The sequence below is a fragment of the Antechinus flavipes genome, chromosome 3 (genome assembly GCF_016432865.1).
Source record: "Antechinus flavipes isolate AdamAnt ecotype Samford, QLD, Australia chromosome 3, AdamAnt_v2, whole genome shotgun sequence".
Lineage (NCBI taxonomy): Eukaryota > Metazoa > Chordata > Mammalia > Dasyuromorphia > Dasyuridae > Antechinus > Antechinus flavipes.
This window is the reverse complement of record NC_067400.1, coordinates 339,889,917-340,014,817: the sequence shown is the minus strand read 5'-3', so window position 1 is coordinate 340,014,817 and position 124,901 is coordinate 339,889,917. Positions and strand designations below refer to the sequence as shown.

Below are 124,901 nucleotides of genomic sequence, written 5' to 3'. Positions count from 1 at the left end.
AGGCGCTTAATCAATTATTCCTTGTTAATTGACTACCCTCAACCACAGTTAGTCGATTATCCTCATTGGTGGCCTGGGGACCAAAAAGTTTGGCTTAGACACTTTTTCATACCTTAATATACATTTTAGACATGGAAATTGAGGGAACGATCATCATTTAAGAAATGGCTGAACAAGTTAAAGTATAAGAACGTGATGGAATATTCTAGGAAAAATAAAAGAAGTAGTTTCAGAAGATAGCCCTTGCTTTCAAAGAACTAAATCTAGCGGGGGGAGGGGGGAGAAAAGGGAAAGGAAGAGACAACATACCAAATAAAAGAATTAAAAAAACCTCAATATCTGCAAAACTTACACAGAGATATATAAAATAAATTGGAGATCAACAGAGGGAGGGCACAAACATTAGAAAGGATTGGAAAAGGGTTTTATAGAAGGTAGGATAGTTGTTCATCCTTCCTTCTGGAAGATAATTACATCAGGAGGGTGATATTTTGATTCAAAAGTGATTTAGATTTAAGTGACCCGGAGTTATATAAATTCATCAGTCTCATTCTCTTTAGTCATCAATCCAGTGGTAACACAAAAGTCAAAATGACTGGGTCAGCAATGGTCCACCACCAGGTATTTAAGACCTGAAGGAAGCTTGGGAGGGTAAGAGGTAGGGAAAAGGAGTGAATTCTAGGCATGAGGAATCAGATGCTGAAAATGCACAGAAATAGAACTGGTGTGAAAGGAACAGCTGAGAAGTCAGTGCCACTGAACCATAATGTCTGAAGGTGAAAGAAGACTGGAAAAATAGGAAGGGGTCAAGTTAATGAAGGGCGAATTTAGGGTACCGTGAATACAAAGGCAAAGGGGCATTCTTTACTCTCAAGAATGTCACAGTTTAATAGGAAAGACAATATGCAAATGGTGTACAAATAAGACACTTCAAAGATAAATTGAAGATAGACTCAGAGAAAAGAAATTAAAATTGAGAACTGAAAAAGTTTCCTACAGAAGGTTTTACTTCAGTTGATGCTTGAAAGAAGGCAGGAGATCCAGGAGGAAGAGGTAAGGAAGAAAAGAGTTTCATGTATAGAGGAAATCCAGTGATCACACACAAAATTGAGAAATTGGCTGTTGTGTTCAAGAAACAGAAAGGAAGCCAGTGTCACTGGGACATATAGAGGACATAATTTCAAGCATTACTGCATTCCTTATTCCATCTGTTTGATTGTTTTTTGACGTTACTGCATTTCTAATTTTGAAAAACTGATAAAGGAAGAATATAGGCTCAGATAAGCTGCAGAGTAGGCCAGAACAGAAAGTATACCTGTTAAATAGAATGCTAGGCTTATAGAAGTCCAGGAATTTGGGAAGTCTGGGTTTGAAATAATTTTGGGCTTAGTTTTGAGAAGAATAGGAATGGGCATTCCAGAAACTGGAGTAAAAGTAGAGAGTAAATTGGCAGCATTAATTTACTGCAGAAGTTCTTAACTTGGAGATCAGAGAGAATTTGGGAAAGGAAGCCATGATCTTGAATGGGAAAAAGTTACTGCATTTTCACTATAATCGATTTCCTTTGTAGTCCTATTAATTCTGTTTTATACATTTAAAAATACTGAGTAAGGCCGTACCAGATTGACACAGGACTCCCTCATCCAAAAAAGGTAAAGAATTCCAGGGGCTCTAGTGGAAAGAAAATTCAGTGATGAGAGAATATAGGATTTGAATTTCTATTACTTATAATCTGGGGCAAGTTACTTGACATTCTTATTTGGACTACATGACCTCCAAGGTGTTTTTCAGTTCTATGATACTCTGATTTTCAAAAGGCATCCAGGAAGATTTAAGGAGAAGAAAACAGATTACTGAATTGACAGATGCAACAATAATTTAGGCTTACAAAACACTATTTCTTCCAAATTTACATTCATTCATTCAATTTAGCACACATAAAGATTATAATTTGTTCTCTCTAGGCAATTTCAATACAGGATGGAAGTTATGAAATTCTCATAAATATTACTTGTGACTGTTTAAATGCCTTTTTTATACTTTGATATGCAATTCCAGTCATTCAGCAAGTATTTATCAAATGCTTGCTATAGGCCTGACACTGTACTAACTTCTGATGCTTCAAAAACCTGATATGTTCCCTTCTATTTTAGTATTTTCCCTGTTGATACAACTTCAATAATATATGCCTGTCATCCCACAACTCCAAAATTGATTATTGCTAATTTTTGTCGTTTTGCTGTGTCCAAGTTGGAACCTTGGAACCCTTTTGCTTAGTATTTCTCTTGACTAATGATTTGAACCAATCTTTCAAATTGTTTATTTAAAATTTTTGAAGGATTATGGGAAATTAAGGCACAAAGGAGCCCAGATCCCTCCTACAAACATCTCAGTGGAGCTTAGAAACTCACCAATCTAAAAACGAAGTAAGAATCATCTATAGACTCGTCCATCCAGCTGAGATCAACAAGAGCCTCCCTGAATCCTGAAGAGACTTAGGATAAATCTGAGTGCATGAAATTTTTTTTAATTTAATTTTATTTAATAATAACTTTATATTGACAGAATCCATGCCAGGGAAATTTTTTACAACATTATCTCTTGCACTCGCTTTTGTTTCGATTTTTCCCCTCCCTCCCTCCACCCCCTCCCCTAGATGGCAAGCAGTCCTATATGTTAGATATGTTGCAGTATATCCTAGATACAATATATGTTTGCAGAACTGAACAGTTCTCTTGTTGCACAGGAAGAATTTGATTCAGAAGGTAAAAATAACTCGGGAAGAAAATAAAAAATGCAAATAGTTCATATTCATTTCCCAGTGTTCTTTCTTTGGGTGTAGCTGCTTCTGTCCATCATTTATCCATTGAAACTCAGTTAGGTCTCTTTGTCAAAGAAATCTACTTCCATCAGAATACATCCTCATACAATATCGTTGTCGAAGTGTATAATGATCTCCTGGTTCTGCTCATTTCACTTAGCATCAGTTCATGTAAGTCTCGCCAGTCCTCTCTGTATTCATCCTGCTGGTCATTCCTTACAGAACAATAATATTCCATAACATTCATATACCACAATTTACCCAGCCATTCTCCAATTGATGGGCATCCATTCATTTTCCAGTTTCTAGCCACTACAAATAGGGCTGCCACAAACATTTTGGCACATACAGGTCCCTTTCCCTTCTTTATTATCTCTTTGGGGTATAAGCCCAGTAGTAGCACTGCTGGATCAAAGGGTATGCACATTTTGATAACTTTTTGGGCATAATTCCAGATTGCTCTCCAGAATGGTTGGATTCGTTCACAACTCCACCAACAATGTATCAATGTCCCAGTTTTCCCGCATCCCCTTCAACATTCATCATTATTTTTTCCTGTCATCTTAGTCAATCTGACAGGTGTGTAGTGGTATCTTAGAGTTTTCTCAATTTGCATTTCTCTGATTTGGACCATAGTGATTTGGAACACTCTTTCATATGAGTGGTAATAGTGTCAATTTCATCATCTGAAAATTGTCTGTTCATATCCTTTGACCATTTATCAATTGGAGAATGGCTTGATTTCTTATAAATTAGGGTCAGTTCTCTATATATTTTGGAAATGAGGCCTTTATCAGAACCTTTCACTGTAAAGATGTTTTCCCAGTTTGTTGCTTCCTTTCTAATCTTGTTTGCATTAGTTCTGTTTGTACAAAGGCTTTTTAATTTGATATAATCAAAATTTTCTATTTTGTGATCAGTAATGGTCTCTAGTTCATCTTTGGTCACAAATTTCTTTCTCCTCCACAAGTCTGAGAGATAAACTATCCTATGTTCTTCTAATTTATTTATAATCTCGTTCTTTATGCCTAGGTCATGGACCCATTTTGATCTTATCTTGGTATATGGTGTTAAGTGTGGGTCCTTGCCTAATTTCTGCCATACTAATTTCCAGTTATCCCAGCTGTTTTTATCAAATAATGAATTCTTATCCCAAAAGTTAGGATCTTTGGGTTTGTCAAACACTAGATTGCTATAGTTGACTATTCTGTCTTGTGAACCTAATCTTTTCCACTGATCAACTAATCTATTTCTTAGCCAATACCAAATGGTTTTGGTGACTGCTGCTTTATAATATAATTTTAGATCAGGTACAGCTAGACCACCTTCATTTGATTTTTTTTTCATTAATTCCCTTGAGATTCTCGACTTTTTATTGTTCCATATGAATTTTGTTGTTATTTTTTCTAGATCATTAAAATATTTTCTTGGAAGTCTGATTGGTATAGCACTAAATAAATAGATTAGTTTAGGGAGTATTGTCATCTTTATTATATTCACTCGGCCTATCCAAGAGCACTTAATATTTTTCCAATTATTTAAGTCTGACTTTATTTGTGTGGAAACTTTTTTGTAATTTTGCTCATATAATTCCTGACTTTCCTTTGGTAGGTAGATTCCCAAATATTTTATGCTGTCAACAGTTATTTTGAATGGAATTTCTCTTTGTATCTCTTGCTCTTGGATTTTGTTGGTGGTGTATAAAAATGCTGAGGATTTATGGGGATTTATTTTGTAGCCAGCTACTTTGCTAAAATTATGAATTATTTCTAATAGCTTTTTAGTAGAATCTCTGGGGTTCTCTAGGTATACCATCATATCATCTGCAAAGAGTGATAGTTTGGTTTCCTCATTGCCTACTCTAATTCCTTTAATCTCTTTCTCAATTCTTATTGCAGAGGCTAGTGTTTCTAATACAATATTGAATAATAATGGTGATAGTGGGCAACCTTGCTTCACTCCAGATCTTACTGGGAAAGGTTCCAGTTTTTCCCCATTGCATATGATGCTTACTGAAGGTTTTAAATATATGCTCCTGACTATTTTAAGGAAAAGTCCTTTTATTCCTATACTCTCAAGTGTTTTTATTAGGAATGGATGTTGGATTTTATCAAATGCTTTTTCTGCATCTATTGAGATGATCATATGGTTTTTGTTTGTTTGGTTATTGATATAGTCAATTATGCTAATAGTTTTCCTAATATTGAACCAGCCCTGCATTCCTGGTATAAATCCTACTTGATCATAGTGTATTATCCTGGGGATGATTTTCTTTAATCTTTTTGCTAATATCTTATTTAAGATTTTAGCATCAATATTCATTAGGGAGATTGGTCTATAATTTTCTTTCTCTGTTTTCAGCCTACCTGGTTTAGTTATCAGTACCATGTCTGTGTCATAAAAGGAGTTTGGTAGGACTCCTTCAATCCCTATTTTTTCAAATAGTTTATTTAGCATTGGGGTTGATTGATCTTTAAATGTTTGATAGAATTCACATGTAAATCCATCTGGTCCTGGGGATTTTTTCTTAGGGAGTTGATTGATAGTTTGTTCTATTTCTTTTTCTAAGATGGGAGTGTTTAGGATATTTACTTCTTCCTCTGTTAGTTTAGGCAAGCTATATTTTTGGAGGTATTCTTCTATTTCATTTAAGTTGTCGAATTTATTGGCATAAAGTTGGGCAAAGTAACTCCTAATTATTGCTCTAATTTCCTCTTCGTTAGTGGTGAGTTCTCTCTTTTCATTTTTAAGACTAACAATTTGATTTTCCTCTTTCCTTTTTTTAATCAGATTTACTAAGAGTTTGTCTATTTTGTTGGTTTTTTCATAGGACCAACTCTTAGTTTTATTAATTAATTCAATAGTTTTTTTACTTTCAATTTTATTGATCTCTCCTTTTATTTTTAGAATTTCAAGTTTAGTGTTTGACTGGGGGTTTTTAATTTGTTCCTTTTCTAGCATTTTTAGTTGCAAGCCCAATTCATTGACCTTCTCTTTCTCTATTTTATACAAATAGGCCTCTAGAGATATGAGATTTCCCCTTATTACTGCTTTGGCTGCACCCCATACATTTTGGTATGATGTCTCATTATTATCATTTTCTTGGGTGAAGTTATTAATTATGTCTATAATTTGATGTTTCACCCAATCATTCTTTAGTATGAGATTATTTAGTTTCCAATTATTTTTTGGTCTACTTTCCCCTGGTTTTTTGTTGAATGTAATTTTCATTGCATCGTGGTCTGAAAAGGATGCATTTACTATTTCTGCCTTACTGCATTTGAGTTTGAGGTTTTTATGTCCTAATATATGGTCAATTTTTGTATAAGTTCCATGAACTGCTGAAAAGAAGGTGTACTCCTTTCTGTCCCCATTATATTTTCTCCAGAGATCTATCATATCTAATTTTTCTAGTATTCTATTTATCTCTTTGACTTCTTATTTATTTTGTGGTTTGATTTATCTAATTCTGAGAGTGCAAGGTTGAGATCTCCCACTATTATAGTTTTGCTGTCTATTTCTTCTTGCAGCTCTCTTAATTTCTCTTTTAAGAATTTAGATGCTACACCACTTGGTGCATCTATGTTTAATATAGATACTGCTTCATTATCCATGCTACCCTTTAGCAAGATATAGTGCCCTTCCTTATCTCTTTTAATTAGATCAATTTTTGCTTTAGCTTGATCTGAGATCAGGATGGCTACCCCTGCTTTTTTGACTTCACCTGAAGCATAGTAGATTTTGCTCCAACCTTTTACCTTTACTCTGCATGTATCTCCCCGCTTCAGGTGTGTTTCCTGTAAACAACATATTATAGGATTCTGGCTTTTAATCCATTCTGCTAACCGCTTCCTCTTTATGGAGGAGTTTACCCCATTCACATTTATGGTTAAAATGACCAATTCTGTATTACTTGCCATCTTGTTAACCCCGGTTTATGCTTTTCTCCCTACTTTCCCCCTTCCCCCCCTTCCCAGTATTAAGCTTGTGAGCACCACTTGCTTCTCACAGCCCTCCTTTTTTAGTATCCCTCCCCCCGCCTTAGAGTTCCTCCCCCTATCTTACCCCTTTCCCTCCCCGTTTCCGTATTCTCTTCCGCTTAGCTTATTTCTTCCCTTTTCACTTTTCCCTTTTCACTTTTCAATGAGGTGGGAGAAGTTTCACCATAGATTGAATATGTCTAAATTTCTTCTCTTAAAGCCAATTCTGAAGGCAGTAAGGTACCCACTATATTCATCCCCCTCCATTCTTTCTCTCAGATATAATAGGTTTCCTTTGCCTCTTCATGAGATGTAGTACCCCCACTTTACCCTTTTTCCTGGTACAATGTCCTTTCCACATCTAGTTTCTAGAACAAGGTATACATGTATTCTTTATACATCTTTATAGCCGAAATATAGTTCCCAAGATTAATCTTTACCTTTTTAGATTTCTCTTGAGTTCTGTATTTGTAGATCAAACTTTTTGTTAAGTTCTGGCTTTTTCATCAAAAATAGGTGAAATTCGCTTACTTCATTGAATGTCCATCTTCTTCCCTGGAAAAAGATGCTCATTCTCGCTGGGTAAGTTATTTTTGGTTGCATACCAAGTTCCTTAGCCTTTTGGGATATCATAGTCCAGGCCCTTCGATCCTTTAATGTGGATGCTGCCAGATCCTGGGTGATCCTTATTGTGGCTCCTTGATACTTGAATTGGGTTTTTCTAGCCGCTTGCAATATTTTTTCCTTCGTCTGAGGGTTCTGGCATTTGGCCACTATATTCCTTGGTGTTTTGATTTTAGGATTCCTTTCAGTGGGTGATTGATGAATCCTTTCAATGTTTATTTTTTCCTCTGTTGCTATGACTTCTGGGCAGTTCTCTTTGATAATTTTCTGGAAAATAGTGTCCAGGCTCTTTTTTTTCATCATGCTTTTCTGGGAGTCCAATGATTCTCAGATTGTCTCTCCTGGATCTGTTTTCCAGGTCTGTTGTCTTCCCCAGAAGGTATTTCGCATTCTTTTCCATTGTTTGATTTTTTTGGATTTGCTTGATTGATTCTTCTTGTCTCCTCGAGTCATTCAATTCCAATTGTTCGATTCTGATTTTTAATGAAGTGTTTTCTTCACTCACTCTTTTAAAATCTTTTTTTTCTAATTGTCCCATTGAGTTCTTTTGGTCTATGGAATTTTTTTTCCATTTCGCCAGTTTTGTTTTTTAGAGAGCTGTTTTCTGTTTCCAGTTCACTAATCCTTTTTTTTCAAGGATTTTATTTCTTTATCCACTCTCTCTTTAAATGAGTGGGATGACTTCTCCAGGCTCTTTTGCCAAGCCCCCCTCTCCTTTTCCCATTTTTCTTCTAGCTCCCTTGTGAGAGCCCTTTTTAATTTCCTCCATGAGATTCATCTGTGCTGAGGAACAGATGATCTTCCCCTTTGGGGATTCACCTGGAAACTGTCTGTTTTTAGTCTCCTCAGGATTTAGAGTCTGCTCTCTATCTGATTAGAAGCTGTCAAGGGTTAAAGTCTTCTTCAATTTTTTGCTCATTCTGTCTAATAATCAAAGACAAACTATCAAAGAAACAGAAGAAAAAAAACCCTTGAATGGAGGCTGCTTTCTTTGGGAGGGGGGAGGGGCTGGGTGGTGTTACCAAGCTTCCTCTACAGACTGCGGGGGGCAGTAGTGAGGCCCTAACAGGACAGTGATGGCTGTGCTGCGCCTGCGCTCTGAGACTCTTGAGAGCGTGCTGAGACACTGTGGGGGAGAGGTGGCCAGGTCCCGAGAGACTCCAGCTGTTTGGGGTTGTATTCTTTGCCCAGGTGTTTTTAGATTCTCTGCTGGGCTGCTGACTTGCTGCCAGGGCGAAAGTATCCAGTCCTGTAGCGAAGCTCTCCCCGCAGAGACGGCTGCGATCACGCCTCACCCCCTCTCCAGTCTGCTCGACTGTGAGCTGCCTTCCGTGCTCTAGCTGCCACTGCCTGTCTGCCCGCAGCCTGAGTCAGATCTAAAACTGTCCCCACCCTCGCGCAAAAACAGACCTTTCCTGGCGAGTCTCAAGGATGGCTTCTCTTGGTAACTATTTGTGGGGGTTTTTTTTCAGTCAAGCATTAATTCAGATGTTTATAATGAAATGGATAGTGAGAGAAAAACGCAGAGCTTACACAGTTGTGTGCCTCCTCTCCGCCATCTTGGCGGGAAATTGAGTGCATGAAATTACCAGAGATCAAAGAAAACTCAAGACATGATGAATAAATATAAAGAACACAGTGAAGCATGGGAAGACACATGAACTGATGCTAAGTGAGCAAAACAAGAAAATAATATCCATGATTACAATGTAAATAAAAATAAGAACAATAAAAGCTGAATACCATATGATTTTATTGACCATGTTTGGACCCAAAGAATCTCTGCTTTATTTGCAAAAATAGGTGCATATGGATGTGAAAGAGTGGCTATAGAGTCTTATAGTATTGAACATGATTGATGTATTGATTTCCCTAAACTTTTTTTGTCCACCTTTATTTTTTATTCTTTTATTCTTTGCTTATGATTCTCTAACGATATTGGGAAATGGTGATGGAAAACCAAAAAAAAATCTTTAAAAAATTAAAAAGTACCTTTTAACTTGAAGGGACATATTAAATTTGTTAATTCTTTAAAAAATACTGGCATGCAACTTGGAGGGCACAAAAAAGTATTATGGAGGTTCTTGGTAGCACCTGCTAAATTTTATGGTTAAAATTTTTGCATTTTTCCAATACTTTAATCTCATTAAAGTAAACATAAATGAACATAGGGAGGAGAGTTCAGGACAGAATATGGAGGAGATCTAACAGAATTGTGTCATAAAAATAGAGAGAAGATGGCGAAGAGGACACACGCTTCTTTCTGAGCTCTCCTGCTACTCTCACACTACTTATGAAATTTAGCCTCTAAATTAGACTGGCAAAACCCACGAATATTGGGAGTATAGCAAATTACCAACAGAAGATTGTAATATCCGGACTAGCTCTCTGGAGGACCTCAGGATCAGCCCGATCCTTGGTCTTAGTGGAGGAGTGAAGGAGAAAGGAGAGCTACCACAAAGCTAGTCAAAGATGGAGTCCCAAGTCTTCTCTGTGTCTGTGGAGGAGCTGTGGCTGAGAGAGAGTCTTCTGTGTCTGAGACTCCCTTAAATACCTCAGTACAATTACATCACAACACACTGAGCATGGGCAACCATTACACCATTGTACTAAGTACTAAGTATACGTTTTAACTGTAAGTATCTTGCTGACCTAGATTCAAGTATACCTTTTCAGAGTTCCGGCCCTCTACAGAAGATAATTTCGAAGATCACCAGAAAAGGTCTGTTTTGATCACAAGGGTAAAGGAGGAGGTGGCCAGGCACAAGCACACAGGCAGAGCACAGAGGCTTTTGCATGCTGAGCAGGCTGGGGTTGGGGGGCAGTCTCCCCGGGGAGGGGAATCTACGTGGAGGACTCTGCCACAGTATTGGCTACTCTGCCCTGGTTGCAAGCCAGTAGATCACCAGGGAAGTTATCAAACAACATATACACAAAAGGTAAAGCGTGTATCCCAAAGCCCAGGAGTCTCACAGGATCTGGCCACACCCACCCAGCACCGGGTGACTCAGCACGATTCCAGCACAGCCACTGCCACTTCGGGGTGCCTGTCAAGGAACCTTGGAAAGCCTTCATTGCCCTAAAAGCAGACCCCAACATTTTTTAAAAAAAATAAAAAGGCAAAGCAGGTTATAAGGCAAGTTTCTATAGTGAAAGAGAACAGATTTCAAACGCTGAGCAGATTGTCTCCAGATGAAGCCCCAAAAGGGTATATGATCTGGTCCCTACCACACAAGGCTCTCTTAGAAGAAATTAAAAAGGATCTAAAAAGAAATCTAGAAGAATGGGAAAGGAAAACTCTGCAAGAGTTTAGAAAAGGAATATAACCCATTAAATAAAAGATTTGATAAAGTGGAAAAAGAAAACAACTCCTTGAAATGTGAAATGGAAAAGGTTAAAAAAAAAAGTATCTGGGGAGGACAGTCACCTGTTTTAGATACTGTAGAGAGGTCAAGAGGTATAAGGACTGAGAAAAAGCCAATATATTTGGCCACTAAACAATCACTGATAATTTTGGAGAAAAGTTGCAATTGAGTGATGAAATCAGAAACCAGACTTCATATGATTGAAATGTGAGAAAAGAGAGGTGGTAGAAGTAGTGCTAGAAATTTGGCTGAGAAAAGGAGATGTTAAATATAAGGAAAGAGATCTGTAGATAAAGGAGAAGTGAAATGAGATTGAGGCAGAGATGGAGGGGGGAAGAGGAAAGACCAGAAACAAAGGCAGAAAGGAAGCCATGTTTGAGGGCATATATAGTTTGCAGAAGATGGTAAAAGACGGTATTAAAAGGATATTTAAGAGGATTGGCTTTGGCTAAAAAAAAAAAAGGCTATCTCTTTAAAAAATAGGAATAGCAGATAAAATGGAAAATATGGTTTTAAAATTTTATTTTTGCATTGCCTACATTTCTCCTGCATACCCCAATTTCCCTCCTCCAAGAAACATCCCTTATGTCAAAGATTTTATTTTAAAAAAGGGAAAATTCTGCAAAATCAACATGATACTTTGATAACATTACTTTGATAAACATTATATGCAGTTTTATGTGGATCCCCCCACTTGCTTCTGCACCATACCCTGTCCCCATCCCCAAAGTCAAATGGTTTTGAGACGAAAAAGGGGGGAAGAGGAAGCCCATGGTAAATGGCAAGTATTTTCCAAGTATGATGTAAGATATTTAGATGAGAAGAGTAGTGTGGGATGTGATAGGCTGTGTGATAAAAAATAAATTAGGAAGGATCAAAAGCATTGCCTTACTATACAAGGAGTCTAGTTATTAGATAATGTAATTTTCTGTGGGACCCAGTTGGCTCAATTGTGCAACTTTCTCTCATTGCTTTCTGCAGCGGTTAAAATAATAGAAGTACTCTGGGGTTAGGGTTTGGCTACGCATGAAAAAGGGGGCAAAAGATTCAAGGACAAAATAATTGAACTGGTTAACTAGAAAGTTGAGATTTGAAAGGAAGAAAAGCCAAGTCAGAGCAAGAGTAATAATCAACTCAGAGAATATTGAGGATAAAAAGGTTAGAGCTCAATGAAGAAAGTAAGAAGGGCAAGATAAAGATGAAATGATAGGTCAAATGATAGTTTCACAGTTCTTGATTATGTGTTATGGGCCAGAACTTTGAAACAGAGGATTCTTACAAGGTAGTAACTAAGTAGAATTGGTGAGACAATGGTTATGTAGTATGGTTCAGTATGATTGATTTAATCTTACAACAAATAATGGTTTCCTAGAGATAATAATGATTGGTTCATACTGCAGCATATAAGCAGGGACTGAGAGCCAGAGAAGAGAAGCTCTCAGAGGCAGAGAAGACAAAAGACTGGAGGCAGGAGTTTAAGCTCTCAGAACCAAGGGGAGAAATTCAGTTCCATTTTCAATCTTCCTGGTGGCTGGTCAGGCCTCCTGCACTTCCCCCACTAGGACCAAGGCCAGACTGAAAAGCTCTCCAGAAAGCTGCCCAGCATCAGGCAAAGAGATAATAAAGGATTTGGACTTTAACCCCTCGCTCCCTTCTGGTGATTACTGAACTGAAATGAAATGAAGGCTGCTTCCAGAGACCCCAAGAAAACTGAAACAAAAAACATTACAATCATGGAAGTGAAATACTTGTAAATGACTGATAGAGATCAAGGATGTATCCATCCCCTCTGTGGCTGAGATGGAGTAAAATGGAAACTTGAGAAGGAAAGAACTCAAGAAGACTGAAGAAGTGACATTAAGATGGGTGAATGAACATCAAAATGTGTGTGGAAGTCCCCCTGTCATGTGTTATAGACCTGAATTGTGTCTGAGTATGTATCATAAAATACTCTAAAAGATTAATCAAATCAAACACAAATTGGAAATAAATATTTGTTTTTATTAAACACTCAAAGTGCCATTTATATTCATTCCATAGTCCAGAAGGTTACTTTTAGTAAGCCTTTGTACCATAACCTTTCAAGAAATGAATTACCTTGGAAGAAAAAGCAATTTTCATTGTGCTAATTCTTTCAGGTCCTCATGCATGATAAACCTAAACAAAGATGTGTACCATCAATATACAAATTTTCATATAAACAAAGTCATTGGTCACTAACAAAATAAACATGGTTTCTTTTACAATAGATACAAAAAATAAAAAATAATAAAAGCCATTTACCAGCAAGAAAATAAAAACAAATACATAGAAATTAAAAATCAAAAGTATTTTTATACATTTTTACAAGCACCATTTTGAATGTGTTAAAATCAAAATGTGCATGAAATGTGGAAAAAAACCACACTGTACCAGACCTTTGGTAGGTACTTCACCTAATAAGAGTATACCGGCTCCTTTTAAAACTACAGATTTAGTGACATTCAACAGTGCACTTTATACCTAGGCATGAGAAATTTTACTTGGTACCGTATATTAAAAACATACAGATTTTCTTTAATCACATAAATGTTATCAGATTGGAAATTCAATTTCCAATTCTTATTCTGCTAGTTTCTTAAAACACACAGTACAGAATAAAGCCACGTCAAAGCATGATAGGACATTTCTAAACCAATTTGTAGTAATTCAAATACAAAGGACCACGATATAGCAATATATCACTTCAAAGACCCATTCTGACCTTGTCCAATGTGAAGAATAACTTGAAATGGGGATGTCCATTTTTGTAGGAAAAAAAGAGGAAACATTCAAAAACAACAATGGACAGGCTAGCAGATACAAACATCTAAACATCTTTTCAAGATGGATTTCATTTTCTAAATTTTTCATAGCTCTGAGACTTCAAAGGCTGCTTTTAGTTTTTAATGGAGACAGTGTATTTTCTTTATTGAAGCATTTTGCTAATTTAAACATCACAAAATCTTTAGAAGAGAATTCACTGTTTTTCCTTGCAAGAGTGTTTTAACATAGTTCTAAGTACAATTTGTGACCAATTTTGGAAATACAAATACATTTTGAATGATTAAAAACAAAATTAAAAAAATATTTTCTGAACATCAGCCAGCTGAAAATATATTTATCTAGTAAATTATCTCTCAGAAAGCTTTTATATATTTATTCTAACTAAACATAGTACCCTTAAAAAACAATTTCATAAAAATGTATAAATGAAACTGAAATAAGAAATACTGGGATATATATATATATATATGTACACACATATTCATACACACATATACACACATCTCTGATGCAAACAATTACACATATGCTCTAGGAAATGACTTTTAGAATATATAATGGAATTAGAAAGTAATGTTGAACTCCTGAGTTCTTCAACCAAGATAGGACCATACACAAATTATACTTTTTTTAAAAGCAAGAAATCCCACTGAAATCAGCAAGAGTAGTACAGTTACTGATAACTACACTTCAAAAGAATTTTAAACATACAGACAGTAGTACAATGCACTCATACATGATTCTCATACACTCTTATACAATTATTGGTCAGAGTAGTAAATCAGTGTACAAATTAAACATCTCCAAAATGTGCAAAAAAGTCAACATTGATAGAAAAAAAACATCTTTGTACATACATTACAAACTGTGCCCAGCATTCAACTGAGATTAGAAACATTTACAGAGAGAAACACAGATTAGATACCTAGAAGATAATGATTACATTTAAAAATGTACATTAGATCAAAGGGTAAATTTACAAGCGTATTCATATTTTTGTGACAATTATGTCTACTTTAAAACTTATGTGAGTTTACTTTTATTTACAATATCTAAACAAGAATCATGTGAAAAATAATAGATGTCAGCCATTAGACATTTTTTTTGGTATTAACTGTTTTATATATAATAATACAGGACATAAAATTTAAAAACCAAGGTGAATGGAAATGTAAACCTCTCATATACTTTTAAAACATTTTATTAAAAATAACTATGAGAATGAACAATTCCTATCTTTTTAGCTGCTGTACTTGTATTTGAACAAGATATTGCAAGGCTTTGGACCACTCTGTCTTACCCTAATATCTCTCCCCTTAAATGTTGATTTTTTTTCCTTCTGCTTTCTTTTTCAGGCAGGGGGAGGGATAGGAATCTTTGGAAAAATGAGAACATACCAAGAACTAGTCAAAAATCATCTTTTGAAGCCTAATTTTCTAAGAGAGCTCAATATATAATTTTGTTAACATTTTCCTCCTACCCTCATATTGTGACTGGAAGTACCATCAATTGGTGTTTACATTAAAAAAAAGTTTTTATAAATAAAAGTGCTTTTTGCTACATTTGTTAACGGTAGTTGTCTCTCTAGAATTCTTGTATGGGGATTCTATATCAATTCTGCATATCAATTCAGATGCAGAATCATTTTTTAAGTTACATAAAAAGGGATTTTAAGAAATTCTGAAATATATTTATTTATGGCACAAGATCAGTCCATAAACCTTTTTTCCTCACAGTTTGCCTGAAATGCCCCTCAAATGAAACACAAATTCACAAATTTTAAGACACTAGTGAGCACTCCATGAAATTGAGGCATATTTTAATCAAGTCAATGCAATTTTACTTAAGGTAAGCTAATGTTGATCCAAATATGTGAAGTTCCTTAAATGCTGGAGAAAATCTGCACATCCAAAGTGCAAAGACTAAACATAAAACATTATCCTCTAAAAGGATGGACTAAGAGAAGTTTCACTAATACCTACCTGTTTTGTCTCACATACAAAAACTTATTGGTTGGCCTTACAGGTGTGCTAATCATTTATGAAACAACTTGTATGGCTCTGTCTACAGAGGTTATAAAAGCTTTGGTTTAAAGTGATTTTGACAATGCATATCATGAATATAAACCAAGTTACTAGCCATCAGGGACATTACTGGTTTTAATACCTTTGTTTTTACTAACAAAAATACTATGTGGATTTAAATTTAAATGTGCAAATATGGAAAATGTGAACAAAAATGTAAGATTTTTAAAAGAAGGTTAACAAATGAGATAAATAAAAATAAAATAAATTCTTGAACTCTATTGCAGATAAAACAGTTCATTTAAATTTACCATGACAATTCAGCTAGCTGGGAACAAGATTTCATTGTGTCATTTTCCCTAATCTGCTGAAAACATACGGAAATTTCCTTATATGAACTACTATGAATAAGTTAGTAAATTTGTTTTGGATGTTTTATTCCAGAGAGTTCACTGACAATGTATAACTTAATCTAATGAAAAGCAAAAACTATTAAAGCTACAGAGGAGCTTATCAATCATCTGGTCCAATTTCATCATTCTTACAGATGAGAAAACTGGAGTCCAGAGTGATAAACTGACTTGCAAAAGAAATAGTGAATTAATGTGAAAGTTACAACAAGAACATACGTCTTTTAATTTTCTACTTGGTGCCTACATGAAGTCTTACAGTTTTTCTATCAAATGTGATTTCACTGGTGGAAAGTACTCCCAGTAAAGATATTCCCTCTACCAATGCTGATCAGCACCTGTTCAGTGTCTTAATCAAGAGTCAAGTCTTAGCCTTGGATACTGAAGTTTAGTGACTTACATAGGGTTACACAACAGTATGTGTCCAAGTAGCTCTGGCTAAAAATCATCCATTTTTAGGAATCCAGAATTTGGCAGTTTTCAATACCTCTTTGTATTTTTTTAGACTAGTGCTTTTACAATTATTTGTAGAAATAAGTTGACTTTCCTACATGAAGATAATTTTACTCATATACCATTACTATAATATATTCTTTTATGAAATTTTTCTAATAGTTAGAATGGGGGGTACTAAATAATTCAATCTAAAATGCATTATCTTGGAGCCAAACATTTAGATCTCTATGCTGTAATCCCAATTTCCTCTGCTTTATAGACATGTAAGCTACCCAATTAATGGCACATGCACAATTTTCAAAGAATAAGGAATATAAACTTAAGGGTAGGAAATTTTTCATTCTTTGTACTTCTCTTTCTGACACCTAGTACATTAGGTGCCTGACACATAATAGATGCTTAATAAATACCTGGTAAGTGAATGATAGTGATCTACTCTGTTCAGTTTGTAACCCTCTTCTTAATTCTCTAAGTGATACTGTTTAAAACATTAACAGTACTTTACTTCTTAGGTAAAAGTATTAACTTTAGCCCAGCCATGGAAATAAACAGTGACCCATGATCTATTTAAGACTAGAAAAGTTCAAACATAATTGAAAAGTAATATTCCTGAAACCATTTCTTTTTAAATTTCTTATTTCTTGATTTTTCTGGTATGTTTTTCTAAGTATACTGAGAAATGCTGGTTGTATATGTTACAAAAATTAGTGTTCCCTACTTAGCAATATAGTAAAAAGAGAGGATATAGAGATATGGGAAGGGAAGCATTAGGGAACATGGGCAAAAACCAATTTGTATTTTTGTGGCCAAATAAACTGTGGCTCTATAATTCTGGAAAACTATGAGCATGTCTGATTTGTGATTTGAATGGTCATTGACATAAAAGAAAATGAGAACTAAGTTTTTAATTCCTTCCAAATATTTCAGATTTTAAAACATTAGATGAAATAAGCTTTCAAAAAAGAAAAACTAACCAATCTTATTTTTTCAAAAATAAATTATTTTAAATTATTATATGTATTTAAGCTTGGGCTGCATGAACAGTTGCCTGTCAAGTATATCATAAAAGAGTCTTCTATTCAACAAATATATATTGTACCTATTAGGTGGTAGGTGATGAGGGGGAATACACAGATCAGAAAGATATGGTCCTTGCCCTAATGGAACTTATATTATAAAAAAATAAATTTGGACTGGTATGATCTGATTGAACTCTGGAATTCTATCACTCTAATTCTTGACACAAATAATCTCAGTTTCTAGCAATTGTATCCAGATTAATTTTTAAGTTTAGAAAATTGCCCACAATTTAAAATGTGTTTTTTGGGGGGAGAACCAAGACTATCAATATAAATAAAAACCATAACACAGATTAATTCCATGTATTTAAAAAGAAATGGCTGAAAGAATAAAATTGATCCTTCCACATAAAATTAGACAATTAAATATCCTTAATGACAACCACTTTAATTGGAGCAATAATCTCCAAGATCAAAATGAAATCAATGCCTTCTGGTAGAACTCTAGGCAACAATTTCTACCATTCTAATATTTCATTGCCTAATGAATCCTGATTTTGCCCACCTATAATTATGATTTGGCTATTTTATATGCATTGGCATTTATTATAGAAATTTTTTCTAACCCTATAACTATGATCCTATGAAAAACATTTGAACACATCAGCATGAATCAATGTGTGAGAACTACAAACTTTAACAAATTAACCAAAACCATGTGGCACAGTAGATAAAGAGTACCAGGCCTGAAGTCAGGAAGACTCATCTTCCTGAGTTCAAATCTGATCTCAGACACTTACTAGTTGTATGACTCTGGATAAGTCGTTTAACCCTGTTTGCCTAAGTTTCCTCATCTATCAAATGAGCTGGAAAAGGAAATGGCAAACACTTCACTATCTTTGCCAAAAACAAAAAACAAAAAACAAAAAAAACCAAATGGGTCACCAAGGGTTAGACATGACTGAAAAATAATTCAACTAACCAAGACTGTAGGTAGGTAAGACATATTGTGTGAGATTTTAAGGATCTTTTCAAAGTATTGAGAGAGGACCTAGCTATACTGTTTAGATTAAAAGAAAATTCCACTGACTACTTGAAAATTTGATAATAGAGAGCCGTACAGAAAAAAAATGAAACAGTAATCTTCCCTTATATAGGATTTGTCATGAAGATGAGAGTATTTCACTTGCCCAACTCAGTTTATTATGAAATATCTGTTTTTATTGTTTTCTAATTCTCCATTTGTATTAGCATTTTATAACTGAAGTTATAAATGAAAAGGTTCTAAAAAATGCCTTATGTAGTAGTCTCTGTTTAAAATAAAAATTCAATAATTGAAAGCTTTACTGAAATTCTGAGAGGTCATACTGAAAATGAGACCTAAATATGCTGCCTTTTAAATGTTAAAGATATCTGGGTATATTTAATAGTAACTAATATAGCTCATACAATTTTTTCTTATTTTGTGACATTCTTACTCAGGACATTATACCTGCAGCACAGGAGTCCTAAATTTAGTTCAGGGCAAAGTTATAACATCAATATTCTCACAGCCTAATTTTATTTATATTGTATGTGTGTGTGCATACACATGCCTACACACACATACACACACACATACACACAAACATATATGTGATATAAATAGGAAGAGCTAGATATCCTGGAAAGCATATGAAAGACTGCAAGTGAACCTTCTCCAGCACCAAACATATCTGCCATTGCCAAGACAGAATGCATTTTTTAAAGGCACAAAAGCAGCAGTCCAAGTAATTTTTGTTTTCCAGCTGCAGCAAAGAAACATTATAGTATAGAAAAGAGTTGTGCATTTAAAAATAGGATAAAATCAGAGACTAATTTCTGAAAAAAATCCAACCTTCAGAGAGTGCAATTTAATTTGCCGCCCCACATCATAATCTTAACAGGAAGAAACAACATTAGATTTTGCAGCGCTGTAGTTACACCTGATATAGGCTCTTCCTTTCAAATTCTTTTTTTGGTTCTCTCTCTCTCTCTCTCTTTTAATTTTCCAGCTACCACTGGGTATTTTTTTTTTTTTTAAACCAATGGCTCCACATTTGCTTATTTTCAGCTTGGTTTTTGGTACCTTCAGACCTATTTAAAATCAATAAATTCAGATACATGTTTTATAGGATACCTATGTAAACTATGTATATTTTTAAAACAATCTTTACATAAAGCATATTCCCTTCCCTCCCCCACCTATATCCAGCTCTTAATAAAAAAAATTACTATTATTATTATTTTTTTTGCTTATAAAGCAAAGGTCCTCTGCAGCAGTAGAAAAGAAGGGCTTCTCCCCAACCCCACCCCCCAACTAGATGCTTAATTTTTTAGTTTTTAGCCCAGGACAAGGAGACAAGAGAACACATAGAATACCATAAGGTTTTTTTGTTGTTACTGTCACACAGTCTCCCAGGATTTCTATTTAAAAGCCATCTGTCCCATACTTCGCACTGCTGGTTACCCTGACAGACCAAAAATGAAACAAAGGGAAATCACAATAAAAGGAGACAAAAGAAAAGTTCACTGGTCCATGTTATGATAGTGCTTAAGTGGAAGAGATTGAACTTCTCATCAAAGATAGATAGATTATAATAGATCCACACACTTGGGGTTTATGTTTCTGGCACATACTGAACTAAGCCAGCACATTCTACTTCCTTTTTCCTCTTCTCCCCAATTTATGAATTCTCAGAATAATCATCAACATTGTCTGCATATTTTGCATTTTCTTTAGCTTCTGCTAACTACTTCTGCTGATTTTCTTAACAAAAAAAGGAGTTTTGGCAATTTACCTTTTTTTTTTTTCCTGAGAACATCAACTGCAAATAATCCTGCTCAGTAAGCTATATGGGAGTCTTGCATTCATTGTACCCACATGTATTAAACTGGTTTCAGAAAAAAATTTTTTTTCTAAGAATCCTTAAAAAAATACCTCATTAGCAGAAATAATACAACTACTTACATGCGTCCCATGTGAATAATCAAATTCAAAAACCTTGAGGTAGGGAGTATTTTTTTCCTTCCCATACATAAGAAAGATGAGTAGCCAAGTTACTGAAATCTTCCTTATTTTTCATTTTACCATGGGGCCTAAAAAAAAAAGTTCACATTCCATTTCTTGTTCTCAGAGAGAAAGTCACATCTTCCATCACTACAAAGGTGTGGAATTTCTTGGTCCTTCATGATAAATGGAAAACATTACATTTTATTTTCTTCACATCTGAGGTTGGAAGATAGAATACAAGTTTCGATCAATTCTATTTTACTTTTGTCACTGAATGATTAGTGATTCTGATGCAATGTGCAGCTGGAAAAAAAAGGATTTCTATTTTTCTGGGACATTTTATCCCTTGTTCTAAAATAGTGATAAATGCTATAGACAATCCTTGTGCTGAATTTATGGATGTTTCTTGAATTTCAGATATTATCTTTTTTGCAGCCAATCTTTTTCAATTGTTGTTTTTAGGTTCACAATTATATACCCCTTGAGATTATATGCTTTTTTCTTCCCCAAATAGCTAATTGCTCTTTACATGCCACGAAGGCATGATTTTCATTTTCTGCTAAAACAATACCTTTCAAAGCATGGGTTCTCCTAGGCTAGAAGGTATTTACAAAGAAATGGGAGCTATAGAAAGGAAGAATGTATACATGTTTTTGATTGTATTTAGTTCCCCTCTATTTTCAATTAGTTGGGCATCTCTTCCCCCTCAAAGTACAACAGAAAATACTGAACAGTTTTTTCCTTTTACTATTACTGTTGATATTCATTGTATGTCTCCTACAATTTGATCTATTCACATCATTTAAGAAAAACTTTTTTCTCTTACATTTTGCTTTGAACAGAATTTCTTGCTGACTTTCCATATATGTTTAAAAATATAGTAGTGAGTTCATTTTTCACTAGAAGGCTTTTTCCCTTAAGCTTGTTTCTCCAGAAAGATGGATCTATTATAGTGGATTTACCTATAATTCTGGCTCTCTAGCAGTTAAATATGATAGTAAACACATCTCTTAGAAATTTATATTTTACTTCAAGATGTGGTCTTTTCAGCAAAAGTAGAGGCAGACAGAAGCTAAGACATAGTGAGGCATACACACTCATGATGAAGTCTATATGATTTAAGTCTATCAATAATCTAATCTATTCTGAGGTCCAACCCCAGGCGTGCGGATCTATTTTAACTACTATCACTAAATAATGGAAATAAGAAGTAATTTTATTTATCATTTTTCATCTCCCTTCACTAAAAATGTGTCAGGAATATGAAAAAAGGCTATCTAATCCTTAAGAATTTTACAGTCTCTTTTTGTTGCTTTTTTTTTTTTTTAAATAATGATGAATATGTACTAAAGTGCTTTATCTCTGAGAATCACATCAGTACATTATTAAAAAAAAAAACTTTCAAGTCCTGATATGGGAGTTTTCAAATATAAAAAAATGTGAGATTATTTTTAGACAAGTTAATTAAACCAAGAATCAAGAGGAATATTTTCCCTCTTTTTTCTTTCCTCTTTTTTCTTTCTCTCTCTTTATAAAAAGAAAAAAGTGCAGTCAGAGAGACGGTAGAAGCAGTAGATCTGAGCTAGGTAGAGGCACTGACTAGCACTGAGTGCTAGTGGTAATGCGCAAACATGTGCCTTAAGAGTTCATCAGCTGATGGTCTCAATTTGGCCTCTACAAAAATCCGCTTGAGGAAATCTCGGCTATGGTCTGAAGCATGAGGTGGCAGCTTTGGATTGGTTGGCTGAGTAGCAATTTTAAATATGGCAGCCATTGCTTCAAACTCAGCCCAAGGTGGTTTCTCAGTTAGCATTTCTACCACAGTACAGCCCACACTCCTAAAAAAAGAGGAAAAATTGATTATTTAGACAGAGTGCATAGCCTGAAAGAACTACAACATATTTAAAGTTAAAAACAACAATAAGCCTATATGTTAAAACCAACTATAACTTGATTTGTATTTAGAATATTTTCTCTAAAACACATAGGAAATATACATGGGTATTAAAATGTGCCTTTAAATAATGATTAATTATACCACTTGACTTAAATGTTATTTATATTTAGTTCAGTTAATATATATTGAAAACTCACTGTACTAGGTGCTAAGAAAGTTATGAAGCTAAATAAGATATGATCTCTTCTTTTAAGGAGTTTATAGATACCTATGTAAATTGGTATAATAAAAGTGTATGAATGTGCATAAAAGATACAAAGTGCTGTAAGAAGAAAGGAACACCTTTGATTTGGCAAAGGGAGGATCTGAGAAAGCTTCATGGAAGAGTTAAGATGTGAACAAGAGATGATTTCAGCTGGAGAAAATTATATTTTCATTTAGAACTCTTATTTTTTAAATAACAGACCAAGCTAATCTGCATTAACTATTTTCTATCTAATTGTAAGTGATCCCTTAAAGACTAAATCTAATGGACTTCTCTCTATTTTTCTCCTGTCAATCATTCTTTTTCTCCTTGATATTCTACTTCTCGCTAGCATTTTGTGACTCCTAATTCTGCTCCCACTTATTTCATCTCATCTTCTTTCTCTTTTGCTGGATCTTCATCTAAGCCATGCCCACAAACCATGGGGGTCTTTCCAAGTTCTATCCTAGACTCTCTTCCCTCTGTATTACTGCATTTGGTGCTTTCATCAGTTACCATCTCTATGCAATTGATTCTCAAATCTACATGTCCAGCTCCAATCTCTCTCCTATTCTCCACTTTCATATTTTTTTTTAGACATCTTAAACTGGATGTCTCATATAGACATCAAATTCAACATGTTCAAAAGTGAACTTAGTAGTCCTTTTTTCCCTTGCCCTCTTTTTAACTTCCTTCTTACTGTTTAGATACTATGATCCTTTTAATTACCCATGTTCATAATCTAAGTGTTATACTCAACTTAGCTCTGCCCTTCCAATTAGTGGTTAAGTTCTGTTGTTTCTATCTTAACAATATCCCTTGTATATGCCTTCTTCTTTACTCTGTCACCAATACCATCCCAATGTAGACTCTCATCATTTCATGCCTGAACTACTGAAATAGTCTTATGCTTATGACTGCCCTCAAGTCTCTCCTCACTCCAGACTATTTTCACTCAGCTGTCAAAATGATTTTCCTAAAACACAGGCCTGACCATATCTCACCCCCATTCCCAATTCAATAAACTCCAGTGACTCCCTATTATCTTCAGGATCAAATATAAAATTTTCTATAAGGCTTTCAAAAACCTCTAAAAAGGGGGTCTTTCCTATCTTTTCAGTTTTATACCTAATTTCCCATTAGATATTCTTAGTGACATTGGCCTTGTTGTTCCTCAAATAAGAAGCTTCATCTACCAACTCTGAGTATTTTGATGGCTATCTTCCACATCAGGTATGCTCTCCTTGCTCATCTCTGCCTCAAAGTTTCTCGGATTTCCTTCACATCTCAGCAGAAAGGTACATTCTACAAGAAGCCTCTTTAATTTTAATGACTCCCCCCAACAGTATACCCAATTTATCATATCTCTATATATATCTTGTTTGAACCATAATTATCTGTCTCTCCCATTAGATTGTAAGCTTGAGAGTTCAGCCTAACAAAATACTCCTCTGACTCTAAACCCTTTAGAAAACAAATGTCTACTATAATCCTTTCTAGATACAAATTAGATGAAGATAATTTTATGTTGTATCATAGCACTTAATATTGGTCATGGAATTTGTTAGCAGAAAAAAGGGAAAGATTCCTTAAAAGCTAAGCTTCAGGGAAACTAGTCTACTTCTTAGAATGATTGGTATGATGTAATCCTCATGTCTTGTCATTTAATGTTTCCCTATAATGCCACTATATTCTCTAGTACACCCCACCAGGAGTTCTCCATGCGGTCAGTACCAGCCACTTAGCTTGGCCTTCTTTTCTCCATCTCAAATGCGAGAATTTAACCACATGGCCTCTCAGGCCCCTTCTAGCTCTAGATCTCTGATTTTATGATCAAAAATGGGAGGACAATTAGAAATGGAGTTTTAAGAAATTTAGAAGTGTTAGAAATGCCACACTCACTTAAGTCAATAAATAATTCCTACCACTCAAAGTGTGAAGCATTTGGCCACAGCTAATGAGGAAATTTTTGTGTGATTGTGCATATTTATTACAGGGGTTTGCTTTTCTTGTTTTCTTTCTTCTATAAGAACAGGAGACATAGAAGGGGGAGAAAATAAATGCTTAATTGAAAAAAAAATTAGTTAAAAATAAAGCCATTTCTACCAGACAGCTAATTTTCTTTAATAGCATAAACATAGGTTAATTTTTCAATGTCAAGGATAGTTCTTATACACAAATGGTAGGCAAGAGATTTTTTCAAGTATGGTCAAATTAGTCACTTTTCTCCCTTTATCTTCTAAGAATCTTATAACAAAATACTTAAATACCTCCATAATATGTGAAAATAGGGAAACATGGAGGGAAAAATTATGCATGAGTAGATTCATCATATTTCTAAAGCAAAAACCTTCAATCTTTTAATACATTTTTTTGGACATAGAATTATTTGGCAGAGGTAGAATTAAAAAGCAAATATTTCTAGAAGTTACAGTATCTAAGAATATCCTATTTTGGGGGAAGGAGGGAGGTAATTAGGATTAAACGACTTGTTTAGGGTCACACAACATCTAAGGTTCGATTTGAATTCAGATCCTCCTAACTCTAAAGCCAGTGTTCTATTCACTGTACCACCTAGCCATCCCAGGACAAAAGAATTTAAACTGAGTTTTACTAACTTTGTTTTGTTGGTAGACAGATGGAAAAAGAAGTAACAACTCATTAAAATCTAGCTTATAAAAAAACCTACCAAATATCTGCTTTTCGGCCATAACCTTCCCCACTGATAACTTCAGGACTCATCCAGTATGGCGTGCCTGTGACAGACTTCATTCCTGTACCAGACAGACAGATTGTCTGAAGTCGTTTACTGGCACCAAAATCCCCTAGTTTCACATTTCCTGCTGAATCTCGAAGAATATTTGCTCCTGTAAAATAAAAAAACAAATCATTTCAACTTATTATTTTTTATAGGCAGGCTTCTAGTAAACTTACAAGGAACAGTATCAATGAGTCATTTTATTTTCTGAAATTTTATTGTTGTATCTTATTTTTTCCACTTTAATCATTTCCCCTTAATTTACAGACTCCTTGTTTGCTGTTATCTATTTCTATTTCTTATTTTCTTATAATGACTCTCAACTTCTACAATACTATTTAACCAAAGCTAACTGATAAAGAAAACTGCATCTTTTAGAATATACCTAATTCCACACTGGTGGTATTTCCTTTTCTTTAGAAAGGAAGAAGCTGTATTTCCTTATTTTTCTGCTGCTGCTGATGTGTTATTGAGATCAGGTCTCTCTGTCTTGCCCAGGAGACTAGTGCACTACTGATGGATATGATCCACTATTGGTCAATATGGGAGCTTTGCTCTGCTCTGTATTTGACATAGGCTAGTATGTCCCTCTCCTTATGAAGCTTGGTTGTCCCTGACTCCTGGTGGCTCATCAGCACAATTCATCTTCCCTCTTGAACAGAAACAGAAATTATCCACCTGCTCTGATAAACTTAGCCCACTGAATAAGGTATTGCAGTATGTGTAATGAAAATAAAACCTGGCCTAAGTCTGTTCACTATAATACATTAAGTTACAATACAAATTCAAGTGTTTTTTAGTGTTACTGTTTATTTTATTATTGTCTTTACAAGTCCTTTTAATGGGATAAAGTCATATTTTAATTCTCTTGTTTAAAAAAAAAATCCACCAACAAATTCCTAGAATCATAAGGATATTCATACTACAAAAGTTGATCTAATCTTAGAGATCATCTAATCCAATGAATTGATTATACAAATTAGACCAAAGTAAAGTATACCTGAGATCATATAAATTAGTAAGAGTAGTTAGCATTCTTTTTGCAAGAAGCAGCAGCTTAATTTTCGTAGGGATTCTGCTCTTGATCACTGCCTTTTAAATTGATCTCAGATTCCCCATAGCTTAATAAACTGACTAGTTTTACAATAAAATTTGTTTTCTAGCATGCATGTACTCTGCTGTCAGGAAGATTAGTTTTCCAAGGTAGCAGGTCAATATATGTAGAGGGGTAAGATGAGAAAAAGAGAAATAACAAATTCTACATTATTGAATTGGCATAACCACTATCTGATAGGAAGGGCAAGAAGACTTTTGAAATCATAATCTGAAATCTCTTCCCATATCATAGAAATTCAGGTTGTGATCCTAATATTTTACAACACAATAGAATAAAACACAAAATAAACTACATTTTATGAATGAAGGAAGTGAATTTTAGTGAAGTGGTTACTTGCCCATGGTCACACATTTGATTTGAACTTAGAGGGCAGCTAGGTGGCACAGTGGATAGAGCATCAGCCCTGAAGTCAGGAGAACCAGAGTTAAAAATCTGACCTCAGACACTTAATGCTTCCTAGCTATGTGATCCCGGGCAAGTCACTTAACCCCAATTGCCTCAGCAAAAACAAACAAATAAATAAATAAAAAAGAAGGCTGCCCCAAGAGTTACCTATTCTAATGAAAGCACAGGTTCAGAGTAAAAAACAAACTCCTCCAAAAGAAAAATCAAGAGACTACACAAGAAAGTTCGAGGGTTCCCAGAACCAAGTAAACCTTAAAACTATGTAAATGTTAGCTACAACGAACAAATATGATGAACTGAGACACTTAACATTTTGCCACCCTATCCATCCATCCCTCTAATCTTGTCCACTTCTTTTTACAAAACCTCTTTTTACATTAGGCAGACTGAGTTTATTGGAATTTGTTCACATTATTTTCAATCCTTCAAGGGTTTTGTTCCCTTAACTTAATTCTACTCAAAGCCCACTTCAAGTTCTATAATCCTCCCTCTTCTAGGAGACCAATGTTCATTGAACAGCTTAACTTACCCTATTCTTTCTTTCTTTAACTCCAATAGCAATTACTGTCTGTGTCACTTTTTTGTCCTTTAGCCTAAACTGCCTTGTATTATTATTTATCTTTTGATGTATGTCTATGTCCCAGCTTCCAAATCAGAATCAGTAAGCTCCTCAAGAGCAGGGAAAATATGATACCTCTCTACATTTCCAATGCTTAGCATAGTTCACCCTGTACATAATGAGTGCTTTATGAATTTTTTTTTAATTAAAGATGATGCTACATAGTTCCAAGTGTGAGATAAATTTAGAAGTAATATCTTTGCATTTTACCCACACGTTGGAGATATAAGCTCAAAGAAAAATAAGAAGCTTAAAAAAAATAGTTTAGAAATGTGTCTAAAAACTGATTTTTTTTTTTAGGGGCTTACCATTTTAGATGACTTCTGAGATAAAAACAAAAATTGGTTGCTTATGTTTACTAAAAATGCTCTAATCCCAAGGTGAAAAATACGGGTCACAAACTAACAGAGGGAGAGGGGGATGGCTATGGAGTGAAGAAAGGATCACATGTGAAAAATGTCGTATAGGTAGAAATAAATGTCAATTGACCAAAGGTAACAAGAAAGTTGCATTTGCCCTGGACAAAAATAGTTAAGTTCAGAAAGGGGTGAGTTTGGGAGAAGATAATGAAGAGTTTTGCATAAAATAACAATTATTTCTAACTTCTATGACATTTTTCATATAATTATTTCTAACTCTACAACATTTTTCATATGTGTCCCCCTTTTTCCACTCATATACTTAACTCCACAGATTAGGAACCCATCATCTCCCCCTTCAACTATTCTAATAGTTCTAACTGGTCTCTTTATTTCAAGTTTCTTTCCACTCCATCTTTCATTCAGTGATCAAATGATTTTTAAAGTGACTATGTTCCATTGCCTACTTAATCAAGCATTTCCAGCACTTCACAAGCTGTCCCTTTTCTATCTTTGATAGGAATATATACATATTACATATTATTTATCTTCATGAAGTTTAAGGTTAAGGAACACTTTGGCCACATCAAAACCTTCTATTCCTTGATCTCTCTGTTTTCTCTTAGTTTACTCCTGTACTGGCCATTGTCGTCCCTTGATTTTCCTGTCTCCCTACCCACCCACTTTTTTTTTTTTTTTTAAATATTACTGAGCTGCCAAACCTTACCTGTAAGATCACTCTTACCAACTGCTCCCTTTGCTCTGATGGACTACAGGATATTTCCCATACCAAATGAGTTCACTACAAATTTATGCTACATTACCTCAACTATGCTCTCATTGCTGTTACTCAGTCCTTTTATACTTCTCTATCTCACTTACCACCATAACTCTTCCAAATCTCTTCATTCCTCCATAAACTTTGCCACAGGTCCCTTTTCTACTTTCTCTTCACTCAAAACTTTGCCTCATATTTTGCTGAAAAAATTAAGGTCAACTCACTCAGAGCTCCCTCTTTTCCTTATCTCATGCCACTTGGATGACTTTTGCCACAATTTCCTTCTTTGCCCTATGTCATATGATGAGGCAGCCCTTCTCCTTGCCAAAGCAAAGTCCTTATATATACAAATCATCCTACTCCCATCTCATCTCTATTATATTGGACTCTTTTATCATTTCCACTTTCTAACTTATCTCCCATCTCTCCCTCTCTACAGGCTGCTTTCTTATTGCTTACAAATATGCTCATCCTCCCCATCCTCAAAAAAACTGTTACTACATCCATCTACTCTGGCTATCATCCATTTCTTATTATGTCCTTTCGGTTAACCTTTTGAAAAAGTCATGTATAATAGATATCCCTACTTCCTCTCCTCAGATGCTTCTACTTTTTCTTCTCTTAATATCTTCTTTTATTTAAGTTTAATCTTAAAACTTTTTGTCAGTTCTAAGTTATTTTCTTCCCCTTTTCCCGCTCATTGAGAAATTTAAAAAAATAAAACCTATTGCAAATAAGTATAGTGAGGCAAAGGAAATTCTTCCTATTAGTCATAGCCCCACCATGTACCCTCTAAAATGAAAAAATGTATTTTGATTTGTCCTCTGAATCTATCATTTCTATATTGGGAAGTAGACAGAATAGTTCAACATGATTTCTTTGGAAATGGAGTGGGTCATTGTGATTTCAATTGACTAGCTTTATAGCATTGCTGTAACTGTGTTCTCCTGGTTCAGCTCATTTTACTTGACATCATCAGTTCATACTGTCTTATAAGGTTTTTCTGAAACCATTCCCTTCATCATTTCTTAAGATTATCCCATCATATTCATATATCATAACTTGTTTAGTAATTTTCCAAATGATGGTCAACCTTTCAGTTTCTAATTCTCTGCTACCACAAAAAAAGCAGAAATATTTTCAAACATTTGTTTTATTTTTCTTTCTTTGGTCTTTTTAGGGTATAGACCTTAAATAGCAATACTACTGAGCCAAAGGATATAATCAATTTAAAAGCTTTTGGGGCACAGTTTCAAAATGGTTGGACTAGTTCACAGATGCATCAGTAGTACATGAGTGCCCTGTTTTCTCACAGTTCTTTCTGCATGTCATTTCTTTTTTACGTTAACTTTTGCTAATCTGATAGATGTGAGGTAGTATCCCATTTTGATTTGTAATTCTCTAAATTTATGCTGATTTTAAAGTATTTTTTTCATATAGCTATAACTTTGATTTCTTCTTCTAAAAACTAGAATTTCACCATCTAAGAGGAAGACAACATGCAAAAAGCTGAAAAGGAGGAAAAAGAGGTTAATAGCACCCAGAACATGATGAAATCTCGTAGTTAAAGAAGGAAATCCTCCCAGAGCTTTGTTTCAGAATGATTTCATCTTGCAAACTGATAAGTTTCTGGAGAAGATGAAGTCTAACAAAGTAGTTGAATAGGAAATGATTGGGAAAATGCCCTTCGTACCCTCCTCAAATCGTGGAGGATTTGGGCAGAGCTCTCCAATTTCCATCTTCTCCTCTAATCAAAGCAAAGGAAAGATCCCAAGGGCAGGGACTTCTGAAGAGGTATGAGTATTCTCTCCTGGTTCTTCTCCTATCTACCTGATCATTCCTTTCCAGTCTCCTTTACTGGATTTTCATCTAGGTCATACTTACAAAATGGATGTCCCACAAGGATCTGCTTTGGATCCTCTCTTCTCTCTTTATATTATTTCACTTGGTGTTCTCATCAGAGTGCATGTTCAATTATCTCTCTACTGAGATTTCTCAAATCCAATTATCCAACCTTAACTTCTCTGCTGTCTCCAAATGGCTATTAGACATTTTGAACTGGATGTCATATAAATATCTTAAACTGAACATGTCCAAACCTGAACTTAAAATCTTCCCTGACCTAAATCTTCTCCCCTTTCAAACTTCCTTTATGTCTGTCTAGGGTATAAGTATCCTATCAGTCCCTTAAGCTCACAATGTTGTTGTCATTGTGGACTTTTCACTCTTACATATTCAATTTGTTTTCAATTGTTATCTTTTAAAACTACCATTATCCTGGTGCAGGTTTATCTTTTCACACATAGACTATTGAGATTTGCTGATTAGTCTGCTTACTACAAGTTTTTCCCCACTATAGTCCATCCATCATTCAGTTGTTAAAGGACATTAAAGTGATTTTCCTACAGTTTGGGTATGTCAACCACTTACTTAATAAACTCCAGTGGCTACTGTATCTATCATTAAATGTAAAATCCTTAAGTGTTTAAAGTCCTTGAATCTCAGCTCTCTCTTCCACTCTAAGATTCCCTCTCCCTTTACCCTACCATGTTTTCTTCCTTCCAGTGACAGTGGTTTTCCCTGAGGGACATTTCATCTTTTGATTCCAGGCATTTTCAATGGCCAACCCTCTTTTCTCATCTCTGCCTCCTGGCTTCTCTAGCTTACTTCAAATATCAGCTAAAATCTCACGTTTATAGGAAACCTTTTTCAATCTCTTAATTCTATTACTTTCCTTCTGTTGATTATTTCTTATTTATCCTGTATAGCTTATTTGTACATAGCTGTTTGCATGTTGTCTCTCCTTTAAAACTCAGCTTAAATGACATTTTCTATAGAAGGCCTTTCCCTTTCTCCCCAGCTTCTATTGCATTCCCCTCTAAAATGACTTACCACTTTTCTGTATGTGCCTATTTATTTATGTACATGTTGTCTCTTGCATTAAAAAAAGCTCCTTGAGGGCAGGGGTCATTTTGCATTTTCCCTATATCTCCAGCACTTAGCTAAGTGCCTGGTACATAGTAAATAGTTAATAAATGATTCCTGACTTATTTAACTACTGTTTTTCTAATTATGTTCCAATCATATTAAAAAGCAGTGGAACTTAGAATTAGACGACCTAATAAGTTATAATTATGTCTCTGACACTTTATAGTTGTATCTCTGGAAAAATTATTTTGCTGAAGTCTCAACTGTCTTGTCTGAAATTTAAATATGCTTGTATTATTTATTTACCTGTATTGATGTGAGGAAAGCACCCTAAAAAGCAGTGGCAAATAAATTAGAAAGCCATTTTTTCCTGAAAAACAGCATCAGTAATATTATCTTTTTTATGGGGAAGTCAATATTTTGAATCAATAACTTTTTTTCAATTATAACTGACTTATTTTGGGGATTTTAATTCTGCTTCTGAAATTCACTAGTAAAATTGTTTCTAATTTTTAACTCCTTCCCCCCCTGCCTTTTTTTTTATAAATATATTTAAATATAGGGTATAAATGTTTAGAAATGAAAATGCTTTAATAATAACCTTTAATATCTCTATGTACAATCATATTACTGTGCAAGTAGTGAACTCCCTCCAGAATCTGCCGGGTGTATTTTCTGGTCACATTCTCAGTAAGAGCTCCATATGCTTTTAACTGGTCCTTAATTGAACCCTATGTTGAGAGAGAGAAAGAGAGAGAGAGAGAGAGAAAAGAAAAAGAATATGACACATCATTAAGAAGTAAAGTCCTGAACAAAGTAAAGAGATTAAAAAAATCAGCATTTCTACAATTTACCAAAACAAACAAAAAACAAACCAAAACCCAAAACCTCTTCAAGAAGAGATTGTAATAGCCCAATTAAAATAACTGTAGACAGAATAAAATATCTGGGAGCCTACAAATTAAAACAAATTCAGGAATTACACAAACACATTATAAAATACTTTTTATATAAATAGTCAGGTATATATAATTGGAGAAATGTTAATTTTTCATGGCAGGCAAAGCCAATCTAATAAAAATGACAATTTTACCTATATGTATCTATTTATTCAATGCTATTCCAATATAATAAACAAAAATTATTCTACTGAGCTAGAAAAAAATAACAATTCATTAAGAACAAAAGAATAAAAATATCAAAGGAATTAATGAAAAAAAAGGAAGGAGGTTTATCAATTACAGATCTTAAAATATACTAAAAAAGAGTAATTATCAAAACTACCTCATACTAGCTAAGAAACAGAAAGGTAGATCAGTGAAACAGAGTAGACATACAATAGTAAATGATTATAGTAACCTGGTGTTTGACAACTGTAAATATTTAAGCTATGAAGGCAAGAATTCTATACTGCTGTGAAAGCTAAAAAAACAGTCTGAAAGAAATTGAGAATAGACCATTATTTTAAACTATTTATCAAGATAAGGTCAAAATGGATACATGACCCAGATATAAAGGAAGCTATCATAAGAAAATTAGGAGAAGATGAAAAATAACACCTACTAGCGACTTATGGTTAGGAGAACAATTTATGAATAAACAAGAAACAGAGAGCACTGTGAGGTAGATAAAATGGGTAATTTCCATTACATTAAACTAAAGAATAAAATCAATGTAGTCAAAATTAGAAGGAAAACAGAAAATTGGGAGAAAAATTTTATAGTTTCTCAGATAAAAAGTTTCATATTGCATATATATATATATAAGAACTTTGCTGATTTTATAAGACTATGAGTCTATTCCCCAATTGATAAATGGTCAAAATGCATGAACTAGAAGTTTTTTGATGAAGACATAAAAAAACAGATTATAGGTATATGAAAAAAATACTCCAAATCATTATTGATTACAGAAATGCACATTTAAATAACTTTGAGATATCATCTTATAAATTTGAGATACTATCTTAGATTAACTAAAAAATAGAAATGACAAATTTTGGAGGGAATGCAGAAAAACTAGGACACTGATTCAGGTGGAACTGTGAACTGATCCAGCTATTTTGGAAAGCAATCTAACATTATGCCTAGAGTTATAAAACTCTATCCCATTTGACCTAACAATACCACTGTTAGGTCTGTTTATCAGGCTCATCAGGGAAAAATAAAAAATATTGATAGCAGATCTTCTTTGTGGTGGTAAAGAACTGGAAATAGAGGGACCCATCAATTGAGGAATGACTGAACAAGTTGTGGTATATGATTGTGATGAAATGTTATGATGCTATAAGAAATGATGACTTCGTTGATTTAAAAGGGGAAAGATTTATATAATCTGAAAAGAAATAAAAGCATGATGAAAAGACTTGCATGAAATAATGAAAAGTGAAATGAGCAGAAAAGAGAACACAGAACAATATTCCTGTTCTAAGAACAATTTTAAATGACTAAGTCATTTTGAGTATTACAAATACTCAAAAAAACTATAAAGAAATTGTCCACATCTCAAAAAAAGAACTGGTAGATAAATGTTATGTATAGTATGGATTTACAAAAACACACACCTATACACACACACACACACCCTTTATGGTAGCCTTCTCTAGGATGATGTGGGGAGAGAGGGAGGGAAAAAATGCAGAGCAGAGAACAAAAGAAAACTTGGAAGTACAGAAAAGCTAGATAACTTTGAAAATGATGTGTAGTATTACATGGTCTTTTTTTTTTTTTTTTTTAGAGTAAGCAGTGTGAAAGGGAAATAAATTCATGTTTATATTGAATCCTTTTCTATGTTGTGCTGTGTCAATAGAAATTTTCTCTTTGTATTTAAGTTCAAAATGAATAAACATTTTTAAAAAGAACAAGAAAAAAGGTATAGTACTGTTCTGATCTTGTAAAAATGTTCTCATTCATACCTAGGAAAATCAGCTCAGAAAGGGCAAGAATGAATTCAAGGGATAAGTTAGTTAATACAAGTACTACCACATTTACATTACAATTTAGCCAAATAAATCCATTATTACATTTCCTGATTAGAATTGTCAGAAACTAATAATTGGGCATAAATAGTAGAAAAATATTTCTATCTGTATATTCCTCTCTACCATCTCCTTTTTCCTCACAGTTCTTTTTCTTTCTTATCACTTCCCCTGCAATTTCTCTCTTCTCCTTGAATTGCATTCTGCTTGTGGTTTTTGCCTTCTTCCTCTAAAATCCCATGGGCAATTCCACTTTACCTATGCCTGTTTCCACATCTATAAAATGGGCATGACAATACTTGTAATATTGCTGGCCTCATAGATCAAAGCATATTTAAAAAAAAAAAAACTTTCTTTAGGTTTTTTCTTTTTGTTTTGTTTTGTTTTTTGTCTGTGTGTTCTTTTTAAATGTGGCTAATATAGAAATATGTTTAGTGTGACTATACATATACATATATATGTGTGTATAATCTGAATCAAAATGCTTTGCCTTCTCAGGAAGAAAATTTGGAATTCAAAATTTTATTTAAATATAATCGATAACTTTATAATATCATATAGAACATATTTCCATATTAGTCATATTGTAAAAGAAAAAAGGTAAAAAGAAAAGAATTGCAAAAACAAAAACAAATTTAAAAAACAAGTCAAATGACAGAAATTTTGTTTTTAGACTTTGATTTTTTTTTTTAATACTTTATACCACTATAATACTAATGCTTTTCAAGACTGTGTTGAATGTACTATAACTTAATAGCTTCTTTTACAGGAAAAGGGTTAGATCTTTTGGTACCTTGCTACTATTAAAGACATAGCTTCACAATTTGAATTCAGAGCAAAAGATCAAACTGGATGAATCATAGATTAATTTGGTAATTTTATTTTCAGTTCTCCCAGTGAACTACTGCAATAAAAATGGGTAATAATTAAACCAAAAACATACTGTACTTTGTATCATCATGAATATGTGTAAGAGTTGGGGAAGAAGTCAGGCACTGCACAATCAGGAAGTAAACAGGCATTGTAGCCTGGAATTCCAAAATGTGATTTCTGTGAATAAACAAGGAACTCTAGCAGCATTGAGATCTGCATCATTAATAGGAGGCCTCTCCTTCTCTGATTGGCTCTGCATGATCTCATAAATCCCATTTAAGCTGTGAGGACTAGGAAGTAGGTCTCTTTGATCAGTTCACGAGGAGTCAGCAGGAGGTTAGCTAGGGGGCAGGATGTGAACACAAGGAATAAAAGATCTTGAGCTTGCACATGGCTTTTCTTGAGCGCTCTATCATACATTTAAACCATTGTTCTATGAAATGGTGGCCAGAGCTCTCTGAAGACCTCAGACAAAGGTAAGCTTGGTAAAATTGGTTTAAGCACTTGCAAAAGACAGTGACCTGAGAATTCTCTGAGGGCCTGAGAATTGGGAGAGACTGGCAATAGTGAATGCTGAGTGGGCATTAACAAGGGTATTCACAAGAGTAGTGAACACCAATGTGGGTGCATTCTAAATTTCCAGACCCTATTAATCCGGAAGGTGCAATCGTTTCCTACCCAGGAGGGAAGGCAGAAAAGCAATATGGATCTAGGTATAAGTCTACCCAGGATATAGCTGTGCATGCAGCTCAAGTAAATAAGTTAAAGAGCCAGATGGATGATCTTTTAACAAAGATCACCTCTGAAGAAGAGCAGGGAGTTTACTTTCAAGCTCCAAGGCGTTTACTCCCACACCCATTAAATACTGCTCAGCAAGGAAAAAAATCTAGAGATAATAGAGATGATTGAGAATATACAGCAAAAAATACAAGAGTTAAAGGTTGAATTAGAGATAAAACAAAAAAATCACATTACAGACAATAAAAAAAGAGATAAAAGAATTACAGGCTGAGTTAGAGAAAGGACAAAAAGTTAGGTTACAGCAATTAGAATAGAAAGAACAAGAGTTCAACCTATTGGCTGAAACTGAGAAGGAAAAAGAAGTTACTATATAGCAGTTAATAATGGAAGAACCAAGTGAATACTGTAGGTTAAAGAATCTCCTAAGTTTTAAAATTAGGGAAGATTTTAACTTGAACAGTCAAACCAGAAAATATAAGGGGAAAAACAAGCAGAAAGTTAGTGAACATACCATGTAGAAGTTGGCCAGAGAAATATTCTTTGGTGTTTTATTAATTTATCTCAACTGCTACTGCTTAAAGGGATCTATTGGGCGGAGTCATTTTACTGAGAAAAGAACTAACTACTCTGATGGAAAGGGGTTTGGTTCTTTTCAGATGCAAAATTCAGTTTCAGCGTCAACTCTGCTTACCACCCCAGAATTTCCCATTTCCTTCCTGACTCTCCCCCTTCAACTGGGCCTTCTTGGGCTGAGAGAAGGAATGGGAGGGGTGATGATATCATCAGCACCGCCCACTAACCAGTTCCAACCCCCTATATCATCATTACAAAAAGGCTGGACTAAGCTTCATGGCCTGAAGCAAAAGAGACCTGTGGTGCCTTAATGGCAGCCAACTGTTATTGTGCTCAGAGAGTCTTTGAAAATGGAGCTCTTCAACCTGCTCAGTCTTTAAGCACGCCTGTGGGGGTAGAAGATTGTAGTTAGAGAGAGTAGAGTTTTATGCCCATAGGACTATAAAGATATTCTCTGGAGAGCTGAAACTCGTCTTTGTTCACCTTATAAATCTTTTGCTTCCACACATTGATCGCTTCATTCTTTGAGAGTGCTTATAAGACAATGTCTATTTACAGACTGAGTTGGGAAACAGAAATGTGTAGCTATTGTCCCAATCAATATTGTCACATAGATACATGTAGATATATGTGTATCTATTGTCCCAATAGATCTGTGACCCAGGAGAAGTAACATCAGGTTTATTGACTCGTACTCCTGAAATACATTTTGGTGATAGTTATTCAAACTTTGACTTCCGGCAACAGAATTCAGGGATATTATGGACTGCATTTGTTACAGCTGAATGTCCTTTGCTCATTATCCGTATGAATGGCATACCATTGAAAAGGCTGGTAGATACAGGTATAGATTGTACAGCTATTAGAGGTACCAGCTGGTTTAGTAATTAGCTAAAGATTACAGCAAACACCTACATGTCTGGCATAAAAGGATCTATAGGAGCCAAAATTAGTGCTACCTCTTTGAGATGGGAATTTAAAGATAAGACAGAAGTTTTTATTTATTTTACAGTTGAAAGGTTCCCCAGCAATCAGTGGGGAACAGACTTCTTACAAAGTGAAAAAATGCAGACATCATTAGATATAGGACAGGACCAACTTAACCAAGGACATTTACAAACTTTTCTAAGTCCTTGGAATTCCCCTAAATTTGTTATAAAAAGGAAATTCGGAGAATGGATAATGTTGATTGATTCGAGAAAGGTAAATGGAAAGATGGAAACAATGGAAGTTCTTTATCCTGGGCTTCCATTTCCTCAATTGCCTAGGGAATGGTCAGTCTCTATGGATTAAGAATTATTTCTATTCTAGAGAAATCCTCTAGATGAGGATATGAAGGGATTTGTCTTTTAAGTGCCCAGCATTAATTCAGCTGAGCCTTATAAAAGATTTGAATGGACAGTTTTGCCACAGGGAATGAAGAATAGCTCTACTATGTGTCAAATGCATGTGACTCCTGTAAGAAAAGCATCTCCAAAAGTTGTTATCACCATTATATGACATTTTGAGAGGAGACAGTGCTTTTAGACTCACCATGCCAGCTTACAAACTGTTTAAGAGAGTCTGAATTGGCTCGATCTAATATAGCTGAAAGAATAACTCAAAAAGTATCAGAAACAACACTTTTTGTTACAAAAGAGGCACCCACAGCAATCCTTCATCAAGGAGACAGCATGAAGTGGGTGAACCTCCCAGCACAACCAGAACTAAATTTTATTCCTTACCCAGTGCTTGTGGCTAGAATTTCAATAAAAGTCATTAAGAAAGAGTACAATTATCTGGGACAAGACCTGGCAAAATATACACCTCTTTTACCAATGCACAAATTGATGTGTGTTACGAAAACATCCCAAAGTAGAAAAATTTATTGCCACAGCTCCAAGCCTTGCACATGGGTAGTAAATATAATTTTTGATACGGCTTATTCAGTAGATGTGGTACAAAGAATTGCCACAGCCCAAATAAAATTTGTAGTTTTTAATATATATCAGCTCTTTAAAGAACTTCGAGAGCAAGTGAGAAGGCACGCAGGTAAGTATTATTATGTCCATTTTCATAGTGGACTTTCAAATCCTAACTTTTATCATCAAGCTGCTAGAGCTTTACATTTGCAAACTGGGATAACTGAAGAGGAAGCTAGAAGCATAGTAAAAGGTTATGCAGCTTGCCTTCCTTTTCATGCTCCTATGCTCACTCCAGGAAAAAAAACCCCGAGGTTTGAGATCTAATGTTGCTCTATGGCAAATGGACATCACTTATGTTAAAAGGCAGAGCATCCATGTAACCATGGATACACATACATTCTTAATTCCTTATGGCTTCAATCAGGAGAAGCAGTCAGGCATGTGATCAGTCATCTTTATCATTTTTCCATTGTAGGAATCTCACATGCACTTAAGACAGGTAATGGACAAGCTTATACATCTTCTGCCTTTAGGTCCTTTTGTATTGAATTTGGCATTGCCCATTCCACTGGCATCCCATATAATCCTACTGGCCAAGCCATCACTGGACAGACAATTTATACCCCCAATATGCTCCCATCCATACAAGAGAAGGGAATTTTGGGATTTGCACGAGATGTGGCAATACATACATGTAACTGCTTGCAATTTTCAAATTCTTTGAATTTTACCCCAGCAAGGCGCTTCTGGCATATGCAGAAAGTGCAACTAACTAACAGACTGGCTGACAAGGACAAGAAATCTTTCTCCACAGTGATGTGGAAAGGCTTAGATGGCATCTGCAAGGGCCCAGGTTGGGTTAGGGTTTGGGGTCCTGGGTACGCTCTTGTCATTCCAGATGCAGACCCAACAGAAGAGGAGTGGATCCCAACCAGAAACATTTGTGACTTGGGGATCCAAGAAGAGAAAGACCAGACGATGCCCAAGAGGGATCGGCCAGATGTCAGCAGCCCTTCAGACGCTGAGGGCAGCTATATGAATCCATCTGGTCCTAGGGAATGCTGGTTACTTCAATTTCTTTTTCTAAATTAAGATTATTTAAACATTCTATTTCCTTTGTTGTTAATCTGGGCATTTTCTATTGATATATTAACCCACTTCAATTAGATTGTCTGATTTATTGGCACGTAATAGGGCAAAATAGCTCCTAATAACTAAAAGCTTTAATTTCATCCTTACTGGTGGTGAATTCAACTCTTTTCTTTTGATAGTGATAATCTGGTTTTCCTTTTAAATCGTTAACAAATGATTTATCTATTTTATTGTTTTCCCTCCTGAGGCAATTGGGGTTAAATGACTTGTCCAGGGTCACACAGCTTGGCAGTGTTAAGTGTCTGAGGCCACATTTGAAATCAGGTCTTCCTGACTTCAGGGCTGGTGCTCTATCCACTGGGCCACCTAGCTGCCTCGATTTTATTAGTTTCTTTGTAAAACCAGAGCCTCTTTTTATTAGTTCAATGCTTTTCTTTCAATTTTATTCATCTTTCTTGATTTTCAGGATTTCCAATTTGGGTGTTTAACTGGGGATTTAATATATATTATTTTTCCTGTTTTTTTCTTTTTTTTAAGTTCCATGCTCAGTTAATCAATCTGTCCTCCCCCCCCCCCCATTTTATTAATCCAAGTATTTAAAGATACAATATTTCCCCTAAGTACTGCTTTGGCTGCATCCCCCAAAATTTTGGTAATGTATCTCATTGTTGTCATTCTCTTTAATGAAATTGGTTGTTTTTATGATTTGTTATTTTACCCATTCATTCTGTTAGAATTAGATTATTTGGTTTCCAATTTGTTTTTGACAGCCTACAGTACCTGGTACTCTTTATTGAGGTGTTAATGGTGGCTGCAATACAAACTAAGGCACTGACCCTGAAGTCAGGAGGACCCGAGTTCAAATCTGGCCTCAGATACTTAATATTGCCTAAGCTGTGTGACCTGGGGCAAGTCATTTAGCCTCAACTGCTTAAGCCCAAAAAATAATAAAAAAGAGATAGAAAGGGTTTTAATTAATTTCTCTGTGATAGTCACTGAGACCAGATTTGGAGCTTTTAGGTATATATTATAGCTGTATATATTTCAGAATCTCTGAGGTTGATGGTATTTCCCTTTTTATTTTAAAGGGTTTTTTACTCATAGGGGGGTAAGTCTGAGTAATGCAGCACATATGATACAGCTAAGAATACAGGGAAGTCTAGCAACCAGCGTTATGGTGGAGAAAATGAATACAGTTCTTTAGAAGTACAGTTCCACTGGGAAGGCAGTGATAAAGACCTTTATTCTATTTATGAGAGACACAAGATCTTTTTTTTAATTTCCTTTTTTCAAATCTACCTATGTACACTCAGTACTTTGAATTTAATTTTAAATTGGGCTTCCATATTCCTTTATAAAATGTAATTTTTATTGCATTATGATCTGAAAAGGACACATTTAATATTTCTGCTTTTCTGCATTTTTAGGATCAATTTTTATGTAAGTGCCATATACTACTGAGAAAAAAAATGTAATCCTGTCTATTCCTATTCAATTTTCTCCCAAACTGGTTATTTAACTTTCCTAAAATTCTATTCATCCCCTTAACTTCTTTCTTGCTTATTTTTTCTTAGATTCTAGTTCTGAGAGGGAAAAGTTAAGGTCCCCCACTAGTATAACTTTACTATTTTCTCCTGTAACTCATTTAACTTTTCATTTAAGCCTGCATATTCTTTCAGGCTTTCCTTGCCATTACACTTTTTTACCATTTATTTACCAAAGAGATTACTTTGGGTCTTAAACTTTTGTATGCTTTTTTAGAGGACATATCTTGAATAACAAACACTTTCTTCAAAGAGTCATTAACTTACCCCTGGCATATATTCCATAAATATGGAAAGAGTTCTTTCCTGGGGATCCCGTAAGCAGCCATAATACTGAACAATTCGCTCATGCAGCAGGTTTTTCAACAATTGAATTTCACACTCAAGTGCATTTACTTCCTGAAAAATAATTTATAGTAAAGCTTAAAAAGTGTTTAGAACAATTGCAGCTCAAACAAATCTAGATAATTAAAAAGATTCAGAGTTTGCTTTAAAATACTCATTGGGAAATAATATACGTGTGTGTGTGTATAAAACACCCATAAGCTGTGCTTTGATAACAGAAACTTTATCCTTAATTAGTGGTTAAAACTATAATCATCCACATGTGCAAAAATGTTTGTGGCAGCCCTTTTTGCAGTGGTAAGGAACTGGAAACTGAGTGGATGTCTTATCAGTAGGAGAGTGGCTGAATAAGTTATTGTATGTCATTTATACTATTTTATATTATGTTCATATTATGGTATGGAATATTACTGTTCTATAAGAAATGATCAGCAAAACTGATTTCAGAAAGACCTTGAAAGACTTACATGAACTGATGGTAACTAAAGTGAGTAGAACCAAGAGAACATTGTATATAGCAATAACAAGATTATGTGATAATCAACTCTGATGGAGTTGGCTATTTTCAACAATGAGATGATTCAGGACAATTCCAATAGTCTTATGATCAAGAGGCATATCTGCATCCAAAAAAGGGACTATGGGGACTGAATATGGATCACAACAAGGTATTTTGACATTTTTTGTTTTTTTTTTAAATCTGATTTTTCTTGTGCAGCATGACAAATGTAGAAATGTATTTAGAAGGAATGCACATGTTTAAACTATATTGAATTACTTGCTGTCTGGGGAAAGGGGTGGGGAGAAAGGACAAAATTTTGGAACAAGGTTTTTCAAGGGTGAATGTTAAAAACTATCTTTGCATGTATTTCAAAAATAAAAAGCTATTATTTAAAAAAATTAAAAATATATACTGAATCAGATTTGGAAAATTCACATCATAAAAATTTTAGAATAATCATTGCATATTATTTAGTTATACCAAAACCTTTCAATGGAGAACTGAAATGATTTATATTGAGAAAGTAGAAAATATCACTGCCTATTAAATTTAATTCAATGTATTGATGTAATCATAGTTTATATGATAGATCTTACCTTGCTAGTCTCTGGACTATCAGGGTCAAACTGAACTTGTTTAACAGCCAGCTCTCTTCCTGTATCAACATCATAACATAAATATACTCTGCCAAAGGCTCCCTGACCAAGCAATTTACCCAGTCTCCAGTTAGTTGGTGCTCTTGGTGCTGAAAAATAGATGTTTTACTTAGTAGGGGATAGTTAATAACATAAATCAGAAATCAAATGAGTAAGGGCATTAAAGCTAAATAAATATGTACAGCTTATTAAAGAAAAGCTTTAAAGGGCATATCTTGGTTAAACCTTTCTGAAACTAAAATTAACAAACATGTTAAAAAACAGACATATGCTTTTTTTTCTCTTTAGAGAAAATGTTGGTCTTTTAGCTATTTGCTGGCATGTCTAAAGTTTGAAAAATAATAGAAAAAAAGCTGAAATTTTTAAGAATTGTCTTTGAGAAATGCCACAAGATTACAAGATTACTTAGCAAAGTATGTTCTGTAACAAATGTTTTTTATTAAGCTTTGGGCCACAGGATCCAAAAAAAAAAGTTGAATTTTTAAATTGCTAAATAATAGTTAATAACCACACTTTTTTTCAAATGACAATATCCTGAGCTGGAAGTTAACTGATAGTCCATCCCTGTAATGAACTTGGAAAAAAGAGGATGTCAGTTTAAAATTGTGTCTCAGATACTTACTTGCTGTGTGACCCTGGGAAAGTCACTGAATCTCAGTCTTAATTTCCCTCTGTAAAATGAGGAATATAGACTTTATGGCCTCTGGGGATCCTTCTAATTCTGAATTTATGATGCTAAGATTCTAGTTTAGGACACATTTTAAAGGCCTTAAATCTTATCTTCTTTTTAAGCTTTGTAACTTGAAAAAACTCACCTTAGGATTTTGACATACCAAGTTTTAAATATAAACGAAATTAAATAAAACTGTATGATCTGAACTATTAACATTATCACCACTTTGAAATGGAGGCTAAGTAATTTCTTATAACACATTCATAATAGAGTCAAACACCACACTCTTCTCAGTATAAAATAAATTGAGCAGCATTTTCACTACAACTCAGGAGACTAAAAATAGACTCCTAAATTGGTTAAGTCTTCACTATGAAATCCATTTATGATACACTAATTAACACTACTTACAGCGACTAGGTGGGCTTATGTCCATTACAGTCAGAGTGGGATTTTCTATATCACTCCCCCTTCTCATTCGGCTATCTTCATATTCTGGGGTAAAGATGCTGCTTCCACTACTAGTACTTAATGAACGATCAGTAGGACTGAAACTGACTGGAGAACGGAAGCTGTTCATTTGAGTCCTTCTGGCCCTTGGAAAAGTCTTACGACCTATAAAATAATTTTTAAATTTATATTATAATTTATTAATGGTGTTAAATTTTAAATAATTAAAATTTGTATTCCAGGAAATAATGCAAGTTTTTTTTGTGCCCAAGCCAGGAAACATTAATATTAGCAGCCATATAATTATATTCTTTTAGGTTTATTATAATACTTTTCTACAAAGTAATTAATTCAAGGTTACATATTTTTGACAGAACATTATAAAACAAAAATAATGAAACTAGGGAAAGGAAGAACTGGAAACACAAATGAAAAAAGTGGACAGACAAGAGAAGCCAAAGACCAAAGTGAGACAAGAATGGTTTTTGTCATGAAGATATTGTAATATAGATTTCATTTTAAGTTATTAGCCAATTTCATATACTTTTGGGGAACGTTAGAAAACCAAATGCCTAGGAGATTAATGATAGGAAACTAAGCAAGTTATTTAGAAAAACTATTAAAAATGAATTTTTACTATAAATTCTGAATTAAAAATGAAAGTAACTTACCATCATTATAGTCTGAATGGTGATAAGATACATGATATCTTCTAGGATAAGTACCTCCTTTTCCAAATTTCTCAAAGATAGGGTTATCATAATCTGAGAGAAAAAGGAAAACACAATAATCTTAAAAAATATGTAACTGAAAACCTTACATATTATTTTTGTCTTACCAAAAAAAAAAAAACTCTCATCATTGCATCAACTTAGCTTAGACATTATATATATATATATATTCACACACACAAACACACACACACACACACACACACACACACTAAATAGAATATAGATTAGTCCAAAATATACCTCAGGAACTCTTCCCCTATATATAAGGGTAGCAAGTATCCTAATTTCTCTGCCTATGTCAATAGTCCTTTCTCCCATTAAGTTTGGAAGAATAAATCTAGTAAGTAGGCATGACTTTAAAAAAAAAATGTAATTTATAAACTGTTTCCCCATTGAAAAAAATAATTTTGTACCTTTAAAATTTTTCCTTAATATTTTTTCCATTTACATAAGAAACCACTTTGTATATAAAATAAAATCAATTAAAAAATCTGGATCTGTATAATCTAACCTGTAAATTCCTGATGATTATCTGGATAGCTCTGTGCTCTTGGCATTCGAGTTTTGGGATAGCTGTCACTATAAATGTAAAGTGAAATATACAAAAAATAATTAGCAGAAAAATTAGTAATGGCAAACACAGATTTTAATGAGTAATATTGGAATCTAACATAAAAATTATTGAAACTGCTCCTGAAGTTTCACTCATAAACTTTCTGTGTATAAGACAACATATTAGATAGAGTGTGGAGTAAAAAACAAGTATTCTAATAGTAAAGTAGTTTAGAGATAATGATTGTGTCTACCAAACCAACTGAAATGAAAAAAAAAAAAAAAAAAACAGTTAATCTAGCTATTTATTTAGCATTACACTGGAAAAAAGAAATCTTGACAGTTTTGCTTTCCAATTAGCAAACCAGTTACATGACAAGCTCAGATTCCATGTTCCTCAGTAATTGAAAATTAAGCATGTATCATGTCTGAAACTATAGCTATGATATATCTTAAGATATTATTTTCATAAATTTTCAGGAGGTTAAAGGAGCTATAGATTTCCCCCAAAATTATTATTCTCCATTCTTGCAAACTGTAGAAGAATGTATACCATGAGAATTACTTCTGTGAAACCAAGAGAGAGAGCACTAGTAGCAAAGATGTCAGCAGTAATTGGTGTCTCTTCTGTCTAAAAAAACCTATCCATTTTATTAAGATGAAAGGCAAATAAATATATGTAACAAAACTTTAAAATTTCCAAGTCCACATATTAAGCAAACTTAATTTGATTTCTAATATGGTGCTAAATGTACATTCAGGCAATTCAACTCAAAACATTCAGTAAATATCCACGTACTTTGCTTAGTGCCCACAGTACAAAAAAGGAAAAAAAAAAAAAGAATAGCTTTTGTCCTCAAGGTACTTGTTTATGTTATTTTGGGAGGACTGATTATATCCACAACTAAGTACAATAGAAGGAAAACTGAGGAGGAAGAGAATTAATTAGCAACACTTTAAAAGAGCCTTGAAGAATTCAGAGAAGCAGAGATAAAGAGGAAGCACATCCAGCAGAGGGAACGGCCTCTGTGAATGCATTATGTTAAAAGATAGAATATCATCTCTGAGAAATGGCTAGTGGTTCAATTTAGCTGGAATATAAAATTTCTGTAGGGGAATAGAATGAAATAAGGCTCCAAGTAGAGGTTAGAGCCAAATTCTGAAATGTTGTAAATATCTTGTGTCTTGGCATCATGTTCCTAATCACTAAATTCAATGATCACTTTGTAATTTGTTATATAAAATGTCCATGTTCAGTGTTTAGCCTCTCATCTCTTTGCAGTCATCACCCTATCTCTTCCTGGTTAGCCTCTCTTCCCTAGGTTTCCTAGATTTTGGCTGTACGCCAATTCTCTAACTTCTCCTCTATAATACTAGATATCTCTTCTTTTTCTACCTAACTCTCTAAAATAACTACTATTCAAGGGAAATGATAATTATTCAAGGTTCTGCCTTGCCCTCTTTTTTCTCTGTGTATAATATAAACTATTTCATTCACTGCCAGGGCTTTAATATACTGAGGAGACAAGGATAAAAAATAAATTTTTACTACATTCTGCTAAGGTGATATAAACACACTCACAAACACAAAGTGATAAATAACATGAGGGAAAAAAATCAATATGAACAACTGGTGAAATGAAGAAGGATTAAGATAGGATTAATGGAATAGGTGGTACTTGAGCTGAGTTTTAGAAGAATGCAGAGATTCCGAAATGGAGCAATGAAAAGGGAGTGCATTTCAAATAAATGGAATAGTTTCTGTGAATGTAGAAGTGAAAAATGGAATAACAAATTGGGGCATTATCTCATAGTAAATTTGGTTAGAATGTAAATCACATTTAAGAGTAATATAAAATAAGGAATAAAAAAAGAACGCTAAAATCAGATAGTTACATGCTAGATTGAGAAATCTGTGTTTATTCTGAAAACAACAATAAACCATTGAAAGTTTTTAAGTAACAGAAATGGGCAGATTAGCACAATTGGAAAGATTATTTTGGAAGTGTGTACAATACTAACTAGAAAGGGAAAATACTGAAACAAAGAAAGCCAATTAGAATATTATAATAGCCTAAGTGATGATGAGGCTTAGAGAAATTCTATGAAAGTAAAACTGACATGACTTAGCAATTGATTAGATGACGAAGGTAAAGAAAGAAGAGTCTTGGATAAGTTTTAGAGCTTGGAAACCTAAGAAAATGGTGGTGCCATTAAAATAAAGGTTATATGGAAGGGGGAAGGTTTAGTTTTAGAAAATTTAGTTTGAAATATCTAAGTGACTTCTAAGTCTAATAGGCAGCTGGTGTGGAACTAGAGTGTTAAAAAGGCATTAGAATTGTATATAAAAGTTTATAAGTTATCTACCTAAGGATGACAACACCATCAAATTATTGTTTCCATTCTTTCCACTCTTTAACTGCTAAATAATTTAAATTCATTTTCTAGAGTTTATGCTTCTGCTTCCTCATATCATCCTTATACTCAATCCTTAATCTAGCTTTTGCTCTCTGCTCTACAAAAACTAATCTGATTGTCTTAATTACTAATCTAATGACCTATTTTCAGTCTTCATCTCACCAAGACTGTCATGCTATTTATCACTACTCCTTACTAGTAAATTCTTTCTTCCTTGTGCTTCAGATACATCACTGCAGTAGTTTTCTTTCTTTCTCTTCCCTTCTCCACACCTTTATGTATCCTCTTCCTGATAAGTTAATGTGGGTTTTCCCCAAGATTCTATCCTTGATCCTTAGAAATCTACCAATTACCTGCTTGGTAATTATTATAATATAATTCCCATCAAGTCATCAGGGCTTTATTCTCTCCTATCACCAATTCATCCTTCATACTCCTGCCAAAATAACCTTTCTTATGCTTGGTATATCCTTTTATTCCTAGTCCCTAAGGCCCATTAGAGCTTATGTTGGTATATGGCATGAAGTATTGATCTAAACAATTTCTAGCATAGTGTTTTTAAATTTTTCTAGAAGGTTTTGTTGACTAATGAATTCTTACTGGGATCTTTGGGTTTACTAAAAACTAGGGTAAGGTTCATTAAGTTTCTATATATTGTGTACCTCATCTCTTTTGTTGGTCAACTAGTACCAAACTGTTTTGATGATATTTAATATAGTTTAAAATTTGATATTGCTAGGTCTCCTTTTTTTCCTACTTTTTTTATTTTTTTCCTCAAGTTCTTGATCTTTTGTGCTTCTAGCTGAATTTTGTTATTAATCTTTTTTAGCTCTATACAGTAATACTTCTTTTTAGTTTTGTATGGGGATAAGAAAATAAATGTTGGTAGTACTGTCATTTTTATTAATTAGCTTGACCTACCCATGAAAATTTAATATTTCTTCAATTATTTTGGTCAGCTTTTTTATGGTTTATGTGATAGAATAGATAGAATATTTGGTAAGATAGAATAAACTTGTAGTCAGAGACCTGAATTTGAATCCTACCACAGATACTTCTTATCTATGTGACAACTGGAAAGTCATTGAACTGCTCTATTTCAGTTTTCTTATCTGTAAAATTTTGCATCCCTTTCTGGCATCTAGTTCATTTTGCAGCAGATGCTTAAATGTCTGTGGATTTGTCTTTATTAATAAATTAAGATTTAAAATTATTTCTTTACTTTAATTTTCAGAGTTGATATAAGAAACAATTTCTAAGAAACAAAACTTTTTTGTTCCTCACAAAGTAAAATCATAATTAAGAATAGATTTTGCTGCTATTCAAAGCCCCTTACTTCTGTAAAAACACGCTAAATTATTTCTTCAATTCAGTGACACCAAATGTTTGTCTCTCTAGATTAATTTTCACGTTTTCCTCCTTGCCTTAGCTTTCAAGAAATTCAGAACTAAATTCAATACTTGCTATTTGGGAAATCTATGCATCTTTGTTGACTGGAAACACTGCTTCTCTGTTACTTTTAACTAGTTTTTATTCCTTTTATTATTCCATTTTAAAATTTTAATTTTTATATGCAACTTGAACTTGTACAAATAAGCAGAATAAAAATCTGATATATTTTTAAAAGTATATAAAAATTAGAAATGAAAAACAAATCTGCTTCAATTCTCAACTCTTAAAACAATTTAAAAGTTGTATTTGATCAAATAAGGGGTTACTTAGGATTTTTAGAACTTTAGTGTTGAAAGGAATATTTTATAACACGGAAAATCCAAAATTTTTTAAAGATGAAGATCCAAAGAACATAAGTGACCTACTAAAGTTTAGCTTAAGAATATAATATTCACTGCCCCCATATTTTTCTATCATAAATAAGCACTCATGACCTTACCCATCCAGAGGACTATCAAGTGATGGACAGCTTCCTGAGCCAGAATTTTCAGGACTGCTCAATGAGAGTGGATCCAACATCTAGAAATGGAACATCATGATAATGTTGAAGTTTTCTGGAGCTTAAGTTTAAAATTAATTTTTCTAGATAAATAAGTAAGACATTACTCAAAACTGTAATATTCTGAAAATATTAATAAATTTTTAAAGCCCTCAAATTTCTATGTCACAGTTATAGCAGAAAACTATAATAATTTTGTTAACTTTTCCCTTTTTCTCTTTGAAACATGTAAAATCACTAATAATCTTTGAATTAGTAGATAAAAAAATTTTTAGATGGAAAAACAATGAACTAAATTTTTACGTAATGTGAGTAGAAACAAAACACTGTTCCCAACTCAGTGAACTACAGGAGTTTCTCTGTATTTTTCGCTATTCAACTAGAGAAGAAGTTATTACAAATTATATCCTATAAGTGAAAAAAAAAAAGACATCAGATACCTGGCAAGGCAAATCTTTGCTAACAAAGGCTCAGTGATCTTGACAACTCCTGCTTTCCCTCTGACCTCCGAATCATACAATTAATTTACTTACTTGGTCCATGCTTTCTGGAATAAACTCTCCTTCACTGTTGATACTAGTAAATGACCCATTTCTGGCAACCTGATGTAGCTCATCTGGAATGTAACCAGGAGGAGGTGAACTTCTATCTCTTGTTGTAGGACCTTTAAATTGAAAAAAAAAAAATTAAAATACTGAACATATAAATACCAGCAAATAAATTTATATTCTATTTTCTACCTGAAAAAAGATTTTTGAACCATATTTTAATTAGCTTATAATACATAGATTCTTAAATATTTCTACTTGTCAATGGCAAAATGGCTAGTATGGAGTAGGAGTTCTTAGGTCTGTGATCTTGTTTTTTAAAACAAAAAGTTTATAATTGCATTTAAATGATTGCTTTCTTTTGCAATCCTTTATATACTGTTATACATTTAAAAACATTATCCTGAGGACTCAATAAGTTCACTCAACTGCCCCAGGGATCTATGACAAAAAAAAGTTTAAGAAATCCTGATTTAAAAGGTGGCAGGAGAATGGGGCATGCAAAAAGGATAATATTAGAAAATGCTGGTAGCATAAGAAACAAATGATATCAAAATATATTCCAAAATAAGATATTCTTGAAGAACCATAGATCTTTTTGCTAAGATTAGCAAAACAAAAACAAAAGACTGATCTATAATATCACTTCTTGAAACACCCAGCTAAGAAAAAGACCAGAATCAGCTTTTATCTTTTTTTTTTTTTAATATAACTTTTTATTGACAGAACATATGCATGGGTAATTTTTTTTACAACATTATATCTTGCACTCACTTCTGTTCCAACTTTTCCCTTCCCTCGCTTCATCCCCTCCCCTAGATGGCAAGCAGTCTTATACATGTTAAATGTTATAATGTATTCTAGATACAATATATGTGTGCAGAACCATACAATTCTCTTATTGCATAAGAAGAGTTGGATTCAGAAGGTAAAAATAACTTGGGAAGAAAAACAAAAATCCAAGCAGTACACATTCATTTCCCAGTGTTCCTTCTCTTGTTGTAACTGATTCTGTCCATCATTGATCAATTGGAACTGAATTAGATCTCTTTGTCAAAAATATCCACTCCCACTAGAATACATCCTCACACAGTACTGTTGTTGAAGTGTATAATCTCCTGGTTCTGCTCATTTCACTCAGCATCAGCTCAAGTAAGTCTCTCCAAGCCTCTCTGTATTCACCCTGCTGGTCATTTCTTACAGAACAATAATATTCCATAACATTCATATACCACAATTTATCAAAGCATTCTCCAATTGATGGGCATCCATTCCTTTTCCAGTTTCTAGCCACTACAAAAAAGGCTGCCGCAAACATTCTTGAACATACAGTCCTTTTCTCCCTTCTTTAGTATTTCTTTGGGATATAAGCACAGTAGTAACACTGCTAGATCAAAGGGTATGCACAGTTTGATAACTTTTTGGGCATAATTCCAGATTGCTCTCCAGAATGGTTGGATTCGTTCACAACTCCACCAACAATGCATCAATGCCCCAGTGTTCCCACATCCTCTCCAACGTTCATCATTATTTTTTCCTGTCATCTTAGCCAATCTGACAGGTGTGTAGTGGTATCTCAGAGTTGTCTTAATTTGCATTTCTCTGATCAATAGTGATTTGGAACACTCTTTCACATGAGTGGAAATAGTTTCAATTTCATCATCTGAAAATTGTCTATTCATATCCTTTGGCCATTTATCAACTGGAGAATGGCTTGATTTCTTATAGATTAGAGTTAATTCTCTCTATATTTTGGAAGTGAGGCCTTTATCAGAACATTTAACTGTAAAAATGTTTTCCCAGTTTGTTGCTTCTCTTCTAATCTTGTTTGCATTAGTTTTGTTTGTACAAAGGCTTTTTAACTTGATATAATCAAATTTTTCTATTTTGTGTTCAAGAATGACCTCCAGTTCATCTTTGGTCACAAATTCCTTCCTCCTCCACAAGTCTGAGAGGTAAACTATCCTATGTTCCTCTAATTTATTTATAATCTTATTCTTTATGCCTAAGCCATGGACCCATTTTGAACTTATCTTGGTGTATGGTATTAAGTGTGAGTCCATGCCTAATTTCTGCCATACTAATTTCCAGTTTTCCCAGTTTTTGTCAAATAGTAAATTCTTATCCCAAAAGTTGGGATCTTTGGGTTTGTCAAAGATTAGATTGCTATAGTTATTGACTATTTTGTCCTAACCTATTCCACTGATCAACTAATCTGTTTCTTAGCCAATACCAAATAGTTTTGGTGACCGCTGCTTAATAATACATTTAGATCAGGTACAACTAGGCCACCTTCATTTGATTTTTTTTTCATTAATTCTCTTGAAATTCTTGACCTTTTGTTCTTCCATATGAATTTTGTTATTTTTTCTAGATCATTAAAATAGTTTCTTGGGAGTCTGATATAGAACTAAATAAATAGATTAGTTTAGGGAGTATTGTCATCTTTATTATATTCACTCGGCCTTTCCAAGAGCACTTAATATTTTTCCAATTATTTAAGTCTGACTTTATTTGTGTGGAAAGTTTTTTGTAATTTTGCTCATATAATTCCTGACTTTCCTTTGGTAGATAGATTCCCAAATATTTTATGCTGTCAACAGTTATTTTGAATGGAATTTCTCTTTGTATCTCTTGCTGTTGGATTTTGTTAGTGATGTATAAAAATGTTGAGGATTTATGTGGATTTATTTTGTATCCTGCAACTTTGCTAAAGTTATGAATTATTTCTATTAGTTTTTTACTAGAATCTCTGGGATTCTCTAAGCATACCATCATATCATCTGCAAAGAATGATAATTTGTTTTCCTCATTACCTGCTCTAATTCCTTTAATCTCTTTCTCAACTCTTATTGCAGAGGCTAGCGTTTCTAATACAATATTGATAATAATGGTGATAGTGGGCAACCTTGCTTAACTCTTGATCTTACTGGGAATGGTTCCAGTTTATCCCCATTACATATGATGCTTACTGATAGTTTTAAATATATGCTCCTATTTTAAGGAAAAATCCATTTATTCCTATGCTCTCAAATGTTTTTATTAGGAATGGATGTTGGATTTTATCAAATGCTTTTTCTGCATCTATTGAGATGATCACATGGTTTTTATTAATTTGGTTACTGATAGAATCAATTATGCTAATAGTTTTCCTAATATTGAACCAGCCCTGCATTCCTGGTATAAATCCTACTTGGTCATAGTATATTATCCTGGGAATGATTTTCTGTAATCTTTTTGCTAATATTTTATTTAAGATTTTAGCATCAATAGTCATTAGGGAGACTGGTCTATAATTTTCTTTCTCTGTTTTCAACCTACCTGGTTTAGATATCAGTATCTCATCTGTGTCAGAAAAGGAATTTGGTAGTACTCCTTCAATCCCTATTTTTTCAAATAGTTTATATAGTGTGGTGTTCTTCTTTAAAATATAATGGTTCTCTGGGAGCAAGTTTCTTGGGGAGGTTTCCTGGAGGCAGCCTTAGTTTCAGTTCTGAGTAATCACTCCAAATGCAGCCAGATGTTTAAAATTCAGATCTTTTATTGCTTCCTCCAAAATAGCCCAGTTAAGTTTTCTTGGTGGCCTATTTCTCTGCTTGGTTTCAAGAGCTCCCTCCGAATGTCTCCAAATCCAAAGGTTTGTCCTTCAGCCTTCAGCCAGCACAAAGGTGGAAAATGGAATGAATCTGACTCCACCTCTGAGAGTGGGCTTGTGGGCTTCTGTATCTCCCAGAGTGCTCCTCTCTGACTCCTGGCAATGTTCCAACTAACTAACTGACTGAGCCTCTGTCAGCTTCTTATATATGGTCTCTTAAAGGTTGACTTCTCCTTTGAGGGAGGAATTAAGGGAGGTGTGAATTCAAAGTTACAAAGTTAACTTTGTGAATCTCCCATACTTGTGAACTCCAATGAGTACTTAAATACATTAGTGAGTTAGAGAATTTGCTAAGTACCATGCTAAATTACGCAAGTGACTTATCACTTTGTAAGGATTCCAACAATATAGCATTGGAGTTAATTGTTCTTTAAATGTTTGGTAGAATTCACATGTAAATCCATCTGGTCTTGGGGATTTTTTCTTAGGGAGTTGATTAATAGATTTTTAAACCAAGTTACTTCTTCCTCTGTTAATCTGGGCAAGCTATATTTTTGAAGGTATTCTTCCATTTCATTTAAGTTATCAAATTCACTTGCATAAAGTTGGGCAAAGTAATTCCTAATTATTGCTCTAATTTCCTCTTTGTTACTGGCAAGTTCTCCCTTTTCATTTTTAAGACTAACAATTTGATTTTCCTCTTTCCTTTTTTAAATCAGATTTACTAAGGGTTTATCTATTTTGTTGTTTTTTTCATAGAACCAACTCTTAGTTTTATTAATTCAAAAGTTTTTTTTTTTTTTACTTTCAATTTTATTAATTAATCTCTCCTTTTATTTTTAGAATTTCAAGTTTATATTTGACTGGGGTTTTTTAATTTGTTCCTTTTCTAGCATTTTTAGTTGGAAGCCCAATTCATTGACCTCCTTTTTCTCTATTTTATGCAAGTAGGCCTCTAGAGATATAAAACTTCCCCTTATTTTTGCAGCCATTCCACATATTTTGGTATGGTTTTGCTGTCTATTTCTTCTTGCAGCTCTCTTAACTTCTCCTTTAGAAATTTAGATGCTATATTACTTGATACATATATGTCTAGTATTGATATTGCCTCATTATCTATGCTACCCTTTAGCAAGATATAGTGCCTTTCCTTATCTCTTTTAATTAGATCAATTTTTGCTTTAGCTTGATCTGAGATCAGGATGGCTACCCCTGTTTTTTTGACTTCACCTGAAAGCATAGAAGAGTTTGCTCCAACCTTTTACCTTTACTCTGCATGTATTGCCCTGCTTCAAGTGTTTCCTGTAAGCAACATATTGTAGGATTCTGGCTTTTAATCCAGTCTGCTAACTGCTTCCTCTTTATGGGAGAGTTTACCCCGTTCACATTTATGGTTAAAATTACTAATTCTGCATTAGTTGCCATCTTGTTAACCCTTGCTTATGCTTTTCTCCTTTCCTTCCTCTTTACCCCTCTCCCCAGTATTGAACTTGTGAGCACTACTACTTGCTTCTCACAGCCTTCCCTTTTTAGTATCCCTCCTCCCACCTTAAAGTTCCTCCCCCTACCTTACTCCTTTTCCTCACAATTTCTATATTCCCTTCTGCTTAGCTTACTCCTTCCCTTTTCACTTTTCCCCTCCCAATTTTCAATGAGGTGGGAGAAGTTTCACTGTAAATCGAATATGTTTAATATTTTTCTCTTTAAGCCAATTCTGATGAGAGTAAGATACATACTATGTTCATCCCCTTCCTTTCTCTCGGATAAAACAGGTTTCCTTTGCCTCTTTGTGAAATGTAATACCCCCACTTTACCCTTTTTCTGGTATAATTTCCTTTCCACCTCTAGTTTCTAGAACAAATTATACATCTGTTCTTTATATATCTTTATAAAAGAAATATAGTTCCCAAGATTTCTTTTTACCTTTTTAGGTTTCTCGAGTCCTATATTCGGAGATCAAAATCAGTCTTTATCTTAACATAGTTCTCATTACAAATGAATAAACTGGGGGCAAATAGATGGCACTGTGGAAAGAGCACTGGCCCTGAGGCCAGGAGGACCCGAGTTCAAATCTGGCCTCAGACACTTAATACTTTCTAGCTGTGACCTTGGGCAACACTTAATCCCCAATGCTCCCCCCCCCCCCAAAAAAAAAGAATAAATTGGTACCTGGTTTATAAATCAGTCTATTCTGAGTTTAGCTTTCGGATGAACCAATTTAATAAATCCTTATCACATCTTTTCTGAATTTGCAAAGTTGAAATATATTGAACCTTAAAAGATACAATTACTTCTGAGGATTTTTCTATAAAGTCAAGCTTAAATGAATTGAACATATAAAGTTTCAAGGCACTGAATACAGAAAAACAAAACCAAAATAGTCCTTGAACTCAAGGAGATCTGGGAGATATTGAGAGAAAGAGAATGAGTGAGAGAAAGAGAAAGAGAGAAAGAGAGAGAGAGAGAGAGAGAGAGAGAGTGTGTGTGTGTGTGTGTGTGTGTGTGTGTGTGTGTGTGTGTGATCAAAGGAAAATTGAGATGGGAGAGAAAATTATTGACTTGGGATATCAGTAAAAATTTAATGAAAGAGATAACATGGGAAATTAATCTTGAAGACACCTAAGAAGTCCAAGCAGCAGCAAGAAAGTACATTTTAGCACTGGGGAATTACTTGTAAATGCACAGGACATAAGGAAACAGAATATTAAGTTCTGGGAATGTATATAAAAGTGGTCTGCCTGAAACAGTTTGTAAAAGAGAACAGTAGAAAATGAGGCTGGAAAGGCCTCATTTCCAAAATATATAGAGAATTGACTCTAATTTATAAGAAATCAAGCCATCCTCCAATTGATAAATGGTCAAAGGAGATGAACAGACAATTCTCAGATGAATAAATTTTAACTATTTCTAGCCATATGAAAAGATGCTCCAAGTCATTATTAATCAGAGAAATACAAATTAAGACAACTCTGAACTACCACTACACACCTGTCATATTGGCTAGAATGACAGTGGATGTTGGAGGGGATATGAGAAAACTAGGATGCTGATACATTATTGGTGGAATTGTGAATACATCCAGCCATTCTGGAGAGCGATTTGGAACTATGCTCAAAAAGTTATCAAACTGCATACCCTTTGATCCAGCAGTGTTACTACTGGGCTTATATCCCAAAGAAATACTAAAGAAGGGAAAGGGACCTGTATGTGCAAGAATGTTTGTGGCAGCCCTTTTTGTAGTGGCTAGTAACTGGAAACCGAGTGGATGCCCATCAATTAGAGAATAGCTGAATAAACTGTGGTAAATGAATGCTATGGAATATTATTGTTCGGTAAGAAATGACCAGCAGGATGATTTCAGAAAGGCCTGGAGAGACTTACATGAACTGATGCTGAGTGAAATGAGCAGGACCAGGAGATCATTATATACTTCAACAATACTATATGATGATCAATTCTGATGGACATGGCCCTCTTCAACAATGAGATGAACCAAATCAGTTCCAATAGAACAGTAATGAATTGAACCAGCTACATCCAGCGAAAGAACTCTGAGAAATGAGTGTGAACCTCTACATAGAATTCCCAATCCCTTTAATTTTGTCCGCCTACATTTTTTATTTCCTTCACAGGTTAAATGTACACTATTTCAAAGTCCGATTCTTTTTGTGCAGCAAAATAACTGTATGGACATGTATACATATATTGTATTTAACATATACTTTAACATATTTAACATGTATTGGTCTACATGTCAATCTGGGGGAGGCAGTGGGGGGAAGGAGGGAGAAAACTGAACAAGAGATTTGCAATTGTCAATGCTGAAAAATTAACCATGCATATATCTTGAAAAAAAAAAAGCTATATAAAAAAAAAAGAAAATGAGGCTGGAAAGATATAGGTTAGAACTAGATAGTTTTTACTTTATTTTTATTTTTTTTGTTGTTGTTTAGTCATGTCTGATTCTTCATGACGCCACTTTTTTAACTAGAAAGAACTTATTTTCCCTGGGAATAAAATAAGGCAAAACTTGAACACTATCTATTATATACTATGTATCTTGTGATTTTAATGACTCAACATTAGATGAAAATAATTTGCATAAAAGTGATCATCAATGATTTTTTTTCTCTTCCTTTTGCATTTTATATTTTTAAACTCTTTATACACAAACAAAAAATTCAGCTGATATACTCACAAAATGCTACTATGAAGTAGTTATCTGTCCTTAACCAGCAGAAATAATAAAGGCTGTATATACTTGTCATGGAATACAGATATAAAAGTCAAAGAACTGCCTAACAATTATGAAGTAATAGTTACTCTTATAGCCTATGGCATAATTTTATAAGAAAATAAGCATATGAATTTGTAGTTGTTAGTACTGTCTTAGTTGCCTCATCCTAATGCTATATAAACAAAAACTATTATCATCATCATTATTACTTAGCAACAGACCCTTGAAAAATTTCTATTTCATTTTACATATCCATGCATACAACTATCTACTACCCATTTATAAGATTTAGTTACTTTAACAGTAGGTAGGAATCATATTTCTTTCTATTGAAATTTAGTTGGCATGGATTAATACAAACAGGATGCAAGAGCAGCAAATTCTAATAAAGTAGAAATAAATAATTATGAGGAAATAGTTATCAATTTTAATTTTAGTTTTGTCCTTAACAGAAATTAAAAAGAAAATAGGTAGTTTAAAAAATGCAAAATTAAGTCATTTGTTAATTTTAATATCTTGAAATTACTGTTACTGAATTTTTTTTGGAGAAGTAAAACCTATCTGATTACTTTTGAGATTTTGTCAAATATGAAGAAACATCATTAGAAAAAATTAAATAGTAATACTGGTGATTAATAATCTTGAAATGCTTGAAAGACAGACAGATAGATGGGTAGATAAATAGGTTACCTTGGGCAGCTAGGCAGCATAGAGGATAGTGTGTTGGGTCTAAAGTCAAAAAGACTCATCTTTCTGAGTTTAAAACTGGATTTGGACACTAAGTAGCTGTGTGACCCCAATTAAGCATTTTAACCCTGTTTTCCTCAATTCCTCACATCTGCAAAAATGATCTGTAGAAAAAAATGGCACAACACTCCATAATCTTTGCCAAGAAGACTCTAAATGGGGTCATGAAGGCTTGGACACGACTGAACAACTACCACAAAAACTATACCTTCATTTTTCTGTATATATCATATTCCTTCTTCAACCCTTCCTCTGGAGATTAAGCCTTATAACAAAAAATAAAAAAGGAAGGGGGAAAAAAAGGCGTTGCAAAACACTAACCAATATGTCAACAGAGTCTGACAATTTATGCAACATCCCACATCTACAGTTACAAAGAAGGGAGGGAGATGTATTTTCTTAAAGTTTTCTTTAAGTTGGTTATTGGTTGATCATTAAAATTACAAAGGATTCAGGTTTTTTTGTTAATATTAATATGAAATACATTCTTGAACACACAGGAAAAGGATGACTAAGAAAGGTCACAGAAACAATAAGCAGATTCTTATTTAGCAAAAATGGTTTTAGATGATACCTACCTGGAAAAGTCTAGAAAAAGGCCCCAGAAACTCCATTTCTGTATTCAGTAAATGGAAGTCTTACCTATCACAGGAAGCCGTTTTTTAATCTCTGTTACTCTAAATACTGTATTATCCAAATCTTCCAGAGATGGTAAAGGCTCCAAGTTGGCAGCCTAATAATTGAAAAAAGAAAAATAAATGAAAATTTCCCATATTATTCCTTCAACAAGATTTTTTTTCTCTTTGAAATTTGCTTCTCTCCAAGTATAACACTTTTTTTTTGTTTTATTTTTACTTTTTGCTCTACTAATGGCAATCCATTCATGGTAAATCACTTGCTTTCTTATCAATGCACGCTCACAAAGTACAATAGCTTTATTCCATTTGCTGTCACTGAAATTACACAATAAAATGTTATACATGACTATTATATTAATCTTGTGAAAATAAGCTATATGAAAGCTGTCTTTTGAGGATCACAAAAAAGGTTTTTTTTTTTTTTTTTAATAGCATCAACTCTGTTAATAGAAATTCTCTATGAAGTCTTTCTGTTTTTCTTCTATTTATTCCCATCACCTCTAGAATCATATATAAAACCCTGTTTGGCTCTTAAAGCCCTTTATGTTTCCTCCCCCAGTCTTCATACACTTTACAGAACCTCATGTACTCTGTAATCTAATGACAGTGGTCACACTTTGCAGTTTCTTTGCACAAGAAACTCCACTTCTCTATTCTAGGCATTTTCACTGGTTGTCTCCAATACTTGAAATGCTCTCTCTATGTATCTCTGCTTCTTGGCTTCCTTCAAACTCCACTTAAATCTCATGTGGAGGTGCTTCCACTCATGAACTCTTTCCCCTAAGAAATTTTTATGTGATCCAGGTATATAGGTATATAAAATAGGTATGCAAATCAAACATTTACTGAAAATAAATCATAATTTCATGACTCCCCCCCCACACATTCAGTTATGCAGCACCATATAGGAGGTTAAGAATTTTTCTTTTACAAGAAGCCTTTCCAGATACCCTTTAATTTTAGTGTCTTCCCTCTTGATTATTTCTGATTTACCTGGTCAATAGCTGATTTGTACACAGTTGCTTACCTAATGTCTCCCTCATGAGACTAGGAGGCTCCTCTAATAGCAGAGATTTTTTTTTATTTTGTATTTAATTAGCACAGTACCTGATACATAGTAGGCGCTTGCAAATATTTGCTGACTAAAGCATATTTTCTATTTACTACTAGATAATGGTCTGGTCTCCCTCCAGTTAACAGGAGAATAATCATCACTTAGCCATTTTTACCAGGTAATGAACTTTCTGATCACAGAAATCCCTAACGTCTATAAATCTAAAGAGTGGATGTAGAAGTACCACCACTGATTGATTCTTCAATTATTTAAGAAAAATGTTACCATTTATATAGCTTACATTAATACAGCATTTTAAAATTTACAAAGTACTTTATATACCTTCTTTCATTTTACTGACACAATAAACCAGTAAAGTTCACTAGTTCAAGTAGTATCAGTCCCATCTCAAAGGTAGGAATTGGGTCTCAGAGAAGTTATTTGTATAAGTTTACAGAGGTAGCAAAATAGCAGTTAGGAACTTAAACTCTAATATTCTGAGTCCAAATCCAGAAATCTTTCTACTTGTCATATTCTTCAATGTACTCATACATCCTTTAGCCTCTACACATGCTTCATAAGATCTTTTAAATCTTACTTCATGTTACCTGTTTCTTAAATGTCATTAAAAAAAGACTCATACCTAAAATATATTATTCTTATATTTAACTTCTGTTGCATTCTTTAAGAATATATAAATATATAACCATAAAAGTTCCATTTACAATAAATTTACATTCAATTATATTACAGATGTGACCACTAATTGTTTACTACTTTTCTTAACTATATGGCATGGGTAAAACTATTGAAACTGACTGTTAAGTCCTAAAATGAATAAAGGACATAAATACATACCTGTATATGACCATGTGTTACAAGTAATATCTTGAGACTTTTCATGTGAATGCTGCGATCTAATAGTTCTACAGCTTTGTCCAAATCATCCTGTGTAGTTAATGGAATCACCAGCTAGACAAGTTTTAAATAGAAGATATTTCAATTAAGAATAAAATGCTTCTGGCATCATGCAGAACCTGCATCACTGGCAGGTTAATCCATCTGATTGTTACACTGACGTACTTAATTCACATTTCAAATTTTCTTATGCCTTCAATCAATCAACAAGAAATTTATTAAACATCAAGTTTAAGTGCTAGGCACTAGGAGTACAAACACACGAAGTGAAAAAATCCTATTAAAGAGAATTTTGCCAATACAGTATAGATATTTAGGAAAATTTTAAAAAGTGAAAAATCCAGATATTTCTGATATTTCTACACAACTGCCTAAAAGCTATTATCATAATCTGGCTTATTTCCAATTATGGCAGAACACAGTTAAAAACAACTTATCTGGGAATGTTTTTTTAATATTATCATATTACATTTTAATAACTATTTTTACAATTTTTGTCGAAGAAAGACTATAACTGTTTAATTATAAACAGAATGAATATGACCTTTATAAATGGAATATTTTCATGATTTTCCTTCCAAATTGGAGTAATATTTTATGCAGACATTAGTTCTCTTGTTTCTTCTAGTTGTCAATACTAATGGTTTAGTGACATTTTAAACATAGAAAAAATAATCCAAAGAAATGATTAATATTTTGAGCACTTTTATAAGAAAAGTGTTTCTCCGCCTCCCCCCCCCTCCCCCCAAGAATCACAGAACAACAGATTTAGAGCTGAAAGAGATATTAGAGGTCATCTGGTCTAATCCTTTTATTTTACCAATGAGTAAACTGAGGACCAAGGAGTTAAATGACTTTATTTAAAGTTGCACAGGTGGCAAGCCGGGTCAGATTTGAAAATAGGTCTTTTATTCCAAGTTAATTTTTCATTATATCATGTAGCCTCCTAGAAATATGAATTATCGTCTTTTCCCAAAAAATTTACAAAGGTTTATTTACTTCTCTAAGACACTCTTGCTTTTAGTGGGGAAAAAAGAAACCACTACCAAACAAAACTAACCTATAGTACTGAAATACTAATTGACTTTAGTTTGCTAATAACTTAAATACCTGACACCTCTGGGAGAGGTTCCTAGAATAGTGGTTTGGATAAATGGTCATACTTCTGATGTGGTAGGGTTTTTTGTTTTTGTTTTGTTTAAATACTTCCTGTTTCTAAGTTCTCCTAGAATTTAGACAAAGAATAGAGAACAATCCCCACCTTGTTGAAATTATTTTAAATAAATCATAGAATATTTTTCTTTCCTGTTTGTTGAGAACATTTCAATCTCATCCATGAAAACAGATTCTCTGTTATATTAGTAAAGGAGTGACTAATCAAAAACACAAACTTTTTGGAACGGAAGCTAAGTATGGAATTCAGTCTGAAGGGTAGAAACTTTTCCCTTCTTTACACACTAAAAATGAGAACTGTCCAAAAAAAAAAAAAAAAAAAAAAAAGTTTTCTGTTTTATTGTCCATGAAAAAGTTTCAATAAAGCTGTCTACTAAAAAGACATTAAATTTTTTAAAATGCTGATATTTTCCCAATATATTTGCATGAACTTATAATTTTAAAATATTGTAAAAAATACATTTAATGGTAAAACTAATGAATTTGATTTATGCTTTAGTGATTAAAAATTTATCGGTTCAGAAGACATTTCTCAATGTTACTGTGCCTTGTAACTGTCATGAACATCTATTAGTCTATACTATTTCAAAATAATGTTGAATGACAACATGAGATTATTGGCTGTTTCAGTTCAAGAGTTTTAAAGTTTATTTTAAAGTCAATTATTTAGGGTTTACTTAATTTTAAATAAAGTAGCCAGCTTCAAATAAAGTAACTAGGTTTTATTAACAAAAGAATCACATCCACAAAAATTCAGTCTTTCAACCATGAGAATTCAATTAATCTATGACTTTAGAGCATGTGGTTAAAATACTTTTCAAATAAGAATGATGATTTTTCAAGAATTAGACATACTTTTACCCAACTTGCCTCCTGATTAATGATCTGTTTTGGTGACAATCATTAAATGAACACTTAAGTGACTACTATGGCCAAGCACACAAAGAAACAGTGAAGACACAAAGAGACATAAAAACCAGTGGATCAATCCTCTTGAAGAGTTTATAATCTATTATGAAAAATATGTGTATGTGTGTGTGTGTGTGTATTAAACACATACTGAGTAAATAAAAAAATTAAATATAAGGTTAAATACAAGGTATTGGGGCAGTTAGGTGGCGCAGTGGATTAGAGCATCAGCCTTGAAGTCAGGAGGACTGGAGTTCAAATCTGAACTCAGATACAAAATTTCCTAGCTGTGTGACCCTGGGCAAATCACTTAATCCCAATTGCCTCAGCAAAACAACAACAACAACAAAAACAAGGTATTTACTGAGGAAGACACTAGTGGCTAGGAGAAATGAGGCATTAGGTGGTCCAAGTTCACTGGATTTAATCAGAGGATCTTGGTATGAATTCTAGCTTTGCCACTACCTACTTTTGTGATTCTGGGCAAATCACTTAGCTACTTTAGACCTTAGTTTACTCAATTGTAAAATGAAAGCTGGGGCTGGATAAAGTCTAAATATTCTTACAGCTCTGGTCCTATGAAACTAAAAATGGAACATATGTGACCTTAGCTTGCTTACTTATTGATCAGGGAGCAATGTGATACTAACAAACATCTGCTGGAACTAAATTACTTATCAGCCTCTGTACGTATACTGTTTTAATCTATTTTATGGAAGAACTCTAAAATAATAGTATCAAGAAAGCTAAAGCTCAGAAAAAAAATCAAGACTTATGAGAAATGACTAGAAAATAAAAGGTTATCATTTATCAAACATAGAGAATAGTCAAATTTATAAATTAAGAGTCATTTTCCAATTGACAAATGATCAAAAGATATGAAGTCTTCAGATAAAGTGATCAAAGCCATCTATAGTCATGTGAAAAAATGCTTTACCTCACTATTGATTGGAAAAATGAAAATGAGCAATTCTGAAGTACTATCTCATATTTATTAAATTGGCTGATAGGACAGAAAAGGAAAATGACAAATGGTGGAGCGAATGTAGGAAAAATGAGACATTAGCACATTATTGGTAGAGTGGTGAACTGATTCAACTGTTCTATAGAGTAATTTAGAACTATGCCCAAAGGGTTATAAAACCATGCATACCTTTTGACCTAGCAATGCCACTATTAGGCTTGTATCCCAAAAGAGATAAAAGAAAAAAAAGAAAAAGGACCTATATGTACAAAAGTTTTTATGACAGCTCTTTTCTGGGAGCAAAGAATTGGAAATTGAGGAGGTGTCCAATTGGGAAACAGTTTATTAAATTGTGGTATATAATTATCACGGAATATGTTGAAAGAAATGATGTGCTATAAAAATGATGAGCTTTCAGAAAGACATGAGCTGAGGCGAAATACAAAGTAAAAGGAATAGTTTAAGATGATCAGTTATAAATGACTTAGTTATCCTTAGCAATACAATGATCCAAGACAACTCTGAAGGAATTATGATGAAAAATGCTATCACTCCCCAAAGAAAATAAAAAGCTAGGATAGAGGCAAGAATAAAAAAAGAACAGGTCTTTGGTGTGAAAAAAGACATGATAAAAGATAATGGAAAAAGACAAAGCCAATCAATTATACAATTATTACTTCCATTTTTTTCATCAAGGAGAAACTGGGAAAATTGTAACAAAAAAGAAAGCACTTGCCACTTTAAATGAATCTGTATATACAGATCCAAGTAAGTTAATTCCCAATGTACTAACTAAAAGAATTTTCTAATATAATTTCAAAGATATTGTCAATGATCTGATAAATCACAGACAATAGGCAGAAAAATGTCCTGATTTTTATGGGGGTGAGAGAGTCTTGAGATAGACTCTAAAAACCAGATTGGTGAACTTGATATCAATCTCTAGTAAGAACGTAAGGGATTATTAGATGGATAGACTGTAAGCACTTATAAATAAAAGGAAGAAATTATAATTCATGCAAATCTCATTTCCTTCTGTAATTGAATTATTACATTTACAGATAATAGCAAAGATTCAAAAAGAAACATTTAAAAGTTTATGCTCAATTTTATTCAAAACATGAATTTTAAGTGGTATAAATGTGAGTTCTATGAGAGGTATCATAGTATAGTAAAAATAAGTGCTTAAGTTGAACTCAGAAACCTGGGTTTGAATCCTGGCCTCAGATACTTCTAAGCTGTGAGGCCTTGGTCAGGTTACCTTACTTCTCAGTCTTAGTTTATTATTTATAAAATGGTTGTGAAAATATTTGTACTTTCCATAGCTGCTGTAAGAAAAGTGATTCATAATCTTTAAAATGTCACACCAATAAGGATATTATGTTGTAGGAAGTCTGTCTCCTAATTATCCATTTATCCTACAAGAGTAAGATTTAGCTTAATGTGATGGAAATCTTGACTCATATTTTTTACATCAGATATATATATAATATAATTGCTTTCTGGTACATATAGCTTAATATAGGATGTTTCCTAGGAGGTTTTATTTATTGTAAAATATAAAACTTTTAGATTCTTAGATCATGTTGAATATATAATTACAGTAGCTAAATCTAATGAAATACATAGAGGAAATCTATGCTAGAGGCAATAACTTAAAGATTAATTTTAAATGTATATCAAAAGGATATATTCTCATAGAATAGAAAAAAAAAATCACAGATATTACCTCAAGCGAGGCAAGTAAGACAACACTAACAACTAGCAATTCTTATGTCTACCTTCTTATATTTATAAAATCTTTGATATTGGCCTATACAGGTAATCAGGTATATCCTTAATTAAAATATGAAAAGGGAACAAGTTTATTTTTGAAGAAGGTCTTCTACAACACATCATGATAGTCATATAAGTGATTTGAGAGCTATAAAGAATGCAAAATTCCAGAATATTTATTGAAAAAAAATGCACTTGAGTTACAGGGAAAGACAGAGATGGAGAGAAAGATAGAGAAATAGAGTGCAGCGGTGGATGGGAGAGAGAGAAAAATCTACAAATAGATATCTATCTTGATTTTGGACACTGGGAAGATGCAGAGCTGTTTCAAGGATCCCTGATTATTTCTTAATACAAAAGGCCAGGGGTCCTCAAACTACGGCCCACGGGCCAAATGTGGCAGCTGAGGACGATTATCCCCCTCACCCAGGGCTATGAAGTTTCTTTATTTAAAGGGCCACAAAACAAAGTTTTTGTTTTTACTATAGTATGGCCCTCCAACAGTCTGAGGGACAGTGAACTGGCCCCCTATTTAAAAAGTTTGAGGACCCCTGCAAAAGGCCACCTTTTAGAACAATATTATTCCAATAATAGTATATGACTGTTAAACATGAAAATGACAATTTCAGAAGAATTAGACCAATGAAGACAACATACTAAAAGATGCATGGTTTGAGGTAAAATATATTGCCAAAGATGACTTATGTAATCAGAAGTGGCGCAAAAGACATCTTAACCCTGGACAAAGAGCTTGTCTGGTCCTGTAACAAGAGTGAGAGACATCAGGCATACATCCTTCATGCAGTACTGTAGCCACGAAATAGTAAAAGAATGAGAGCAATATTATAGTACTAAGAAAAAAATCCCCAATAGAAAATTTGGAGAAAGATAATGAAAAGAATCATATGGGGAAAGAAGAAATCAGTTGTTGATTAAGTATCCATGTTCTAGGACTTCCTAATAACCAATGGACATCTTAAATGGGATGACACCTTAAACTCAACATGTCCAAAACAACTCATAATATTGCATTTCCTTCCCTAAACTCTTTCCTCTTACTATTCTATTATTAATAATTACTGTATTACTATTATTTTTCTATTACAACAACCTCCCAGTCACCATCCTCCTAATGTAGGTGTGATTCTCAACTCTTTACTCTCTTATTCTCCATATCCAATCTGCTGTCAAGTGTAGTAGATTTTTACCTTAGTAATATCTTACATGTTACTATACCACCTTCATTACCTTATGCCTGAACTAATAAAATAACCTGATGGTTGGTCTCCCTGCCACAAATCTCTCATCACTCCTAAGTATAGGGCTACTATGTCATTCCCTTACTCAAGAAAATCCAGGGACAACTCGTCGCTTTCAAGACCAAATATAATTTTTTATTTGGTATTCTAAATCTTTTATAATCTATCCCACTCCACTTTTTACCTTTCTAGTCTTACAACTTTCTAGTCCCCAATGTACTCTGCAGTCCAGTGACACTAGTTTCTTTGCTGTTCTTTGCACATTTCCCTACTTACCTTCCTCATCTCTGTTTCTTGGCTTCCTTTAAGTCTCAATCAAAAGTCCATTTAAAATCCTCACATCTATAGGAAGTCTTTTATAATCCCTTTTAATTCTAATGGCTTGCCTCTGTTGATCATTTCCTACTTATTCTTACATATCTTGTTTACACAAAGTTGTTTGAGTGTTTTCTCCGCTATTTGACTGGGAGCTCTCTAAGAACAGAGATTGTCCCTTGACTTCCAGTGCTTAGCACAATGCCTGCCAAATAGTAGGTACTTAAAATGTTTACTGATTGACTTCCTCTTCTGATTATCTTTAGCCCAAATTAAGAAACTGGACATAATCAAATAACATCTTGACCAATACTAAGAATAGAATTTGAAAATTTCAGTTGTGAGATATAGAGACAGATATATCTACCTACATAAATTCCATTGACTAATAAGTATATTGTTATTATTATTGAAGCTGAACAAGAACTTCACATGGAAAGGTTGGAGATATGTGACAGGAAAATAAGGGAAATTTTCTGAAAAATATATAAAATTCATTATCTTCCTGTAAGGTTTATTATTACATAATTTTCACTGCAGGCTTTGTCAATCTTTCCAGAAATCAGAAACATATAAAGAAACTAAAATATAAGTAGAGAAAATGTACAAAATTTAATTTTGTTTACTTATTCCTCTAGCATACACATACATTCTTTGAATACTGAGAAGCAAAACAGTCCTGCCTGAAACTCTCATCCAAATTAAGAGAGTATAAAATTATTCAATTATTTATTCAACATTTATTAAATGCCTAACAGGGATCCTCAAACTTTTTAAATAGGGGGTCTGTTCACTGTCCCTCAGACTGTTGGAGGGCCGGACTATAGTAAAAACAAAAACTTTGTTTTGCGGGCCTTTAAATAAAGAAACTTCATAGCCCTGGGTAAGGGGGATAATCATCCTCAGCTGCTGCATCTGGCCCGGCCATAGTTTGAGGACCCCTGGCCTAACATGTATTAAATATTGAAAACACAAGTTCTTTATGTTACCTCATTATTAGTATAATGTAGATCCATAGACTGTCCAAAAGCAATTTTGGCTTTAGAACTCAGCTCTTCTAATCTAAGTGGTCTGGGAAATTGAAGAATTCTGTAAAGATACAAAATGATAAGATTTTACAAGACTAATATCTAGAAATTTACTTTTCCAATAATAGTTGTATACTGGTTACTTGAGAGCAAGTGTTGCACAGAGTTACCCTTAAAATTGTCTCTGATACATCTTAGCTGTGTGGATTTGTGGCCACAGGATTTTTAATGCCCTAGGTAACTTAGGCTAAATTGATAGGTGGGTATTAAAATAATGTAAAAATAAATAACCATTGAAATGTAATGACAGAATTTTCAACTGAGCAAAAGTTATGGTGATTTTTAGCAAAAATTTTTATGTATACAAAAAATGCAATTCAAATCAATTTTATGAGTATAATTTACTAAAAAAAAAAAAAAAAAAAAAGGCTCCGGAATGTTTTTAATAGACTTTATTGTGTCAATTGGTCAATTGTTTGTTTAAAAAAAAAAAAAAATTATTTAAATCAACTGGACTGAACTAACATTTTTCACTATCTCTTGAATTATTTAACATGTGAAACACATTTGAACGATAAATTCTAGATCATCATTTTACATATCTGTTCTAGAAAATTAACACTGTATGTCTTACTTTAATTAGCAGAGTAATAAAACTGATTTCCTTCTCAATTTCAAAATACTATTTAATATCCTATTGATATTGAAATTTTCCTTACCTTTGAAATGTCAGATTTATTTATGACCCAAAGAAAAATATTAGTAAAAGTTATCTGCCTTCTTTTCTTTAAAAAACAAAACAGCTGAGTTTCATATACACATTGTTTTAATAATTCACTTTAAAGATCCTTTAGGATCAAACAGATTTTGAGAATTTAGTTCTGATCTAATGGAAAGCAATTCTCAGTTTATAAGCTATTTGGATGTGCACTTGTTTAATACCTATTTAGTATTTAACTATTTCAAGTAATGAATGATTAATGGTCTTCAAATACAATCCTGGAAAGGCCCATATAAAGATAAGATACTAAGTGTTCTTTATTTTTATTTAGAACAACAGAAGAGGAATTAAACAAGCAAACATAATTGTTTTTAAGCTGTCTACCTAAAATTTTTTGACTGTTTCAAAATAGAAATATTAAATCAAACTAAAGATAAATTAATAAATGACCATTTTGTCTTTTGCAGCTTACATTTCAAAAGATTGGGTTTTGAATACCTATTCTACACTTTATTACAAATTATTAAAGAATATTAATCTTTTTAGCCATAAGTCTACATTAAAATCTTAACTGTATGCCACTCTAGTATCTTTGCTAAGAAAACCCAAAGAATCAGACATAATTGATAACAACTAAGCAATAACTACAAAAAAATTATTAATGGATTCAATGGGGCACCTAAAAGATGTGTTTAAATTAATAAATAATAAAATTTTAAAAACCATTAAAATAGTTTATCTTTTTTCTACTTTACCTTTTTTCACCCCGATGCTCAAATTTGACTCGAACATCATTCTATAATGAAAAGACAAATCGTACACATAAATGAAAACCATTAAAAGACAAATAGAAATCAGCTATGACTTCTGATTATAATTCCAATTTTTCCTTAGATAAAAATGAACACCTATAAAATAATCCATTATTAATTTTAGAACACTAAAATAGTTTATATTATCTTCTTTCTTTTTGTATTAGATACCAAACAATTAAATCATTCAAATTCGTAAGGCATAAATTTCCAGAAATAAGTTAGCTGAAGCAAAATAATTCTTTATTTAAATGATTCAAAAAATTAATTAGTAAAAAATACTGCCCTGAAAGTATATTTTGGTTTAATAAAAATTTTCATATTAAATGAAACTCAAGATATTAAATTAAAAACAAAACATCAATTTTCTACATTGCTTTCTGTGAAAATTCCTAAACATTATCAACAGATAAGTTTTGATTTAAATCAGTTAGATTTGAGTCTAACTTAAGTAGACTCGAGTCTAACTTAAGTAGACTAGAATTAAACATTTGGACATCATTTTATATATTTGTGTGTGTGTGTGTCTTCTTTAAAACTACTGAAAGGACTAAATGTGGTGATAAAGACCTAGAATTCGAAAGCTTAGGATATAGTACTGTTTGAGTTTAGAGGTTCTGAGGCAGTAGGGCTAATAGTTGATCATGTATCTGTGTTCAAGTCTGGTATCATGGCCACCAAGCTGCGTAAGGAGGGGCAAACCAGCCCACATCAGGAAAAACAGAGCAGGTTAAAACTTTGTTGCTGATTAATATTGACATCAGGCCTGAGAGTGATTGCTATACTTTACAGTTGGGCAAGGTAAAAGATCTGTTCTCCAAAGAACAAACAAAACAAAACCAAAAACTAAACACACTAAAACAATAAGCCCCCTTTCTCCCCTCAAAACTCCAAAATAACCAAAATAAACAAAACCAAAAAAATGAAATTTACAATTTACAATTTAAATTAAATCAAATTAGCAATTTACAAAACAATCTTATTTTATTATATTATAAGATATGATGAAAACAGACACCTGTTTTTTGGGTGATGAAGATTTTGGTTTTCTGGTTTCCTGTAGGGATAATGGTCGACTAGCCTTATGAAGGACAGCCAGGTCTTGCATTATTGAATTCAAGGCTTGCTGATCATCTGTTTTTAAAAATATCATATACAGAAAATATCATTTCAACAAAAACTAAGATAAAAAAATGAAATAAAGATTTAAAAAAATACACAATGTCAATGAATGGGCTGTTAATGAATAATGGCCTAATGACCAATAAAATCACAATTAATTAATAACAAACTCAAAATATAATCACACAAGTTTTGTAATAAGTATCATTCTTGGGGTTCAAGTATGAAACTATTTTTATAGGCAATTTTAAAAAATAAAACTGAAATGTAGCAATGAAGAGTTTAACTTCAAAAGAGACAGATGTAATGAAGTCAACAAAGTAGCACTATCAAGAAATCAATCAACAAGCACTTAATTAAATGCCTATTATGTGTCACACACTGCCTAAGTTAGTTTCTATCAAAAAGGGATACTTTTAATACATAGAAATTCATGAGCCAGTGTTATGCCACAGTTCTCTTTTATTGTCCTGACTCAGTTTCTCTAATTATCCTGACCCAGTCCTGACTCAATTTCTCTAATTGTTCTGCTTCAGTTTATAATTGTCTGCTCAATCCTGCAAAACCGCCTCTCCTTCTTTATCAGAATATTTGATAAGGATAAAATATCTTATGTTTTAGAATATCAGAATGTCTCTCCCCAACCCAAGCTATCAGAATGTCAGATACCTCTTATCCAAGATGCCTCTCCCCATCTCTGGAGTTTCTTTCCCTCTCTGGTAGCTCACCCCCATCCTTTCAGAATCCCGTTCCTGCTCTTAGCACCCTGACTCCACCCCTGTCTCAGTCTAACCCAAGTCTGAGCCATGTGTATATAGGTCATTGAGAATTCATTGTTTGCTGGATTCTTGGAGACAATAGTCTCATTTCAGCCCTGGGACCAAACCATGGATCCATTTGGTCCCAGTAAACCTCTCCCTTTTAAATAAATTATTAAATACTCTCTAATTTATATCTTGCCTCAGTTTCTCTGGCATTATATTTTGGAGGCCCCAGCGAGATGTTAGAAAATAAGTAGGATTAGAGATTAGAGTCTACCTTTGGGTCTCCACCCTGGGTTTCAGGGAGGCTGGGGATCTGGGTTCTTTACTTTGAGAGGCCAGCCCTCTGGATTTTTTCCTCAGAGCTTCCAGAGAAGAGCAGTTTCCAGCCACAACTGTACCTGAAGTCTGACGGTGGACACTCCATTTCAGCCACGGGTGAGTAATCCTGGGTGTTTTAAGACCTGTTCTGTTCTGTCTATGCTAGCATCTGGATATTCATTACAATGAAATGCTGATAGGCATAAATTCTGAGAGTAGGGTTGCAGTTGGCACTACCTGGTATCTAAGAAACATCTGGTTCTGTGTGCCAGTTTGCACAACTCTGGGCATTCCTGAGTATAAATCTGGGTCTTTTTTTAAAGACACCATCTGGCTAAAAACTGTGAGTTAATGTTTTTGACTGTGCAGTCATATCCGTGTGTTCTATGTGACTTGTTTGTCACTTATTTGGTTCAGAGCTCTGCTAAATTAAGAAATATGGGAAGTAGTATAAAATTTGCTTGTGATTTTAAACTTTTAAAAACTGGTATTCGGATAATTTAAATTCAGATGTGGCTTGGATTGAGCTAGCCTAGATAAAGCCTCTGGAGACAAAAAGAGTTTATGCTAATTGCTTTGAACTCTGGCTGGAGAAACATCTGATTCAGAATTTTGGGATGGTTTTAAAATAGTGGGAAATAATTTTACTGTTGCCTTTGCATGCCAGATTTCTTCTGAGTATTTTTTTGGGCAGTTTTAAATTGTGGGAAATAATTTTACTGTTGCTTATGCAGGCTAGATTTAGTTATCCTTGAATGTAAGATCTTAAGAACTTGTTGGAATGAAGTTCTGTTAACTTACCTGAAAGGGGTCCCATGCCTCTAGGTAAAGAAAGGTCTGACTTTTCTAAAGGCTTCAACTCTGGCCAAAGTTGGGGCTTAGGAAAAGTCTACTGGAGAGGGCTGCCATGTGAAATCCTCACTCTCACCACACTACTTTCTGCTACTTTAAAGGTTAAGTGGGGTAGGGATCTTTTGTCTTCAAAGATGAAGATTAAATTCACCCCCACTGCTCTCTACTACTTCAGCAACAGAGTGCCTAGTTAGCCTGGGGGTGAAGTTTAGCTCCTCTTCCCTCCCCGCTACCTCTTTGGAGGTAGAGTGGGGGGAAGGTCGCCACATGGAATTTCCCCTTCCCTTCTTCCCCCACTAAGTGTGTTTTAGTCTCTTTCTGCAGAAGCTTGGCTTTGGCAAAGGATTTCAAGAGACAGGTCCCATTTGAAATTAATTGACTGATGTATAATTTGGTAGGGCTATTTCTAAAAGTTTAAAGGATATTTTAAAGAACCTTTCAGATTCTTTTCTGTAGAATTGGGTATTCTGTATAAGTTTAATTGATTGTATCCTGAGGTTATGCCCATCATTTAAAGGGCTTCTGAAAATAATAGTTTTTTCCTTGTCCTTTTGAAAATGTTTCTGTTAGAACTGTTTGGTTCTGCAAACATAAATAAGGAAAAGCAACAACATGATTTATAAAAAAACACTGAGTAAAAGTAGCAATAGATTGTGAAAAGGCTGCCTGCTTCCTAGTCAGATGTAGTAGTTACAAACTTTTTTAATATATACCAAAACATTGGCATTTCAGTATGGCTTAGTTGAAATGGTCCTATAATTCTGGGTCTTCCCAAGAAAGCACTGCTTACACGTTTGTTAAGTTAATGGAATATGTGAATCTGGTAATATTTTCTCCAATGAATGATTCTGTGTCCCCATGCAAAATTCTCATGAAGAACCAGACCAGAGGAAGCATTCCCTATCTTGAATTCTCTACCATTCTAACTCCTCTACCATTTCCCCCTCCTTCCAGTATAAAGGCTTCTTGGGTAATATTCGGATCTGTGGCTTATAGAAAACACTCTGAGGCAGTAATATCAGCAATCTAGCATGTTTGGGCTTCTACCTGATACAATATTATTTAATGGGATCTTGTCATTACATGACAGGTAGCTGTCAGAAGTCCATTTCTACTAACATGGGATCTGAAAGCTTTAATATTCTTGATAGCCACATTCTTCCAACTGTTGAATAAATGAGAAACACCACTCTAAACCAGGTGGTCTTAAGCTTTTTCCCTTCATGATCCCTTTGTACCTGACAAATTTTTACATAACCCTGGGCATATAAAATAGGTGTACAAATTAAACATTTACTGATAAAAAAAAAAATCATAATTTTGCAACCCCACAGGAAACTGAAACCCAAGATAAATGAAGAGGTGGTAATAACAATAATAATAATACACAATATAGTTTTTAAAAGTGCAGTTCCCTGGTCAAGGCAAATTACATTTGAGCTAAGTGAAACAATTTACAAGTATGTTGTAAAATTACTATCAATTATCTTTGAAAAATTATGGCCAACAGTAGACCTCAGCAAAGCAAATGTCTCATTTTTCAAAAATATTTTTAAAGATAGGTTCTAGTATAGTTGTCACTAGTCCTGGGAAAAAGTCCAGAATGGGTCATTTAAACCATTAAAAATTGGTTTGTGGGTAGTGATCAATAAAAATGAGCATGTATCATAAAAAAAGCAAACCAAACTCTTTATATTATGACAGCATTACTGTCCTCACATCATCACAAAAAAGAATAAGGTAAAAAAACTTAGACTGGATGACACTGTAATTAGGTGAATCTGTGTTGACTGAGTGACTGTACCCAAAGAATTGTTATCAAACTCTTACTCTGTCCAGTCTTTTATTCGCTGTTTCCTTATGTCATCTGTGACATCTGCAGATAACAGAAAGTTGGGAGGGATAGCTAGTAACTTGGAATGACCACATTAGTGTCTTAAAAAGTCTCTATAGGCAAATAGAATATAGACTGAAAATGAAATTTAATAGGGACAAATGAAAAGTCCTGTACCTAGGTTAAAAAAAAAAATTAAAGAAAAAAGATCTAAGGATTTGGCAGACTGCAAAATCAGTAATCAAGTGTACTGTGGCTGCCAAAATGGTCTGTACTGAGGTTTTTTTTTTTTTTTTTTTTTTTTTAAATCAAATACAAGATGGGGAAAACACTGTGACCTAAGGATTTTAGCCAACTATATACTCAGTGAATCAAGACTACTGTGTGGCTTCCAAAAAAAGCTAGCAGGATATAAAGCTGAATTAACAGAAATTTGGTAACGTAATCATCATCAATCATTTAAGAGTTTACTAAAGTGAGGAATATGAGAAGTTAGGTTTCCACAGATATTGTCAAAATGGAATGAAGGGAGCAATGATGTATCTCATTTAAGATTATCTCAAACTAATCATCATGTAAGTCAAGGAACTGGCTAAACAACAAAGTTCCTGACAAAGGGACCCAGGCTTAACCTGACCCAAACTGGCTAGGGTCAATGACAGAGCACAAGCCTTTTGACACAGAATCACTGAATAAAGAAGACTGTAAATCTGACCAACTGTAAATGATTGTAAATCATATCTAATTGTTACCTGCATTACAATTTTAACTAACTCTTGACTGTAAATCTGACTAATCCAAACCTTGAAGGGAGGGGTAAGGAACTGAATTAACGGTATAAAGCTTGTTCCCACTTCAGTATTGGGTATGTCTCAGCAATGAGCACACCTATTTCTCATGAGACTCGCTGAATAAAGGATTCTTCTCTCACTCTAAAAGAGCATTGGTTGTAACACTCACTATTCCTGGACCAGCTGCAACTGGGAAAGCAGTGGGCAGCAGTAGCTCCTCCCAGGCTTACTCCCCAACCTGCTAAACTGCAGTTTTTTTAAATAACAACTGGGGGGGGGGGGGGGGAGGAGGAATCATCCAGATCCCCAGAGACTCCTGGGTGGCTGCTTGAGAGGTGAGTAGAGGAAGAAGCATTCTCACCAACCTTTTTTAGCAATACTGAGCTCTCTTCTCAGCTCCCCCAAGACTGCAAATGGAACCTAAGACACTGATATTAGCCTAGTAGAGTGAATGAAAAAATCAGGGCCGGCCAGGGACCATGCAAGCTGATATTTCAAACAAAGTATGAAAATTTCTGGCAATTATAGTTCTTGATGGTCCAGGGACCCTATCCTAGACTAGACCAGCCCATTAAGGGCCTTTGGAGGAAGAGTCTCAGAATGGGAGGAAAAACTTCTAAGACAAAGGTGCCTGGAGGGATTAGGATCCCCTCCCCGAAATTCCACAAAATAGCCCACTGGGGAAAGGCTAAAACTGGGATTGAATAAAATATTAGGGCAATCTGAGATCATGTGATGGGAGTGTGGAGAATTTCTACATATAAGTGCAGAAAGGATTGCAAAGGATTACAGAAAGTCTAGAAGAGAAGGGTATAGAGATAGGGCCCCAGAAGAGATCATACTTTTCTCCAGGAAACATTTCTCTAAAAGGAGGTAAAACAGGAAAAGAAGAATTCTGTATCAGACAGAAAGAAAAAGAATTTAAAAGCAGTTTTTGTGTATATGTGTTTTGTCTTCTATTTTAAGCCTTTCTCTCAGATGAATCACAAATGAAAAGATCTATAAAGCATTTATAAAATGCCTTTTTATAAAAAGCAGGCTTTCAGTTTCTGTCCAACCTCTCTCAAGTATGTGAAAAATATTTCTCTTTGTGACTCTCAAACTAAGTTGAATTTTTCTTAAAAGTTAAGCTTTCAAGAATTATAAACAGCTTCTAAGCTTCTCTCCTTTGAAGGGACTGGGGAATGGCTAAGGATCATGCTTGAGACAATATGTCCAAACCAGCTTGCCAAAGAATGGCAGGCTCCCCAAAACTTCCACACTATGCCCTGAAATCAGCCTCAATTTCTCTCTAGATGAGTCTCTGCATTCCTGAGCCCAAGAGTCCTAATGAAACCTAAATTTTGGTTTGTTTAAATTTAAATTGTATATGATTAGAATTACTTTCAATTGGTGCATTTGGGAATAAGATTTTAGAAATGTTTGTGCCTTAATATTGAAGTATTGCTACTAGAAATTTAAATCTGTATTTGACTTTAAGCCAAAAAAATAAACTGGATATTAAGACAAAGTTTCTGGTAACTTATTTAAAGAGATCACATGTTTGTATATTGTGCAATTTGTAAAAATTGTATGAGTATGCTTTAAAATTTCCTGGTTCACAAAAAAAAGAGGAAGAAGGTAATTTAGTTTGAATGGAATATCCAATTAGAATTTAGGGCATCTCACAAACATACTGGTTGATTTTAAAATAACTTTTCCAATTGATGTGTATGTTAAAATTAGAATCTTGACTGTAAATTACATAAGATTCCTATCCATTTTTAGGATAGATTATGTTATACCTGAATTTTAAGACTATCTGTCTATTACTTACAAAAATCGTGACATTGTTAATTAAGTTTCTTGGGATTATTGTCGTAATATTGAAACCTAAAACTGATAATTACTATGTATGTATAGGGAAAAAGCTCACAGCAACTTTTAAAACTAGAAAAAGGGGAGTTGGTCTTAGCTCCTGCTCTAGGATTCCTTCCCTAAGTTGTAAAGCTGTCAAATTTCTTGAAACCATTTTGCTATCAAAGGAAAAAGCCAGCCTAATCTTATATATAAAATTTCCTTAAGCAGGTGAAAAAAGTTTTAAAATGTCTTCACCTTTGAATTTCTGAAAATTTCTGATTAGGATTTTTGGAAGTTAATTTGAAATTTAGGATTGAAAACTATATACTAGTTATTTGTATAATTTTATGTTTTTATTTTAGATCAGTTGGCCCAGGAAGGTGAAGTCTACCCTACCTCCACTGGATGTGGCTGCTCCTTAGCCTTGGCTTGATCCCTTTGAGGAAAGGAGGGAAGAAGGGAGGAAGGGGAAAGTGAGGAAAACAAATGCATTCACTCTCACTATTCTCTTAACCCCCTTTTCTGGTTAAGTGATTATTTAAGAGGATAAATCATTCCTATAATGCCGAAGATCTACTTAGATAATAAGATGCTATATAAAGAGTTTTAATGCTTAGTAATGTAAAGAACTAAGAAAAGTTTATAAGATTTTTGGTTATCTGTAAATTCTCTGAAAATGGTTATTTTAAAAACCATCACATCTCTACCAAAGTCTCCATCTTTCTTCAGCAAATTATTTAATATTTAAGTGTATCATGGTTTCATTGTTTAATGAATGTGATAACAAATGTGATTTATATTTTTTGTAAAATACCCAAAACAGGATTTTGACCTGACAATGTTGGCTGTTTTACAAGTTTTCTTGTACCTAGTTTTGATTGTGCCCAGCAGGTGCATGTGAGAAGAAAGTGGAAAGAAGAAAGCTTCCCACCATATCAGCCTGGAAATAGTTTAAATTACGCATAATCCTTTCTAAGTCTTTCCTTTCTTGCATTTTTTTTTTTTTTAAAGATTTGAAGTGTCTGATAGAGGACTTGGCTATTTGAGAGAAATTTTTTTGGGGGAGACTATAACTAATACTATTTCCCTAGTTAAAATATGGGTATGGATGAGAACCAATAAATCAAAAAGTCATCATCCAAAAAAAATACCATGAATTACTAAGAAGGATGCCATCCTCAACTATTCCAAGTGGATGTCTATATCTGGGCAAGAGTTGGGAGGACAAACTTAGCCTCTGTTTAAGATCTAATTCTTGTAACTTGATTTCCCAATTGTGTTCCTTTCCATAAGAATGATTCCCACCTAATTCCTGAGTCTGGCATTCATTCATGGTTTTCATACCTTAAGTCAAACAGCCAAGGATGCTTTGTCTTGTTATAGTCATGTCCCTGCTTTCTCTCTCTATTCAGGTCAGCTAAACAACAAAGTTCCTGATAAAGGGGCTCAGGCTTAAACCAGCCCAAATCAGCTAGGGTCAAGGACAGGATACAAGTCTTTTGACATATGGAATCAGCAAATAAAGAAGACTGTAAATTCTACCTAATTGTTACTTGGATTATATAGTTGAGTAATTATAGATCTGATTGTAAATCCAACCTAATTGTAATTCATATTATAAAGATGACCAACTGAAATTCTGATTGTAAGTCAGACCTAATTGTAAATTGGATTGTAAATCCAACTAATTGTAATTATCTTTGACTGTAAGTCTGACCAATCTAAACCTTGAAGTAAGGAGCAAGGAACTGAATTATCAGTATAAAGCTTGCTCTGGCTTCAGTATTTTGATATGTCTCGTCAGTGAACATACCTGCTTCTCATGAGAATCACTGAATTCTTTAATTCTCTCATTCTAAAAGAGCATTGGTTTTAACACTCATAACTCCTGTACCAGCTTGCAGCTGGGGAAGCAGTGGGCAGTGATAGCTCGTCCCAGACTCACTTCTCAATCCTGCTGAGTTCCATGGAGTCTTTGATAACATTATATTAAGTGCTATGACTACAAAGACAAAAGAATGTCTCAGCTGTCAAGGTGTTTATAGTCTAAAGGGGAGACAATCTGAACAAATACGAATATATTCAGAACATGAATAAAATGAATGCAACAAGAATGAAAGCTTATCAAAGCATAGGAGAGGTGGTCAGGGGTGGTGCAAGAAAGGCTTTACCTAGAAGCCTTTAAATTTAATCCTTCACCTAGAAGGAGTTTAATTTTGAAGGAAACCAATAATGTCAAGGGCAAAGAGGAGGGAATGAATCCCAGGTAAACAAGCAAGTAGGCCTGTATGGCATAGGGAAAGGGAGCATTAAAGTGTTAAGAAGATTGGAAAAATATTATGGGCTGTGAAATTGTCAAATTGACAGTTGTCAGAGAAGTCTATATTTTATCCTAAAGATAAAAGAGCTATTGGAGTTTACTGAGCAAGGCAATAGCATGATCATACATGCTTGAGGAAAATCACTCTGATACATATGTAGAAAAATGATTAAAATGGGAAAAGTTCAAGGCAGAGAAACCAATTAGGAGGCTATTACAGCACTAGTAATGAGAGCTTAAATTAAGGTGGTACTTATATGAAGGAAGTAGAAGAGACTTATTTGAGAGATATTGTCAGTCAATAAAGATTTATTAAACACCAACTACAGTAAGCACTGGAGAAACAATTAAAGGCAAAAGATAGTTCTTGCCCTCAAGGAGTTTATAACCTAATGATGGAGGCAACAAGCAAACAAATGCATCCAATTAAGTTATATACAGGAAGAATAGCAAATAATTTAAAAAGAGAAGGCACTCTAATAAAGAGGGATTGGAAAGTTAGGATCTGAAGGAAGCCAGGAAAGCCAGCAACTGGAGATGAGGAGGAAGAGTATTCCTGGCATGGAGAACAGCCAGAGAAAATGTCTGGAAGTAAGAGACAGAGTATTTAATTTAAAGAATAGCAAAGAAGCCAGTGTCACAAGTTGAAAAAAAGTGGTAAGGAGAAAAGTGTAAGACTAGAAAGCTGGGTGGCAGAAAAGGGTATTTAGGTCATGAAGAACTTTGAACACAAAACAGGATTTTGTCTTTAGTTCTAGAGGCAAAAGAAGTCACTGGAGTTTGTGAGCAAGGACGGGGTGATTGGAGACTTAAAAAAATCACTTTGGCAGATGAATGGATGATGGACTTGAGGCAAGCAGACCCACTAGCAGGGTACTAAATTATTTCAACTATGAACTAATATTGTGGATACATAATGAACAAAATTTGGTATATGACTAAATATATAGGATGAAAATGAAGAGGATAACACCAAAATTTCAAAGCTGGGTGACTGGAAAAATGGTGGTACTCTTGATAATAAAAAGAAGGAAGGCAAAAGAGTAGCAATACTGTCAAAAGTTCTGAATACCTTATTTCAACATTAATGCTAAACAATAAAAGCACAGAAGGACAAGGAAGATGGTGACAGGAACTGACACATTCCATATGAGCAACAGTTGAAAGAGTTAAGGATGTTTAGCTCAGAGAATTTGATTAGAAGCTGTTTTCAAATATTTAAAAGGACTTAACAGAGAGGCAAGTGTGAATTCAATATAATTTTCTAAGAGTAACTACAAAAAAACAGAATGGTCTGCTTCTTGAAGTAGTTCTGAAGTTTTTGAGTATTTTCTAATCTGTAAAATTTGAATAATACTTGCACTTCAATTCAATTCAACGAACCTTGGTAATTTTCAGGAAAGGGCACTGTAAACAGGAAAGCACTAATAAATGTTAGCTGCTGCTCAAAAGACAACCAAGAACAGGAATATAAAAAGCTTTAAACTAGATTATCAGAGGACTTCAAACTTGGAACACGTATGTCAAGACTTTCTCTAGTATATTTTGATTACCCAAAAATGTCTAATTAAAGACAACTATTAAAGGTCAAAATCACTGACCTCAAGAATACATTTTAAATAAGAAGAACAATTGTCTTCCCTAATAATTTAACAGAATCACATTCTTTGTATTCAATTTTGTAATGAAAAACTAGTGTTATCAAAGTTAAATATTAACATTTCTACTGATTCTACACATATATGGGGTGCCCAGATTTAAAGATAACATTTTATACAACAAAAACATCTATTCTGAAATAAAGTCTTGTATATTGTTAACTCAGTAAGGTGTTCAATGTTCTGGTTAACTACAATGTAGTATTACGCAAAAAGGCTCTAAGTCAAAATGACATCCCTTGTTATTTATAATCTCTCTTTGATGGGTTAACAAAATGGCACTGTTCCAATTACACAAAAGTTATTTATCATGATACTCTAAGAACAGGAAAAGAAAACTTATATTTAGGTATTTCTATGTCTTTAAATTTATATTTCGAAAGAAACCAACATACTTAATATGAGGCATTTTTGATTGAAGTTACTTTGTAGAGTTTATTCCTAGTCAGTTTTTAAGTATTTACTTTGAAATAAATTAGTAGCTTTTAATAGCTTTAGAATCAATTTTTAAAACTACTTTTAGAGGTACTGATATATAGTGCTTACTTATGCACAGTTCGTGGTGTGTGTGTGTGTGTGTGTGTGTGTGTGTGTGTGTGTGTGTGTGTGTGTGTGTGTAAAACAGAACCTAAAAATACTAGGAGGTTCCACCTTAAAAATATTTCCTTTAAATGTCCTTCGTTGTTGTTTAGTGGCTTCAATTGTGCTTGACTTTATGGGATCTGGTTTTCTTGGCAGATTTTGGAGGGATTTGCCCTTTCCTTCTCTAGCTCATTTTACAGATAAGGAAACTGAGACAGAGAAGTTTAAGTGTTGTCCAGGGTCACACAGCTAGTATCTAAGGTCAAATTTGAAGTTAATTCTTCCTGACTCCAGGTCTGGTACTTTATCTACTGCACCACTTCATTGTGTTATGCCACAGTTCTCTTTTATTGTCCTGACTCAGTTTCCCTAATTATCTTGACCCAGTCCTGACTAAGTTTCTCTAAATATTCTGCCTCAGTTTATATAATTGTCCTGCAAAACCTCTTTTCCCTCTTTATCAGAATATTTGATAAGGATAAAAGATCTTATGTTTTCAGAATATCAGAATGCCTCTCCCCATCCCAAGCTATCGGAATGTTACATACCCTCTTATCAAGATGCCTCTCCCCATGTCTGGGGTGTCCCCCACTACTATGTCATCCCCCTCTCTGGAGGCTCATCCCATCCTGTCAAGTCCTGCTCCCGCTCTCAGCACCCTGACTCTGCCGCCTCTGTCTCAGATTACCCCGAGTCTGAGCCATGTGTATATAGGTCATTGAGAACTCACATTGTTTGCTGGATTCTTGGAGATGATAGTCTCATTCAGCCCTGGGACCAAACCATGGATCCATTTGGTCCCAGCAAATCTCTCCCTTTAAAATAAATCATTAAATACTCCCTAATCTCTATACTGCCTCTGTTTCTCCGGCATTACAGTTGCTCTTAAATAGTTTATCAATTATTACAAACAAGTCTAGCTTTGAAGGTTTAGTTCAGAATTTTTAGATTTTTTGATGAAAATCCATGCTGAGAAGGGAAATTTTGATGGATAGATCTAAGAAAGTGGAACACCAGAGTAGTATTAGATAACTTTGGTGTAAGGAAAAGGAAATAAAAAAGAAAAAAGAAAAAAAAAATTCACTCAAATATTCCTGCCTTCTAAATCAGCCATATGTCTAGTTACTCAAGTTCACAAGTTCAGAGTTATTTTTTATTTTTCATCTCCCAGGGACAAAATACTAATATTAATCCAATTCTCTGCACTCACATGATTACTTTAGTTCAGGTATTATCACTTCTCCCTTGAATTACCACAGCAGCCTAAATAGATTCCAAGCTTCCAGTTTTGCAAAATATGCTGAAGACATTTATCAAAAAGTATTCCACAAGTACAAATCTGACTATGTCACTTTACAGCCAAAGGAGATAAAGCTATAATCTCTGAAACTGAACTCCTAAGTAACCAGAGTTCTATCTTTTCAGGCTTATACTCTATTCAAACTTCCTTACCAATCCTGGCATTCGATTTCTAGCTTCTATGCATCTCTCTAGGCTGTTAATATATATTCCTTCTTCACATCTACCTCATAGAATACATATAAATATATAAAGATATATAAATATATACACACACACACATATACACACCCCTTCCTTCAAGACTTTATCCACGTAATTGAATGGATGCCCATCAATTGGAGAATGGCTGGGTAAATTGTGGTATATGAATGTTATGGAATATTATTGTTCTGTAAGAAATGACTAGCAGGATGAATACAGAGAGGCTTGGAGAGACTTACATGAACTGATGCTGAGTGAAATGAGCAGAGCCAGGAGATCATTATACACTTCGACAACAATGATATTGTATGAGGACGTATTCTGATGGAAGTGGATTTCTTTGACTAAGACTCAGTTTCAACTGATAAATGATGGACAGAAGCAGCTACACCCAAAGAAAGAACACTGGGGAATGAATGTGAACTATTTGCATTTTTGTTTTTCTTTCCGAGTTGTTTTTACCTTCTGAATCCAATTCTCCCTGTGCAACAAGAGAACTGCTCGGTTCTGCAAACACATATTGTATCTAGGATATACTGCAACATATCTAACATATATAGGACTGCTTGCCATCTAGGGAAGGGGATGGAGAGAGGGAGGGGAAAAAATCGGAACAGAAGCAAGTGCAAGGGATAATGTTGTAAAAAAAATTACCCTGGCATGGATTCTGTCAATATAAAGTTATTATAAAATAAAATAAAATATTAAAAAAAAAAGACTTTATCCACATGTCATCTCCTCTGAGAAAACTTAGCCTATTCCATTTTTGGGTAGTTCATCCATTATAAGTCGTCAACCCTGCAATGAATTCGTCCTGGACAATTCCAACAGTAATCTCTTATGCATTGGAGTCACTAGCTCAAATATCTTAAATTAAAATTACTTCTGGGTATTCAAGGTCTTATACAATCTAGTCTTATCCTATTGTCCTATTTCTAATTCCTTCCTTCCAGGTTCCCCTCTATACCCCAACCAAACTGATGTACTTGATTTCTCAAATATGCATGACACTCTCATATACACTACCTACAGAAGGTTCAAAGTCCTTTAAAGCACAATTCAAATGGCATTTTTTCCATGAAGTTTCCCTTCCCCTACTCATCTATTATGACAAAATCTATTATTCCTCACATTCATAAATTACCTTAAAAATGCTTTCATCACAATAATTATTACCCCTATTTTACATATGAGGAAATTCAAAAGTTTCAATGTCTTAATCAAGATCACAGTTTGGTTTTGGACTTAAAAAGTCCCAAACTACCACTTAATTCTCATTCTCTGTCTCTGCCTATCACAGTGTAGTTAGCTTTGTTTTGTAACTGAACACATTTATCATGTATAAAAGCAACTTGTATTAATATCTCACAGCATCACAGACTTTAGGTATGAAAATCAGTTAATCAATAAGCATTTAAGTGTGTACTACAGGCCAGGCTAGGAGAATGGAGAAAAGCATCAGACAGTCTCTGACAATCTAATAGGGAGACAAGATGCAAACAACCATGTACAATCTATGTATAAGATAAATAGGAAAAAGTTAATGAAAAGAGAACTGGAAAATGTTTCTTGAAGAAGGGATTTTAACTGGGATTCTAAGGAAACTCCAGACTCACAATCTAGGTATCATCTTTGACTCTTCATTCTCTCTCCCCCAATCAATCTATTAAGCCTTACAGATGCAACATGTCTTGTACACAGATTCTCGTCTCTCACACTTCCATCATTCTGAAGTAGCCTTTCTTCAATAAGTTTTCCTCTGTTCCTCTTACTTTCCATCTGAAATAATTTCTAATTATTCACATAAATGTGTATGTAGACATATACATCTTGTTTATGGTATATAGTTGTTCACCTGTTGTCTCCCTCATTTTACTGTAAACACTTTGAGCTCAGGAACTGTTTTTGTATTATTAGTAGTAGCACTCAATGACACTGAATAAATGCTCATTTACTTTATGACCTATGGCACCGGATATTGATGACCATCCTCTCTTCCTGGATATTCTCTTCTAGAATACATATTATCATTATACATGGCCTTCTTCTCCTTCTTCATTACAACTCTTAAGATGGAATGAACATTTACCCCTAAGGTACCTGTGATTTCCATTAGAGCAACCAGTCCCTCCCTCCCCACCCCCAATTGATGAAAATCAACTTTGGAATGCATATTCTCTTTGTAGGTTCCTCTACCTTTAGAAAAATGAAACACTAAAACTAGGACAGCTAGGTGGTGCAGTGTAGATAGATTTTGGGGCCTAGAGTCAGAAGAACTCTGAGTTCAAATCTAGCCTTAGACACTTACTAACTATGTGACCCTAGGCACATTTATTCCTTGATGAATTAAGTTTCCTCACTCCAATCTCTTTGCCAAGAAAACTCCAAAGGGGACCAGAAAAGAGTTAGACACAACTGAAATGATCAAACAATTATTAGCTACTCTATTTCTGGCAGATATCCATGTAAATATTGACATCTTCTATCATGCTTCTACTAATTATCTATTTCCTTTTTCTGTCAAGGTAACATCTACAATATATTCCCATTACAAAATTCTTACTGATTTTCACCCAAAAGTTCTTAACTTCACTGGGCCTCTAAATGTATATTGACCCAGAGGAATGAGAGGCAGGGCCCAGCTCTAAAGTATCAATCAAAGGACAGGTGGGGCATGATAGCAGCTGAGGTTACACCCAGAGAGACTTTAGAAATTCAGAACTCTGATGTCATCAACCAACAGAAAAGCAATCAGGATTAAAGTTGGGAAGAATACAGGCCTTTTAAGACAACAAGACAATATCCAATGCAAACAACTCCAATGTAATTACCAGATGATGAGGAGAAATCCCAAACTTGGTAAATAGAAGGGAATTAGATTAACTGCTTGGGGAAGAGGATCTGCTTATATTTCCACAGATGGAGAAAGAATCAAATGGCTGACAAGGAGACTGTTAAAAAAGACTTAAAATCTTCAGGAATCATTGGATTTCCTGACACAAGAGGAAACTGTTTTAGTTCTTGAAAAACCAGCAAGAATCATTGGGTTCCCTGAGATGAAAAACTGTTGATGAGACTTTTTGCAGTACTTCAGAGCTTACAGGAATTATTAGATTCCTGGCACATGAACTAATGGACAATGGATTGCTTATGGACTATTTCTAGGACTTATGGACATGTGTAAATTTTCAGGTTGATTTATGTTGTTACATTACTACAAGCCTGTGTTATATTGCTATGTGCTTATGTAAATTATGTATAATGCCTCCCATATTGATGGATTTATGTATACCATGTATATCATATTGATGGATTTATGTGTACCCCTTCAGAAACCCACTAATCTGATTAGATATTTCTATTCTAACTCTGGCTCCTAGATTTCCTGAGTTCATGAACAAATATTCTTAATATGGAAAAAAAAAAAAAAAAAAAAAAGCAGTGTGGCATAATAAATGGAACACTGGACTACTTAATGGAACATTGACTGGGTTCAAATTTCATCTCAGACATTTACTGACTCTGTGATTCTAGGCAAGTCATGTAACTTTTCAGTCTGTTTCCTCATCTGTAAAATGTCACTAACCTCACAAAATTGCTTTGAAAATCAAATGACATGATACAAAGAAAATAAAATGTTACCCTGCCCTTCTCCCTCTTTATTTTGTTTCATTTAAATATAGTACACTGATTCAGAACCATATTTCAAGCATGAATCTCATCCTACCAAGTCTGAGTAGTATCTATGAGGTAAAAGTAACATGGTTTTGAAGAGTCTACAGGTCATTTTTTGTGCCTATACACTGTGCTTATATATAGATAGATAAATAGATAATTATCTAAAGATATGAACTACTTACCTCTTGACTGTATTTTGTCAACTTCTAGTTGCCTCAAATGCTACCTTTTCTACATTATATTACAGCTATTTCCTATGGTTATCTAGGCCTGACGGACAGAGAGAGAGAGAGAGAGAGAGAGAGAGAGAGAGAGAGAGGGAGAAAGGGTTTTCTTTTTCTCCCTTCACTTTTAATTTCTGATTAGATTTATAAATTCCAGGAAAAAATATTTATACTTATACTTGTTAGGTATATTCTAACTCTGACTGGGAAACTACTGTGTCTATTTGAATAATTACAATACAATTTAATATATTATTCCAATACTTTAATTTAAAATTAACCATGCTCTGGTTTTGATATTAACTCACCCATAGTGGCAATCAGCTTGACAAATTGTTCTTTATGAAACTGGATCTCCCATCAGCATTCTTTAAATCCCTTAAAAAAAAAAAAAAGAATAATATTTTAATAATTATTATATATTTAAAAAATAACCGGCAACATTTATATGGCAATTTAAAATTTGTAACATATTTTACATGTTATCTCAATGATCCTCACAATCCTGTAAGATAAAACAATATCATATATCATTCCCATTTTACAGATGAAGAAACTGCAGCTGATTAATGTTTTAAGTGATTTTCCCAGAGTAGAGTTAGTGTCTGAATCAGGATTTGAACCAAGTACAGCACTTTATTTACTGTCATCTAAATCAAGGCTACTTAAATCTTTTCCATTCATAATTACTGTTCATCTGAGATATGTTTACATGATCCTCAGTATGTAGGTATGCATATCAAAGAAATTTATTTTTAAACAACTCTGGTGTGTATGTGTGCATGTATATACATATATAATTTTGCCATTTATTAAATGTGATACTTGCATACCAAATAGATGGATGTGCTTATTTATTTTTACATAAAAAAATTACATCTTGGCAGAATATTTGGTATTTTTTAATGTTGCCAAGTTTTTTTATATACATCCCCAATTCAGTTACACGACCCCAAAAGGGGTTGCAAACCATACTTTAAGAAGATTTGACCTAAACCACCCAGAAAGACCCAAGTTCAAACGTGACCTGATATACTGAGTGCTCCTGAATAAGTTACTCTACCTCTGGCTCCTACTTTCCTTAACTATAAAAAAGAGATCATAATAGCACTTACCTCCCAGGATTGCTATTAAAGATCAAACGAGATAAGATCTATAAAGTGCTTAGCACAAAGAAGGAATTAATTAAAGACTTGTTGATTTCCTTTTCTGTTCATTCAGTAAAACAAAAAGAGAAACTATCAAGTGGAAAAATTATCTTTTCATCAAATACCATTTCATCTTTCTTTATACCTTATCTTTTCTAAATCAACTCTTTTTCTGCACCATAATTTATTTTCCTCCATTCCCAATGCTAACCCTTTTAATAAAGGCTATAATATCCTTTAACATCAAATTCCTTTCTTTCTTATCTTATCATGATTCATGTCTTTTCAAAAATCATTCCTGAATTACTCCCACCATCTGTCTGACCCATCTTTATCCTAATCACCTATTGCTGAATAGTCAGAAAAAGCTAACAAACTCAGCAAATTGGAATCCCTTACAAATTTATGTGATATAAATTCAACTGGCTCCTAATTACAATAAGACAGTCCTTTGACTCTTCCATAATTGATACTCTTATTCTTTAAAATGGCTATCTTCTTCTCTCCTCATACTCTGACCTCATATTTTTAATAGAAAACAGAAAACATTTGTTATATCTCCTCCCCAATCAGGCCATATGAAAAAACAGTACTTTTTTTTTTTTGATAAGAAAAGAAAAAGGTTAGCACAACTGATTGACAGTGAAAAAGTATGAAAACATGTGTAATACACAACATTTATGGACTTCCCACTGCCATCAAGAAGTATGTTGGGGATGTTTTCTCATATTTCTTCATTCAAATCCTACTTATTCTTCATAATTTTGTTATATTTACTTTTTTTGGGTTATATTTACTTTTGATTTTTTGGTGTGTTGTTCTTTTAATTTTTGCTGTAGTTACTAAGTATATTGTTTTGTTGGCTCTGATGACTTTATTATGCATCAATTTATATAGATCTCTTTATGCTTCTCTGTATTCGTTATATGCATAATTTATTATGGTTCAGTAATATTCCATTAGTGCATATACTACAGTGTGTTTAGTCATTTCCCAGTTCATGGACATCTATCTTGTTTCCAATTATTAGCTATCATAAAAAGTGTTATAAATATTTAGGTGTATATGGGGACTTTTAATTGGCTTTCTTATGGTACATGCCTGATAATAGAGACTCTGGTCCAAAGGGTATAGACATTTTAATTACTTTATTTGCATAATTCCAAATTGCTTCCCAAAATGCTCCACCAAAAATGTATTTGTATGTTTAGTATATGTATGTTCTCCTAGTTCTTCCAACATTGACTGTTGCCATTTTCAATTTGCAGGATATGAAGGAAAATCTTAGGTTATTTCAATTTGCATTTCTCTTTTTATTAAATATCTGGAGCATTTTTTTCATTTGATTGTGAACATACTGCAGTTCTTTTGAAAACTGTCTTCATATCCTTTGATCACTTATTTTTGGGGAAATGGCTATTAGTTGTGTGTGTGGTTTATGAAATTTATGTAATTTGGATACCAAACCCTTTTCAGAGAAATCTGATAAAGATTTCCTCTCCCACTTAACTACTTTTCTTCTTATTCTAGATATATTAATATTATCTACATAGACGCTTTTCAGTTTCTAGTAGTCAAAATTATACACTTTCTTATGTAATTAACTGCCTCTTATCTCTTGTTTGGTTTTGAATACTATATCTAACCATAATTGTGACAGGCAGATGATGTTTTAAAAATAGTATATCTTTAATTAATATTAAGGTCATATATTTATTTGGAATGTTCTATGGTATGTGGTGTGAAGATATGGGCCTAAGCTTACTTTCTGCCAAACTGCCTTGAAGTTTTCTTATCAATTTTGATCAAATATTTGTTAACTTAAGTTTTCTATTTTATCAAATACTGTATTATTACTGAGTTAGATTACTATATTAGTACTAGAGTTAGTACTGAGTTGAGAAACTGAGAGTTTCTGAATCTGCCTTGTATAGTCTGTTTCATTGATCTCTCAGCTTTTCCCTTATTTTTAAAAACTTTTATTCATTTTGAACTTCAATATTAAAAGAAAAAAGAGGACACTTTCAAGTATACAGCACAAAATCTAAAAATTCAATATAAAATCATGAATTTCCATTTCACAAAGTTTACTTTAAAAATAACAACAACAATGTAATAAAAATACAATGCAGGCTTTTCAAAGCTACCTTGCTTTTCTGTGTTTCTTTAAAAAAAATTTTTTTTGTTGTTGTTCTCTGCTGAACACTTTTACATTTTTTTCTCTCTCTCCCAAACTAACTCTATATCTATTCTTTTTTATTTTTGCTTTTTGCTGAGGCATTTGGGGTTAAGTGACATGTCCAGGGTTACATAGCTAAGAAATGTTTAAGTGTCTGAGGCCACATTTGAACTCAGGTCCTCCTAACTTCAGGGCTGGTGCTCTATCCACTGAGTCACCTTGCTGCCCCTCTATATCTATTCTTTAACGGATACAAGATGCTTTGAGAGTCTGCTGCTTATAATACAGTGAAGTTTTTAAGTACATCCACCTCCCTTCAGCTTTACTTCATTTCCTTTGATATTGGACATCTTGTCTGTATCTAAATAAATTTTTAAAAATTATTTTATCAAGCTCGGTAAAATCCTTTTGTGATTTGATTGGTGTTAAGTTTGAAAGTGTGAATTAGTAGTATTTTTATTTTAATTATTATAAATTTATATATTATATGTATATAAGAGAATTAGAATTAGAATAATTATGGGATAGTCACAAGCAATGAATATTCCTTATGTATTGAGATTGTTATTTTAGATTTGCTTTTTAGGCTATTTTTTAAAGGAGTACTTTGTAATCGAATAATTATACAATTCATTTGTGCGCTTTAGGAAATTAAGACTAATATTTTATGCATTTTGTAGTTATTTGAAATGGGATTTCCCTTTCTATTGCTACTTCATACATTTTGTTATAATATAGAAATGCTGATTTTTAAGGATTTCTTTTCTAGCCTACAACTTTGCTGGAGCTATTATTTCAATTAGTATTTTTGCTTATTCTCTGGGGTTTGTCCAAGCCAACCGACATGTCATCGAGTATATTTTATCTCTTTACCTATCTTTATATCCCTTTGATTCATTATCTTGTTTTATTTCTATTACTAGCATTTAAATAATATTAATTAGAGTAGGCATCTGTACTTAACACTTTTATTTACTGTAAAAGGTTCTAATATATCTCAATTGTATATAAAGCTTGCTTTTGATTTTAGATAGGTACTTAAAAAAAAAGTTCATCTATGCCTACACTTTGTAAGGTTTTTAGCATAAAAGAGTTTTACTTTGTTAAAGGCTTTTTCTGCAGCTATAGAGATGATCATGTGGTTTTGGATGAGTTGGTTTTTAACATGACTATGTTGTTTGTTATCCTAACATTGAACTACCTTTGCATCTCTTGATCATAATGATTTCTTGCTTAAATTACTGTAATCTTTGATAGAATTTTTGAGTCAATTAATTGAGTCATTAATAATACTGACCTGTAGTTTTCATATTTTTTATTTCCCTGGTTTAGGTATTAAGAGCTATATTTACCTCACATTCTGAGTGTTATTCCTCCCTCAATTTTTTGAGAATAATTTGCTAAGTGTGGTTACTAACTATTCTTGAACACTTTGATAGAACTGTTAGCCTCGGAATTTTTTCCTTTAGCAGTTGCTCTAGATCAATTTCCTTTTCTGATATTGAGTTATTTAAGATCTGTATCCTGATAGTTTGGCCATTTTATATTTTTAAAAATGTTTTTCTATTTCTTTTATGTTTTTGATCTGTTAAGTGTATAATTACTCATAATATGTTCTGATTATTCTTTTCATTTAGTCTGGTTTTATTGTGATTGTTGCCTTGCTTATAGGTTATTTTATTGATTTGATTTTTGGTTCTCTTTAATCAGATTAGTTAAAAATGTTATCAATTTTATTAGTCTTTTCAAAGAACCAGCTTTTAGTTTTATTTATCATTTATAATAGATTTTTGGTTTTCAATTTACCTGTTTTCTAATTTTTAATATCTCTCTTGTGCTTATTTTAGGCTTATTTGTTGATTTTCTAATTTTTTAAAATGCAGAGTCAATTCATTAATCTTTTTTTTTCCTATTTTGTTAATTTGTGAGTTTTAAGGATAATTTTTTAAAATGCAGAGTCAATTCATTAATCTTTTTTTTTCCCTATTTTGTTAATTTGTGAGTTTTAAGGATATGATTGTCCCCCTGAAAACAGTTTTAGTTGTGTCCCAAAAATTTTGGTATGTTGTTACATTATCATTTTCTTTCACATGATTATTATTTCTATGATTTGTCCTTTAATTCATTTATTATTTCAGATTTTATTAATAAGTCTCCAATGGGTGTGTAATCTTCTGTTTATGATTCCTGAATCAATTTCTATTCTTGTTGCATTATGGTCTATAAAAGATCTATTTACTATTTCTACCTCTTTACATTTATTTATAATATCTCTTTGCCCTATAATTCACTGTTAATTTTTATAAAAATTGCATGTGGTACAGAGAAACATGTGGATTCTTTCATTGTACAATTTAGAAGATGTCACAAGTCTTTTAACACTATAATTTCTCCAGTAATTTGCTTAGTTCCACATTTTTTCCCTGTTATTTGTCTAATTATCCAGAACCCAAAAAAAGGTTATTTAAGGCTTCTTTCACTATTGTGTTAATGCTATGTATGTCTTTTTAAGCTGACATTTTTCTTTTATGAATTTGGATGCTAAGGTATTTGGGATGTATAGGTTTATTACTGCAATTGGTTTGCTGTCTATGATTCTTTAAAGAATAATACAGTCTGTCTCTTTTTATTTTTTTGAGTGTTTGTTTTTACTTTAACTGATAGCATAAGGGCAACTCTTGATTTTTTAGATTCATAGTAATTTTTTTCCCCATGTCCTCAGTTTGATTTTTTAAAATGTGTTTCTTGAACTGGAAAATGAATGGGTGCCCATCAATTGGAGAATGGCTGGGTAAATTGTGGTATATGAATGTTATGGAATATTATTGTTCTGTAAGAAATGACCAGCAGGATGAATACAGAGAGGACTGGCGAGACTTACATGAACTGATGCTAAGTGAAATGAGCAGAACCAGGAGATCATTATACACTTCGACAACGATGTTGTATGAGGACATATTTTGATGGAAGTGGATTTCTTTGACAAAGAGACCTGAGTTTCAATTGATAAATGACGGACAAAAGCAGCTACACCCAAAGAAAGAACACTGGGAAACGAATGTAAACTATCTGCATTTTTGTTTTTCTTCCCGGGTTATTTATACCTTCTGAATCCAATTCTCCCTAAGCAACAAGAGAACTGTTCGGTTCTGCAAACATATATTGTATCTAGGATATACTGCAAGATATCCAACATATAAAGGACTGCTTGCCATCTAGGGGAGGGGGTGGAGGGAGGGAGGGGAAAAAAAAAATCGGAACAGAAACGAGTGTCAATATAAAGTAATTATTAAATAAAAAATTTAAAAAAAATAAAATAAAATAAAATGTGTTTCTTGTAAGTAATGGAATACAAGGTTTTGTTTTTCTTATCCAATCTATCACATTTTCATTTTATTGAATTGTTTAATACAGTTACATATATTTTCTTCCATCTATCTTGAAATCTCCCCTCCCCACCAATATACCCCTTTTGCTATAAACATATAATTAAGCTCTTGCAGTTACTTTACTTTAATCTTTTTAAAGGCGGCCCTGCTTCCACTGCTCTCTTGCCCTCCCATGGATCCATTCTTCTCATTTCCCTTTTAAGGTTTTATTTATTCAATTCTACTGTTTTTATCTGGAAACATATTTCTTTCCTTCTTTTTTCTTCTGAGTTAAGATTTTCTCTTCCTCTCCTCACCTCTGGCTATTCCTGCTCATTTAAAATTTCATTTTTGTATCCCTTTTCTAATAAAGTTTTCTCTTATTCTCTTCATTATCCATATTCTGTTTACTCTACACCCTCATTCCCTGATTCATGACTCCTATAATCATCTGACCTTTTTTCCCCTCTATATTCTTTATATAACCAAAGCTTCAAAGGTATTCATTCTAGGCACTGTCCTCTAGATGGTTTTTGACACTGCCTGGTATGGTTTACTCCATGGGTTTCCCTTTTACATTGTGCTTCACTCTCAGAAGAATGCCAATTATTGCAGCTGTCAGAAAAAACACTCCCATAGTAGTGCTTTCCCTACCATATCCTTTCTTAATGACCTTTCTCCCCTTTCTACATTTACCTAGAAATTATCTCCTTGTGTTCATGTTCTCCCACCCCTCCAAGGACCAATTCTATTTTGCTCCTTCCAGAAAGCAGATTTTTCAGGTACCAAAACCCTCTGGTTTCATCTACGATAAGGTCCTTATCACTCTTCACCCATAGATACATTCATTAGTGGAACTCTCCCATCTCCAAAATAAAGTTTTCTCCCTTTCCCCTTCTCCCCTCTTCTTCAAGCTCTTCAGTTTCTGAGACTACAGAAGCCACTCTTCCCCATCCCATTGCAAGTCCTTGATTTGACCCTGCATATTTTTCATTCCTCATTATCTCCCTTGCTACCATTCTCTCTCCTTCCTTTCCAGATACCCTACAATGTTATAATGTAATTCCACAAAAGAAGTATGTACCTATAGGCAGGGTGTTGCTATGTTATGTCTATATGCCTCCTTTCTCTGTCTCTTCATTGTTACCACCACAAGATTTCTGCTTTTATCCCTGTCTCCTAGTGAATCTTTATAAAGAAATTTCCTTTTGATCTTTCTATTTTCATTCTGTAGTTACTGCCATTTATTTACACTTTTGTCAATTCTGTTGTTTGGGGTATTCATAAAGCAAATAATTTCTTCAGTTCTGGTTTTCTATCTAAAAATGTTTCTAATTCTTCTTTATTATTGAATAATCATCTTTTGTCCTGTCAGATTTAATAGGATGGGTCATCCTGGGTTGTATCCTAAGTGTTAATGCTCTCTGGAATATATTATTCCCTTCTCTCCTCCCTTTTCTAGTGGGTATGGAATATAGTGTCTTATGTTATTCAAACGACTTTTTCTTTGTATCTGAAGGTCTTTCTCCAGAGGGCTTGCAGAACTTTTAGTTTTAAAATCTAATTGTTAAAATTAATCAATATGGAGTTTAGAGTTTGAGGTCTTCTTATTTGTTTTAAACTGGAGGCAATCTGTGAATTCTTTCAGTTGAGATTTCATTTTTTGCTTGCATAGTAAACAAATTTTCTTCTAATGTTTTGGGGGACTTGCTTCCTTTCTATCCTTCTTTCTATGTATTTGTATTCCCAATCTATTTTTCTCTCTTTTCTGAGTCTTACCATTGTGGATTCCAGTTTTTCTATTTTGCTCATTACTGCTCACAAAATTTTTTCTTACTGCTCACAAACTTTTTTCTCATAAAATCTCATTTCTCTTTTAAACCATTCAGAAACAGAAACACCATGTTATCCTTCACTTAGCAAAATTATTCATATATGGCTGGACCTATTTATTAGATAGGGATTCCATATTTCCTTCCATTGTTGTTTTTCCTATTGACTGATCTGTTTATATTCAAATTGTTTGAAATCTCTAGTACTTTTAGTGTCTCCTCCCCAAACTCTATTTTCCATATCATTCACTTCCAAGGTTCCTTCCCGCTGACTGTGGTTTCCTTGGGGGCTGCATGCCAAACTGTTTCAGCTTCCTCCCTCAATTCAAAGGCAAAATTCAAAGAACACCAGCCTAGGTTTCTGTGTCAAGTGACTTTTGCAGGGTCAGAAATGACCCTAGCTGAATGCTGTGCTCTTTCCTTTAGGCTTGGTGGAATGTTACATGACTCCCAACATGCTAGGGTATCCAGTCCTGGGGACTTCTCCCATTCCCTCTGGTCCTTAGAGCTTTGGCCTCACACTGGCAGTGCCCACGGTCACTGGAAGTTCAGAATTTGGCAGAACCACCAGGAGGCTTCTGCTCCTAAAGAGCTGTTGCCAAGATCACTGTCAAGGTCTGAATTTCTACAACCTGGAGCCACTCTGGAAAGAGAAAAGGGATAATGAAGTGCAAGAATAGGTTTTAATGTAAGCCTGTGTTGTGTCCTAGGGTCCACTACTGCAACCCTGGTCCTAGTAGTGAGAGAGACAGGGAGGGATGCTGAGAGAACTCAAGAACAATGAGCATCAGTTCCTGGGTTTGGTTTGATATTAATTTTCTTTTAGATTCTGAGTGTCCTAGACCATATGGAACTGTCTTATCTTTGGCACAAAATTTGTTTTGGAGAAGTTTGAGAGGTTGTGGGAATTGGGGGGAAAAAGTATAGTCTGCCAAAGTGATTTTCCTTTGTCTAAGCATGTCATGCTTCTTCTTAAAAGTCCAGTACCTCTCTATTGCCTCTAGGAAAAAACAAAACCAAAAAAACTCCTTGATTTGGCATTTACAATCTTTTAAAACCTGATCCAAACTTTCCCCCTCAACCTATTACATAGGATTTTTTATCATGTCTCTCTAGTTCAATAAAAATGGTGTTCTTACTGTTCCTCATACATGGATTGTTAGGATTCTTACAAGGTGCTAAGTCAGTAGAATTGATGAGATAATAATTCTCTAATTTACATGTTCTTAGTACTTACTATAATTCCACAAGATTCACACCTTTAAGAGAGCATATATAAGGAAGAGCTCTCAGGGCCAAAGGACACAAGACCACTAGAAGGTCTCGGAGGAGGAGACAGAGTCATTCCATCTTACACCTTTGTGCTGGCTGGAGACTGAAGCACAAACCTTTGGATTTGGAGGGAGCTAGAGACAGAAGTCCACTAGAAGCTCTGGGAGCCTCAACCAGGATTCAGTCAAGGAGATTCACAAGCCAGAGAAGGAAGCTTAAGCTCTTGGAAGCAAGGCTACAAAAGGCCTCCAGAAAAACTAGGCGAGCCTCAAGTGAAGGAGAAAAGACTTTGAAATAGACAATAAAGGATTTTGATTTTAATACCTGCCTGCATTTGGGTGATTACACTCCAGAAGCTCCCCAAGAAACCTTCTCCCAGAGAACATTATATTTTAGAGAAGAACATTACAATGGATCACCAATTATTTATTTTGTTCAAAGGGATGATTAAAATAGGGATTAGGAGTTAGAAGGGCATAGTAAAGTAGAGATTATCCAAAGCAGGAATTAACCTTTCCTATGTCATGGATCCCATGCCAGTCTAGTAACATGAACACAACAAGTTTTTAAACATTAACAAAATAATGTCTTTAAATACATAAAATACATAGTATTACAAAAGTATTAAAATGCTTTAAATCCACATCCAGCCATTCTGGAGAGCAATTTGGAACTATGCTAAAAAAGCTATCAAACTGTGCATACCCTTTGATCCAGCAGTGTTTCTACTGGGCTTATACCCCAAAGAGATACTAAAGAAGGGAAAGGGACCTGTATGGGCCAAAATGTTTGTGGCAGCCCTGTTTGTAGTGGCTAGAAGCTGGAAAATGAATGGATGCCCATCAATTGGAGAATGGTTGAGTAAATTGTGGTATATGAACGTTATGGAATATTACTGTTCTGTAAGGAATGACCAGTGCAATGAATACAGAGAGGACTGACAAGACTTATATGAACTGATGCTAAGTGAAATGAGCAGAACCAGGAGATCATTATATACTTCAACAACAATACTGTATGAGGATGTATTCTGATGGAAGTGGTTCTCTTCGATAAAGAGAGCTAATTCAGTTTCAATTGATCAAAGATGGACAGAAGCAGCTACACCCAAAGAAAGAACACTGGGAAATGAATATAAACTGCTTGCATTTTTGTTTTTCTTCCCGGGTTATTTATACCTTCTGAATCCAATTCTCCCTGTGCAACAAGAAAACTGTTCGGCTCTGCACACATATATTATATCTAGGATACACTGTAACCTATTCAACATGTAAAGGACTGCTTGCCATCTGGGGGAGGGGAAAAATCGCAACAGAAGTGAATGTAAGGGATAATGCTGTAAAAAATTACCCTGGCATGAGTTCTATCGATAAAAAGTTATTTTTAAAAAATGCTTTAAGTCTACTAATTGCACTGAAATATCAAAATGTTAAAAAAAAAAATTAATAGACCTCAGGTTAGAAATCCCTAATCCAAAGGACAGCACCAAAATATAGGCCTTTAAATTCATGCTATGTTATGGTCAACAGAAAGAAATGAGGGGTTTTAGTCTGCAGAAAAGATGCCTCAAAGGAGACATAATAGTTACCTTTAAGTATTTAAAGGGTTAACTATCATGTAGAAATGTGAATAGGTTTGTTCCATGATACAATGAAAGAAAAGCATGCCAGATTTGTAATCAGAGAAAATCAAAGCAGCCTACTGTGAATCCTGGTTCTGTCACTTACCACCCATGTGACCTCTGGGAAGTTACTTAACCTCTTTGAGAGTGAGTTCCTCATCTCTAAAATAAAGAGATGGTACTAGATATAATTTTTAAGATCCCTTAAAGGATTAAATTCCTGAACCCATGATCTTAAATTTCAGAGAGAGAATTCTTGGCTTCATGTAAAAAGAAAGACATCTTAACAATTAATGCTATAATTACCATAATTGTCTTAGCATATAGTTATTTCTGTCTCAGTGCAGGTCAAAGCAAAGGATGAAACTTATTAGGCTGATTTCCTTGTCTACTCCTTACCCTTGTCAGTAAAAGTGATTTTGTTTTGTCTTATTTTGAAACCTTACTTTGGATTCTGGGTGTCCTAGACCCCAGTTTCTTAAATTGTGGTTCACAACCTGAAATGAGATCATATAACTGAATATGGGGGGTTGTGAAATTATGATTTATAATCAGCAAATAGTTGATTTGAATACCTATTTAAAATAACTAGATAACCAGGACCATGTAAAAATGTGTCAGGTGAAAAGAGGTTGTGAGTGAAAAAAGTTTAAGAAGCCCTGTCTTAGACCACGGAAACAGCTAAAATTGTTTTATCTGTGGCATACAGTTTCTGTTTTAAAGAGGTTTGAGAGGTGATAGGGATTGGAGAAAATGTTAGTCTGCCATCTTGTTGCTTATGTGAACCAGAAGTTCCCCTGATCCCATTTCTTAGATGACCTCTAAAGTCCTATCTCACTAAGAGTCTATAATTCCCTATTTATTCTGCAAGATAGGTGTCAAGGAAACAAAGTAGAAGGAATTGCTAAAGAAATGAGGTTCAGAGGATAATATCTAACAATCTCACTTGTGATAGCCACAATCTAAGGTTACAAGTCACTTTGCAAAGGAAAGATCACTGATAAAGACAGCTAGGCTATCAGTTAGCCCTTTGTATTTGGCTAAGTCAGAATGCCTCATTTCCTAGCAGATAGATCATTGTCAAGAATCAAAACATTTAACTATTTTGCTTTTTAATCTTTGTTATGAGGGAAGGCTAGCAGGGGAGGAGCTAAGGGACAGATCTATTTGAAAATGAATATAATACCAAAAAAAAAAAAAAAAAGATAACAGAAAAGTTTTTTTAAAGTGTTAAGGTATTATTAAATACATAAAATACATAGTATTACAAAAGTATTAAAATGCTTTAAATCCACATCCAGCCATTCTGGAGAGCAATTTGGAACTATGCTAAAAAAGCTATCAAACTGTGCATACCCTTTGATCCAGCAGTGTTTCTACTGGGCTTATACCCCAAAGAGATACTAAAGAAGGGAAAGGGACCTGTATGGGCCAAAATGTTTGTGGCAGCCCTGTTTGTAGTGGCTAGAAGCTGGAAAATGAATGGATGCCCATCAATTGGAGAATGGTTGAGTAAATTGTGGTATATGAACGTTATGGAATATTACTGTTCTGTAAGGAATGACCAGTGCAATGAATACAGAGAGGACTGACAAGACTTATATGAACTGATGCTAAGTGAAATGAGCAGAACCAGGAGATCATTATATACTTCAACAACAATACTGTATGAGGATGTATTCTGATGGAAGTGGTTCTCTTCGATAAAGAGAGCTAATTCAGTTTCAATTGATCAAAGATGGACAGAAGCAGCTACACCCAAAGAAAGAACACTGGGAAATGAATATAAACTGCTTGCATTTTTGTTTTTCTTCCCGGGTTATTTATACCTTCTGAATCCAATTCTCCCTGTGCAACAAGAAAACTGTTCGGTTCTGCACACATATATTATATCTAGGATACACTGTAACCTATTCAACATGTAAAGGACTGCTTGCCATCTGGGGGAGGGGAAAAATCGCAACAGAAGTGAATGCAAGGGATAATGCTGTAAAAAATTACCCTGGCATGGGTTCTATCGATAAAAAGTTATTTTTAAAAAATGCTTTAAGTCTACTAATTGCACTGAAATATCAAAATGTTAAAAAAAAAATTAATAGACCTCAGGTTAGAAATCCCTAATCCAAAGAACAGCACCAAAATATAGGCCTTTAAATTCATGCTATGTTATGGTCAACAGAAAGAAATGAGGGGTTTTAGTCTGCAGAAAAGATGCCTCAAAGGAGACATAATAGTTACCTTTAAGTATTTAAAGGATTAACTATCATGTAGAAATGTGAATAGGTTTGTTCCATGATACAATGAAAGAAAAGCATGCCAGATTTGTAATCAGAGAAAATCAAAGCAGCCTACTGTGAATCCTGGTTCTGTCACTTACCACCCATGTGACCTCTGGGAAGTTACTTAACCTCTTTGAGAGTGAGTTCCTCATCTCTAAAATAAAGAGATGGTACTAGATATAATTTTTAAGATCCCTTAAAGGATTAAATTCCTGAACCCATGATCTTAAATTTCAAAGAGAGAATTCTTGGCTTCATGTAAAAAGAAAGACATCTTAACAATTAATGCTATAATTACCATAATTGTCTTAGCATATAGTTATTTCTGTCTCAGTGCAGGTCAAAGCAAAGGATGAAACTTATTAGGCTGATTTCCTTGTCTACTCCTTACCCTTGTCAGTAAAAGTGATTTTGTTTTGTCTTATTTTGAAACCTTACTTTGGATTCTGGGTGTCCTAGACCCCAGTTTCTTAAATTGTGGTTCACAACCTGAAATGAGATCATATAACTGAATATGGGGGGTTGTGAAATTATGATTTATAATCAGCAAATAGTTGATTTGAATACCTATTTAAAATAACTAGATAACCAGGACCATGTAAAAATGTGTCAGGTGAAAAGAGGTTGTGAGTGAAAAAAGTTTAAGAAGCCCTGTCTTAGACCACGGAAACAGCTAAAATTGTTTTATCTGTGGCATACAGTTTCTGTTTTAAAGAGGTTTGAGAGGTGATAGGGATTGGAGAAAATGTTAGTCTGCCATCTTGTTGCTTATGTGAACAAGAAGTTCCCCTGATCCCATTTCTTAGATGACCTCTAAAGTCCTATCTCACTAAGAGTCTATAATTCCCTATTTATTCTGCAAGATAGGTGTCAAGGAAACAAAGTAGAAGGAATTGCTAAAGAAATGAGGTTCAGAGGATAATATCTAACAATCTCACTTGTGATAGCCACAATCTAAGGTTACAAGTCACTTTGCAAAGGAAAGATCACTGATAAAGACAGCTAGGCTATCAGTTAGCCCTTTGTATTTGGCTAAGTCAGAATGCCTCATTTCCTAGCAGATAGATCATTGTCAAGAATCAAAACATTTAACTATTTTGCTTTTTAATCTTTGTTATGAGGGAAGGCTAGCAGGGGAGGAGCTAAGGGACAGATCTATTTGAAAATGAATATAATACCAAAAAAAAAAAAAAAAAGATAACAGAAAAGTTTTTTTAAAGTGTTAAGGTATTATTACATATATAAAATTTAATCCTTTATTCCACATTTAGTATTGTGCTTTTCCCTCTCCATGTCCTTACTCATACTGCTTCCTCTGCCTTTTCTTATTCATTTCCCCTCTTGCCCTGCTGAGTTCCAACCTGTCCTTAAATCTCAAGTGAAAAGTCATCCCCTCTATGAAGTCTTGAAGTCCTCGTTGGACTTCATACAGTACTTTGAATTTCGTACTATAGTTATTTGTTCATAATTATACCTCTTATGTTAAGTTCCACGGAGGAAGGGACTATGTCTTAGATTTAAGTATCCCTGAGGTACATAAAAGATAACAGATAAATGTTACTTGAACCTGATTTGTAACTAATGTTAAAAAGTTAAAGGATGCTGATACATTTAAAATGCTTTAAGTCAAGTTTTATTTAGACCTTTCAAAAATATTTTAAACCAAAATTCTCCCCTCTTTAGCCGTTCCCCGATAGATATGTAGTTTGAGTCACAAAAACCAAAGTGGACCTAAATTTCTCAACAGTACTAATTATCCAGGCTCTTTGCCTAAAAATTAAAGAACAAAAGATTATCTAGCTAGCACTTTTGCTTTTCTATTTATCCCCAACACTTAACATAGTGACTGGCACATAGCAGGTTCTTAATTAATATTAACTGATTTGTTATCTACCAGTGTCTGAGACTGTGAAAGAATGAGCCATTATTGTTAATTTGGACCTCTAGGTGCTGGCTTAGAAGCCTAAGGTCAATGAAATGAAGAACAACAATCAGTGAAGAAAGCAACTTTAAACCAATAGTTCCTGACCCACTAGGGATTCCATACTAACAATTCTTCTATGATGACTTAAGCAGCAAATGATTGCCCAGTTATGTAACAAATATATTTTCCCTCTCTAATAACACATACAAATGTTTGAAACATTATAGGTTATTTTTTTACAGTGATTCAAAACTATCATGATCTTGAGCAATTTTAGTGATTTTATTAAACTGATTGCTTCTAAGCAAAATGTGTTTTTAAAGTTTCTAATCAATCAACAAACTGTTTTTAAACTACCACAAGGATTCCACATTAGAGCACAAACTGATTCCCAATGGATGCCTGCACATACCCTCATTTATGTTCTATATACTGCACCAGAGAAGCTCCCTCATTCCCCTCTGTTACTCTGTAATAGTATTTCATCAGCTGTGTAATCATGTGATCAAGACATTACAAACATTTGTGGACTTACCGTACAAATGTCAGGCTATTTAAAAACCATATTGACAGGGCAATGTGCACTACAACCCAACTTGAAACAATCATTGGACCATCACAAATGTTCTGCAGAAATAAACCTTATATGCTTCTGACTGAAGCATTAAGGAGGTTTTCTGATTTAAACTTAGCCTGCACTTATGTTACTATTCTGGCAAAATTTCAAACAAGCTGATTAGCAACACTGGTCAGTTGCTCTGTAGACCTTTTGTTTTTCTGAGCGTAGTCAGTGTGTCAGTGGAAGTAGACAGAAGCAAGTCACGTTTGAAACTGTGTTGATAAGTTTGTTGATTTTTTTTAAGTGCAAAGAACAAAATATGAAAATACACAATATTGACTCATTTATTTTTACAAACAAAAAGAAAACTAATTGAATCTTCCTACCAATTGGTATCAAATTGCAAAAAAGAAAAATTCATAATACTGCAGAAAAATTAATTCTGCCAAGTGCCCATGCAATTAATCATTAAGTGTATATCTGTAGGTCAATTCTGTTAAAGGATTAGAGATGATAATTATTTCTAACTATGCATTCTCATAGGATACATGTGTCCAACAATGATGAATTCCAAAGTGACATTTATGCTTTGCAATTAGATGAGACAGCTGATATCACCTACCCATTTTAACTGTGTTTTTAAAGACATTTTCATGATGGTAATGGGAGGGAATGTGCTGTTCTGTCATCAGTTACAGAATGTACAAGTGAGGAAGATATTTTCAAAAACTTCTTTTAATTTTGTGGGGGTTATATATGTACATTCATATTTAACATGTCTTTCCAAAAATTCAGAAACTCAACACATCTAGTTACAAGGTGCAAATACAAACACATCCAACATTCAAGATAAAATAAAAAGTGTGATTAAGAAACTTACATTTTGAAATCACACAACTGAGAATACTGAGTGCTCTGTGATATTACTTTATTTCTTATAAGAGAATGAACTAACTTTGAATCAGCTTGTCAAAAAAGACAATGGTAATTATGTGATATTTTTAGAAGTGACTTTCAATGAATATTGTATTGGAGCTTCCAATAAATTAAAATTGAATTGGATTTACAATCCATATGTTTCATATCTCTGATGAACTGACAATATATGAAAGAGAAAATTGTACTTATTTATGAACAGATTTTGTAATAACAAATATTTTAAAAATTATGGTTCATTCTTTTTTTTTTTTTGCTGAGGCAATTGGAGCGACTTGCCCAAAGTCACACAGCTAAGAAGTGTAAAATGTCTGAGGCCAGATTTGAACTCAGGTCCTCTTGACTTCAGGGCTGGTGCTCTATCCACTGTGCCACCTAGCTGCCCTTGCTCATTCATTTTTGATTTAAAAAAAAAAAAAAAGATAACAGATAAAATGTTACTTGAACCTGATTTGTAACTAATGTTAAAAAGTTAAAGGATGCTGATACATTTAAAATGCTTTAAATCAAGTTTTATTTAGACCTTTCAAAAATATTTTAAACCAAAATTCTCCCCTCTTTAGCCGTTCCCCGATAGATATGTAGTTTGAGTCACAAAAACCAAAGTGGACCTAAATTTCTCAACAGTACTAATTATCCAGGCTCTTTGCCTAAAAATTAAAGAACAAAAGATTATCTAGCTAGCACTTTTGCTTTTCTATTTATCCCCAACACTTAACATAGTGACTGGCACATAGCAGGTTCTTAATTAATATTAATTGATTTGTTATCTACCAGTGTCTGAGACTGTGAAAGAATGAGCCATTATTGTTAATTTGGACCTCTAGGTGCTGGCTTAGAAGCCTAAGGTCAATGAAATGAAGAACAACAATCAGTGAAGAAAGCAACTTTAAACCAATAGTTCCTGACCCACTAGGGATTCCATACTAACAATTCTTCTATGATGACTTAAGCAGCAAATGATTGCCCAGTTATGTAACAAATATATTTTCCCTCTCTAATAACACATACAAATGTTTGAAACATTATAGGTTATTTTTTTACAGTGATTCAAAACTATCATGATCTTGAGCAATTTTAGTGATTTTATTAAACTGATTGCTTCTAAGCAAAATGTGTTTTTAAAGTTTCTAATCAATCAACAAACTGTTTTTAAACTACCACAAGGATTCCACATTAGAGCACAAACTGATTCCCAATGGATGCCTGCACATACCCTCATTTATGTTCTATATACTGCACCAGAGAAGCTCCCTCATTCCCCTCTGTTACTCTGTAATAGTATTTCATCAGCTGTGTAATCATGTGATCAAGACATTACAAACATTTGTGGACTTACCGTACAAATGTCAGGCTATTTAAAAACCATATTGACAGGGCAATGTGCACTACAACCCAACTTGAAACAATCATTGGACCATCACAAATGTTCTGCAGAAATAAACCTTATATGCTTCTGACTGAAGCATTAAGGAGGTTTTCTGATTTAAACTTAGCCTGCACTTATGTTACTATTCTGGCAAAATTTCAAACAAGCTGATTAGCAACACTGGTCAGTTGCTCTGTAGACCTTTTGTTTTTCTGAGCGTAGTCAGTGTGTCAGTGGAAGTAGACAGAAGCAAGTCACGTTTGAAACTGTGTTGATAAGTTTGTTGATTTTTTTTTAAGTGCAAAGAACAAAATATGAAAATACACAATATTGACTCATTTATTTTTACAAACAAAAAGAAAACTAATTGAATCTTCCTACCAATTGGTATCAAATTGCAAAAAAGAAAAATTCATAATACTGCAGAAAAATTAATTCTGCCAAGTGCCCATGCAATTAATCATTAAGTGTATATCTGTAGGTCAATTCTGTTAAAGGATTAGAGATGATAATTATTTCTAACTATGCATTCTCATAGGATACATGTGTCCAACAATGATGAATTCCAAAGTGACATTTATGCTTTGCAATTAGATGAGACAGCTGATATCACCTACCTATTTTAACTGTGTTTTAAAGACATTTTCATGATGGTAATGGGAGGGAATGTGCTGTTCTGTCATCAGTTACAGAATGTACAAGTGAGGAAGATATTTTCAAAAACTTCTTTTAATTTTGTGGGGGTTATATATGTACATTCATTTTTTACATATTTCCATATGAGTCATATTGGGAGGAAGGAAAATCAGAACAAAAAGGAAAAACCACAAGGAAAAAAAAAAGGTAAAAAAACATTATGTGTTGATTCATACTCAGTCTTCCTAAGTCTCTCTTTAAATGCAACTGGTGTTTTCTAATCAAAGTTTATTGGGATTGCCTTAGATCAGTGAATTGTTGAGGAGAACCAAGTTTATCATAGTTATCATTCAATCTGGTTGCTGTATACAATGTTTTGTGGTTCTACTTGCTTCACTCAGCATCTTCATGTAAATCTTTTCAAGCTTTTCTAAAATCAGTCTGTTCATTTTTTAAAATAGAAAAATAATATTCCACTACTTTCATATACCATATCAGTTCCTCAAACTGATGAGCATCTACTCATTTTCTAATTCTTTGCCACCACAAAAAGAACTGCCACAAACATTTGTACATATAGGTCTTTTTCCCTCTTTTATGATCTCTTTGGGATTCAGACCTTGTAGAGACACTGCTGGATCAAAGGGTATGGACAATTTTATATTCCTTTGGGCATGGTTCCAAACTCCTCTCCAGAACAGCTACATCAGTTCACAACCGGGGAAGAGATTTTTAATGAAATAAAACAAGAAACTGGTCTTACTATTGTGCACTTTAAAGCAAAATCTATGACTGGGAAATCTAGGGATATTGCCATACATATTTTAAAAATTATTAAGGATATAGCATGAATATATTATGGAATATATAAATTTGGGCATTTTTAAAGAGAATGCCACAACTCACAAGCTTGTTATATGATGCAATCAAAATAATTTTATAAAATCAAATCCCCACTAACTCTCAAGTATTTACTATTTTATGCAAAGAGATGGGTAATAAGGATGTGTTACACTACTAATACACATAAATGTTAGACATTTTTCCCATAGGACAGTTATTACTTAATTATTTGCAATGAGAGAAAAGTTAGTGACATCTTTATAACTGAATGGATAGAGATCACAAGTCTACAAAGATTAGCATATTTAACATGTCTTTCCAAAAATTCAGAAACTCAACACATCTAGTTACAAGGTGCAAATACAAACACATCCAACATTCAAGATAAAATAAAAAGTGTGATTAAGAAACTTACATTTTGAAATCACACAACTGAGAATACTGAGTGCTCTGTGATATTACTTTATTTCTTATAAGAGAATGAACTAACTTTGAATCAGCTTGTCAAAAAAGACAATGGTAATTATGTGATATTTTTAGAAGTGACTTTCAATGAATATTGTATTGGAGCTTCCAATAAATTAAAATTGAATTGGATTTACAATCCATATGTTTCATATCTCTGATGAACTGACAATATATGAAAGAGAAAATTGTACTTATTTATGAACAGATTTTGTAATAACAAATATTTTAAAATTATGGTTCATTCTTTTTTTTTTTTTTTTTTTTTTTTTGCTGAGGCAATTGGAGCGACTTGCCCAAAGTCACACAGCTAAGAAGTGTAAAATGTCTGAGGCCAGATTTGAACTCAGGTCCTCTTGACTTCAGGGCTGGTGCTCTATCCACTGTGCCACCTAGCTGCCCTTGCTCATTCATTTTTGATTTAAAAAAAAAAAAAATTCCAATGACCATTTCTCAGCAAAAAAAAAAAAACCTTGTAAAATTCTCTTCATTTTCTAACATTTATTTGTTAGCATTTTCACTTTGTTGTCTTAAATCAAAATACACAAACTCAATGCAGAATAAAATTTAAGACTTTTAAACAAATTTTCTTAACTATAAACATTTTAGATAAGTCACATGGTATTGAGCAAAATAAATTTCTGTTCAAATGAAATCCAACATAAAAATTAAATCCACATATTTTATTATGCTAAACATCTTCAGAGTTTATTTATTTTATTAAAATGTTGTAGTAAAAAATATGTAAAACCTATTGATCAACATTAAGCTTACTATATGTCATTCTGGGGATACAAAAAGAGGCAAAAGAAAGAACTTATAATCTAATGGGAGAGATACAGCATGAAGAGAGATAATTAGCAAAGGGAAAGCATTGGAATTAAGAGAAGTTGAGAAAAGGATTTTAGCTGGAATTTTAAAAAGATAGAGAAGGAAATGGCAGACTGCTCCAGTATTTTTGTCAAGAAAACCCTAAATGGAATCACCAAGAGTCAGATATAACTGAAAAATGACTCAATAACAATAAAGTCAGGGAGGTCAGCAATCAGAGTGAAGTGCTCCAGGAATTGGGACAGCCAGAGAAAACACCAGGAACTGAGAAAGAGAGTATGTGTCTTGTTAATAGAACAGCCAGGAGGCCAATGTCATCGGATATTACATTATGTGTTGAAGAGTAAGATCTGAGAAGACTAGAAAGGTAGGCGAGAGCTTTGAATACCAAACAGAACATTTTTATATTTATATTTGATCCTGGAGGCAACAAGAAGGCACTGAAATTTATTAAATGGGGTGGGAGAAGAATGGGGGGGGGGGACACACACACATACACAAAGACACAGACACATGATCAGACCTGCATTTTAAGAAAATCACTTAGTAGTAGTTGAATGGAGGATGGATTGGACTTGGGAGAGATTTAAGGCAGGAAAACCTACCAGCAGGCTATTGCAATACTAAAGGACTCAAGAGTGAAGAGGCTTTTTGGGGGGAAATGGCCAATCTAAAAATTTGTTTTGATTCACTATACATGTTTCTAATAGGGACTTTCATTTTCATTCTCAATGAAGAGGGGGTTGTGCTGAGAGAGTGAGAAAGTAAACTCTTGCTGATTGAAAAAAAATACAATTTTAAAAAGTACAGATTATAATATAGGTATGGATATAGGTATATTAGTGTTGTCTATAAAAATATGCTGCAAATATGCTCAATAGTATTATTGTAGGAATTATCAAACAGTCTAATTCACAATCTTTTTTTTTTTTTTAACTAAACACTTTTAACTTTGTAAAATGAAATAGGAAATATTTCTAAGTGCAGACTGTTTCTTTCAAGTAATGGCAAGAACAAGATGCTTAGTTAACTATTTATGATCTATGTCAATAGAAAGTAAAAATACAGGAAATCCCAAAGAGTGGATGAGTCAAGGCATACCAGTACATATAGTAATACTTTAGTTAAATGACAACTGAGTGAAATCTTTTTGAAGATGAAAAGGTTCTAAAATTTCCATGTTATGAAGACCTGAAGTTCATGCAGTCTAAAAAGTAGTCTAAGGCATTCAGAGAAAAGAGAATGCTGAAGTCACCTAGAAAGACTTTATATGTTCATTAAAGTTGGCAAGGACCTTAAGAAAATAATTGTGTGCTCTCAGAATAAAAGTTGCAGACAGGAAGCATAGTTAGAAAAGCAAAGGGTTAGGAGCTTGAGATCCTAAATTCAAATCAGCTGACCTCCCAACAACAGGGAGGTGACAGTTTCATTGTATGCTGTCCTCATTAGACTTTATCTAAAGCCAGAGGGTCACCAAACTAGCCAGAAGCCAAATTTTTCCCTGCTGCCTGTTTTTGTATGGCCAGAATTGAACAGCCAAAATTAAGAATGGCTATAATATTTTAAAGTACAATAAAACTTATAAAAACCATTCAGCTTAAGAGCCATACAAAACCAGGTGATTTGCCAACCCTTGAAAGCCCCCATTCAGTTCTAAGTGACACAATAGTTTAAGAAGGATATTGATAAGCTGCAATGCCCAAAAGACAGCGACTAGAATGGTGAAGAGTATTGAATCTATAGCATATGATGATGAATTGAATAAACTGGGGACATTTATTCTGGGTAAAAGAAGACTTGGGGGAAATATGATAACTGTCATCAATTGGGAGGTCTATCTTTGGAAGCAGGATTTTTTTATAGTTTTTCTGGTTGGCTCCAGAAAGCGGGGCTAAGAGCAATCAACAGAAATTGCAAATAGACAAATTCAGGTTTAATATCATAAAAAACTTCATAACAATGCAGACCAAAAATGGAACTAGCTGCTTTTGAAGATGGTAAAATTTCTGCTCCAAGGTAAATCAGACTTCAAGTAGACATTAGAAAAATCACTTGTCGGGTTTATTGCAATATAACAAGAAAATCACTAGTTGAATCTATTATAGGAAGGACTCCTTCTGTTTATGGATTGGTCCAGATTAGTGTTTCTATGTACGAATACTTTTTGACTTTTTCTAAGAAAATTATGTTTTTCTGAATCTTGAATTTCAAGAAAAATCAGATGAGAAATCAAGAAAAAGTGTTATGATTCTTTTCTAAGAACTAAAGTTTAGCAATCAACATATAAACATATTATTATTGCTTTGAAGGAATACACTGATACTCAAGTCAAAATCAGAAGCAGGAAATAGTGGCCTGCAGAACTGCAAGCACAGGTCAAATAACTTCAATATATCTGCCTCATTTTTCTCAATTGTAATATGGGAACAATAATAATAATAATAATAATAATAATAATAATAATAATAATAATAATAATAATAATAGTACTTACCTTCTAGAGTTCCTCTCAGGATTAAAAAGGTAATCTTTGTTGACTGATTATCACAGTATCTGCTACATAGTAGGTGCTTAATGAAGGCTCATTCCCTTACTTTACCACAAGCTAGCTTACAATGTAACTCGAATGTATTGGCTAAAAAAAACAGTATCATCCAATTAAATGAAGACAAAATAAACCACTCTGAAAAGTTGTTTGCAAAATCCTAGGAAGTAGGATCTTAATGTGTTTATTGGTCCCACTATTTCTTTTCCCTAAGGTACAACTCTCTGTTATAAAAAAGGAAAGCAATAACAGAATGCCATGTTTCTTCCTAGATTCTAGGCATAGGATCTAAATCGTACAGTTTTTAGACCTTCTATAAATATTAACATAATTGTTAATACTTAATGTGAGAAGACATTTGCAACATAACCAACAACATCAGTTTCAAAGAATAAAGGACTGGAATTTTGTGCCATGACAAAACTTTAACAACAAATTCATATATTTTGTTTTTTATCACCTTCATTTCCAAATAAAACCTTTCTTCTCTCCCCAAATCAAAGAATCATACTTTGTAACAAAGAATTAAAAAGAAAAAAAACTACTCTGTAAAAGTAATCATCTATAATAATTTGTACAACAAATTATGATCTACAAGAGTCACAACAGAACCACTATACTTGAACTCTAATATAACAAGAACCTCTGTTTCACTGAATTAATTGAAGAACGCTAAAGAAAATAATGATGAAGAAGATAGCTTCTGGAAGAGAAACAATTTTGAAAGGGAGGGATCAAATGCCTTACAATATCTCAAAAAATAAGGATACCAAATATCTGGGAAAAGAATAACAAGCTTTATTACTACCCCCTCCCCGAAGGAAACTGAGAAAACATTAATAATTACTGATTCATATGCCAGTCAATAACTATTGATTCATACTTCTAACTTCTACAGTAAAATATGCATAAGAATAATCTAAACACATATCAAATTTCCTTCTTTCTCTATTACAAGAATAAATATATTAAGGATAAAAATGCTAGAATAACAATTAGCTTTAAATTATACTAAACATAGCATTTTATTGAAACCAAAAGTTTAAAAAGCACAAAACCATTAAATGCCACTGAAATGCTTTTTCCCATCATATACTTCTTGCACCTTTGTGTTCCACTGATATCTAGTTCCATCCTGCCTTTTATATCAGAATTCTAAAGTTGTTTACCTTCTATATTGTCCAACAGTACTTAAATCCAGAAAGAGCCAGTAAGTCCGGAGCTCTTGCCTCAATTCTTCCCCCACTCTGATACATATTCCCCACAGCTGCTAAAATGACTTGCCTAATATGCAGGTCTGATCTACTCAATAAATTGTGATGGTTTGTTCTAGGATCAAATAAGAGTCTACTTAAAGCTCTTTATAAACTGATTTCTTCCTATCTTCTCAGACTTCTTATACATTACTTCCCTCATACACACTATTGTTCATCCAAAATGGCCTTCTTGATGTATCTCACAGAGGATAGATATGTCTCAGGACCCTTACACTATCTCTTGGGTTTCTAGATTTTTTTTTTTTTAATTCAATTCTAACAACATCTTCTACATGAAGTCACTGATGATTCTCTCTAAGTACTGGTACCCTCTCCTATATGTATCTCCCTTGCTGGAATGCAAGCTCCATAAGAGAAGAAATTTTCATTTTTGTTTTTGTATCCCCACTTAGCATGGTACCTCAAACCTAGGTTTGTCAAAGAGCCACTCGAGCCAGTTAGTTAGTTAGTTAGTTGATTTTGTGTTAACAAATTTCTTTCTAGCCTAAGTGAAGTCTGGTTTCCTTATTTGGGTGAGGAGGGAAGGAAACAGAAGCTGAAAAGTTTGATTTATTTTCTTTTCATAAATTTGTCTATCCCCACTTAATTTCATTCAGCAAGTGTTTATTTAGCATCTACTCAGCGCAAAACAGTACCAGATAGCTTACAACACAAAGGCAAAAATGAAACAACCCTATTCTAATTGCTCTATTATAATGAATTGACATCTTTATGTTTCAACACCTATAAGTTCATTTCCTTCTTTCCACAAAATTAGTGCCTTAGAGTACTACCTAAATGGTATACACTAGTCTTAGTTGGTTAACTTGCTCCCATTACTATACAATGCCAGAATGATCTTCAAATATAATTTCCATGGGATCATTACAATGGCTCCTCCCTGCATTTTACTGCATTAAATCCTAATTCCAGGATTCAGTACTATCTATCAACTTTTCCAACATTCTCACTCATTATTCCTTTTGTAACAGTCAAGTCAATCAATATATTTTCCTTACACCTTCTACTTCATACTCCCTCCAAATGCTGGTTATGTCACTACTGTAGCTACTTGGAATACTTCTCAGCAATGCTTGTCCATCTCAAGTTAGATCAAAATAGATCAAGTTAGATCAAAAAATCCTCCAATATATATTCTCCAATTAACTTTACTCTCACTCTAAATACTACTTTATTAAGCATCTCTTCAATACTTATATGTTTTCATTTAATTACATTGATCTTACTGAGATGTTGCTTTGTATTGGCTGAACAGTTACTTCTTTTGTGTTTTGTCACTGAAATAAATTACAAACTACTGAGCTTTTGTTTGTTTCTTCCAATAGCATTTTATAATAATGCTCTTAATATAGTGGACACTCAATAAATTATTAGCTAATTTAAAAGTCAAAAAGGATTTAACATATATAGCTTTATCCATAAGACTATTATATTTCATCAATAAAAACTAAATAACATGCTAACATTCACAAAACAGCTATGTTCCAGTAAACTCCAAAATAAAATGTCTCTATAGGAATGTCTGGCAAAACAGTGAGTTACAGATTTAGAAACTGGGAAAAAGACAGGCATATGAATATTATAATGAATCAAATTATATAGCATTCTCTGAATTTATAATTGCATTAGAGAACTAAAGTAACAGGACCCCCTAAATAATTAAAACTTAATGATGTATTCTGATTTTAAAACTTAAGCAATCTTAAAAATGTAATTTTTTTTCCTTAGACAATTCCTTAATTGTACTTTCTAAAGCACAAATCTTGCCATGTCACTGCTGGTAAAGAACTTTCAGCACATCCCTCAGTTTGGCATTTAAATCTTCTCACAATCTAGCTCCTCTCTACCTTTCCAAACTTATTGTATATAACTTCTATTTAAAATACTCTCTTTTTGAGCTAATTCAGTTTCAACTGATCAAGGATGGACAGAAGCAACTACACTCAAAGAACACTGGGAAATGAATACAAACTGCTTGCATTTCTGTTTTTCTTCTCGGGTTATTTATACCTTCTGAATCCAATTCTCCCTGTGCAACAAGAGAACTGTTCAGTTCTGCACACATATATTGTATCTAGAATATACTGTAACCTATTTAACATATAAAGCACTGCTTGCCATCTGGGGGAAGGGAAAAATCGGAACAGAAGTGAGTGCAAGGGATAATGCTGTAAAAAATTACCCTGGCATGGGTTCTGTCAATAAAAAGTTTAAAAAGAAAAAGAAAAGAAAAGAAAATACTCTCTTTTTCAATCAAACTGATCTTCTTGCTATTTCCTGAATTCAGTTTTCTTTTCTTGTGTGTGTGTTTTTTTTTATTTTTTTTCATTATTATAGCTTTTTATTTACAAAATATATGCATGGATAATTTTTCAGCATTGACATTTGCAAAACCTTTTGTTCCAATTTTTCCCCTTCTTCCCCCAACCCTCTCCCCTAGATGGCAGGTTGACCAATACATGTTAAAATATGTTAAAGTATAAGTTAAATACAATATATGTATACATGTCCATACAGTTATTTGCTGTACAAAAAGAATTGGACTTTGAAATAGTGTACAATTAACCTGTGAAGGAAATCAAAAATGCAGGCGGACAAAAATAGAGGGATTGGGAATTCTATGTAGTGATTCATAACCATCTCCCAGAGTTCTTTTGCTGGGTGTAGTTGGTTCAATTCATTACTGCTCTATTGGAACTGATCTGGTTCATTTCATTGTTGAAGAGGGCCACATCCATAAGAACTGATCATCATATAGCATTGCTGTTGAAGTGTTTGGGAGGCTCCATATATGATGATCTCCTGGCCCTGCTCATTTCACTCAGCATCAGTTCATTTAAGTCTTTCCAGGCCTTTCTGAAATCATCCTGCTAGTCATTTCTTAGAGAACAATAATATTCCATAATATTCATATGCCACAATTTATTCAGCCATTCTCCAATGATGGGCATCAATAATTTATTGAGTGTCCACTATATTACAAGCATTGTTATAAAATGCTATTGGAAGAAACAAACAAAAGTTCAGTTTCTGGCCACTACAAAGAGGGCTGTCACAAACACTGAATTCAGTTTTCTATGCTTTTTTTGATTCTAGCTATAAGAATCCCCTTTCTTCAAATTATAAGATACATATTCTTAGAGGATAGCTACTTGAAAAAAGGCATACAGTTTAGCTCTTCCACACCTATTCCAGCAAAAATCTAAAAATCTCATCAAGTCAAATAATAAGCAGCTATCCTAAGCGTAGCCTATTACTCCCACCTCAGAACTGCACAAAAAATCAGTTAGAAGTCCAAGAGCAATGGAAAGGAGGCTTCCATTATATCCCAAAGAGATCTTAAGGGAGGGAAAGGGACCCACATGTGCAAAAATGTTTGTGGCAGCCCTCTTTGTAGTGGCCCAAACTGGAAGCTGAGTGGATGCCCATCAGTTGGAGAATGGTTGAATAAATTATGGCATATGAATATTATGAAATATTATTGTTCTGTAAGAAACATTCATAAGAAATGACCAACAGGATAATTTCAGAGAGACCCGGAGAGACTTATATGAACTGATGCTAAGTGAAATGAGCAGAACCAGGAGATCATTATAAATGGCAACAAGACTATATGATGATCAACTCTGATGGATGGGGCTCTCTTCAACCATTAAGATGATTCAAACCAGTTCTAATTGTCCAGTAATGAAGAGAGCCATCTACACCCAGAGAGAGGACTATGAGAACTAAGTGGAACTGAGTGTGGACCACAACATAGCATTTTTACTCTTTCTGTTGTTTGCTTGCATTTTTGTTTTCCTTCTCAGGTTTTTTTTTTTTTCTTTCTAGATCCGATTTTTCTTGAGCAGCAAGATAACTATATAGATATGTATACATATATTGGATTTAACATATTTAACATGTCCTGCCATCTAAGGGAGGGGATGGGGGGAAGGAAGGGAAAATTTGGAACAGAAGATTTTGCAAGGGTCAATGTTGAAAAAATTACTCATGCACATGTTTTGTAAATAAAAAGATATAATTAAAAAATTAAAAAAGAAAAGGAGACTTCCAGAAAAACTACTTTCCTCACAAGCCAATAGTCTCCCCAGCACAAGTCCATGTATAGCCCCAAGGTGGTTAGAATCTCAGAAATGACCTGGAATATATTATTGTGAATATTGTGCTGACAGAATGGAATATCTCAAGCCCTTGGACTTTGTCCTGAAAAGTCAACAGGACACCAATCTTCTAAGATCTAACTGACCCTAATCCCTGGAAGTGAAGGTCAACACAGAAATTCAGGGAACACCGAGCAATCCCAAGCAGGGCAGGCCACCCCCCCAAACCAAAAGGGGAAAGAATTATTTCTATGAATATTTATATGTGACAGGCACTGTGCTATGTTGTTTTAAAAAACTCAAATGAGCCTCATAAAAATCCTGTGAGACAGATGCTACCATTGTTATTGCCACTTTATAACTGAAGAATCTGAGACACAGATATTAAGTGAGAGTTGCCCACAGTCATATAGCTAGTAAGGATCTTGAGGGCAGTTTTGAACTACTCAGGTTTTTCTGACTTTTTAGGTCCCGAATTCTGTTCATTATACCACCACAGAAGGAGGCAGAAAGCTAATTCTAGCACAATAATGCAGTTTAGAAATTAAGACCAGAGGGAAGAAGGGAGGGAGGGAGAAAGGAAAGGGAGGAAGGAAGGAAGAAAGGAAGGAGGGAAGGAGAAAGGAAGGAAAGAAAGAAGGAAAGAAGGAAAGAAAGAAGGAAGGGATAAGGAAGAAAGGAGGGAGGAAGGGAGGCAAACATCAACTACTTTAACAACATTAAATCTGAAGTTAGAGGACCTGAATTCTAATTCCAATCCTGCCACTTACAGTCTATTTAATTCTAGACAAAGCATTTAGCCTTTCTATGACCAAGTTTCTTCATCTATAAATGAGGAGACAGACTAAAAGACTGTTCTAGTTCTAAATTCTCTGATCCAATAGGAATTAAATGTATGTCTTTTTTATCTTTTGTTTCCTCTACAATGGCATTCAGTACAATAGGAACCCTTATTTAATACTGGTTGACTTAACAAGAACTTGTTAGGTCCTTGACCTGGCATATTATTATTGAATTTATATTCATTATGGTTTCCCACATAAATAAATATCCCTGTTTAGAGTCAAGATAGCCCAGGCTTAATAAATGAAAAAGGGAGTAGCTATTGAACCAGACACTACAACACAGTGGTCACAGCCAAAGATGAGAAGGTAATTATGATTAGATTTTGCATGTATCCCCCTGAAATCAAAGAACCAAGAAAACTCAAAGACTGCAAAGGTCAAGTGCTTTCCATGCCTATAGCTAAAATAATTCAAAGCAAAAGCTCTGAGCACAAAAACCAAGCTCGTTTAGACTAATTTGAAAAAAAGACTCATCTTTGGAAGCTGATAATATAATCAAAAGATATATGGCTCAGAGATGGCTTTTTCTAGTCACTTATTTCCTTAACTTTTGAGATATGAACTAGAACAGATATCACAGTCAAAATACCCAATTAGTTAGCAATTTCCCAAGGTATTTGGCAACTTTTAATATTCCCAGTTATTTGGAAATAAGAGAAAAGGAGGAACTACAGCATTATATCATTTATAATTTATAACAAAATCTAATGATTGATTACAATGGTATTATTCATAGAATCTTGTGAGTTGAAAGTAGCATACTAATATTAATATATGTTGGGTGGGTTGTGAACTGATTCAACTTTTCTGGAAAACAATTTGTGTGTGTGTGTGCGCGCGTGTGTGCGTGTGTGTGTGCGTGTGTGTATCAACTGTACATAAACTTTTACCCAGAAATAATCAAACATATGGCATTAATTACAAGGCATACACTCAAGGAAGGCAAAAGATAAAAGGCACCCTTATGTACAGAATTTATATATCTTAAAATACTTTTTATATAAAAAGAGGCAAGTAGGGGCCCATCAACTGGGGATGGCTGAAATAATTGTGGTATATGAATGTAATAGATACTTATATGTCAAGAAACAAAAAATTCTGAGAAAATCATAAAGACTTAAATAAACTGATGCAAGTAAGTCTAATTTTTGGTCAATTTATATAATAATTTAAAGGAAGACAAATACTGAGACTTTGGAACTTTAATGAATACAGCAATTAATCACAACTTTAGAGGGACAATTAGTACAGAGGAATTCAGGTAGTGAACTACAGGGGCAAAATGAGAAGATTTGTTGTGTTGATTTGTTTTGCTTAATTATACTTTTTTTTTGTTTTGTTTTGTTTCAAAGGAAGGGTTCTTAGGGGAAGGGGAAAGCAACTGAAAAGTGACAATGATATAAACCTCTCAGTTTTTTTTTTTAAATAAAGAGAGAAATTCATAGATTCCAAGCTCCTACCACCAGGAAGGAAATTCTCTCTCTACAATATCTCTTAACAAATAGTTTTTTAGTTTTTGCTTAAATACTTCCTGTGACAGGAAACTTAATACATTATAAAGTCCTTTGGATCAGCTTTGTTATAAAGTTTGATACATACACACACGTATGTAAAAACTAAACTGAACTAATCTTAAACCTCAACACATTGGATTAGTTCTTGAGTCCAATCCATCTTCTACATTAAAAGAAAACTAAACTATTCTCTGAGTCTCTTTTCCCATGCTCCATAAATAGTTTTTCAGGCAATACAGTTTCAAATTTCCTTAAATTCTATCATCTCACTTCTAAATAAACTGTAATTTATCAATGTTCCTCTTAAATTTGGCATCTAGAATGGAACACAATTCTCCATAGAAGGTCTGACAAGTACTCAATAGTTCTATTAATGTTATTCTATTAACATGTGGACTTCTTTTGTTTCCCATATGCCAGTCTAAACAGGTATATATACCTGTTTATATGTATAAACTGTGTATAGCAAGAATTTACTAACTTAAACATTATAACTATGACAAAAACTATTACAGTTAACTCATCTCAACTTCTTTAGACCAACTAGTGGTATTCTTACTTCCATACAATACTTCTAAAATGCTACTAGCAGAGAAAAATTCTCAGTATCTCATTAGATCAGTAATAAAAGCAAGCTATATGGCATGGATAGACAGCCAAATTAGGAATAAGAAAGAACTGAGTTCAAATCCTGCCTCAGACATTTGCTAACTGTATGTAACCCTGGGAAAATTACTTCACCTATTTTAGTTCAAATTTTCTCTTCTGTAAAATAGAGATGATAATATTATCTATCTCATAGGGGCACTAAACTAGATCAAACTAGATATGTAAAGAACTTAGCAAACTGTAAAGCAGTATATAAATGGTAGTCTATCAAACAATCAGTTCATCAGTCAACAAGTATTTACTAACTGCTTATAATATGTGCTAAGTATTAGAGATAAAAAGATCCAAAATAGTGTCTGTCTACAAGAAGTATTTTAGTGAGGAGAGAACATGTAAACAACTAGGTATATTCAAGACATACAAAGCATATGGGAGATGATATTAGAGAGACCCAGGGACACAGCATTCTGTTTAATAAGGGAAGTACAAAAGCATAGAGTGTCATTTTCAATTTTCACAGAGATGGAGTGTCATTTTTAAGAGACTATAATATAGGTGGACTATAAAGTTTGTAGGTAGTAAAGAAGGGCCCACTCCAAAAAGATTGAAAAGGTAGGAAGGTGTAGTGTTCTCTTTGGTTTGGTTCCTTAGGGTCTCTAGAAGCAGCCTTTGTTTCAGTTCAGTAATCACCACACTAGTAGCCAAGGGTTAAAGTCCAAATCCTTTATTGTCTCCTTGCCTGCTGCCAGCCAGCTTTCTTGAGGTTCTCCTGAATGTGTTCTGGTTTCTGTGGGGGAGGTAGGAGGATCACCACCATGGTCTCTATCTTTCCTAGTTCTGATTCTGGCTGAGTCTGTCCGAGATTATATGCTCTCTTATCATAGGTGTGAATCTTGTAGAACTATATTAGGTACTAAATACACGTACTGAATTACCATTGTCTTTATCAATTCCACTGACTTAACACCTTATAAGAATTCTTGTTTCAAAGTTCTGGTCCATAACAGGAAGGGGCTAGATTATGAAGAACTTTAAGTGGGAAATAAAGCAAATTTATATTTGATCCTGCAATTATTAGGAAGCCACTGTAACTCACTCAGCCAAAGGGCTGATATGGTCAGATTTAGATTTTAGAAAAATCACTTAGGCAGCTGAACAAAGACTGGAGTAGAATGAGAATATAGATGAGGGTAGATCAGTTGGATAAATACTGCAATAGTTCAGGTGAGAAATGATGAGAGTCTGAACGAGGCTAGTGGCTGTGTAAGTGAAAGGAAGGGAATAGTAAGAAGGCAGAAACAAGATTTGACAAGATATGTATGATAGATATGAATGCAAATGAGTTGTAAAAGACAACATTCATGTTGCAAACCCTGGGGACTGATAGGATATTGGTATCTATGACAAGGACAAGAAAAAAATGGTAAGAGAAGGGTTTATTTTGAACAGGTTGAGTTCAAGATGTCCTAGAGGCAGTTGATGGTGCATGACTGTGGCTGATGGGAAAGACAAGGGCTGGTTATACAGTTCAGAAATCATATGCACCGAATTATTACTGCATCTACAAGAACTGATAAGTTTACAAGTAACAAAATATAGAGAACAGATAAGAGATTGAGAAGGAGCAGTTGTCTAGAGGAAGAAATACAAAAGAAAACCAAGAGAGAGTACACAGGAGAAAAAAGTGATCAACAAGATCAAAGGCTACAGAAATATCAATTAGAAGTACCTAGAAAAGGACATGATATTTGGCAATTAAAGAGATCACTGGTAACTTTGAATTTTGTTGGAAAAGTGGGGATAAGATGGGGTACTTTTAGAAGGGCTAATTTTGGCAAAAATAAGGACCATCTCTATCTAAGATAGGAGTAAAGGAAGAGATAACAAGGGGCAATGTCTGAATGAGATGAGATGAGGAGGAGGGAAGAAGGAAGAACTCTTAGCCAGAAGCTTTTTTTAAAAAAATTTTTCCAGGTGAAGTATGAGATTAGGTTCTCAGCTAAGAGGATAGGGAAGACTACATTAGAAGATTTGGAACAGCTGCTATAAAGAGTGGGCTACTGAAGGGATTAAGGAGCAAGAGGATGTTTGCTTTGCTGCAGTGAGGGTCCAAGTAAGAATAAATGACAAATTTATAGTGCACTCAATAGTTTTGTTATTTCTTCCAGCTCTCTCCAACATCAAAAGAAAAGAGGTAGGTGCTTTGAATAATTATTTTAAAAGTACATAAGTCAAATTTAATAAAAATAATCACGAAGTATTTCAAGTTCTAATGATGATTTTTTCAGTCACAAACAAAATACAAGAAAATAAGGCACCTTGTAGCATTTATTACAAAAATAATTAACCAAATACATCATTACAAGTTAACCTCTTTATAAATTATGTGTAATAGTTTGTATAAAATGATTACTAGTATAGTGAATCATATTTTCCCACTGATTTAAACGAATATATCTGTATAGCCTCTTGCGAGCACAAAAATAAATAAATAAATCTGAAAGTTATTTCCACAAGAAAAATTTGGGCTCCAGTACATAATAAAATCTCCATAAACATACAGATTTAGAGCTAGAAGAGCCCTCAGAGGTCATTAAGGAATAACTGAAGATTCCTAAAATCCACAGGTAGAAGCATTTATCAATAGGGTTATATACATTTGATTCTTACACATCTACTATATGAAACATTAAAAGAAAACTGAAACCACCACTCATCTAAAACAACATATACATAAAATACTAGTCATTTCCATTTAATTAGAAAAACTTACTCTGAATCCATGGGACTTGAACATTCAACAACAGTATTTTAAAGTCTTTAATATGGTTCTAGGATCTATGGGGGAGTAATCTAATAAAAAACAAATCTTTATATAGAGCTATTTGCAAAACATTCTATGTGGATTATCTCACATAAGCTTTACAAGAACCTGGGCAAGTTTGGTACTACTGGGATGGTTATCATCCCCATTCCACAGGATTCCCATTCTACATAAGAAACTATAGAGAAATTTGACACTTAAACCAGACATATGCATGTATCTACATACATAAATATATATATGAAATATGCAAGAACTCCTTTCTTGTTTACATACAAATCCAGATGTCCCCTAGCATTAAAAAAAAAAAAAAAAAAAAACTCCTTCACCTGACCATGCCATGCCTTTAAAGGTATGATCTTATTCCTCTTCCCTCAAAGTCAAAGCTCCCAGGGGAAAAAAAGCTACATTTGTTGACAATAATAATAAATAAGTTAACTGTTGGTGCTTTACGAATATTTGAGTCTCACAACATGCTTGGAAGATAATTACTATTAATATCCCTATTAATATTTTACAGATGAAGAAACTGAGGCAAACAGGTAAAATTATGTAAATTACGTATCCAAGGACACAAAGGTAAATTAAAATGTATGAGTATTTAAATGGAGCTCTTCCCGACTTGGGGCCCAGTCCTTTTAACATGCCACCAGCTGCCTCACATCCCCCTCTTTTCAATTACCAGAAAACTAGCTTCTGATTTCATCACTCTATTCAAACTTCTCCAGTGTTACTAATGATACCTTAACTGCTAAATAAAATGTACTTTTCTCAGTCCTAATTCATCTTGACCTTATTATAACTTTTGACACTACTATTACTTCTTCTTGGCTACTATTTAATTTTTAACCTTTCAAAACAAACTCACCTAATTTTCCTACTACTTCTCTGGTCAACCCATCTCAGTTCCCATTTGTTGGAACATCATCAATTATGTTCCTCTTGCACCCTCAACATGGTTATCACTGGAGACTTCTTTTCAAGATCCTCTTTCTCTTCTATACACTCTCTTGATCTTTTTATCTTTTATGGATTCAATTTGTCTCAATCAAATAACTGTAAAATCTACAAATCTATCCCTAGTATCTCCTGGGCTCCAATCCTCTAACATCAAATGAGTGCTAAACAATAACTGCCTGGTTCTCAAAGGCATCTCAAACTCATCAAGCCCAAAATATTTTTTTTCCTCTAAAATCAAATCTTTTATGAACTTCCCTATTTCCACTGCAGACATCATCACCCATCTAGTTGCACAGTTTTTCAACCTCAGAGTTATCTCTGCCTCCCCAAATCCAATCAGTTGCCATGTTGCATGATTCTATTTCCACATCTTTCACATCCATCCAGTTTTCTCAATTTAGATGGCCATCACCACAATTCCAATCCAAAGTCAATTGCCGTCCTCCTCTACCCTACCCTTTCCAATCCATTCTCTTTATAGTTGCCCAAATGGGACTCTCATAGCATAGGTTTGACCATGTCATTCCCCTGAAATTTCAGTATCTCTAGGCTAAAATAAAAAGGTTTTATTTGTTATTTAAAACCCTGCACAATCTGCCTCCAATCTCTCCAGAATGATTTCACACTCATCTTTTTTTTTTTTATAAATTCTATACTGTATTCCAGGAAAGTAGTCTCCTTACTATTTCCCAAGATAATGTTTCATCTCTCACCTCTATATCTTTGTACAAGCTGTCTTTCAGACTTAGAATGTTTTCTCTGTTTCAACTGCCCTTTTAAAATCCCTCACTTCTTTAAGGGACAGCTCAGATGTCTCATCCTATACAAGGTCTCTCCTAACTTTCTCATATATTAGTGCTCACCAAAATTACTCTATATATTTAATATTTACTTATCTCTCCCCTCCAATGTTCCTCTTTCCCCAAATAAATAGAAGTTTCTTGAAGCAGAGACTTGTTTTTCAAACAAGGTGCTTAATAAATTATTCAAATGAAGTGAACTGGGGGTGGAGTAGAGTTGTGTCAAGCAGAAGTTCTTGAAGAATGTAGTAAAATTTTAAGTTAAATAGGATACCAAGAAAAGAAAGACAAGGACAATTCCACTGTTCTTTTTTGGGGAAGAGAAAGCATTCTTGACAATGTTGCTTACATCATTATC

General features: G+C 33.8%; 1 protein-coding gene across 1 annotated transcript; it reads right to left on the bottom strand.

Annotated features, from left to right (window-relative positions):
• Positions 1–12,770: 12,770 nt before the first annotated feature.
• Positions 12,771–88,184, bottom strand: MAP3K2 (mitogen-activated protein kinase kinase kinase 2). The gene is made up of 16 exons (XM_051985693.1): positions 88,113–88,184; positions 71,338–71,453; positions 70,263–70,303; positions 68,748–68,847; positions 61,303–61,416; positions 59,395–59,485; positions 50,159–50,289; positions 49,566–49,645; positions 45,216–45,283; positions 44,642–44,734; positions 43,932–44,135; positions 42,788–42,936; positions 41,612–41,743; positions 32,242–32,371; positions 25,366–25,543; positions 12,771–22,373 (listed from the first exon to the last, which is right to left on the bottom strand). Exons 1-16 carry the CDS (start codon positions 88,114–88,116, stop codon positions 22,148–22,150), a joined length of 1,857 nt encoding a protein of 618 aa, XP_051841653.1. The 5' UTR covers positions 88,117–88,184; the 3' UTR covers positions 12,771–22,147.
• Positions 88,185–124,901: the final 36,717 nt, after the last annotated feature.

What these genes read in the sequence shown, in the direction of transcription:
- MAP3K2 (XM_051985693.1), bottom strand. An exon ending in AAAACGGCTTCCTGTGATAG is followed by an intron (nt 50,290 to 59,394) that starts GTAAGACTTCCA and finishes TTCAATTTAAAG; the next exon opens with GTCCTACAACAAGAGATAGA. An exon ending in TAATCATCAGGAATTTACAG is followed by an intron (nt 44,735 to 45,215) that starts GTTAGATTATAC and finishes TTTTTCTCTCAG; the next exon opens with ATTATGATAACCCTATCTTT.